General features: G+C 37.7%; 8 protein-coding genes and 1 pseudogene across 11 annotated transcripts; 4 read left to right on the top strand and 5 right to left on the bottom strand.

The window, feature by feature from the left end:
- Nucleotides 1–9,235: 9,235 nt before the first annotated feature.
- Nucleotides 9,236–37,617, bottom strand: LOC149028470 (protein argonaute 10-like). Of its 3 annotated transcripts, XM_089136941.1 has the most exons (23): nt 37,362–37,617; nt 36,614–36,675; nt 35,853–36,442; nt 35,503–35,711; nt 35,147–35,296; nt 34,930–35,063; nt 34,689–34,798; nt 34,483–34,589; nt 32,518–32,656; nt 32,287–32,403; nt 22,774–22,881; nt 22,598–22,669; nt 21,932–22,054; nt 21,654–21,813; nt 21,408–21,529; nt 21,178–21,315; nt 20,939–21,081; nt 20,782–20,844; nt 19,400–19,463; nt 19,185–19,320; nt 18,975–19,048; nt 9,990–10,116; nt 9,236–9,444 (listed from the first exon to the last, which is right to left on the bottom strand). In XM_089136941.1, the coding sequence occupies exons 3-23, from the start codon at nt 36,345–36,347 to the stop codon at nt 9,278–9,280; spliced, it is 2,958 nt and encodes a 985-aa protein (XP_088993067.1). In that variant the 5' UTR covers nt 36,348–36,442; nt 36,614–36,675; nt 37,362–37,617; the 3' UTR covers nt 9,236–9,277. The 3 variants fall into 3 exon arrangements, with proteins under 3 accessions (XP_088993067.1, XP_088993075.1, XP_088993083.1); XM_089136949.1 differs by lacking the exon at nt 36,614–36,675; XM_089136957.1 differs by lacking the exon at nt 37,362–37,617 and having other exon boundaries at nt 36,542–36,630.
- A 3,902-nt stretch (nt 37,618–41,519) lies between these two features.
- On the top strand, nt 41,520–44,151 carry LOC149028469 (Pentatricopeptide repeat (PPR) superfamily protein). Its single transcript, XM_089136921.1, has one exon. It carries the CDS (start codon nt 42,595–42,597, stop codon nt 44,149–44,151), a length of 1,557 nt encoding a protein of 518 aa, XP_088993047.1. The 5' UTR covers nt 41,520–42,594.
- A 369-nt stretch (nt 44,152–44,520) lies between these two features.
- On the top strand, nt 44,521–46,359 carry LOC149028468 (ATP sulfurylase 1, chloroplastic-like; annotated as a pseudogene). The gene is made up of 4 exons (XR_016170215.1): nt 44,521–45,025; nt 45,306–45,566; nt 45,681–45,774; nt 46,177–46,359. The product of XR_016170215.1 is annotated as an ATP sulfurylase 1, chloroplastic-like (transcript).
- A 17,256-nt stretch (nt 46,360–63,615) lies between these two features.
- LOC149028467 (ATP sulfurylase 1, chloroplastic-like) lies at nt 63,616–67,835 on the top strand. Its single transcript, XM_089136912.1, has 5 exons — nt 63,616–64,365; nt 65,887–66,292; nt 66,573–66,833; nt 66,949–67,035; nt 67,438–67,835. Exons 1-5 carry the CDS (start codon nt 63,851–63,853, stop codon nt 67,573–67,575), a joined length of 1,407 nt encoding a protein of 468 aa, XP_088993038.1. The 5' UTR covers nt 63,616–63,850; the 3' UTR covers nt 67,576–67,835.
- Nucleotides 67,836–68,385: 550 nt separating this feature from the next.
- On the bottom strand, nt 68,386–71,787 carry LOC149028466 (calcium-transporting ATPase 12, plasma membrane-type-like). Its single transcript, XM_089136901.1, has one exon. It carries the CDS (start codon nt 71,709–71,711, stop codon nt 68,604–68,606), a length of 3,108 nt encoding a protein of 1,035 aa, XP_088993027.1. The 5' UTR covers nt 71,712–71,787; the 3' UTR covers nt 68,386–68,603.
- A 10,848-nt stretch (nt 71,788–82,635) lies between these two features.
- On the bottom strand, nt 82,636–84,172 carry LOC149028465 (calmodulin-1-like). The gene is made up of 4 exons (XM_089148522.1): nt 83,965–84,172; nt 83,395–83,552; nt 83,240–83,320; nt 82,636–82,957 (listed from the first exon to the last, which is right to left on the bottom strand). Exons 1-4 carry the CDS (start codon nt 84,038–84,040, stop codon nt 82,823–82,825), a joined length of 450 nt encoding a protein of 149 aa, XP_089004648.1. The 5' UTR covers nt 84,041–84,172; the 3' UTR covers nt 82,636–82,822.
- Nucleotides 84,173–90,387: 6,215 nt separating this feature from the next.
- On the bottom strand, nt 90,388–94,852 carry LOC149028464 (uncharacterized). The gene is made up of 2 exons (XM_089136888.1): nt 91,279–94,852; nt 90,388–91,171 (listed from the first exon to the last, which is right to left on the bottom strand). Exons 1-2 carry the CDS (start codon nt 94,427–94,429, stop codon nt 90,780–90,782), a joined length of 3,543 nt encoding a protein of 1,180 aa, XP_088993014.1. The 5' UTR covers nt 94,430–94,852; the 3' UTR covers nt 90,388–90,779.
- Nucleotides 94,853–105,776: 10,924 nt separating this feature from the next.
- On the top strand, nt 105,777–133,050 carry LOC149028463 (peptidyl-prolyl cis-trans isomerase CYP63-like). Its single transcript, XM_089136877.1, is given in 16 exon segments — nt 105,777–105,928; nt 108,416–108,479; nt 122,102–122,198; nt 122,358–122,412; nt 126,806–126,894; nt 129,320–129,344; nt 129,460–129,498; nt 129,574–129,691; nt 129,935–130,071; nt 130,188–130,533; nt 130,626–130,702; nt 130,861–131,077; nt 131,219–131,551; nt 131,618–131,698; nt 132,421–132,742; nt 132,744–133,050. Coding segments are annotated over 14 exon segments (1,977 nt in total). The 5' UTR covers nt 105,777–105,928; nt 108,416–108,479; nt 122,102–122,120; the 3' UTR covers nt 132,804–133,050.
- Nucleotides 133,051–134,592: 1,542 nt separating this feature from the next.
- On the bottom strand, nt 134,593–138,010 carry LOC149028462 (2-methyl-6-phytyl-1,4-hydroquinone methyltransferase, chloroplastic-like). Its single transcript, XM_089136865.1, has 3 exons — nt 137,144–138,010; nt 136,521–136,827; nt 134,593–135,015 (listed from the first exon to the last, which is right to left on the bottom strand). Exons 1-3 carry the CDS (start codon nt 137,698–137,700, stop codon nt 134,860–134,862), a joined length of 1,020 nt encoding a protein of 339 aa, XP_088992991.1. The 5' UTR covers nt 137,701–138,010; the 3' UTR covers nt 134,593–134,859.
- Nucleotides 138,011–144,179: the final 6,169 nt, after the last annotated feature.

Raw genomic sequence — 144,179 nt, 5'->3', positions numbered from 1 at the left:
ACAGATCCTCTCCCATGCCGGCCTCATTATGACTATAACACATAGTGGCATAAAAGCTCACAATAGACTCCAAAATGGTCACACGATAGTGAATAAATTGAGAGTTCTTGAGGAGGCACTAAACTTCCACTCTTGAGTCATCCCAAAGCACCCAAATCTTGACAGAGTCATCATGCTCATAATTATTAATACACTTTCGAAGGAGGAAAGATCTAGCCACCCGCTCAAAGTTTGCAACTCTCACTTTTGTTCCATTAAACCAAACAATATAAAATTATGTTTGTTAGCCCAATCAATCACAACTCTTCTCTTCCCCAAGTTGATAATACCCCTTGGATTCCACGCCCCCAACTTAATCATAAATCACTATCGAAAGTGGGATTCAATACCAAATCCTAATATATATTTTGGTGGGCAATACAAGTATTTTCTAAGGTCTGGGATGGAAGCAAAGGGCTTGGTAGGAATCATCACCTATTTCTTTTTTGTTGGAGGTGTGGGGAAATACCGAGCGGGGTATTGTACAATCGAGCCGTATGGATTAACCCATTTATTCGATTGAAACTAGATAAATATATACTTTATATTCCCCTATAGAGTCATTGTGAGATGTGGGGAATCTTGCCTTAGGGTTCTAGATGAGAGTTCTCTGTATATGTAATGCCATTTTGACGATGGGTGAGAGATCTCCATTGTAATATTCTTCCATGCATATGAAAATTCTTCTTTTCCCCATGGAAGGAGTACATTATGTTAATGAGTGAAGCACGCCAAGTCTTTTATGTTGCTTTGGTTTACCATTCTTATTGTTCGTGATTTATTGATTTTCGTTTTAACGCTAAGAATAGACTTACGTGGCTCAAATACAAATAAATGAAACGCTTCAATTGTAATTACTTTATTGAAAACCCATATCGTTTTCTTAATTGCCTCTTTAAGAGAACATTGCTTTTACAGACTAATCTTCGCAAGTTCACCTACTCCATGGCGATGCCTTCAATAACTTCCCATTTTTAAATATCCAGCACCAGTCAGGTGAGGAACGGCATACATTCAACAAATGGCAACCCTCGTTTATTACAGCCAAAGAGAAACCATGGCTCACTAGACAAAGGGAAGGAAAGATGCTATAGGTTTTATTCATATCTAATAAATGCTCCCTCTGAGGCTCTGACTCTCTTTCTATCTCGGTGATGAAACACAGACACTGTCACATGATTCACTTAGGTTAAGACCTTGAGATGCCTCTTCTTTTGGCTTTAACCCATTTGTGTGAACCATATGCAACTTCTAAGAAGCCATGCAAAAATGGTCCCCCTTATACTTCTCGTTTCTTACAATCTCTTCTGGGTTTCAATTTGATGCTTAACCAGGGTGGGTGGGGAAGAGAGAGAAGAGAGAGAAGAGAGAGATGGTTGTGGTGGTGGTGGTGGTGGTGGGAGGGTTAACTATAAGATGCTTAGATGCATGGAAAGGTCCCCACCTAAAGTCATTAAAAGCTTATAGTAAATATAGAAACCCTCACTAATTAACCTGTCTGCATGGTAGTGGCGTGGGCGTGACATTATTCAATTAGCTCAATTTGGGACCACATCTTCCCTCTTCATCTTCACCTTCTCCCCTCATCATCTTTTATAAATATAAGTTTGTTTTAGAGTATCTAATAATAACAAAACAACTCAATGAACAATACTAGGAGATGACTTAAAGTTCTTACCCCACCCATTAGCCCTATATATACCCTTCTCATCACTCCATCTTCTCTATCGGGGTTGATCTGTGGCTTATGATCACCATCACTTCTGGTGCAGAAGGAAAAGAAGATTAGATAACTGTTGATAGCCAAAGCTAAGGATATCGATCTCTTCGGATGTCTTCTGTACCAGGAGAGCCACGGCGAGAGGCAGACCGTGCTTCATTATCAGATGAAGCTGCCAGCATGATCTAAACTCTCCTCTGATCAGAAGGGAAAGATCAGATCATGTGGCAGTTTCACCTGTTGATTGGGGCACGAAATCACTCATCAAACCTTAATTTCCCATCACCTCACCATACGATTTCAATTTCTACTTCTGTTCTGAGTCTTCTGACCCTTTGGGTTGTTTAGGTTTTCATATTCCACTCTGGGAAACCCTAGAAAAGGTTTGTGATCCTTCTTGTAATTTTGTTTATGGTTTATGCTTATCTGGGTATTCCATGGATCTTATCATTATGCATTGCTCTGGTGATTTTGGTGCATTTGGTGCTTCTTGTTGCTATTTTGCTATCCACAGTTTCAACCCAGCTCCGCCGAGGATGGAATCCTTAACACTGTATTGGAATCCGTATGGGAGATATTGTTAGGGTATTAAGTGACAGAATTTCTCCTTCTCAACGCGGGTTGGTGCTTTTGAGATCTATCTCCTTTAATCTAAGCCCTATATGCTTCAATAAGCCTCGAGAAGCGAGTCCTTTGTTTTTTTTCCTGGTACTACTGTCTCCCTTCCTCCTTGATTTGCACTATATTCTATTTCATCTGTATACAAGGTATGCCGTATGCCTCACTTTTTCTCACATAAATGCTTTGAAATTTGGACTACTAAAGCTCTTTGTTTAACATCTCATGGAGATGAACATTGATTTAAATTTGTGTTTCCTTTCATCGACTGAAGACCTGTCTTCTTTTTTTTTCTTCCTGGGTTGTCTTTCTATTTAGTGTTCTTCTTTTGGGTCTTTGTTGAGAATGTTCACACGGTGGGGGCTATCTTGATTCCAATTTTGGTTTTGGGAATTACATCACATTCGTTTCCATAAATCATTTGAAATTGTTGGATGGGATTTGTGATTCAAAGAGGGTTCGAAGAGTCTTTATCAGTTAATGGCATGTTTGTTTAATTGGACTTGTTTCTAAATTCAGACTGAAACTCTTCAGTGGCACTCCATGGGAATGCTAGGCAAACAACTAGAAGCAATTGATTACATTTTCTTTCTACAGGTTCTGAAAAAGAAAATCTTTTTCCCTTCAGTTATTATCCAATATTTGGGCCAAGAGATGAAGCTTTTGACACCTCTCTCTCTCTCTCTCTCTCTCTCTCCCCCCCCCCTCCCCCAGCCTGACAGCCTGTGTATCACAGGTACATACACAGCCCCACGTAGGAGTGCAGAGAGTGTAATTTGCTCATGAGTATGAGTTGCATCATCTGATTCGAAGTAAAGGAATCAAAAACTTATATTTTCAGTTTTAATGAGGTTGTTGGTTTATGTTTGGTGGGAAGCTCAGTCTGGCTAGACTGCATCTACCTTTTTAGATTCTGAGTGCTACGTAACAAAAGCATCATATATGATTCCCTCACCCTGGCCTTTAAAGGACGATCCTTGCCTGCCCATTACCCTGATTGCTTATGTATGAAGGACTTATGGTAAATGGTTCATTTCCAGGGTCTGCCATGTTCCACTTTGGGGACATTCCATGAAGTAGAGAAACCCTAAAACCTGTCCAGCTACTTGACCTTGGCATTTACTGTCTCTGGGTGGTGGAGTTAACGCCCTTACTAGGCCTTGTAATGGTTGATCTAAAAAACATAGGGGTTTGAAACCTGAAAGGGAGGTATCAAGGAAAAGAAGACTGGGGAAACTAGTTGTTCTTGGAAGAAGCTTTTGGACCCATTTCTAAGTTTTTTGTTTTCTTTCTCCTTCTGTATCTGGGTATGATGAAAGCTTACAGGACAGTGGGAAGATATCATAGCAACTGCCAGGGCTACCTGGTGTAAACAGATGAGCATGGCTGAAATAGCTATGCTTAATGCTGCTGAGTGCTGGCTGTCTTTGTGAACTGGAGGTTAGAGCCTTTCTATTAGCTTCTGGTTCTCCATCTCAACCTCTTATGTTCCATGTTACTTTCCCCCCTTCCCTTGATCACACCTGGTTGGGGATTCTCCTCCACCCACATCCTCACCTTCTATAGAATAATAAAATAAAAAGAAAAAAGAAGATTCACTTTTAGGGTTTGGAGATGACCTGATTAGGTTAAGCAGGTCCAACCAGTATGGATCTTTCTGGGTTTCTCTGCAAATTTTACGTTGACCAATAGTTTTGTTTCTGTGTCCTTGTTCCTTGACAAGTTTTCCACAACCAAGCACACCTTGGGATCTCATCACGTTCACCAACAGAGTTGCCCAGATCATGCATGAATAAAGTTGGTTAATTAGGAACTAAGAATATTAAAATTAGTGTAAAATATAATATAAATAAGGTTTAGAGAATACTTTACTTTTGAATTTTGTGAAAGCATCAACTTAGTAAGATTTGATCTTGTTACATTTCACATGGCACCATCATTTCATATAATCCACAGTTCTTAATAGATTAGCTATTCTTCTCGTGGTGTTCATAGGCTCCTGCTGCATATGTGTCTCAAAAGTTGTGACCTGAACAGTTTCAGATTCCAAATAAATGAATATCCATGTATAGCTTGCAACTAACTAAACTTGCTAGCTGAAAACCTAATAACCTTTTCCAAATTTCACTGAAAAATTCACAAGAATTGGTTCGTGAACAATTTTATCCTTAGAATGTTAAATTCTTCTTTCCCTTTATCATCAATATAATATTGTTTGCATTAATCAGACTAACATAATAATTACTGTTGTAGCTAGTGGTGCTTCTCATCATTGAGGAAATAATTAAACTAAGTCATCACATCAGCACCGTACTTGGATTTTGATGATATTAATCACATGAAATGTTTTATGCTGTGGTCACCAGGTTTCTATATTTCAGCATTCAAATGATATGGTAGCGAGACTAGGGCATTCCAGTGTTAAAGAATGATCAGGGGTTAGGTTATTTAATTAGTTACAGACTACTAAAGTTATTTAGCCTTGACCACAGAATTGAGTACTTGATTATGGAAGCTTTAATTCCTCACCTTTTGGGTTTATAAACAAATTTATGTTCTAAATTCTTGGCTCTATTATAGCTCATGTCTTGCAAAAAAAATTGAAGAGGTTGAAGCCTCCATTCCAAAGGTTTTTGAGCAACAGTGGAGATGGTTCTTGGGATCCATTACTTTTCTACCTCTCTCACCTTTTGGGGAGCTATTGTATGGCAAAGAAAGCAGTATATGGGATTTGAATAAGTATTCTTGAGGAAGTCCTTGAATTTGTTATGTATGTGAGACACTGTTTGGGAGATTGGAAGAAGACTCCCATTTAGTTTGTATATAAAATATCCAAATGTTTAGTACTAAAATGAGTGCTGGATTGTAAACTATATTTATGAACCTCTTCATAGTTGAATCTGTTAAAGAATCACCCAAATTTCATTGGACATGGCCATCTCACACTAATATTCATCTCTAGCATGCCATTATGCATTGTCACAGCACACAACTGACTGGCATGGCTTAAAGTATCCATAGTACAGTATGATAATAGTTGAAAGGTATCCATATTGGATACAACTAATACAATACTTATTGTTATGCCATATGTTCTCCGGCCAACGAACCGGGATGGACCGTTTAATTTGATACGAATGGATTAGGTTTTGGTCCAGCATGAGGAACAGTGTAGAACCACTGGCTACATTTTGGAAATTGACATTTCAAGGAAGTCAGCTTTATGATAAGAGCCACGTGGAAATGAGCACATGACGGAATGGACGCCAAAAAGATGCCTTCTGAGATGTTACTTCTCGAAAGGAAGATGGAAGACAGGTAGAATCTTGATCAAAATGCTCTGCTCCACTATCCTGAGTACTTAACGTCAATCACTAAGATATTTATCCATATTAATCTCCTTGAGGTTGCTTTCTAACGATTTGTATGGAGATTAGGAGGCTACACGTCCAATTAAGGGATTACGTGAGTTGATGTTCTTAATAATATCTGAAGCCAGCAAGCTAGGTGTCATGGTCAATCTTGGCTCTTTAGTTGGCATATGTTAATTTAAGGAAGCAGGAGAATCATCTCCATGAGAACATCATGGAACCTTGGTATAAAAGTAAAGAATGAAAGAAAAAAGACAGATCAAGTGAGAACAAACGCATTTACTCTCCTGCAACTACCCAAAGCATTGAATGCTCTTTGAGTTCTAACTTCTCACTACGAGGTATTGTGTGATCCGGAATTTGACTAGATTTTCTGATGTGGCTCCCATCCACAGAGGCCGCCCACTCTTAGGGTTCTTTTCATGTGTAAGCATCTGGTTTAGGATTAGCTCAGGTTGTCTTTGAATCCAATTCAGGACCAGTGTAGATTCAGGAGCTACACTTATCAATGTATATCTCTCTTCTTCTTCTCTTTCTTTTTTTTTTTTTTTTCCTACCTAAAGGACATATATTGGATTACACCATAATACATTGACCAATACATAACAACATCGTTTACCCAAAAAAAATTATAATATTAAATATGAGATAACCCGTCTCTTAATATCACTTGAGCAATAAAATATTTGATACCAATGCTTTAAACCTACTAATATGTCTCCATTCATGTTTTGATTTTCTCTATCATAGTTTCCAATCATACTATTGTGTATAGTCATGACATGGTATTCTAAGCACCATCCAGTACCTAAACCTCCAATAAAGGTTTGCAAGCATGCATAGAGCCTTCAATTGCTAGTCTTTTTCCAAAAAAAAAAAAAAAATTTCAAGCCTTTTTGCTTCTTTACTTTCTTTGCTCACATCCATTTCCATCTCAAAGTCTAACGTGAGTTGCACATCGATAGGATCTCCATTTCTCCCTATACTGGTGGGGTAGACATTGAGGAATCCCATTATCTTTCTCACTCTCTATGTTGAAGTGAACATTAATGATGAACTTTCATGTTCAGCCTTATTTTCTCCTTATTGTGTCTTTAGCTTATCATTCCTCACCTAACTTAGCAAATTCATCAACAAAATAAATAAACAAATAATAAATCATTTTACCAAGCACATAAAACAACCATAGAGGCTAGGAGTGCTAGTTAATAAACCTTGGTGGCCTTGACCCACCCTGACCTGGCTCAAGGTTGAATAGACCTTGAGCTTAACATTTAGGCCCTAAGAGCTGATCAATGCTAAAATATTTTATCTTTGAACTAGGGCCAAGGGTGGTCATGAAATTATTGTTTGTCCCACCGACTTGTCCGCTAAGTTTTTTGCACTAATTTTGGCTTTGACTCTAGACCAGCACGAAATCAACTTGCAAAGATATTAGAAAGGAATCATTGCCAAAATATTATTTTATTTTAGAATCAATACTATCTACATTTATATTTCTAATAGCAGATTCACTGGGGCTAGGGTTAGGAACATGACTAATTAGGGACAGGAGTGACAATGATAGGAAAAGACAGAGTCAACCCATCCTTACCTGGTCCATTCAGGGACGATTAGGACAGGATTGGGCTTAGCTTAGCCTATCAGGATTCAAGATTAATGGCAAGAATTTTTAAAGCCTAAGTTAGGAAGGCAAGAATGGGGGAATGGACTTAGCTAAGAGTATCTAGGGCTGCCATATTGGGTCTTAAGGTGTCCAAACCCAACCTGTTGCTGTTGCAACTCTAATAGAGAACGTTCATCAATAAAGTAATATTTGAAAAGAAGAAGAAAAAAAAAATCTCTACAAAAGGACATGATAAGCATATAAACCTTAGGAAAACCACAAGGACATGATAGAAATCTTCACCGTCATGTATTTGGTGGGTTCAATTTCAGTATTGCACATTTAAATGCGCAGCACTAAGCGGCGTATGGCCACGATCAAATGACTGGTCGAAATCTAGACCACTCATTTTGCCTTTTTTTCTCTTTTTTTATTTATTTATTTATTTATTATTTAAAAAAAATTTTTTCTGGTTACAGGTAGGTATGGTTGAAAAAGTAAGAATTTTTTTTTGAAACGAGTGGTCAAGATTTCGACCTCGACCACTTGTTCCATCCTCACAGGACATAGGTCATTGCGCAATCCGGTCACAAGGTGCGAGCACAGGTTTCATTGCGCAATCGGCAAGTGTTTAAGAGACTTGTCATAAAATAGACGTTGCTGTTAATTCTGCTGAGGAACTCTGCCAAAGCCTCCACCACAGCCAGAGCCTCCTCACAACAAACAACAATTTAATTAGCTGTTCAATTATGTTTATGAATCTCGATCAACAAGCTTATAATTCCACTGGCCCTGACATTACCCTGTAGAGAATTTTTGTGTTGTACAAGTGCTATTTCAGATACTAGTCTGAGTGAGAGATGTAAAATACATATATCCTGCTGGAATTTGCAGTTACTGCAACCATTATTAGAAGTACTTAAACGTGTGGATCATGCTCCCAAGCGAGATTAATGCCTTCTAATCCTCCATTAATGAGTACAAAGGGTCTTGAAGTTAACAAAAATGGCAGTAGTGATTGCATATAGCAATAAAGCCCTAGCTACTCTCATTAGGTTTAGTGAACATACTAGCTTAATAATTTGTTAACTGCATTCAGAATCCATGTTTACCCACCAACAGACCATCACTTACCCACTTGCCTAATGGGTCATACGGGAAGAACATAAGCAATAAAGCCTAATTAGCTGGGTAAACAAGCCGCTCTGTTGTCTCCTTTTCTTCTTTTTCTTTGAAGTGCCACATTGAAATGCTCTTACTAATCAAACTTTCTGCTGAAACATGTTGGGCTGCTTGTGTGTATGTAGGTCCGTTCTCTCCTACTCTATTCAATGAAAAATTATAATTAGCCCATCTGGACCAGATAATAAAGGGTAAAGGGGGACCAAAAGAGGAACTGGGAGAAAAAGGGTTTTCCTTGTTATTGAGTAGCGTTTCCTAGGATCAATGAATGATAATAAAGTCTACTGAACTTGAACCCACACATTAGCAGTGTTCAGTGAGCCAACAAGATTGTATAACCGCAGCATAAAATCAGATAATATGGATTACCATATGAAGTGAAGCTACCTTAAAGAGAAATTAACATAAAATGTTTAGACCGGCCAGGGAAAATTTTTGAAACCTACGTTAGTTTTCTTGGTTTGTCACAGCCCTGCAGTTATAGTTTTCTTTTCCTGGTATTTACAAGACTGGAAGAGTAATCTACACTTTTAAGATCCTTCTACAGTAATTTTGTGGAGATGAAAACTATGGTTACACAGGGCCGTTGAAGGAGACCTATTGGGCATGCATCCTATCATCATAATTACAAGGAGAGGATTACAGACAGATAATTTAGCAGGACATGGCAGCTGCAATCCATGATGCTGCAACATCAACACCAACACCAACACCACCAGAATCCTCCCAGTCACTCTCTGTTTAACAGTAAAACATAACTCTCTTCACATTCTCCTTGAGTGCAGGCAACGGGCGAACTCCTGGTTCCTTTGTTGCTCGAGTAGTTGTTGAGCCATTATCCTCTATTTCTGGCTCCATGTAGAATCGAGCTCGAAATGCAGCAAGATGTGCATAATATGCTGGGGGGACTACAAACATATATACAAAGAAAGCAAGTCATGCATTAAACAACAAGAACTCTAGAGGTAGTCATGGTCTTAGACAATGACGACAAAATACCAAGCCCACTTCAAGCAGAGTCGAGATCCCTTTTGGACCCATATTAATTCTTTTCTAGAGAGTAAGGTCATCCAGGTTATTTATGTGATCAAGAGTAGTTTGATGTTTTTTACAGAAGGGTACTAGACTAGAGTCAAACCTAGCAGTATGAGGTTTCTTTAACATTATCAACCCCACACACAAACTAACATGGTTACACGATATGAGTAGCAAATACAAAGAGCAAAACATGGTTTCAAGTTTCAGGATTCAATAGCTTGGTCAGTCCATCTGGATCATAATCCCAGTGGCTGATCTGTACATCCAAAACCGATGACAGTGTATCTCCTCAGGATTATGATCCTCAGTGGCAGCCTAAACCAGGATCACGCGTCTAAAAACTGGCAGAGACAGAAGAAAAGAATGTCTCAAAGAATGGCCATAAAGAGTATGAAAGGAAAATCATTTAACTTACCAACAGACACAGAGCGCGTACACCTTGCATATGTGTAGCAAAGATTATTAGTCAAAGACTGGATTCCATCTGCTGTAAAATTATTTTCATCCCATAGAACATGATAATGAGCCGGCCGGCTCGTTCCCTGTCAGAGTGGCATTAATATATTAGTTATCATGAGTGGGGAGGCAAGTATTTGTAAAAATCTATACATGTCATCACGCTCAGTTTTTTCCTGGTAAGGGAGGCTAGTAATTGTTAATAACCTATTACCTGTAGGAAGTAAACACCAAGTATCCAAAGGAATATGACACTTTGAGCAAATGACTAACCATAAGACAAACAGCTTATTGTGTTATGATCCTTTCAATCCTCACCAGGGTTCAAAATATCAACTTCATAACTCTCAAATTTAACCAAAAGTCCAATTGGGATTGATGAAGGAAAGAGAAATGAAAAGGAGAAATAAAAATGTATTACTTTCTTAGTTTCTTGCTCAATACTATGGCCAACTTACAACTTGTTAAGTAAATCCTTGTGACACTGAAGATGCCAAGTGGTGGGATTCCTATGCAGAAACTGGCTCAGAGCCTTTCCTCAGCACTTACGAAAAGATGATAATTGCAAATAAGACTATTTCTTAACACCTAAAAACTGAATATTAGAATTAAGGGATAATTACTATTGCCCCATTGTACTTTGGTTTTATTACTAATCAAAACTCTTTCTTTATGAAATTATTGTTGCCCCCCTCACTTCTAACGGTGTTAAGTGGTTGTTAACATCAAATATGTAATGTCTATTTTGCCCTTTATTAAAATTAAGAAGTTAAAAAATATAACATTGCCCTCATTTTTAGAAACTATATTGAATGTCAATTATATCTTTGAAATCTTATATTTTACAATAAATTTTGGCTTTGGTGGGACCACACACTTTGTACAATGGTTAGCATATATTAGGAGATTTTCAATTTTCAACTTTGAATTACATTTGATATTTCCTAATATTTTAGTTTCTATTTTAAGTTTTATTTAATCACATATTTCCTTTATTCGGCGATTTCTTTTTAAAGAAGAAAAATCAAGTCTTTTCTTTAATCGGTAGTTTCATTTTAGAAAAGAAAAATTAATTTAAAGTTAATTTTTCTCCAAAGTTAATTAAGGATAGTATTATAACTTGCAAAGAGTAAATAAGTAAAGAGATAATTGTAGGGTTATTTTTGGGTTTTTGAAAAAATATATAGATGCCACATCATCAGTAAACTAACTTAGCTTAACGGAAGGGGGCATTAGTAATTTTAGACAAAGTTAAAGGTTGGATTAGCAAATTTAAAAAGTAGAGGGGATAAAGTAGTAATAAAATCAGAGTACAAAGGGGCAACAGTAATTATCCCTAGAATTAATGACAACCTTGAGTAGAAATAACATTTAAGTACCAACCAAGTAGTTTTATAATGATTTAGTTCCTACATTACAACATTGCATCATAGACCTACAGATGTGGAATTTATATTGTCACCACTACAACCTTTGGAAACCTCTTATAATGAAAATATTGATCACTGACTGGATACAGAATCAATTTAATATCCAATTAAAATAATTACTAAACTATCTACAAAACATGCAACCAAGTGCAAATTCTTTTTCCAATCACAATCAAACATATCTCTTATCACCTTTTCTATAGACAACCAGATATCATGAATCCAATGCATTGATATTAATGAGGAAGAAGTCAATTGTTAAGTATGCAAAAGTCCATACAACACAACCATTACCTTATCCTAACTAAATGGGGTCGCCTACATGGATTCTGTAGAGGTTAAGACAATAAGAGATAAGCGGAGTAAAAGGAGTAGAGTTGAATTGAGGATAAAATAAGTCAAAGAAAAAGTCCAAATAGCATCCTAGGAACATCCTCTTACAAGGGGTCGGCTGCACAGCTACTAGTCCACACAACTCTATCCACAATCATACTTTAATCGGCCCTACGCATATCATTTCTTACCAATTCTCCATAGTCATCTTAGGCCAACCCCCACCTCTCTCAGCTCTGTCTAGCTGGATCTGATCATCTTGCTTACTAGTGCATCCATGAGTCTCCATTGTACATGACCATACAACCTCAATTGGCTCTCACAAAACTTGTCTTGGATTGATGTAATTCTCAATTCGGCTTCAATAAAATCATTCCTTACCCATATCCCTCCTGGTCTTGCCACACATCACCATCTCTGCTATATTAAATTTGCCTATAATACTCTTTTTGGCAGTCCAACCCTGTCTTATTATTGTCCCATGGTATTTGTCTTTGAGCTTAACCGGATGCATTTGTCACATGATAATCTTGATGCACTTCTCCACATCATTCATCCTACTTTAATCCCATTAGAAATATCATCATCTCTATCACCCTTCCTGTTAATGCTTGACCCAAGGTTTCTAAAACATTCAATTTGTGGTATCTATCAACCCTCAGTATCACCACGTAACCTCCTCACACAATTTGATGCAAGTTATATATCATATATTCTATCTTTGTCCTACTCAAGTCAAAACCTTTTGACTTGAAAGTTGATCTCCACAATTCCAACTTCATATTAATTTGCCCTTCCTCCGAGGGGGGCCTTGGTATCCGCCGGATCTCTAATGTAAACTTGGCCTACCTCCTCAAACTCGTTTGAAAAATTGCCTCAAAGCATGATTCTATTTGGGTTAGGTGGGTCTATTCTTACCTTCTTCGGTCGGATTCCTTCTGGATTGTTCCTATGCCCTCCAATCCCTTATGGGTTTGGAGGAAAATCCTCCTCCTCTGTCCCCAAGCTATCTTTGCCATCTCTATCTCCATCTCTAATGGATCTTCCACTTCCTTTTGGCTTGACCCGTGGCATCCGATGGCCATTCTCTATAATCACTTTGGTCCCCGCACTCTTTATGATACCCGTATCCCCAAAACCACCCCTTGCCAACTTTCATCTCTAATGGGTCCTGGATCCCCTCCCCTCTTCCCATTCTCACACAGGTTTGGGGCTCCCTTCCCTCCCCTCCTCTTCAACTCCTCCCGCGACCTCTCCATTTGGCTATCGTCCCCCACCAAATCCTTTTCCACCTCTTTGACCTGGAACCTCCTTAGACCTTATAACCCTAAACCTCCCTAGCCCCCTTTGGTTTGGTTCAAAAGCTTCATTCCCCGCCATTCCTTTACCCTCTGGAGAGCCCTCAACCAAGCCCTACCCACCCAAGCATTCCTCTCTAACCACCACATCCCTATTAACCCCAATTGCATCCTCTGCTAGTCTGCTTTGGAAAACCTCGAGCACCTCTTCTTTTTATGCCCTGTTCGAGACGCTCCTTCGGATTTGGTCGAGACTGATTCTGGATTTTGAGAAACTTTTTGGGTTCTTCCATTTGCGATCAAATTGGTAAGCTAGTGTTTTGTGCCTTAGTCCATCACCTTTGGTGGGAGTGCAATCTCAGGAGATGGACTTCCAAATCTCGCTCTATAGATCAGATTTGGAATGCCATCTATTTTGACGTTTCCTTTAGATTGATAGCTATCCCCCATCCCCCTGTTGATGATACCCCAAGGAATAGGCTTATTGTTGTCTCCTGGGGTCATAGTTCTTCTCTCCGGTCTTCTGCTTAAAGGCCTTGTTTTCCTTCTTTCTTTTATTATAATTATTTATTCATCCAAAAAAAATTTCATATTAATCCCTTTCATTGTCTCATTGATCAAAACAATATCAGCAAATAGCATACACCAAGGTATCACATCTTGGATGTGACTAATAAAATATCCATAATGAGTGCAAACTAATAAGGGCTGGCTTAGAGCTGAACCTTGGTGTAGCTCGGTTGTAATCAGGAATCTGCAACTTTGGCATTCTACAGTTGTAACAATTGTCAACATGCTTTCATGAGTGTCTTTAACTATGGTTGATTGAGTGCCTCCTCTTTTCTAGGATATGCCAAATGAGCTCTCTAGCAACTCTGTTGTATGCCTTTTCAAGATCAATAAGATCATACAGAGGTTACCTCCCTAAAGATTTCCACAAGCCTCCGTAAAAGGTAAATAGCTTCTATCATCAATCTCCTTAGAAACCAAGTGATTATTATTATTATTATTTGATATTTTTACATGTGGGTCCCCTTAGTGGACCATAAACTAATGTTGGGTCCCCTTAGTGCAATATACTACGTGTGGGTCCCCACTGGACTAACATTGTTAGTCGCCGTTAAGTGTATTCAAATTTCAAACTGGGAGGGACCAAAATACCCCTCAAGTTATTTGATACAATGTGTTATACCCTTTTAACTATTTACAATATATTTTTTTAACCATATATTAATTAATGCTTAATGACCAAAAACCCCAATTTGCATATCTTATTTTCTTTCTAAAGCCATACGTTTCAATCTAAATTCTAACCCTAGCCTACCCATAAATCACAACCCAACTGAGAGCTATTATCCGAGATCAAATACTACTTCAAAACCGAAAGAGAGAAGAGCAATGGAAGAATGGGGTTTTAATTTTTTCAAGGTAGGGTATTAGCGGGTTCTAATGACCTTTACCCATCGTGTAAATAGTGTAATGGGTTGGTCTGTGTACACGTTGCTGAGATTTGACGCAGAAAAGATCAATGACTAACCCTATTAGTGGAGCCCAAGTTGGATCCGGTTCAAAGTCGGAGACAGAGAAGAAGAGATTGTCTGCTTGACAAGTGTTTTATGGGTTTCAGTGAGAACTAAAACAAGGGCTTCTCGAGTTCGGAGATTGGATGATGAAGAAGGTGGATCAAGGTTTGGAAGTTGAACGAATTGGAGCCGAGGAAGGGAATCGGTGAGTAAATCGATGGTGAGTGAAATCGATGAAAGGAAGAGGGTTTTGACGAGGATAACGGTAATGAATAAGCGATAATCTCGGTCGAAGAGATGCTTGGCCAACTCCATCATTGGAACAAGGTGACCGATTCCCATGGGTGGGATGAACACCAACTCAGCAGCTCCTTTCACTATTTCCACCCTCATTTGATTTTCTTAGTTTCCAATCTTACAATGGATTTGTTTTTCTTTTCCAAGTTGGATACTAATTTATAAGTCACCAAAGATCGCACATCCAATCATATTGAGAGATCTTTCTGCCAATTTTACAGAGACAACCTATCAACTACTCAAGGAAATTAAGGTAACATTTTGTCTAGGAAAGCGAGTCCTTTGCAATTGTCTTACCATTATTTTATGGCAGTCGCACTGAAACTCATACCTCTGGCCTTTATTTTCTTTGTGGTTCTTTTCTCACTAATCTTGGTTCACAGTTTTAGCCTGAAGTCATTAGCGAAAAATCATATGAATTAAATAAAGTAAATATTGAAACATTGGCATTAGAAAGAAAATAAGTTTTGCAAATGGGGATATTTTGGTCATTAAAAAATATATATTGTTAAAGGGCATTCTAGTCATAAGATATTATATTAAATAATCTTAGGGGTATTTTGGTCCCTCCAGGTTTGAAATTTGAATACACTTAATGGAGGCTAACGGTGTTAGCCTAGTTGAGACCCACATGTAACATATTGCACTAAGGGGACCCAACATTGGTTTATGCTCCACTAAGGGGACCCACGCGTAAAAATCTCTTTTTTTTATTTTTTATGTAATAGTTAGTTCCTCTTATTAGCTGGACTTTGATGATATTTCCCTATAATTTAATGGTATGACTCGTATGTTTATGCCTCTATTGTTATTTAAGGTGGGCTTCAATGGTTTTTGCTATAGTTGCATAATATGACTCATATGTTTTATGCCTTTGTAGTTATTGCAATTCTAGGTAATCACCTTTATTATTTACAATCGGAACTATAATACTTCTTTTCCAATCATCTAGAATTTTCTTTGTACTCAAAATCTTGTTAAGCAACTTTGTTGGCAAAGATACTCCCGTGCTCATAGGCTCTTCCACATCTCAATTGGGATCTCATCTATTACCGAGGTTTTACCTTCTTTCATACTTTTGAGGCCCTCTTTAACTTCCATCTTACTAGTTGTTGTAGATGCCCATAACTGGTGTCCTCTCCATTTCTACATCTATCCTATCATTCAAGGTAGTTCCATTGAGTAGATTGTAAAAATAGTCTCCCTTCTCTCCAAAATATCCTCATCCCAAGTTAACACTCTGCCATCCTCACTCTCGATGCATCCAACATGATCTAATCCTTTGCACTTCCTTTCTCTTATCTTTGGTATCAAATTGCATTTTTCCATCCCTAATCCCATGTTTTTCATAAAGGTCACTAGATTTCTTTGCTCTGCTTTCCCTGCACCCTTTCCAGCTTTTCACTAAGCTTCACAATAATTGCATCTATACTCTTACATTATTTATTTGTGAGTCCTAAATTGAGCATTTTAGTCTTAATGGCCACTTGGACCTCGTCATTTTACCACCAAGTTTCTCTAAGGGCCAGACTCATGCTTTTTGAAATCCTTACAACTTCTTTAACAACCTTCTTAATGCAAGTTGTCATCTCAATCCACATCTTGTCGATATTTCCCTCAAAACCCCACTTTCCTTCTAGACCCATTTTATCATTAAAATATTCTAGGAAACTCCTTAAAATTGGCCCCATCTTATCTTAGGGCAAACCTGGTCCTTACTCTTATGTTTCCTCATACCAAGGTACATATCCAAGACGACCAACCTCTATCAAGCAGTTAAGCTCTTTCTGGCTAATAACCTTAAAATCCTCATAAAAAGTATGTCAAACCTTCTAGTTAGGAAGAAGTCTATTTGGTTTGCATGTTGCATTCTAGCCACTCTTTTAAGTAACTAAATGTGCAGTCCTCATTTCTAAGAAAAAATAAAAAAGTAATAGCAATGTACAAATTGAATGCTATTGCAAAGTCTAGAGGTCCACTGTTCATTCCTCTCCCAACTCCAAAACCTCTATGAACCTCCTCCTTTTTTCCCCCTAGTAAACTATGAACCTCCTTGAAGCCTCTAACTATCTCTATCCACGTGTGCCTGTACGTTACCTCCTAAAAAGATTTTCTTTCCTTGCTCAGAACCTTGTGCTAAACCATCCAATTGACCGAACCATATTTTCACTCTCATCCAGTCCTACTTGGGGTGTGTAAACACTAACTATGTGGATAACCACATTGTCCAGTGTAAGTTTGATAGAAATGATCCTATCCCCAAATGTTTTAATCCACTACTTCATGCCCAAGGGCTTTGTCCATGTCTATGCCTACTCCACCTCTCCCTTTTTCAGTGTCCCAAGTATCATAGTCATCTAGTGCCTCAGCCTTATGAGCCATCTTGCTTCTTGAATGCAAGCAACATTAAATTTTCTTTTTCGCATAACATCTACCAGCTTCATCCTCTTACCCATAAAAAATCTGATGTTCCAGGATTCAAATCTAATCTTACATTCAAGAACAGGTTTAACATTAAAAGGCCTGATGTAAGAAAAGATTAGAGAAAGTCAACAAATATTAGGATCTGTGGCATAACCCATAATATCCTAAAATAACAATAATGGCCTCTCAAGTCTAAGGACCAACCATAAGCTTTTATTGAGTTACTTTTCCTTAACAACCGGACAATAATTCATTAAATATTGAAATGATCCAATTTGATAAAAATAAATGTGTACTTACACTTGTGTCTAGAATCATCATTTCTGCAAACAAACATATGTGACACTCATATGAATAGGGTGCCCAGCTTTATCCCCACTAGCAAACAGTTTCAAGGTATAAACCATAGCAGAGCCATATGATGATTGATGAATTAGATCACGCAAACTACTCATAATTCGAATCAACCAATTTGGGTTTGATGGAGACACACACCCAAAATCCCTGCTTACCCTCGTCCTTCCCTTTTTATGTTTTGTATTTGGAATTCAACTGCATAGATTTACCTGACGTGCACTGTTCAATATCAGAAAGCAATTCCAATCACACTCCACAAGAAAGGATTAGTCTTGCCCTTTCAGTCTCATCTACCAAACTATCAACAGGTAGGACAGGGCAATGGCAGACACCCAGATGGATTACAATCCAGAGTCTTAACTGGTTCATGTCTACACAAGCACCTACTAAAAGCCTTCCTTAGTTTAAGATCTCACTGTGAACAGAGGTACATTGCAAGAAAGGATAAAACAGGGGGTTAGCACAGTTGACCTGATGTCCACCCATTGATGGTTCTATAAATTTAACCCAATATTGATCAGGTTTATAGGTTGAGAGTAACCTAAACAACTGTACTAAACTTTACTTTTATTAGAGTTTCATATAACACAATAGACACACTGTTCTTGGGAAGCAAATGTGGTGGCGGATTAACTAGCCTCCTCGGCAGCAAGAGGACAAACATCAAGCCTAATAAGTGTCCGACTGAGAATGGTAATCCAGGACTTAGGAAATGGATGCAGCAAGAAGACCTCTGTTTAGGCTTAGAGGGGCTTCAGGGTGGAAGAGCTAAACTTTGGTGCTGGGTGATTTGAGACCCGTCTCTGGATTGTAAATGCTGTAATCCCTTTGCCATTTTATATTTTTCATTCTTTCTTTAATACAAATGAGCTTTTCACAAAATAAAAAATAATAGACCATCTGAGGCTCAGGAACCATTTTCAGATGAAACCAAATAAATGGAAGAACTTATTCCCATCCACTGGATCGTAAACAGTACAAATCAGTGAGGACCATCAGTTGTGATCACTAAGTATTTTATCATCTTAGTTCATGCCTTAATAGTTTATCATCAAGTTTTTTCAAAAATATTACGATCATAGTTGTGACTAGTACATCCCATTTAAGGGATCCAATTACTTCAATCTGTTAGTGGCCATGACGTGTCTCTTCTAATCAGTTGACAAATTATAGAGATCCATTCTTCATTCCAGAGAGGGGGAAAAAAATAAGGGTACTAACTACTAACTCTAGACAAAGGGCTAAATGCTAAAACGGAAACAACCAAGAAACTGCATCTTACCTGAATACCAGCATGACTACAAAGATAAAAATCAAATTCTGTTGGATGACAAATTTTAGAATCCACAACTGTGCCTGCAAACATTTAGAAAAGAGAGGGGGTGAAAATTGGTTAGATTGGAAACAGGTCCTAATTAAGTTTGAGTCTCTCACTAGTAATTTATTTGCTTCTAATGCTTTTTGTCATTTTTCCTTGAAAGTGCAACCTTACCAGGTAAAATGTTCCCGCTTTTGTCTGTGCTGCTTCTGTCCCTGTGGTTGTTAGCAAATAGTCTTGTATGATGTCGTTTTTGAACCACAATGAAAGTCACTGGTGGTTGGTAGTTGGGTTCGAGAGAGGCACAAGCCTGGTTGTGAAACAACTGTTAGTGCCATAGAATAATTGTCATTGCTTTTACTTGAGGTGAAAAGAAAAGGTGAACCTACCTTTCGTATTGCATCTAACTCATACAGTAGGACTTGATAAAATTGCCCTTCACTTACGCCATCCCTGCACCAAATATCTCCACTTCAGAAACCACGATACATAAAAATGCTTTACATGCTAATGTATCTAAGCACATTCTTAGCCATCTAGGAGTTACAGACACCTCTCTATCCTTGTCTCATCCAAATTCATCTTCTTCTTTTTTCCTTTTTTTTTTTCTTTTTCTTTCTTCTTTTTCCTGGGGGATGAACAACTTACACATTACCCGAAGGACAGGAAAACAAAAGGAGGGGGATTTTGGGGTGGGGGGGACTACATCATCTCTCAGTAACCAGAGATAAAATCTAAGCCATGGGTAACAATAAAATGCAAATTCCCAGGTTCGTGCAGAAGCAAAAAATAGCTTGGAGCAAAAATCTTTGTAGATGGCCCTCCAAATTTGGTCCTGGGATCTGAATTTGGTAGTCTATCTATGGAGGTTCCACTCAGATCAGATATGGGAGACGCAAAAACTAAAAGCCAGTTTCCCAACTGTGTCTCCAATAGAGGTGCCTTGGAAGGTGGATGATAGTCAGCAGGTTTGAGCTCCAGGGACTCAGGGCGTCTGCAACGGTGCCAGATGGAGGCGGAGCTTGGCACTAAAGAGGTTCAGTAAAGGGGCAGACAAAGAAGCTCAGAGGCATAGAGGACACACCTAGGGGTGAAAAGGATGTGGCAATGCTAGAGAACAGATTTGGTTGGGAGGCAGTTAGAAAGGGCTCTCTAAGTGGTGAAGGCTTGCCTAGGAATGTGGCCTTTGAACCAGACTAGGTTGCCGCAAGGGACCAAATTCATGTTGTTGTTGTTATTGTCTTTGTTTTTTTCACTTTGATGATCCAACTCTCCTACAACCAAAATACTATTTTTTTTGGCTAGCTAGCCGCAGTTCAATACAATTCTATTCTGAGGCAGTATAGCTAATCAAGGTCAGGCTAAAGTGCCGGTGAACAAAGATAATGTAACAAGACTCTGAGCTACAAAACATGTGATAAACCAAGACATGCTAAGCTAATGTGCCATATGATTTGGACTGTCTGGATTTGCTAGATATATGATTTGTCCAGCCACATGATCCCCATGTATGCTGAGCTGAATCACACAACACATTCTAAAAAATCATATTATGAGTTGATTCATATGAGCAGAATCTCAGTTCAGATCAAGATAACTCAGTTTACTGTACCCAGAGTAGTTAAAAAAAGCAGTTTATTCATCATTAGCTCCCAATTTTTGAGACATGCTATTGTTATCAGCCTTGCACTTAAGTGTATTGTATTTCGCAAATAGACACCATATGGATAGAATAACATACTATACTCAGCATTTATGGAAGTCTATGTACCTGTAGAATATAATCCTTAGTGGTTTTTGTCCAGTAGCCTTCCTAAAAGAAACCAATAGGTCCCTGCATTCAAAAGGGGCACGCAGTATAATTTGAAAATGTGATTTTACATTAAAAATGATGAGATAAAAAAAAAATTAAGAGAGATTTCGAGTACCTGATCATTCCACCACTAACTGTACCACGAACAGGGTCATGCCAAGTCTTATACAAGTCTTGTATGAGTTCCTGTCTGTGAGCTTGAGCACAAACCAATCCCGCATATTTTGTGACTTCAGGCCAGTCCTGAGAAGCTACTACCTACAAACAAGCAAACATTTTTCAGAATTCAATATTATTTACTTTGCATTTGGCAAGCAAAGTATCTAACAGGTAAATTAGGTTGACTGATTGTACAGCAGCAATTGAAGGGCTGGAGTCTTCTCCATTCTCTGGGTGGGACACGTCTGCTCCAAATATTATAGTTGGTATATCACTGACCAACGGTATTCTCCAGCTGATGGCATCCAATAGAACAGTGTTTCTTCCTCCCGTCTGCAAACATACAAAGATGAGCTTTGCACATGCATGAAGTCTAAGATCCACAGAAAATGTTAGTGTGCATATAAAATTGGGACTTCTCTAACCTTGACATTAATTTTCAGGGCCACATTGGCCAGGTATTGTTTGCTAATCTTGAATACATGCTTTGTGAGACAGCACTGTGATATTAAACCAAGATCCGTTTCACATATCCTTTTGAGATCACCTTAAAAGAAGCAAAGAGAATTACATCAGATTTCTAATAATTCATTATTCATTTTAAATGGTTAAATTAGATCAGGACCTGTATTAATTAATTATCACCATTAAGCAACAATAATTTCACCTACCATATAGAGAACCATTATTGTCAGGCAAAATAGCCAGGAGTAGCTCTAACTGTTTTCCTTTAAGTTTGTCGATGGATGCATGGTAGACATGCTTCAAAGATTTCTCTACTTGTTCAGGCTTTGCAGTGTAGATAGGAATAACAGGCTCTGGGTTAAAATCCTACATAACAATATCAATGCAGATTGAAGTTAATACATGAAAAAGAAACTGAGTAATCAATAAGAATCCATGCCTCTAGAATAATTATTTATAAGGGTTCAATTCAAACAAGGACTACCATGCCGCATATCTGACACATTTGAGCCAGCTCATTACAAAACCCACGAGCTACACTCTCTTGAACACTCCTTGAAAAGTTGATACATGCCCACCGACTGACAGTACTCCCATTGATCATTTTCTATATCACACAAGACAAGAAAAAGAGAATCAATATGTCAATCTAGCAGTTATTTTGAGAAAAAATGCATTTATGATTGAAATAGGAAATTACTCGAGCCATAAAGTTATCTCAAAGTCGAGGCCCATATGGAAGATAAATATGAAAACTCACAATGAAGAAGAAAAATGAAATATCAAAAGGGGGAACAAATAAATAGTAACTACAGGAAAGTACATTCTAGATTGTTCATATTGTCCTAGAAGAGAGATCAAGGAACCAGGATGGTAGATAATTAATCTACACAGAAACTAGGAACATAATCTAACTAGTTCTAAACAATCCAATGGGTACAATGATGTGCACTCTAGAACTCTACATATCGATTGGTTTAAAATAAAAATAAAAATTGGGAGGACATCGAGGGATAGGAAAGTTAGCTGTACTGAGCATTCAGCTTGGCAACTAGAGAATACAGCTCGAGTGTTCTATGCTGGGACGAAAATATCTGTGCACACAGCAGATTGGTTTCATATTGTTATTAAGAAATCAAACAAATATTACCTTGTTCATCATATTCCACTGACCAACATGGGGCAAACAATCTTTCTCCTTCCCAGTATCATGATATTTAAGCTACAGAAAAAAGAAAAAACAAAACAAAATCATAGTGTTCAGGGATCAGAACCAAATATCTTAAGCCGAATCAAGCAACAATGTTTCGTTTGTTGAATCATTACCCATGGAGCAGGAAGAATCCGAGCCTCAACAGATGCTAACTTCTCACTTATATTAATTCCAAACTCCTTTGCATATGGATCTTGATCATAAGCATTATGCTGAACTGTCTGTATCATTTGGAAGAACACAGAAAGAAGCATTTTATTTCTTACCAACATTCAATAAGTGCCACATGGTTTCCCCAAAAAAAAGTAAATAAATAAGGTAAATTGTGTAAGGGACATGATTGTAATTTTTGAACTGTCCGTAGTTTGGACAAATACAGAAAAAAAGGAAAAAAAAAAAAAAAAAACAAATTAGTTTTGATCAACAGTAGCATGTAGAAAGAGAGTGATCCGAAAAATGCAATGCTATGATTGTAACTATCAAAGGGATTTTCTTATTTAAAACAGCTGAAGGTGTTGAATAGATTATAACCTTTCCTGGTGCTCTAGTCTTTCACAGTTTTTTTTTCTTCCCTTAAATGGGTGCCTTTACAATTTTTGTGGCTAAAAGGCTTTCCATGTCTGCTTGAAAAATGTGAAAGACTAGAGATTCTTATTATGACATAATGATACATTACTCCCAAATAATTTTTTTCAAAAACCCTTTTTAAGAACTCTCGGGAACAAGGCATGGAGCTAGTAAAAGATGGCGTCAAGTTCTAAACACACCTATAGAGGAGTCATTTAGACAGTCGCATGAGAGAATCAGACACATTTAAGCTACAGTTTTCCATTGAAAGTTGAATATTCTCTGTAGTAGACCCCTTATTTGCCACGTGAAAGGATGATGTGGAAGTTCAAACCATTGGATAGAAGAGGGATGGTGATGTGAACCAAAAATCTCCCCTTGGCCAAAACTCTAAGTTGTGCCAAAAACCCACAGATAGGGGGAAGCCTCCCTAGGCTGGCCAAACCATTGGGGTCAATTTTGTCCTTATTCCCCCCTTAGACTAATTAATCCTCTAATTTCAGCATGTGTTTTTAGTTGATTAGGTTTCAATTTCAGTATGTGACTTTAGTTTTTCAATTTCAGCATGTCTCAATTAGAGTCTTTAGTTGAATAGGATTCAGCATTTGTCAATGAGAGTCTTTAGTTAATCAGGATTTTAGCTTCAGCATGTGTCAATTAGAGTCCTTATTTAACGGCTGAGATTCATCTTGTAACTTGTAAAGAGATCCTAATCCGATAAGGACTCCCATCTAGATTAGAAGACTTTTTGTAAAGGCTATAAATAGCCCCTCTACCTCATTGCAAAGTTTCAGTCTAGATGAATAAAATTTATAGTTTTTTGCATGGTGCCCCTAAAGTGGGGCCCAAATTCGTGATTGCCCTCCTTAAGGGGGATATATTTCACAGCTCCCCCTTTAAGCAAAGTGAAAAATTCCAACCTAGGGAGCAAAATAAAGGGAAAATAACTAAGGGGTGTTTTAGTCTTTACACACTTAGGAGGGTATATTCAAGGTACAACCTTTCGGAGAAATTTTGGCCGTTTCGGTGGATGGTGAACTGAAAAGGCCACCGAAAGGCAATATTGCGAGATATCGCTGATATTCTCGGTGATATCTCGCTATTTATCACCGGAATTCGCGATATAAGGGTGAGTTAGCTGAATTTCGGCGAATTATCCACCTGATTTATTTGGATTTTCTCTCTCCTCTCCAACCCTCCCCTAGAGTTTCTTTATCCTGCTTCTTGGCATTTTTGCCATATTTTCGTTAGATCTTTGACATGAAACCTTAAGTCTCACTTCATTATTGACGAGTATAGCATTGTTTGCAACGATCAAGCGATATTTCACACAGATTTGGGTGTTTTGTTGAGTTTTTCATTTGAGAGGTAACTATTGTTCTTTAAACTGTTTTTTTTTTTTTTTCTTTCAAAATGCATGCCATAATGTTGTTGGATGAATATGAAATTAATATATGTTGAATAAAGTAGGCCGATCTACAAACTCACGGAGTCGGAATTTTTTTTCGCTAAGTAATATATTAATTTATTTTCAGGCATTGCAAATGCTTACTTTTTGCATAATGTGTGTTGTATCGTGATTGAAAAAATATATGTGGATCTTCATGGGCCAATCTACAAACTCACGGAGTCGGAATATTTTTCAACCCAATAAATAATTATTTGATTTTTTAAAATTTATTAAAATATTAATATAAAATATAAATAATTGTGAAAAAAAGAGAGAGAAAAATTAGGAACAAATAAGGGAAATGATTTTGAAAATTAGAGAAAATTATGGAATAGCTACATAATTATTTTCAAGTGTTGTTCGTGTGGTTTCATTGTCGGTTTTGATATGGCAGCCTTTTCTTTTATTGAAAAAAAATTAAATATTCATTTTGTATAAATATTATTTTGGTATTGTTTAATTGTTTATGCAATCATTTTCGATGCAATAATTATCATGTCTAGCAGTGGGAGAGGAGCAAGTTCACAAGGAGTACAGCAGGGCCGGGGACAGGGACAGCCACAGGGAGCTGCAATGAGGGGGGAGAGTTGATTCTACATGGTAGTATTGTGTTGCTATTGATGGCAACAAGAGTAAAACAAAATGCAACTTCTGTGGTAAGGAGTTGAACTCAGGTGGCATAACAGGTTTAAGGCACACATCATTGGCAGTTCAAAGGATGTGGCCGCATGCACTGAGGTGAATGCTGATATAGTGAATGCAGTTAGAGAGCTGAAGAAAGAAAAGGGGAAGAAGAAACAGGAGAAGAGGTAGGGGTGCAAGTTTGGCCCTGGCGGCCTTGACCCTCCTAAGCCCGCCCTGAGCCCGAATAGGGCTTAGGCTAAAGATTTTGGCCCTAAGGGCGGGTTAGGGCCAAAATATTCTGGCCCTGAACTAGGGTCAAGGGTAGGCCTGGGATTACTCTCTGGCCCGCCCGGCCCGTCCCTGATTTTATACCCTGACCCAGGCCCTGCTTCGAACCCTGATCTTGACCATAATTATGACCTTAATATTGGCCCTGATTCTGGACCTAATCCTGACCCTGATCTAGGCCCATGATTATGGCCCCGATCCTGGCCCTGATTTGAGTCTGGACCCTCCACCCATATGGAGAGGAATTAATTCTAATCCACATGGGTGAATACTTGACACGTGTCAAATTTTAAAAACATGATCATGTTTTGTAGATTTTTTATAAAAATAAATTATATCCTCATTACCAATGTAGTAAGCATCCATTTGATTTTGGCCTTAATCCTGACCCTAATTTTGGCTCCAGTCTTATTGTTAATTTGACCCTCTCGTTTACTAGATTTTTACCCTAATCTTCATATTAACATTAATATAACTATAAGTCTCGATTTTGACCTTCAGTCATTTTAATCATATTAGACTATGAGTTCACTTTTTATATTATTTTTAAGGTAATTTTTATTTTTCAAATTAAGTCATTTTTAGTTCCCAAAAAACATTGATTTTTTTTTTTTTTTGTCTAAGGCAAAGATAATATATTATAAATAATAAAAATTAGTATATAGAGAATTAATATCCAACAAATCTACACCCCAATTTCTCATCATGAATATTGACATCTTTCTTTTGTCTCCAATGTGATATTTCAAAAAAACTTATTAAGGACAGATAGCTGTGTTTGTAACTAAAATATCATTTTTTTTAACTACGAAAAAATATCAATACTAAATTATCGTTGATTTATTTGTCAACAAGGTTTTGAATATGGATTTTTTTTGTTGAATAAGGATATCAATGGGAGAGCTTTTCAATTTCCATCACCAAAGTAATGGGAGAGGTTTTCAATTTCCATCATCAAAGTAATGGGAGAGGTTTTCAATTTCCATCACCAAAGTAATGGGAGAGGTTTTCGATTTTTATCACCAAAGCAATGGGAGACTTTCAGAGCTCAATATAGAATTATGGAGTGTGAATTTATTTATGTTTAAAGCAACACTATCAACTTATTGACTATTTTATCATTTTGTAGGAGCTTGAATCATCTTATATTTTTATGAATTTTATTTTTAGTTTACTTGTGATACTCTTATGTATTTTTTTTTTTAATGAATTTATATTTGATATTTTAGGTCCAAGGATAGGACCAATTAAGGCTGGGGACAAGGCCAATCAGGGCCAACCCATCCCGACTCGACCCAATTAGGGCCAATCAAGGCGAGAATGGGATTGGCTTGGCCCTGTAGGGCTTAGGGCTAGGAACAATAATCCTTGCCCTGAACTAGGGTCAAAGTGGGAATGGGCTCAAATTAGAACATATGGGGCTGTGCTTGGGATTGCAAAAGCCCGGCCCTATTGCAACCCTAAGAAGAGGAGGGTGAATGTTGCATTGGACGAGGCGGTGTAGGCACCATCATCTTATAGAGTTGATTCAGATTTTGATCGAGATGTTGATCCCGTTGATATCAAAGAGAAGGAGGAGAGGAACATCAAACGGGCAATGGCTAAGAGCAGGGAGATGCAATACCAGGAGCAGGAGAGGGCCAGAGCTAGATTTACAAGAGTTGGTCCCTCTACGGCTGTAGGGCTGGATCATCTGGATCAGGGGCTGGAGCATCTGGATATAGAGATAGGGGTGGTATACGTGGTATGTTCAGCCAATCACAAAGTCAGAGGGTCACTTCTACAATAGATCTACAGGGACCACATGAATATCCATAGAGGAGGGATCCTATCCTAGAGCAGCATCCTGATATTTTCAGAAAGAAGGGGACCCAAGTTACAGCCCAAGATTACAGGTGCATGGAAAGGGATGGCTAAGAAAGTGAAGAAGGCAATGTCGAAGTGGATGTACTACAGTTCAGTTCCAACAAACACAGCACAGGGTCCTTATTACAAGAATATGATTACTAATTGAGGAGAAGGAGGAGCTGCAAAAGTACATCAGTGGTTTGAGACCGATGTGGGGGTCATATGGATGCAACATTATGTGTGATGGATGGACTGGTTCAACAAGAAAGTCTATCATCAACTTTATGGTGTATTGTGATAGGAGGACCCTTTTTTGAAATTTGTGGATGCTACTAGGCAAACAAAAGACTACAAGTATATACTTGGACTCCTGTAGGATGTTATTGATGAAGTTGGGAAGAATAATGTGGTGCAGATTGTCACTGACAATGGCTCCAACTTCAAAAAGGTAGGTGAGGTATTGATGAATACACATGAATATAATCTATATTGGACACCCTGCGCAACTCACTGTATTGACCTCATGTTAAAGGACATCGGTAAGATTAGTATCATCCAGAGCACAGTGGAGAGGGTTAGGCAGGTAACTAATTTCATCTATAATCATACCATTGCTCTAGATATAATGAGGTGAGCATGCAAGGGTGAGTTAGTGCGAACTGATCCTACGAGATTCGCCACGAATTTCGTTGCCCTCAGCAGTATCCAGGAGCGAAAGGCGAGCCTGAGATCCATGTTTGCATTAGAGGAGTGGTTCTCATGGGTTTGATCATAGTAAGTTTTTTTTTTCTCTTAAATATTTGATTTAATAAGTTCCTAACTTCTTATACATTTATACTATGAATATCTAGTATGCAGTATTTATTACTAACTTAATGTGTTTGTGATAATTCAATACAAATAGTGGGCGCACCGCACAGATGACGATTGCGCCTGATGAGTTTTGGAGGAATGTATGGTTAATTCCTCCCTGAGAGGGCCCACTATGCCCCACATTTATGCAGCCCTTGAGCAAATGAAAATAGCAATCCAAAGAGCTAACCTAGAGGTTGCATCGCTTACCTGAACATTGTGCACGCTAGATTGACCGTTCATCTAATGCATCTGATACATAAGGCGGATAAGTAATTAGTGTGGGTTATTAATTTGTAACTTGTAGTAGATATTAAGTCTCTAACTGTGAGTTTGTAAATTGTGCAACCTATTATCTCAATCCCAATTATTAGTATAGTGAAAATTTGGGGTTAAGGTCAAACCTGCTCAATGCTATTATGTAGGTTATCTCGAAGTTGGAGCCAAATCCAGTGGTCCAGTCAATTGCCACATGGAGTTTAGAACTTAGTACTTGCTTTTTATTTGTGAAAGAATTTAGCTAACCATCAATACAAATGACTATAGATCAAAATGTTTAGGGATGCACTAGGGGCCTTTGGTACAGATGTTGTTATATATAACCGACAAAATTATGATCCAGGTTGGATGCATGATTACTACCATTATTATTACATTTTACATATAAGTATATAACTATATAGGTAGGATTTTTTTTTTTTAAGCATTAAAGTATTAACTTAATTTATTTGTGTAATGCAATTGAGTGATGGGTTCTATATGGTGGCAATGCAGAGAACCTCTAGAGAGTGGAAGTGAAGATCCTCTCCCAGACTGCTCTGCCTCTAGGTGCGAGAGGAACTAGAGTACATTTGGCTTGATTCATTCCAAGAGGAGGAACAGGTTGGAAGTCAACGTTTAAATGACCTTATGTATTGCCTCAACAACATGAGGCTGAAGTTAGAGCATGTTAGGTTAAATGCTAACCGTGAGATGGACAGGGACATCCATCTCGATGATATCTTCAAGGTCATTGCAGATGAGTAGCATCCCTTCACTGATTGGTCGTTGGACATGGGTGAACCGGTGTTAGACCAGCATAGAGGTAGGCCAGACCCAATCATTGCTTAAGCTGTGGGAGTTGATGTAGATGAATACATGGCATCTAAAAAGGGGAGGTACATGTACAGGCAGCTACCACCACTGTGGATGAGGATTGGATGGTGGAGCCTGGCAAGCACGAGGATGATCCAGATGACACCCTTATTCCCGGTCCCAGTCAGACTCGAAGGGATGATAATGATGATGACGATGATAATGAGGATGGTCTTGGTGGTGGTGGTGGTGGTGGTGGAGGAACACATGAGCGATTACATGTTCCATTACTAGAGACACAACATCCCCTAGAGAGATATACTGGAGAGACTCAGTACACGCATGCCACCCAGGATGACAATCATGGTGGTGAGCTTTATCGTGGTTGTTCTACGAGCTACACTTGGCCAAGGAGGGGGGAGGGTCATGGGGGGAGCAGCAACACATGCATAGGTATGGGCCGTATGGCTATGGCTATGGTTATAGTGACAATATTTGATCGATTGGCTCAGACGACCGTTTCGACCCGACGGACAGCTTGTCGAGAGCGATGGGGTCCATGTGCTTGGAGGAGTCTATAGGGTCCACATCTACTTATGGCTATGGGGCTTATGGTTATGGTGTCCCTTCCGCTTATGGACACGATCATACATACCCGTCTTCTAGGAGTTCACACTACTATGGGTATAATGATGGATCTTCCGTGAGCTTGGGTTCCCAGGATAGCAGCACATCTACTTATGGGGGTTATAATGGTTGGGGTCATCATCATTAGAGAGTCTCAATTATGCCTCCATTTAGCTCGGAGACAACTGCTATGTTGGAGACAACATTACCGATATCCTTTCGATCGTATGATCCTAGCACCATATGATCCACCACCAGCATCAAGACACCCATCAGGGTTTCTCGACTCTATTCCATATCTTCGTTCACATTAACCTCTGATGGGAGTAATTTTCCATCCATAGATGATGCCAATTACAGAGCTCTGGTTTCTTTGTACGTCAACAACTATCAACATGAGATGACATGGAGTGACTTCAAAAAAATAATGGAGCGTAAGCTTGAAGTTGTAGCCTTTGGGCCTTGTACCACAGTATCACAAAACACAGAGCTGACGGATCCACTAAGGCATAGTACTTAGTATTGAGTATTGACATGTACTTATCTAGTATAGTAGTATTTTTTTTAATGATGATTATCACTTTATTGTCATTGTGCATATTTATGTTGGTTTAATTGTTTAAAATAATGTTATAGAATTCCAGCTTTACCCGTATACAATCGGATATGTGCTGATCGAGAACACCAATTTGGGTGAGGTTTTAGGCAAAACCAACCATTCCACTATGTTTATTGGCATCAAATTAGGACATACACCAAGTTTCAGCCCAAAATGACCAAAAATACCCCCAAAATAGGGGGTGAAATCTGCCGATATTTGGGCAAAATCTCACTGATATCGGCCTGTTCGCTAGGTAGCGAACCAGCGATACTAAGCGAAATGTCGCACCTTGGGTATATTGGACATTTTACACCCGAACCTTAATGGTCAAAATGCTTGACCGTTGTTAAGAGGGAACTTGGAATTTTTCACTTTTTTCAAAGGGGGTGCCATGGAATATATTCCCCCCCCCCCCTTAAGGAGGAAGAATTTGGGCCCCACTTAAGGGGGCACCATGCAACAAACTCTAAAATTTACTGATAATTGCAGCCAAGAGAGGTGCAGCAGGGTCCTCTTTCAGTAGGACCTTGTGGTTGTTTAATTCTCTCAAATTTCTCTCTCTTTCCTGCAACCCAGCAAGCAGTCCAGTAACACTAAAACACCCAATCAACCAGTCCAGCAGCAAAATTTGAATCCAAGTGCAACAGCCAAGAAACCCCTTCCCCTGTTCTTTGCAACCTTGCACCCCCCCCCCCGCGCAGGGGTTGCCACACCTTGGCAGCAACCATCCCAGGCCCTACAGTCTCCCATAAACCCTCCCCTACTGCACAACACAACCCCCCCCCCCTCCAACCCTCTCGGCCCACTCTCTCTGTTTCCTTTTCCTTAACGGCAGCAGCAGCACCCCTTCCCCCATTAGGTCCCTAATCCCCACTCTCTTACCTTCCCTTTCCCTCCTCCCATCCCTACCCTTAATTCCATCTAAAGCCTAAAACCCTAACCCTTCTAAATTTTCTGCACTTCATCTTCTTCAATAAAACTCTGCAATTCATCTTCCACCTCTAGACCTAAACCCTAGTTCAACATAAACCCTCAACCACACTCCAAACAAACTTTGGATTAGCATCTCCTATACCTACTCTATTTCCAATTCCAAATCCCAACCCTAGTTGACTTCCCTAAGAGTCCCATCCCAAGTAGGAAACCTCCAACTAAACCTAAACCCATTAGAATCAAATCTGAAATTACAAAAAATCAACAGCCCCATTCCTAACTTCACTGAAACTCAAAGCCCCTGGTTTCTAAACCCTAACTGTTAAATACAGATCTGAAATTGTCATTACAGGAAGGTTTTAAGTTCAAAACCCTCAAACCCTTAACCCTAAGCCTGGTCAGCATTCCATAATATTAGACTTATTTGCTGGAAGATTTTGGGCAGCTCTTAATTCTAGGGGAATCATCAAAAAACCCTAACACTACATTAGGTTTCACATCAGATGGTCTAGATAGGCCACCAGTCAATTTTTTTATTCAAACTCAATCACAAACAGATTTTGCATATAGGATTGTATCCCATATATGTACGATGTCCAGTAACAGACCTCTAACAACAGTCATCTGCCTCTTGGCAAGCTCTGGTAGGCCTGATGCTTAGACACATGAACAAGCAACACAGGAACTTACCTGTCCTCAAAATTTGGACCCTATCCAATCATGTGACATGCAGAAAAAGAAGAAGAAGAAGATCAGAATTACCTGCAAAATGTCATTTTCCCGGTCCCTGGGTCTTTGGCATGTAACTTTCAAAAGAGCTGTAATTTGTTTCTCATTCAACCTTTTAGTATACCGTTGGCCCTCTCTAATTTTGCAGGCCTGGGAGCCACAATAATGCACATACAGTTCTTGATAAGAAATGAAATATGCGTAACACCCTCTCTCAAAATCAACCCATAGAAAGACATCAGAATGAATGAATACCACTCTTACCTCCATAGGCAAATAGTTTGCCTTCTTCTGGTTTCCAACTTGAAGGCAAGGGAGATGTGTATGCTGAATGGTGAAGCCATACATCTCATGAAAATACTCAACTACTGACTTCATTGTTGATTTTTCATCAACAGGGAACCTGCGGGACACCATAAACAATAACAGAATTATGAAGCCTCCTGCTCCACCTAAAGAGATTTGCAATCAAAAATCCACAGGAGTTTCCTTATGACCTCAATATAATGTTGTTCCAACTGATTAATCTGAATGTTTTGATAGATAAAGTAACTTGTGGAAAACTACGTACATTTGTCAAAAGAACTTTATTCAACGAAAGAATATACTAAAAAAACTTATAAGCAAGACCAACTAAGCATTTTTCTAGTACTATTTTCATTTTTCAGACAAATCTGCACTTTTTCATGTGTTTGGCATCAATTGTTGGATTTACTTTCACATAAAGTAAATGAAAATCTCAAAAATCATAATAGACTACGGATTAAGGGCAAAAACACTTCTTATCACTCTGGCAGCTCTCGCTGCCTCTCTCTCTCTCTCTCTCTCTCTCTCTCTCTAATACCAAAAGAAACCCTAAGACCGAAACCCTAAACCCTAAACCTCCTCCTTCAACCCCGGAACTCCTGGCACTCAACACAAAAGGTGACTTTCAACGTAAATGCCCTGAGATTAAACCTGAAGGAAACCCTAAAAACCAGTGTTTTCATTTACTGGCGCAGTACACCCGGTACTAACTCAGAGGGTGCGTCAGGGATGAACCTGGAACCCAAGTAGAGCCTCACTTACAGGAGAGCTGTCAGGGCGCTACTCTTTTTAAGAGCTTTCTACTCAGATTGCATTTCGTTTAAACTAGTACACCGGTATTCAGAGATATCCAAATAAAAGATGACGGAAACAGGAAACAGGGAACCCACACCCAAGATTAGCAACCCATGAAAATCTTACTCACGCATATTGTGACTGGGAATCTGATACTTGATTCATAAACACAGAAAGCTTACAAACTGACTGGACTGGATTGGACTTACAAACCCTGAGAAAGAAAGACTTGTTCCGATATTCGGAGTGTGTCTTGCTATCTCAATTACATTCCCTTTTATAGATTCAAGATACTAAGCTCGGGTGCTCTGTGGGCCCGATATTCAAGTCGTGCAGTGTGACTCACCCTATAGATAAGATTCTGACGCTAACGATGGGGCCCACAGAGCAACCGAGCTCAGTATCTTGAATCTATAAAAGGGAATGTAATTGAGATAGCAAAACACTCTCCGAATGTCAGAACAAGTCTTTTTTTCTCAAGGTTTGTAAGTCCAGTCCAGTCCGGTCAGTCTGTAAACTTTCTGTGTTTATGAATCAAGTATCAGATTCCCAGTCACAATATGCGTGAGTAAGATTTTCATGGGTTGCTAATCTTGGGTGTGGGTTCCCTGTTTCCTGTTTCTGTCATCTTTTATTTGGATATCTCTGAATACCGGTGTACTAGTTTAAACGGAATGCAGTCTCAGTAGAAAGCTCTTAAAAAGAGTAGCGCCCTGACAGCTCGCCTGTAAGTGAGGCTTTACTTGGGTTCCAGGTTTGTCCCTGACGCACCCTATGAGTTAGTATCGAGTGTACTGCGCCAGTAAATGAAAACACTGGTTTTTAGGGTTTCCTTCAGGTTTAATCTCAGGGCATTTACGTTGAAAGTCACCTTTTGTGTTGAGTGTCAGGAGTTCCGGGGTTGAAGGAGGAGGTTTAAGGTTTAGGGTTTCTTTTGGTATCAGAGCTGTGAAGGAGATTAAGATTGTAGTAGATTTCGCATGTCCTCCTAGAAACAAAATTTGGGAATGATACGAAGCTTATTTTTCATTCTACAATCTATTGTGTTTCATAGTTACCAAAGGGTTCTCATTTTTTGTTGAAAATAGTACCGTGAACCACAATATGATCAAGAGAGAAGCATCTTACATAAGTTCTCTTGTAGGTTGTGATGTTAATCCTGAAACACGATACTTCCTGCGCACGTTTCCTCTATGAGTAACTTCCACCTTCACTCCTCGAAGGGCCTTTTTAATCTGGTATGCATTTGAGAGACGATGCTTCAAAAATTAATTCCTAAAGGGAACGAGTAAAAGTACTAATCAGCCTCCAAAATCAAAACAAGTAAACAATACCTTGACACGATCAGAATCAGACAATGTTCTGGACAATACATCCTTGCCAAGAAGCTGAGCGACAAACTCAATTACAGGGAGAGGTTCAATAAATGCAGCTGAAGACATATCTATAATGCAGGAGGTAGAAAGCAAACAAAATCAAGACAAATAAAAAGTCAAGTTTAAAGAAAGCATAAGTTTTTCTTTTTCTTTTTCTTTTTCATCAATCACTAATATTATTTAATTGGGATCCACTCACCAATATTCAGGGATAGGCCCATCTGGGTTGGCCTTATACTCTGATAAAATCCACACCATGACTCCACACCTTCTCCAAGCCGCTGTGGTGTTCTTATATCAGGAGAAAAGAAAGATCTTCCAACAGGACAATACCTTTAAATCGCAGAGATTGTTAGACAAATAAGAATGGCTACTAACAGAGATTGGACTATCCAGATGGTTAAATGAAATCATACCTTTTAGAGGAGAGTTCTCTCATTACAATGTCAAGAATCTGAAGAGCTTCCTGGGGAGCATCCGCTCGCCTGCCAGCAAGAAACTGGCCCAAGTGGTGCAAGTCTGCTCGAGCAACAAACTTGATCACCACCATATATTCTCTTGCCCTTCTGAAAATTCGTACAGGTATAGAAGAAGTAACTACATTATGATACCGACGAAGGAAAGCCAAAGAAATAAACCCCTGAAGTCATTGAAACAATTCTTTTGCGTCTAATAAAGTCCAATTTGGTTCCAACACACTAAGGGCAGAGTCTCCAACAGAGACAAGAATATAGTGATAGACATAGCAACAGCTGAACCAATAAACCCTTACCTGGGACCAGTGATTCCATCGTCTTCTTCCGTAAGTTTAACGCTGAACTCCTTTGAAGTAAATGGAAGCTCCCCAGCAGTGTATAAGCTCTTTCTTCCATCATAAGCGGGCAATCTCATTCCCAGGTCAGAACCTCTGTACAATTTCACAAGCTCTGCTATTATAGCTCTGTTTATAGTTCTTGATACAACTTCAGGAGTTATGGTAACCTAAGGGACAAAATGAGATTATTCTCAGATAAGTAAGGAATGAAGAAGACGAAAATAAAAGAAGCAGATCATTCCAATTCCATAGAATATGCATTTGCAACGGAAAATTATATGAAGGAAGCCTTGATGAATGCCGCTTACATCATATTGGTTCAAGTCCTTATCAGGTAACTCTGCAAAAAAATGGTTGGCTTTTACTATACACTTAGTCCCTAGTTGTCCAAAACCAGGTCTAGGAGCAAATCTCTGGGATTTGCTCGAAGATGGAAAACCCAACTTCATCTCACAGCCATGACCTCCATTCTGCAAAGACTCAACTTGGATTTCAGATGGCAGAGTTCCATTTGCGCACCCTGGAACAGACTTATGAATGACTGTGGAGGATCTTCTGGAAGTCTGTTGCATAACAACTTCACCTTGATAGGATTTTCGACCTCCTCTTCCTCTCCTCTTACCTCTGTTCCTCGAAGGAGGTGAAGTGTCTTGGATTAGATTGGGAGTCGGGGTCTCCTCACGAGGTGGGCCTTTTCCATTGTGTATGGTTTTGGGAGCTTTCTTCACTGGAATCATGGTGCTCTGTATTTGGGTTTTGATCACAATGTGCTGCTCTGAGCTCTGCACCTGTCTCATAGGCATGGTAGCCTATATGTAGAAAACCACTTCTCAATGAATTGACCTTATAACTAAACGCAACGCTTCACCTTTCTCACACGGGTTGAAGGAAATTGGTACTGCAAATCAAGATACAGATAATAAGGAGACACGTCAGCAACATTATTTCTATTTGCTGAACAAGCAACATGTATGGAAATAATGACAGCCAGTAGTACATCAGTCTTTATTCACAGCAGGAAAAAATGGTAATGCAGAGAATCCGGGCCATTACTGATTGTAAGCATTACCATTCCTTTGCAAAACCCAGAACCCAAACCTTCGCCTCTATTTCAGCAAACAGATGAACTTCCTGAAATCACCAGAGCCAACCACAAAAAAGAAAAAGAACTCTGTCGATCAAAAAAGTATAAGAAGGAAAAGCCAGAAGACACTCGATACCCCACAACTTTATGAATCAAATAGTTCTACTTGGGATGAAAATAAAACTCATTAAATAAACCAAAATAAAATCTCATAAAACGATCCACCCACCCAAACTTGTAGTGAAATCTCAGGGGCCTGTAATTCGTGGATGTTAGCTGGAAATTTGGGATAAGACTAACCACCCCAAGAAGAAACCAGACCAATGCCTCTCTCACGAAACAGGCGAATCAAAGGTGAGACAAAACTCCAGAAAACCGCGAATGGTTCAGAATCAGGGGCTTTCATAGCTCCAGTAAAAAAACAGAACAGTAAGAACAAGATAAATTTGTATTCCCTCCCTCTCCCGAACACTTCTCTTTGAAGTTCTAATATTCAACCAGATGGTGATTTACTGGTTTCAGAAACAATAACAGTGTCGCATAATTCTATAAATCTAGCATTCTCTTCATGCTTAAATGAAAAACTTCAAAAATCACAAGAGCAGCAGCGAGTAAAATTTTGAGAAATACCTCATTAGCTTAGAAACACGAAAATCCGATTACTACGAAGTCCAAAACAAAATGGAAACAAGGTCTGACTAGAAAAGAAAGAAAATAAACCAACAGAACATACCACCAAGTCATCAACCATGAAGAAGGTAGACAACACAATAGCTTTCATTCACCTAAACAAAAGGCGGCTTCAATCGACAACAGAAATACAAGAAGAAAAACGATATCAAAATGAGGAACTTAAAAAGAGATCTGTTAAAGAACATGAAGGGTTAGAAAGAGAATTGAAAGTGGAACTAAAAGATGCATTTGTGGAGGTTCAGATAGAGACTTGAGTAAGCTCATGAATCGCATACACGCATGCAATTGCTTTTGGTGTTTCCTTTATCACGTGTAAAAGGCTTGAGAGGGCCTGCCTTGCTTTTTAACGTCTCTCTCTCTCTCTCTCCCCGCTTCTCTGCTCTGGGTTGGTTTTGGACTGCCGCATAGCCTCGGGGACTTAACATGAGGAGATAAAAAGTAATACTTTTATAACAAAAAGAGTGAGAAAGACAACCCAGAGGAACTGCCAAGGATTTAAAGCAATCATACAGCGAAGAATAATTCGAACTTGCAGTCATCTTCTCTCAGCACCCTCTCACTTCTCCTGCAGAAGAGCTCTCTCTCTCTCTCTCTCTCTCTCTCTCTCTCTCTCTCTCAAATCAAAATGCATCAGAGACAAAGACCCATTAACCCATATGGATGTAACGGTCGATTATATGAAAATGAGATGTGGGTTTTGTTAATATAGAGGCCAAGTGTGTAAGTAGGGCTGAGTCTGGTGATAGATTATCATGTCTACACCGTTGGATGGTACAGAAATTTGGACCATTCATGAGACAAACCTATGGTCCACCTGTACCTACATACTCGAGTGTTCCACTTATGCCTTGAGGTACTGTACTTTCAGAAGATGGTCCCACAACAGAGATTTGTCTGGTATCATCATCAATGATTTTGGAAGCTAAGAAGAAGCAGGGGACAGATCAGATTGAATCCAATTTACCATAATCACCCTACCAGAGCCCAGATGAACACATAATTATTACTCCTACAGAGTGCAGTGTTGGGATCCATTTGCAGTCGGGAAATTTTTTCTGTTTTTTCCTTTTTGATAAACATTTGCAGCTGGGAGATGAAGATGGGTTTACTAGTACTATTAATATTATTTAACTATTTCTCTGTTGGATTATTATAGAAGACTAGGTAGACACTACCCAGAAAAAAGATTTATATGAGGTGGTTTTGTTTTGTCTGTGTTATGGTGTTTTGTTTTATGGTTATTGTGCACAAGACGAAGGGATATTTGAGAGAGTTTCAAAGAGACTCGTTTTCCCAGGTTAGAATTGAGAGTGCTGCTTGTGGTGAGTGGTGAACCCTCATACTTTGCTGCTATGATTCCACCACCCATATTAAAGTTGTGGCCGTCTTGGGTGGTGGTGACACAGAGTGTCTGTATTATATAATCAGGCACATCGTTTTGTTCCAAAGTTCCTCCTTTTGCAAGGCTTCAAAAGGCTTTTCTTCCCTTTTTCAACTATAAAGCTTTACACGAATAGAAAAACAAAAGGAAAAGAAGAGTTCTTTTGATCTACAACTTCTTTTTCTTTTTTAAGGCAAACTTCTGTCTGGAATTGAAGCGTTGGAAAATTAGGTACATGATTCAATCGAGTTGAAATGAAAAATGGGATAATTTCATATGTTCTTCAAATTTTATTGAAGTCAATCAGTTTTTTAAATCCTTTATTTGTAATAAATATCTGTAAATTAACAAAGATCATAGTAATATATACAAAATACTATAAAAGAATCACATCTCAATACATTTTGAGTCTGTACTATTGATCAACAAGGTTGATGGTTTCTTGTTGGTTTGAAAACCTTGCAATTGGTTTCAATTTTTCATGCAGAATTTTCTTTCTAGCTTATTTGCTTACATTCTTCCACCTTCACTTGGCCTTGCTGTGATCATCTCACAATAATTCCTTTTCAGATGCACATGATAACGCACTGTTTGACATCACTTTTTAGGATTTTTTTTCTTTTTCTTTTTGGTAGATGTGTTTTTACTCCAACTCATTAATTCTTAAATCTCCATTTTATCGTTTCTTATTTGAATCACCATTAAACACATCAAACTTATTATTTTTGGGCAACTTTACCACCATTTTGGATATTAACAATATATATATCCCTTCCCTAACATTAAATTTTATTTTTTTTTTTTTTATTATATTTTTTTTTTTTTTGGGAAGATTAATGCTGAAAACCTGTCAATCCACTGCATATGATGTTCTAGTTACTGGATTGTATACTTTCATTTGTCTTCTTTGCGAAGATGATTGCCTATTATTTACTGATTCGAGAAGTGATTCTGAATTGAAGTTGCTTCTACTATTGTGAAGACCGAATGACACACATAGTTTGTCTCTCATGCCAAGCCCCCCATGATCCAGGGGACTTCATAGTGAGCGATATCTCATCTCTTGGCAAGATTTTCAATTGAATATTCCTAGGCTTTTAGGCTTTATTCATAGCTCAGGAGATAGAGGCTATCCTAGTCATCCCTCTCCTCTCTCCTGATGGTAGAGACTCTTGGGTTGTGAAGCAAAACCCTTCAAGGGGAATTCACAATAAAATCAACAGATACCATCTGTTTCTCACAATTTTTAATCTCCAAGGCAACACAACATCTTCTTCTGCTTTTTCTGTGTGTTGGAAGAAATTTGGTGCATTCCCAGTCTACCCAAAGGTTAAACATTTCTCATGAAGGGCTTCTCAGCCGGCAAGGGACTCCCATTTTGAGCAAAAGCCCACCCCGGCCATTGTGTCTCAAGAAGAGCAGCCATCCAGGATTAGAAATCGCCCGCCCCAGTGGAAGCGTTAGGGCTCCCTAGGATAGATGGCAATTCATCATTCAAAGTCAAGATGGGTCGTACCATCCCTCTTTAACTACACATTATATTAGTTTTGTATTTAGTTTGTAGAAGGTTTACACACTCTTTTGCATTGTCTTTCATTCTGTTTAGATTTGTTGTTGCTTCTTCATAGTTCTAATTTAGAGACCTATCTGTTTGATGGAATGAAATGAGTGGGAAATTGTATTATTTCCAATGAAATTTTAAAAGTTTAGTTTATTTAGTAAACTGGGGTGAGAGAATGAAAAAACAATCCTTCCTTAAGAAGCATATCTGCTAGTTTTGCACCTACTTTTCCCAGCTCAAGCCTAAAAACAGGTCCCACCATTTGGATGGGACATTGTTAGAAATTTAAGAGGAAATTTTTAGTCCCATCCCTTGAGTTATACCCTAATACTAATGTTACCCCATGAGTTATCCAATTTATCAATCAAACCCGGCCCTATTAGTAACACTGTTAGTCTTAGTCCGATTTTGTTTTTCAATTTTCAATATTACTTGTACATCCTAAGTTTACAATCATAATCTATAAACCATATCTCCTAAACTTTGTGAGGATTTATGAATGTGGGAGGAAGATATCATAGACTGTAAAGGACAATGAAGAAACGAGTCGAGCATAAGGTTTCTCTTTCAAGGTTATTTTTGTCTTTTTGAAAAGTTTTAATTGCTTACATTAGCATTTATCTGTGATTTTCTAATGAAAGGAGATGTCATTGATATGTTTTTACCATATATTGGTCTGATTGGTAATTTGGACAACTTTAGGGGTCGCATTAATTTTATAGGTAACTTACGTGTGGTGCTGAAATTTTCTTTTTATTGGTAACTTTATATTAAAAGATGGGGACTATTACATATACCACAGAGAGTGTCGAACAATGACCTCTTTACTGAAAGGTGCCGGTCACTACCAAGCAATCCTTCGATAGTATGGTGCTTGAAATTTTCCAAACTTAAATTAATCCACATGATTGAATTTGGACCAACTTTGAACCCTAACCCTACCTTGAGTACTGAAATTGAAATTCAAACCCTACCAACGTTGTCAGGGTTTAAAATCTCCAACCCAAACCTTATCTTGACAAGACCCAACCCAACCCAGCGCGCCGTAATTAACTCTGATAGGGTCAGGTTAGCCCTGATTATATGCCTGAGAGAAGAAGAGAGACTATATGTGTTTTGTTTGATTATATATGTTTGGCAGAAAAGGCCAAATGGGTGAGTGGTCGGCTGCCCACATCCCAAAAAAACAATTTTGGAATAAGTATCGTGCTTCTATTCCATTATTATGCAAATCCCTATAAGCTACAAGACAGCTTTGTTTTTTCTCTATTCTCTGCTCTGCTTGTTGCTGCAACCAAAATCATAAATCTATTCTCTGCTCTGCTTGTATGCTTTCTGCAAGTAAAGACTGAAGCCCACTCTCGTGAAAACCAAAAGTTGTATTTGTGTTGTTTGTACAAATTCTGGTGTACCCAAACTGTAAGCCAAACCTTCTTTATGGGGACATGCCAAAGGTTCCTGAGTGCAAGAGTGGGTATTTATTATAACCTATTGGTGTGGTGCTTGGCTGTGCTACAGGGCAACGAGTACTACTGATCCCTGAGAACTGCTGAAGGGTAAATACTCATGAATACCTGCTGGCTTGGTGCTTTGCAGGCCTGGAGAAATGGACCGAAACGCTTTAAATTGATTGAGGTGTTTGATAAAGGGATGTCTTGGGCATTCAAAACTCAATCATGGATTGATGCTTATCAATATTACAGAGCACCAAAGCGGAAGAAGACATACTCTTTATCAAGAGGCTCTACTTCACTAATCCCTTTTTACTATTCAACTCCTTTTCACAGGTAACTTGAAATCTAGAATTGTTCCTTGGGAGGATCATTTCGTTGGCAGATTGTCATAAATTGGAGAGTAGTGAGGTCACTTCATCTGAAGATGAGAGTGATAGATATAATGGTTCTAGTGTATCCTACCTCACGAAATTGTTTGGGTCCGGCAAGACCCAAGCAAGACCCCCTACCACAATAGAACTAGAAACTTCTCCTTTTTCTGGTGAAACAAGAACCTTATCCCATCACATATTGATGTACAGTGTACACAAACCAAGACCTGCCCTTGCTCAGCTTAGGCTCAGCACAACCTTATTTCAGGCACAGAATCTCAACCCTAGCCCAACCTCCTGGCCCAGGCTTTAGATGGACTTAGGTGCAAATGGTTTCATCAAGCCAATCTTGAAAAGAATGAATTGCACAGCTATACTTTCTCTGTATCTCCTTAGTCTCCTCCCTTCCACATCTCTAGTATATAAGCTCCTTCATTACCAAAAAAAAGTATATAAGCTCCTTGGCGTCCATTAGTTACGGTGCACGCGAGGCTGGCTCAATCTGAATGAAAACTGAAAAAATGGTGTGCAACCACCCGCTCATTTTCATTTTAGAAAAATGCTCCACGTTAAGGTCTTTGAAACAAATCCATGCTCATATGGTAACAACGGGTCTCATTCTCCACACATTCCCTCTCAGCAGAATCCTTCTTGCTTCGTCTACTTTAGCGTTGACCTATGCTCTCTCCATCTTCAACCAAATATCAAGTCCATCGATCTTTCTCTTCAACACACTCATCTCTTCCTCCCTCACTCCCAACAACAACAGTACCCACCTAGCATTCTATCTCTACTCTCGGATCCTAAACGACAAGACCCTCAGACCCAATAATTTCACCTACCCCTCTCTCTTCAAGGCCTGTAATTCTCATCCATGGCTCCACCATGGTCGAGCACTTCATGCCCATGTCTTCAAATTCCTCGAACCTTCCTCAGACCACTTTGTCCATGCCTCCTTGCTCAACTTTTACTCCAAATGTGGCAAATTGACTCAATCTAGGTATCTGTTCGATCAAATTCCTAATCCGGATTTGGCCATTTGGAACTCTATCTTAGCTGCTTATGCTCGGAGCACCAGCACTAATGGTTCTCTAAGGGATATTAGTAATGGGAATGGGGATATGAGTTTGTCTGCTGAGGTCTTGTGGTTGTTCAGAGAATTGCAATTTTCCCTAGTTAGGCCTAATGAAATCAGTCTTGTTGCTGTGCTTGATGCTTGTGCTGATCTGGGCGCTCTTTCTCAAGGAATATGGGCTCATACTTATGTACTGAGGAATAATCTTTGTGTAAATATTTTTGTTGGTACTGCCTTGATAGATATGTACGTGAAATGTGGGTCTCTGGGTTTGGCCAATCAGGTGTTTGATCAATTGCCTTATAAGGATACACTATGCTACAATGCGATGATCAGAGGATTGGCGATTCATGGTCATGGGCAGCAGGCAGTTGGTCTTTTCAATAAGATGAGAAACGAGGGCGTGAGGCCTGATGACGTGACGTTTGTAGTTTTGATGTGTGCCTGCTCCCATGTTGGGTTGGTTCATGAGGGTCGAAAGTGTTTTGAATCTTTGGTGGAGGTTCATGGGATTGAACCAAAACTTGAGCATTATGGGTGCCTTGTAGACCTGCTGGGGCGAGCTGGTTGGCTTGAGGAAGCCAAGGAAATTGTTAGAGCCATGCCCATGAAGCCAAATGCTGTAGTGTGGAGGTCTTTGTTAGGGGCATCTAGGGTCCATGGTGATTTGCAGCTGGGGGAGCTTGCACTGACACACTTGATACAACTAGAGCCGGAGACCAGTGGGAATTACGTGCTATTATCAAACATGTATGCTAAGATCAACAGATGGGACAATGTGAAAATAGTGAGGAAAATGATGAAAGATCAGGGCATCATCAAAACACCTGGTTCTAGCTTGGTTGAGATCGATGGGGCCATACATGAGTTTATCACTGGGGACAAAAGACACCCACAATCAAAGGAGATTTATTTGAAGCTTGAAGAGATGAGTTGGAGACTAAATACGTATGGTCATAGGCCAACCACCAAGGAGGTGTTGTTCTAGCTTGGTTGAGATTGATGGGGCCATACATGAGTTTATCATTGGGGACAAAACAAAACCCAGAATTAAAGGAGATTTATTTGAAGCTTGAAGAGATGAGTTGGAGACTATATACGTATGGTCATAGGCCAACCACCAAGGAAGTGTTGTCAAACACACACGAGAAAAAGAAATAATCTGACAATGGGTAAGAGATGGTACTCATGGGGTGAGCTAATTTCTAGTGATAATTGGTATAGTTTTACAAATTATGCAAGCATCTGACTGTTGTCATTGGTTCGAGTAGAACTAATTTGGAGCGTAATAAACACTGTACCAAACGGCATTTGGTTGGGATAAGGCTTTGTTGGGTTTAGTTGTTTCACTTCTGTCATGAACTACAAATGTGTCTTTGATAGACGTATATCAAATCTCAAAGTCACCAACTTGTTGATTGTTGAACTTCTGGTCCACTTTGTTTACTGTTTCAGCATCGAGATCTACTAGCACCCTAAAGAAGAATGTATAGCCAGAACATGGGGAACCATTGCTCCTGGATTGCCATATGTTAAGGAAGCAATAACCAATGCTGGGAACTGGCTCATTGGAGGTGACTTGGAAGTTATAGAACCAATCAAGTATAATGATGGTCTTGATCGGTTTTGACTTTCCCCTGCAGAGCTCCACAAGGAATTTATAAGGCGCAATGCTGATGCAGTGTTTGCTTTCCAGCTGAGGAATCCTGTACACAATGGCCATGCATTACTCATGACTGACACTCGTCGCCAGCTTCTAGAGAAGGGATACAAAAACCCCATTCTGTTGCTTCACCCATTGGGGGGGTTTTACCAAGCTAGATGATGTGCCACTAAGTTGGACAATGAAGCAACATGAGAAGGTTTAATGTACTATCCTTTTTCCCCCTGCTTTATGATGGGATTTGTATAGCTCCACATCAATTGCTGGCCTTCAAAAACCTGTTGGTCCATCCACCTAGAGCTTTGGGTTGGAATCCATGACATCTCATGGTTCCTTCATTCCTTCCCTTGTGCATCTTCCTATGTTCATGGTTTCCAGTGGAGTTGCCTACACGTGAGGCTTGTTGTTGGGAATCAATTGAGTTATAGGGTTTCAGGGAATCACTATCACTTCTTGTTGACTGGGATGTTTTTTCTTAGGTGCTCGAAGATGGCATCTTGGATTCAGAGACAACAGTGGTTGCAATCTTCCCATCTCCCATGCATTACGCAGGTCCAACTGAGGTGCAGTGGCATGCAAAAGCCCGTATAAATGCAGGTGCTGACTACTACATTGTGGGCAGGGATCCAGCTGGTATGAGCCACCCTGTTGAGAAGAGGGACCTTTATGATGCTGATCATGGGAAGAAGGTTCTGAGTGTGGCTCCTGGACTTACGCGGCTAAACATCCTTCCATTTAGGGTGCGCAATGTCAAACATTAAAATTTCTGATGCCCTGTGTTTTCATTAGCTTTGGTTCTTGGACTAAGGGATCTTTTTTTGCATAACATTTTGTCTTCTCATTCTAAACTACAGGTTGCTGCCTATGACAATTGACAAGACTCAGGGAAAAATGGCATTCTTTGATCCATCAAGGCCAGAAGATTTCCTTTTCATTTCAGGCACTAAGGTAATTTACACTCTTCTAAAACCTGGCTTGAGTTCAGAGAATCTTTTACCAGGACGAATGGGATAACACAGTGTAACATTGATCAGTTATGACATTAAAGAGTAGCAATTTCTATTCGGCAATAGAATTTGATGGACCTTAAGCTGACCCAGAGGTTGCTTCATTGTTCTCAACAGCCTTGGTCACCTGGGCTGGTCAGGGGAAGAAAAAGAGCGGTGTTTTTCTTTTTTTCTTTCTCTTTTTTTTTTTGTTGTTGTTGATTGGGTGGGGGTGGGGGGATATTTTCCTCACCACCCATACTTTGGAATTGTCCAGTCTCAACTTTGATGCAGTTTCACCTAGTGTAGAATGGGGACCATGGTAAAACACCTTGCTAAACAATTCCTCATTGTCGTTTTGCAGATGCGAACACTAGCCAAGAATGGAGAGAACCCACCCGATGACTTCATGTGTCCTGGGGGTTGGAAGGTCTTGGTTGATTACTATGACAGCTTGGTTTCATCAGAGACTGGAAAACTCTGTGAAGCTGTTCCAGCACATGACCAGTTTGCTGTGTCAAATCACATCTTGAACAGTATGGGATAAACTTTGGAACTTATTTTCTCCTGTGTGATATTTGTTCAAAGTTACAACTGTTCCAACCTCTGTACAGCTCTCAAATAAAGCGTTCAAGGCCCTTTACAGTGCTTGCCTTGATTTGTAGAAATTGTGGTCGATTGCATGATGAACTCAAGTTAGAGTCACTGTGACATATAAATCTGTGTTGCTTTTAATGTACATTGGCTTTGGATTGCTTCAGAATTTTGTGGCTTGTAGGCGTGTTGCCAACTGAGTTTGAGGTGTTTGTAACTGGATGCGTGTGGGACACTAAAATACTTAACAAACTACACAAATGGTCACTGCATGCCATTTTCTTCCATTGCTCAGGCCCCAGTAGATTTGTTAGACCTTGCAGATGTTCTACTTTTGACATTAAAAGTCTGCATAGGACAATACCACCCCATTCTTCTTGCTTGTTGATGATTGATCCCTATAGGAACTGAATGGACGAAGTTTCTGACTAAGCTTATCCCCACTCTTTAAATGTCTTAACCTTTTTGGCACAAGGGATAAGGATGGGACAGTCCCAACATACACAGGATAGGACCACTTTTCTGGAGCATCTTTGGGTCTACATTTTGGGTGAGCCTCAGTGTGTTGGTGGGGGTTTTATTACAAACTTGACTTGCAGGTTTCAAGAATGTCAGCAACATGGAAGGATTTTTCTTGTAAATAGAACGTGTCAAGGACATGTTTGGGACTCCATACGCTCACGTGTTCAGCGCAAGTCCATTTATTCCGTTGACTGGGTACGTGAGAAACCTCAGGGTGTTCTTCCCATTTGATCTCATGTTTCCAAAATATTTATCCCTCAGTTTTTTTGTGTATAATTTATGAGATTCATCTTGTTGTCCTCTATTACTGGCTTTGATTCATTCAATTGAGTTGGATATTGTCTTTTGCCTGATTGTAGTTCAGAATGAAGTTTGAAAAAATGTATCTTGGTAAATTGTTTGATTCTCAAATATTCCTTGCATTTTATCATGGAACTTCTTGTTGAAAAGAAATACATGTTCAGAAATTTTCTAGTGTTCCCATAATCTTGTAGGCAGAGAAGCTGCCACACTTTGTCCTTGATTTTTTTTTTTGGGTGTAAGACTGTCCTTGATGTTGATCTGCATGTTACTGCTCGTAATGTCCTTATCCTTAACACTGGTTTAGAAATTTGATAAGAAAGGTGGAAGCTGTTATCAGGGACTCAATACACTATATACTATTTTTGTGGGGTAGAATACCAGATGTTTATATATAATATGTACTAAAGGTAATTCGATCCATGGTGGAACCTTAGTTAGCTATATCCCCTATGCTCAGTAGTCATTATTTATTATTGCAAGGACAAGATGGATGTGGATCTGCTGTGGATGCAAGGGGCGATTGTATTTGTCATTGATGGAATCAGGCACAAATCAACCTGACCAAGAAAACTTTTCATTAACTTGGTGTCCACTCTTTTTGTTTTCGGTTTGAAATATCTATGAGGAGGCCAGAAAAGCATTAGCCATGCATCTATTGGATGATCTTCAGCTAGCTTTGACAAATTTCCTTCGAAATTATAAACTGGAACCTTCCAGTTACTGGTAAGATGCTTGAAGAAAAACAATTCCATCCTTATTGAGAATCATAATATATTATAGTAGTTCAAGAATTCAATTATTCAATTGGAGTGGTACATTAACCATGAATTTAAGAATGAAAAACCACACACACATCATTGTTCATCCAAGTTGATGGTCATTACAATTTTTCAGTAACAGAAGTATTATTTTACATTATATTCAAAGAATGCAATGGAAGAATGCTGTTAGAATATGGTGATGAAGAATGAGAATACCTAAAAATAAAAGAAGAAGAAAATCATTAAATCTAGCTGTTCTTATAGCTATCCCTGTTGAGGAAGCTTAGAAATGGTTTTTCTGGGACTGGTATCCACTTCACAATACAACCAATGGGCCAAGATATGGCTGCAAGACCAATGCACACACACCATTCCCACCAATTTAACCTCTCTGTGACTGCAAACTTCTTCAGAAATTCAACCATCGCCACCTGAAGAAGAATGGTTATCCCCACTATGCCTAGAAATAACTTGTTCGTTTGTATTCCCTTGAAGACATTCTTCTTCTCTAGCTTCCTTGCATTGAACTCATTGAACACTTGGCATAGCACAAATGTGTTGAAGATGAGGGTGTCGTTAACCTTCATATCCACCGAGAAGATAGACTCACCTCTAAATTAACTGGAGGGTCAAGATGATACAAACCTGATACAGAGCTTGAGCCATGAGATTCCTCCACATGACATTGGTTATAAGTGGCTGCGTACGACCCACTGGTGGCTTCTCCATTAGCTCCTCTGTTGGTCGCTCAGTGGCGAGAGCCAAAGCTCCCAATGTGTCCATGGTCAAGTTCACCCACAACAATTGAATTGCTGTCAGAGAAATTTCGCCAGCGTAAATTGCTGCAACAAAGTATCGCAGTGAGCAGGAATTGAATAAATATTTGAATGTTGTTCCGGTAGGGGTATTGAAGCCGATTAACCCATGATGTCAATGGTGGGCCTGTGTGTCAAGCAGACCCACTATCATTATAGATTGGTAGGATTGTATATAATAGATAATGGTTTCTGGGCGCTCAAGACCGGTAACCAACCCGTGAGAGGACATGGAGAGCATCATATCCATTATATGTGGATGACCATTATGTTAAAGAATGGGATCCAATAGATGCCTCCCATTGAGAATTCCATTTATAGGTGGGAAGGTACTGAACCAAAAGGGCGCTAGGCATGAGGGGAGATATTCGGACCATATGTACTACGAGACCGTGTGACTTTGCATTGGGCCTAGAGTTATCCTTGACACGCGTCAAATCTCATACCAAACAGTGATGTGAGAGAGTGGTGACTTATACTCCAACCACCACTTGATGGACTTCACCCAACAACCGCGGATAACCCAATAGACGTCTCTTGTTGAGGGAAAGTGATTGAGACCACCCAAAGGAGATTGGTGTTTTACTTAATGCGTGTCTACTATAGAGACATCATGATAGAGTTAGTAGCATAACATTATAATCATGCATTTATTATATCAATGTTATTACTTATATTATCACCTTGTAAACATGATGTGGAAATTGTCATTGAATGCATGACATGAATATTTAGTTGATTTCACTGAGTTCTGTGGAACTCATTCCTTTCCGTGTGTATGTTTCTTTATATTTTTCTTTAGGATATGAGGACCCTACTCCCATGGAGGATCCATTGCCGGTAAATTACCATGAGGGCATGATTGGAGAAGATGTGGATGCACATGATGCTTCATGCTCGTGTCAAGATTGTTCTTATGGAATCGCCTTCCATTAGAGATTTTCCTTAGAGTTATTTCGCTGCATACAAACTATTTTTCTCTTCAAACTCTGATGTCTATTTGATCAACATTAGTTAACTTTTAACTTTAGTTGTTGGATGATTGTAAGTTTAATATTTCATATTTCATTAATTGATTTACTCTTTATCTTTTGATTGCACAACATACTGTAGTTGAACTCCAACTACTGAGGAAGCACATATTTCTTGGAATAGACTACTGACTAACTGCAATGGAGCATTCTAGTATTCCTGTTAGATAAACATATCCAACAATGAAACTATTGCATCAAATAAACAGAAAATGACAACAAAATCAAGCTGATGAACATTCAGCAAAAAAAGAAAGGAATTTGACTTCTGCAATGAACCAAATCTTGGTTCGCAGCACTGAAGCAAAATTATTAAAGAAAGGAGTTTGTGCAGGAAACAATCCGATGATGACGAACTAGTTGACAAAACAGATAAAAAACAAAATAATTAAATAACGTTTAATCGCTGGTTAAACTCCAGTTTTCTAAAGAAACACTTCCATTCCATAATGCTCCACGATAGGCATTTTGTTTTTTTTTGGAACTTTTTTATACCAAAGTTCGTGCAAACGACAAGTTCTTCCAGCTATAAGCCTATAACATTACGACAGCAGTTCAAATGGATTAATTTGTGATTTGCAAGATACAATCATACAACACAAAAGTAAAATTATTTTTCATATCTCTTCAAGATCTTCAATTTTTTTATTATTTTTTGAGTAATCTATTGTCCAAAGGTTGATCTTTCTTCATCTGAAAGTCTAAGGAATAGAAAGATCTTAAATATTTTTATTATTTATTACAAATTATAAATACAAAAGTCCAAGATGGAGTGCGTTTCAAGTCTATCAACATACAAAACTAAATTTGGGAAATTTTTAGGGATTTTGCTTGGCAGTAGTGCCTACGTGGCACTGCTCCAAGCAGTGAACGGTTCAGATAAAAAGTTGTATCTTTGATTGAATCGTTGTCGTTGATTTTTCCCATGTGCAATAAAGTAAAGTTTAAGTGGGAGCAGACTCGGTTGGCACTGTTCAAAACAAACAATTTAAAAACCAAAACCTAATTTGAAAATAAAAAATAAAAAAATCGTCTTCTTCCTTAGGATCGTTGTACTCTGCAGATTGATGTTCTCATCTTGAAAAACGCTGCCGCACATCAGTTGGCATCTGTGGAAGGCCTAACCAGTAAGGATTGGAACACCATTATACCACTGCCTTCAATCCCTCCTCACCCTCAAAAAGGTCAAAAAGCATAACAGATTTGTAATGTCGCATGATGAGCTATCAACAGTTTAGTTTGATTGATGAACCAAACTGGTTAGACTAGTTTAAAAATACTATAATCTAAGAGTTAGAAATTTATAGAGAACACGTAGTGGCTCATTCAGAACTGGCTGCTGAATGGCTATTCACTTTATTTATTTATTTATTATTATTATTATTGTGTCTAAGGTTCATTTGGGCTAGCTTTTTTGCGCACTTCGATTACATCCTTAGAGGGAACTTTATCATCTGCAAAGGTTGAACCCATGACCTCTCCACTGAAAAGTATGAATCTTACTACTCTACCATAGCTATTCACTTGTACACTGCAAAGTATTTGAACCGGCATTAACCCATCCAGATTAACAAGCACTATAGAAGTAGAGGTCTTTACGAAGAAAAAAAAAATAGAAGTAGAGGGAAAAGGATAAACATGATTACTTGACTTTTGGAACCTCCAAAGGGTAGGTCTTTTATTTATTTATTACAAAAAAAAAAAAGAAAGAAAAAAGAAAAGAAAAGAAAAGAAAAAGAACAAACAACAACACAAACAAAAACACAAACAAACAACAACAACACAAACAAAAACACACACAAACAAACAACAACAACACAAACAAACAACACACACAAACAAACAACAACAACACAAAGACAGCCTATCTGATGGGTTGAGCACATCAGCAAAGGTTAAGCAAAGTCTATCACCATTTAAACTATTACCAAACAAAGATGGAAAACTCCAAATTAACACGTGCGAAATTCCTAATTAACAATAAACAATAAAAACGGAACATGATCCATCGGCCAAATCTGTTTTCCGGGCTTAAGAATTAAATTGAGGATATTTACGCTATTAGTTCAAACTTCTCTAAACAAGACGATCATCATAAAGTGTTGGCCAATTGGCAAAGACCAATACCTCATGTAGGGGCAGAGCTTCATCCCAAGTGCCAAAGGGCTATGGCTTCTCGATTTTTTGAAACTTTTTTTTTTATATATATATAGATATTCCTATTGCCCTCTTTCTAGATGTGAAATACAAGCACTTGGCCCCTCTCTGCAGATGTTTTCAAGTTTCCCTAAGGCAACCCCTTAGCCCTCTTTCTATGTGTGAAATACTAGCACTTGACTCTCCTGATTGGAAAAAAAAAATTAACAGTAAAGACAATGAATAGGAAGATCATTATCAATAAGTAGCTTTTTAGATATTGGATTATTTGTAGAAACAGAGACACACAATTTATCAGTGTCCACCCACTTCCTCCTCCTCTTCCATGTTAAATCTTAACTTCACCCTTGTCTCCTCCTAATATGAGGTCAAGAGTTTGAATTTCTTTAGAAATATTTTATCTTCCCATCGCTTTTATATAAAATTACATGCTTAAGGATGTATGTAGTTCAGGTGATTTATAATTATAACTTAAAACTCCTAATTTTTGGGTTATGGCGTCAGCTCATACGCATTAGGTTTATAAAATGAACCTAGACACGAAGACGACCTTGTTCATTTCATAGACATGAAGATTGGCTTCTTCTAATAATATTTTCAACACTCTGTTTCACAATTAAAAAACAAATTTTAAGGGTTAGTTAGTGGTGTCTAGTTTTCTAAGAAAATCTTGGTGGATAGCAACCCCAAGCTTAAAATCTTCGATGAGCATTTAAATTGTCAGTTTTATTTATTTTGTCGGATTAATTTATTTTATTGAATTTATTAATAGGGTAAAACAAAACATGGGTGAAAATTAGTATTAATGAAATGCAAGTGAGTCAAAAAGCATAGTTTAATGGACCTTATTTTTATGTAAAAGACTAAAAAAATCTCATTTTTGGGTAAACATTCATTGAGAGGTGGAGCCACATTGGGCAAGGGGGGTCTTTTTAAATATTTAGTTATTTTTATATTTTTCTTAATTTTTCTCTTTTTACATGTGAAATATCACTATTTGTCTTCCCTTCAAATATTACACAAAAAAATTAATTGTAAAGATGATGGCTATAAATGTTATCTTCAATAATTATCCAACATGGGGTTTTAAAGAAAAAAAATTAAAGAAACCAACTCATAATCTCAAAAATCATTCTCTATTCTCTCATTTTTCCTCACACGAGGCTTAGAGAAAACTTGAAAAAACTAAAAGCAAGAAGTGTATTCCTAAATATTTGCCTCCTAAATCAGTGCAAATAGGCAATTTTGAGAGGTCTAGTATTCAAAGAGATCAATGAGCCCAAGCTCCCTTCTAAGTTCAACAAACAAATCCTCAATTAGGGTTTTGGCAAGTATGTCTGCCAATTGGTGTTTTGTATCAATGAATTCAATGACATATTTACCTTTTTTTATATAAACCCTAAGGAAGTGGTGCATTATATCAATGTGCTTGATTCTTGAGTGATGCATATGATTCTTACTGGGGTTTATAGCACTAGTGTTATCCCATTTGCAGGACATTTCTCAAGATGAACTTTATAATCTAATAAAATTTGTTTCATCCATAGCACTTGAGCACAACACTTTCAGATGCTATGTATTCGGCCTCGGTTGTGAAATGAATAATACAATTTTGTTTATTATTAAACCATGACACTAGGCATGGTTTAAGCAAATGATATGTACCAACTGTGCTCTTTCAGTCAACATGATAACTGGCAAGATTAGCTTCGAAAAAACTTAATAGGTCAAATCATTAACTCTTAGGATACCATAAACCTTAGTTTAATGCGTCTTTCAAATATTTGAATATTCTTTTTACGACATAAGCATAAGATGTTTATAATCGGTTTGATATTTTGCACTATCACAAATACTAAACATTATATCCGATCTACTAATCATTAAGTATAGGAGGCTTCCAATCGTACATCTATACATAGTGGCATCAAAAGGCTTTCCATCATTATCTTTTAATAATTTCAAAAATGTGTTTATAGGTGTTCCACTAGTTTTTTGAGAAGACACATCAAATTACATTATAAGTTCTTTAATATACTTGGTTTGACTAATAAATATATCATTATTACATTGTTTAATTTGCAAACCAAGAAAAAAAATTTAATTCATCCATCATGCTCATTTTAAACTCATTTACAAATGCTACAATCATGACATGAAGATTCATTTATAGAACCAAAGATAACCCCTTTCAAATTTAACTTCATTGTATTTCAAGTCTTTCTTTATATTGAAGACTCCTTTGTGGAGTTTCTAGTAAGTTGTTTAGGGTTTTTTATACATTGGTGAATGTGATAAAGACATTATTAAGATTAATGTTTTCTTTTCTATATTCTTAATGTATTCATATAAAACATTTATGGCATTATTAAGTGAAGATACTTCTTTCAATACCTTATTCTTATTTTCAAACTTCTTACTTACATTATATAAGGTTTGAAAACTATTAACAAGATCTTCTTCATCAATTTCATCTTCATCATCGATATAATCAAAAGTATATAGAGTTTACCTCAAAGTCTTAATCTTCATCTAATTTAGCTATTAAAGCTAAGTTGATATTCTCTTCACTGGATCCTCATTTTCTTCTTCATCATCACTTGTGATGTAGAAGACTCGGCCTTGTAAGCTTTTTTCTTTTCTTGGTTTGGGTACTTGAATTTGAAGTGACCCAGGTTCTTACAGTCAAAGCAAATAACATATTGATTGTTAGGAGATAAGATTCTTCCTTTGATTGAATTTTACCTTTTGATTTATTGAATCCTTATCCCTTATGAGAGTACTTTCATTTCTACTTTTGAGAATTTTTTGATTTTTTTTTGTGATAGGTGCTATATCATTATCGGAGTCTTTTTCTTCTTTTTGCTTTCATCATCCATCTTGGTAGAACTCTTTAGAGCAATTGGCTTCTTCTTGTGTTCTTATGGATGATTTTTCTTCATATTTAGTGTCCTCTTCAAGTTTCGTCTACTGTGCAAATAGAGAGATCCCATAAGCTCATCAAGAAGGTTGTTTTTCAAGTTTCTCACTTGTATAGGGGTCTTTTTGGGTCTCCATGAAGGTAGAAAGGCTCTTAGAATTCTTCTTATCACATCCTCATTTGTAAAATCCTTACCAAAACTAGACAACTTGTTAATAATATTAGTGAATCTAGTAAATAAAGAAGTGATATTTTCATCATCTAACATTTTAAAATTTTCATATTGAAGTATGTAGACATCAAAATTCATACTTTTGATTTGATTGATCCTTTCATATGTAATAACCAACTTATTATAAATTTTTTTTAGTATTGTTGCAAGTGTCACATCTATTGTAGATTTTTTTTTTTTCTTTCACTTTAGGCACATTGCAAAAATAGTTTTGCCTTGTAGTTTGCTTGGGCCTTAGCTTTATCGGTTGCATCACGTTCAACCTTGAGTTTGAGTATCTTATTACCATTTTTATCTATGTTTTTAATTTCATTTAATGTACAAGTAATAATATCCCAAACATCAATATCAAAAGCATATACAAAGTTTTCAAACATAGTTTTTCAATATGCAAACCCTTCTCCATCAAAGTATTGAGGCCTAGAGGTGTTAAGTCCTTGGGGTCTTGATGAAGGTTAGTTTGATGATGAAATCATGATCTTTTACTCTTTTAGATATTGATTTCAATTTTAAATTGAGCTTCGATTTGATACCAACAGGTTAGGGCAACCTAGAGAGAGGTAAATAAGTTGCAACTAGTGAATTTGTCTATTTTTTTTATTTAATTACAAATTAAAGATTAATTATGAAATTAAAATAAAACTGAAACGCAAGGATTTTATAGTGGTTCGGCTTTACAATTCTAGTCCATTTCTTTCTTGACCTCAAACGAGTATTACACTAGTGATTCTCCTTTAATATAGTAAGTAGATGATCAAATTCTTACAATCTATATTTATTAGAGTAATAGCATCATTTACAATATTTGTTCTAAATAGAGCAAGAGAACCCCTAATAAATTATAATCAATTTAGATTAGAATTGAATAGACAAGATATAAGAAATGAAGAGATATTACATAACAAGGGGTGTGGCACTTTACCCATTGTGTGAGGGATGCAATATGAGATGTATGCTCAAGGAAGATGATATGTACTGCCAATAAAACTTCAACAACCTTCAATCACCTCACATTTGGTTCCAATGAGCTTTGCTCAAACACCTTGATTTGTTTTTTAAGGGTAAGAGAGGATGAAAGGCAATAACGAATTAATTTTAACAAATTTGAGAGATTGAGAGCAGTTGAAGAGTAATGATTCATTAACAAGGTAAAAGCTCTCAAATGGAGTTGGTAGGATTTATAAATATAACATTTAATTATCTGGCCCAACCTCTCAACGGATAGAAATTTTTGTTAAATTTTAGTCCAGACGGATTATCGTCTGATTCAGACTGACATCCGTCTGAAAACAAGAACTGTTAAAAATATAGTCATTAAGTAAATTTTAACCAAACAGGCATTGATCTGGTCGATCAGACAAAAAATCTATTTGAGCTATTGTGATCTAGTGAGACGAAATTTTCGTCTAAGCTTTTGTGACCAAACAGACGTCCGACTGCAGCACAGAAGCACAAAAGAATTTAGGTCTCCTAACCACTGGCGCCCCTGACCCTGAAATCCACCAAACTATTCTTACGCCTCGATTAGCTGGTTTCTCTAGTGGGTTGGGCGAGCGAGAAGGAGTTTATCCTCATCCGTTTGATTCATTTCCAACTCGAAGAAAGCCTCGATATATCTACATACGCATTTCTAACATCTCTTAGGTCAATCTAATAACATGATTCACATGATTTTGATGTAAATGAGTGCAGTTACAAACAATTGTACACGAAGGTGTCTTAAGTCCTAATTTTCTAAAATCTTCTTACTTAAGCTTGAGTTGATGTTTTTTAATCTTCTTATACTTTAATCTTCATGCTTATTGTGACTTAGACTTCATGTTTAACTCAATTTAGTCTTGGTTTGGCTTGAGCAGCCAATGAATTGGATTAAATCTATATGTTTTTATATTAAACTGAAAATGCACAAATCATTATAGCCATAGTACTTCATCTTTTGGTTCTTCAATGAATGATCGTATGAATTTTCAATAATTTTTCGCATTATATTTGATCCAAGATGACCTAATCGATCATGCCAAATAATAAAACTATTAGAACTAATATTATTTTGATTTACCAAAATACGTGCTTCAATCATGTGAATATTTACGTAGTACAACCAAGAAGAAAAACAAGTAATTTTTTCAATATTTGTAATATCAATATAATAATCATTTTTACAAATATTTTTTAAACTTAATAAGTTTCTTTGATGTTTACTATAAAATAATGCATCATTATAGTCAATTTTGTCACTTGGTAATAATAGATTTGCTCTTTTAAAGCCTTTAATAAATTTTTTATTACCAATTATTGTATGAACATTGACTTTCTCATAAAATAATAAATATATTTTTTATCTCTTAGTATAATATGTATAATATAGCACACTAGAGAATATCTATATTTTTTGTTAAAATGAAATAAATATCTAAAAAGATATATAGAAAATCAATACAAAGAAATAAATAAAATTAAAATAAAAAAGAAATTACATTTAAGAGACAAACTAATAGGACATCTATTTTATTTTTATCTGAACTCTAATAATTTAATCAAATCTTCAATTGATGTATGCAACATCTAGATATGTAATATTTGTAAGGCTAACAAAGTCATCATCTTTATAGGCAAAACTTGCTTTAATATCATTATTTTAGAAACTCAAATTCGTCTTAACATTATTTTTACTCATTTAATTAAGCTTGATAAAGTTAAACAAAACTCCAATGACATTTCATACCACATCGATGACAAATATTATATTTACTCATTGAAAAGTTACATTAAGAATCTTTATTATTTTCCTCATAAACGGTAATTATTCTGTCTTTTGCCTCGTTCACGTCTACAGTGTTATCCACGATTATAATTTTGTCTTCTTTCATATTTATTATGAATTGTTGCATTTACTTCAAAGAATGGAATAGAACAAGTAGGACAAGCTTCATGATTTTCATTAATAATTCATTACTTTGCTTAGCAACAAAGAGGCATTCAATTAATTCAGATTATTTCTTAAAAAATATTTTCGCAGTATTGCTAATGTAACAACACATTTGAAGTATGAAAATTTTAAAAAGTTATATGTTTTTCTGTAAGTCCTCATCAATAATATTTTCTTCATATAATTTCAATTGAGAACTAATTTTAAAAACTGCAGAAAAATACAATTTTATAATTTTACAACTTCAGATGCATCCAACAATATTTGTGATGCAAAATCAACAATCATAGTATATAATAAATAAAACCATCATGTTGAAGTTAATTAATGTAAACCATAATTGTTAAGGCGAACTCGAAGAGTGGCATAGTCGTATAGACTACTATATGTAATATACTATTATAATTTTATATGATTATGTTTATAAACAATAGACATTTTGTACCAATAAAATACTAAATATTATGTTAATATAGATCTAATAAGAGGAAATCAACATATAATTAAACAAATGTGAGATATAAATTATATGTCAAAATACATACATACACAATTAATAGTTATCATGATACTTAATGCAATTACTAAAATAAATATTCAGAAACAGGAAAAAAAAATGTTAAAAAACAATAGCAAATCAATACTTGTTTAATTAAGAATTGAAACTTTGAAGCATAAAACATAGTTTAATTTATTGAAAAATCACATCTAACGAATTTCTAGTATCACATCGAAGACTTTTATATTTTAAGCTTACCACAAAAATAAAATTTTTAAATACATTACCAATCAAATATTAAATCACAAAAAAAAATATTGACATTAGATTTCATTTTTTTAACAGGATCAGATATTGATAAAATTTTTAGAGAAATCTTATTATACTAATAAAATTTAATGGCTTAATAGCTTATAAGATTTAATAGATTACATTTTATAATCAAGATACACTTACATTGCAAGATAGACAAAACAAACTTTACTATTTACAAAAAATAAGCGCAGAGAGGTCGATCGCCTTTTTTATATTTGAAGAGAAATCATAATGGTGTATCATTTGTCATCTTTTTTTTTTCAAAGTAATTACTTTAAACATAATCGTGCTGATAATATATTATAAAATGGAGAAGATATATTAAAGACAATTAAAAGAAAAATAGACCAAGATAAATCAAACTATTTTTATTGAGTTTTATGCATTACATTTTTATAATAGAAATAAAGGTAAATATCACTTACCTCCCCTCTTAGCTGGACAAATAGTACTTACACCTCTCTTAGTTGGATAATATCACTTACATCCCCTCTTACCTAGCAAATATATCGAACACCTCCCCTCTGTTAACTTTTTCAGTTAAATTTAACATTTATTGTTAAATATTTTTCTAAAATCCCAAACTACCCTTGTCTAAAATATATATTTTTTAAACCCTAAATTATTGTAATCACCCTAACAGTTAAAATACTAAATTAACCTCAATTAAAATAATTATTGAAAATCAAAACACCATAGTTAAAACCCAAATTATCTTTAATTATTAAAAGCCCAACATAACCTTTTTTTTTTAAATTTTATCAAACAATTAAAATAACAAATACTACTATCAAATAAAATAAAAAATGCAATAAAAAAAATATGTTGATAAAATTAAACATGTACTACTATTTGGGTTTTTTTAATTGTTTGATAAATTAAAAAAAAAAAGGTATGTTGGACTTTTAATAATTAAAGATAATTGGATTTTAACTATGATGTTTTGGTTTTTAATAATTATTTAATTGAGGGTAATTTAGTATTTTGATTGCTAGGGTGATTATCGTAATTTAGGATTTAAAATAAAAAATATTTTTAGTCAAGGGTAGTTTGGGATTTTAGAAAAATATTTAACGATAAAAGTTAAATTTAATCGAGAAAATTAATATAGGGGATGTGTTTGATATATTTGCCAGGTAAGAGGGGAGGTAAGTGATAACTACCCTAGAAATAATATATTCTCTGATATAAAAATAATATATGTATCATTTGTCATCTCTTTTTTTCAAAGTTACTTTGAACAGAATCATGCTGATAATATGTTATAAATGGAGAATATATATTAAAGACAATTAAAAAAAAATTAGAACAAGATAAATCAAACTATTTTTATTGAGTGTTATGCATTACATTTTGATAATAGAAATAATATATTCTTTGATATAGAAATATTAGAGTTTACAAAAAAATACAAAAAATGATTATTGTATATAATAAGATACTTTTGATATCAAAGAATAGATTGTTGTAATCTTTAGTTAATATGGGAATATGAATCACCAATATTGTACACTAAGATAACTGAGATTTTCATTTAAAAATTACAATTTTTTTTTTTTTTTGGTAACCAAAATTACATATTTTGATATTATCTCTTTAGAGGTGATGAACATTCACAACCAATATTTTTTATAATAATAATAATAATCAAATATTTATAGTATCATTTGTATGAAAATATTTGAAATGGGTGAGAAAATAAGGAAGGAAAGAACAAATTTAATGAAACAAATTTTTTTCATAAAATTCTAAAATATGAATTTATTTGGTTCAATAGGAGTGAGAAAGTCAACAAATAAAACTCCTTGATTTTTTTGGCAAAACACTGCATATAACACCCTACTTTTTCCTCCCCACTCTTAAAGTTTTACCAAATTAGAGATATTTTGTGGGAAGATGGGGAATATGATAAATGTAGAACTCACATTTATAATTTTTCTACAAAGTTCTTTCTTTAGGCCACCCCCATTATATATAAGTCCCATATGTGTATTTTTTTTTTTAAAATTTTTTTTATCTAACAAAATTTTTTGTAACCATAACTTTTTCATTCTTTTTAGGGTAAATATCACTTACCTCCCCTCTTAGCTGGACAAATAGCACTTAGACCCCCTCTTAGTTGGATAATATCACTTACCTCCCCTCTTACCTAGCAAACATATCAAACACCTCCCCTCTGGTAAGTTTCTCAATTAAATTTAATTTTTACTGTTAAATATTTTTCTAAAACCCCAAACTACCCTTGGCTAAAAATATTTTTGTATTTTAAACCCTAAATTACCGTAATCACCCTAACAATTAAACTACTAAATTATCCTCAATTAAAATAATTATTAAAAACCAAAACACCATAGTTAAAACCTAAATTATCTTTAATTATTAAAAGCCTAACATACCTTTTTTTTTTAAAGAAATTTATCAAACAATTTAAAAAAAAAACGTACTACAATCAATTAAAATAAAAAATGCAATAAAAAAAGACAGGGTATGTTAATAAAATTAAACCAGTACTATGGGTTTTTTTTTTAAAATTGTTTGATAATTAAAAAAAAAAGTATATTGAACTTTTAATAATTAAAGATAATTTGGATTGTAACTTGGTTTTTAAAAATTATTTTAATTGAATGTAATTTAGTATTTTAACGCTAGGGTGATTACGGTAATTTAAAGTTTAAAATAAAAAAATATATTTTTAGCCAAGGGTAGTTTGGGGTTTTAGAAAAATATTTAACGGTAAAAATTAAATTTAATTGAAAAAGTTAACAGAGGGGAGGTGTTTGATATATTTACTAGGTAAGAGGGGAGGTAAGTGATATTATCCAATTAAGAGGGGGTGTAAGTGCTATTTGTCCAGATAAGAGGGGAGGTAAGTGATATTTACCCTTCTTTTTATTAAAATAGCATACTTAAATACTAAATAGATTTTAATGATTATATTGCAAAAAATCATTTTTAAGTTATTTAGAATGTTTTATTTTTATTTACATGAAATACTTATTAAAATACAACAAAGAATAATTAATTTTTTTTTCTTCTAATTTTCTTATTCTGAGACAACCACATGAATCTTTTAATTAACCCTTTTGTTACTTTATTAGTTTCAGTTATATACTTTCTTCTTCTTTCATTATTATTATTTAAATAAAAGTTATAGGTTTGCTAGTAGAATACAATTTACTAGCATTCATGTGTCTGTCTTTATATTTCTTCTTTTAAAGGTAAGAAAATTATTTTAAATGGAAAATAAGAAAGAGAGACAAACGGGTGCTAGCAAGCCTCTCCGTTTACCTATTATTATTATTATATTTTTAATTTAAAACATTATGTTCACCTAAGCACCATTTGTTGCAGAGTAGGGAGAGAGAGAGAGGTGGAAAAAAATAAATATGTGAAACTCATATATAGTGGGTGCTGGGTGGGGAACCTGAAAGGAAATGAAATGATTTTATAAAAATATTTTAAATGTGGGTTTTACTTATTATTTTTTACACTTTTTTATGGAACTATTTTGAAAAATGATGTAGTGGGAAAGTTAGGATGTCATGTCAATGACGACTTGTCTACCCTCAATGAACCAAACAAAAGAATGTGACCTACAACTACAAATTATGTAGGGCTCACAAGTAAAAAAATAAGAAAACCCATCACCTTCACCATGTGAACCCCGTAAAATTGTTGGTCAATAGCCGTCAGGGAGACAATCCGGACTCCTTCAAATTTAGCAAACAAACGGCATGCCTTAGTGAATTGATAGAATTTTTTTTCTTTTTTGATCAGGCTAGTTTATGCACAGTTTGACTATATTTTCAAGGGAGCTTTATATAATTAATATAGGTGTGACCTTTAGAATATTAACTTACCCGATGGCAAATCAGCGAAATCTTGTCGAGATTTGCCTAAGTTGAAAAGGTTCCTTGCAAATCTGCTATTTTGCTACTCATGGAACGTTTTCCCTATATTTCTGCAATTGCTTTTGTTCTTCCGTGCTTCCAAGACTCTCCAAGCACCATCACTACTCGGAAGTTTCTTTCATTCTTTGTATCCCTTTTGGAATTTGAATTTATTCGTTTTCGTTCTCGTTTTCATTCTTATTTGTTATCGCCTCACACGACGAATTCCCATTAAAAATCTCCGATTATCGTCTCTTGTGTCTTACTTTCTTTGCTTCTTCATATTCTCACCCTTGAGATTTGTTTCAGAAGATAAATCCTTCCTCTTCGTTCACTTTTTGTGGCTAAATATTAATTGAAACTCGTTGGTTTATTGTGCCCTAGTTGGTTCTCCAACTGCAACAGTGTTAAATAGTACTGCTGCTACTACTTCTCTTTTGTTTCTTTCTCTATTTTCTTCTTCTTCTTCTTCTCTTTCAACGATCCGACGATTTTCGTTTGATTTGCCAGAAAAAATTTATCGGCATTAAATTTTTTTGTTTTCGCCCCTTGGTTTCAGTTCGCCAGGGGCGAAATCACCGAAATCTGGCGATATGTTCTTCAGTGATTGGAACATCGGTATTAAGTCGGCACAAGACCGATCCGATACGAAAACGATGATGGCAGCTTCTGACGTATCCCATCTTTGAAATGGAACAAAAATTGAATGGATGTCGATGAGACGTGAGAAAAATATAAGAGAAAACCAAAACCCGTCCAGGTTCATTCTCCCGACATCAACATGTTAAATCCATCGAAGCCATATAAATAGAATCTCAACGCCTCTTATCTGACACACGGATCTGAAGAAGACTCGACTCGTCTCCGTCTCTGTGAGTGAGACAGACAGAAACTGCCATTGTGAGGAGGATTCCCAAAATACCCTTTTCTTACCCAGCAGCAACGGTTCTCCTCTCGTGGAACGTCTAATATGTTATTTTGAAAGGCCGCTCGGAGTGGAAAACCAGGAGAGGCCAACGAACGAATAATAAAAAAAAAAACGGGGGGAAAAGCTTCAGTTTTTAGCGCTAATGGCGTCCATGGCGGTTCTCTTTGTCAAAATACCGGACCCATCTCATTCATTCTCCCAATTACGGAGAACACCACAGTTGAATTTCAATCTCAACTCTTCGCTCTCTCTTCATTTCCCCAAGGAGAAGAAGAATCATCGTGAACTTCGGGTTTCTTGTGGTTTGATCGAACCAGATGGAGGGAAACTCACCGAGCTCTTCGTTGAGGAGTCCCTTAAAAAAGATAAAAAGAAGGAAGCGACGTCGATCCCCAGAATCATGCTTTCCAGGATCGATCTTGAGTGGGTTCATGTCCTGAGTGAAGGATGGGCTAGTCCCCTCCATGGATTCATGAGAGAATCCGAGTTCCTCCAAACACTTCATTTCAATTGTCTTCGCCTTGAAGATGGTTCCCTGGTCAACATGTCGTTGCCCATCGTTCTCGCCATTGACGATTCACAGAAGCAGCGGATCGGTGACTCCACCAAGGTGGCTCTCTTTGACTCTGCCGATAACCCCGTTGCTATTCTAAGCAAGTAAGGTTTCCTTTTTTACCCTCTTATATTTAGCATTTGCTTTCTCAGTTTTATAATTATGTGCAGAACTTCTTCCTCAGGTTTTTCAGAGTGTAAGTACATTTCGAGAATTTGATATCTATTTTCTTTTGAACCATGATATAGAATTGAAGTCGCGGACTTATGCTTTCTGTTTTTGGTTGTCTTATTTGATTTAAAATTTGATTGACTCTTCATATGTTGAGTTGTTAGTTTTGGTAGATTAAATGCTCTTATCAACTGAGATTTGTATGGACCTCACAATTCCAGTAGCAGCTAAGTTAGTTCTGCAAAGGCTGAAGCACTATTAAATTTATGGTTCGTTGCTATCGGAGAATTGCTTGATGACGTGGACATCTGAAAAGGTGGAAGAGCACAGAAAAGGGTTGGGACGACTTGGAGGCTCACAATGCCTTAGGCAGTGTGGCAATAGTTATATTGTAGAGGGGAAACAGAGAGAGCTATAAGCTGGTTTTTTTTGGTAAACGAGAGCTGAACAAATCCATACCTTGGTCCCCCTGCCTATTTATCAAATGCAAATTGAATGAATCCGTATCTTGGTCCCCCTTCCAAATTATAGAATCCGTACATGAGATGGATGACATTTGTTGAGTCCTCAATCGTTGGAGTCTTTACTTCCTGTAAAGGTTTATTTCTACCTTGGGGTCAAGGCCGTCTTATATTTAAATTATATGTAAAAGTTACTCCCTTGAGGACGTAGTCAAGGTATGCGTAAGCTTGACGGACGAACCTCAATTCAAATAAAAAAGGGTTTATTTCTAATAAGTTTGTGATGGGGTGGAAGTGTTTGATCCCATCCTTATTGGATTAGGCTTTATCTTCTGAGCTTGGGACTATGATTTGGTCCAAATACACTTCTAGTAGTGGGGATTTTGCTGCTCCCTTTTGGGGATTGACCTGGTCTCCCTTCTAGAGGTGGTTACCAGTCACAGTGTAGCTCTAAACTCTGATGTTGTGATTTTTTGATAGTCGGTGCTCCTGCCTAAGATGTTATCCATCAGGTGACGGAAGGATGGCAAGTGCATACGTATTATTTGTTGAAATATTTCTTTGGTGTATTATTATATTTGATGTAAAAGTCATGATAGGAAATCTTTCAAGGACCTAAACGCCAAGTTTGTCTCCACACCCCCCCCCCCCCCCCCCCCACCCCAACAACATACACACACACACAAGAAAAATAAATAATCTGACAATGGGTAAGAGATGGTAGTCATGGGGTAAGCTAATTTTTAGTGATGATTGGTATAGTTTTGTAAATTATGCAAGCAATCTGACTGTTGTCATTGGTTTGAGTAGAACTAATTTGGAGCGTAAGGAACACTGTACCAGATGGCAGTTGGTTGGGATAAGGCATTGTTGGGTTTAGTTGTTTCACTTCTGTCATGAACTACAACTGCGTCTTTGATAGAAGTCATCAAATTTCCAAGTCACCAACTTGTTGCTTGCTGAACTTCTGGTCCACTTTGTTTACTGTTTCAGCATCGAGATCTACAAGCACCCTAAAGAAGAACGTATAGCCAGAACATGGGGAACCATTGCTCCTGGATTGCCATATGTTGAGGAAGCAATAACCAATGCTGGGAACTGGCTCATTGGAGGTGACTTGGAGGTTATAGAACCAATCAAGTATAATGATGGTCTTGATCGGTTTCGACTTTCCCCTGCAGAGCTCCGCAAGGAATTTATAAGGCGCAATGCTGATGCAGTGTTTGCTTTCCAGCTGAGGAATCCTGTACACAATGGCCATGCATTACTCATGACTGACACTCGTCGCCGGCTTTTAGAGAAGGGATACAAGAACCCTGTTCTGTTGCTTCACCCATTGGGGGGTTTTACCAAGCCAGATGATGTGCCACTAAGTTGGAGAATGAAGCAACATGAGAAGGTTTAATATACTATCCTTTTTTCCCCCTCCTTTATGATGGGATTTGTATACCTCCACATCAATTGCTGGCCTTCAAAAACATGTTGATCCATCCACCTAGAGCTTTGGGTTGGAATCCATGACATGTCATGGTTCCTTAATTCCTTCTCTTGTGCATCTTTCTATGTTCATGGTTTCCTGTGGAGTTGCCTACACACAAGGCTTGTTATTGGGAGTCAATTGAGTTAGAGGGTTTCAGGGAATCACTATCACTTCTGGTTGACTGGGATTTTCTTTTTAGGTGCTGGAAGATGGCATCTTGGATCCAGAGACAACAGTGGTTGCAATCTTCCCATCTCCCATGCATTATGCAGGTCCAACTGAGGTGCAGTGGCATGCAAAGGCCCGTATAAATGCAGGTGCTGACTACTACATTGTGGGCAGGGATCCAGCTGGTATGGGCCACCCTGTTGAGAAGAGGGACCTTTATGATGCTGATCATGGGAAGAAGGTTCTGAGTATGGCTCCTGGACTTAAGCGGCTAAACATCCTTCCATTTAGGGTACACAATGTCAAACATAAAAATTCCTGATGTCCTGTGTTTTCATTAGCTTCTGTACTTGGACTAAGGGTATCTTTTTTTGCATAACATTTTGTCTTCTCATTTGAAACTACAGGTTGCTGCCTATGACAAGACTCAGGGAAAAATGGCATTCTTTGATCCATCAAGGGCAGAAGATTTCCTTTTCATTTCAGGCACTAAGGTAATTTACTCTCTTCTAAAATCTGGCTTGAGTTCAGAGAATCTTTTACCAGGAAGCATGGGATAACACAATGTAACATTGATCAGTTATGACATAAAAGAGTAGCTATTTCTATTTGGCAATAGAATTTGATGGACCTTGAGCTGGCCCAGAGGTTGCTTCATTGTTCTCAACAGCCTTGGTGATGACCTGGGCTGGTCAGGGGAGGAGGATGGGGGGAAGAAAAAGATCGGTGTTTTTCTTTTTCTCTCTCTCTCTTTTTTTTATTGGGTTGGGGGGATATTTCCTCACCACCCATACTTTGGGATTGTCCAGTCTCAACTTCGATGCAGTTTCACCTAGTGTAGAATGGGGACCATGGTAAAACACCTTGCTAAACAATTCCTCATTGTCATTTTGCAGATGCGAACACTAGCCAAGAATGGAGAGAACCCACCTGATGGCTTCATGTGTCCTGGGGGGTGGAAGGTCTTGGTTGATTACTATGACAGCTTGGTTTCATCAGAGACTGGAAAACTCTGTTCAGCTGTTCCAGCATAGGACCAGTTTGCCGTGTCAAATTGCATCTGAACAGTATGGGATAAACTTTGGAACTTATTTTCTCCTGTGTGATATTTGTTCAAAGTTACAACCGTTCCAACCTCTGTACAGCTTTCAAATAAAGCGTCAAGGCCCTTTACAGTGCTTGCCTTGATTTGTAGAAATTGTGGTCTGATTGCTTGATGAACTTAAGTTAGTGTCACTGTAACATATAAGTCTGTGTTGCTTTTAATGTACATTGGCTTTGGATTGCTTAAGAATTTTGTGGCTTTTAGGCATGTTGCCAACTGTGTTTGAGGTGTTTGTAACTGGATGTGTCATGTGTGCGAGCCACTCAGATACTTAACAAACAACACAAATGGTCTCTCCATGCCATTTTCTTCCATTGCTCAGGCCCCAGTAGATATGTTAGACCTTGCAGATGTTCTACTTTTGACATTAAAAGTCTGCATAGGACAATACCAACCCATTCTTCTTGCTTGTTGATGATTGATCCCTATAGGAACTGACTGGGACGAAGTTTCTGAATAAGCTGATCCCCCCTCTTTAAATGTCTTAACCTTTTTGGCACAAGGGATAAGGATGGGACAGTCCCAACATACACAGGGTGGGACCACTTTCTGGAGCATGTTTGGGTGAGCCTCAGTGTGTCGGTGGGGGTTTACTACAAACTTGACTTGCAGGTTTCAGCTAGCTTTGACAAATTTCCTTTGAAATTATAAACTGGAACCCCTGAACTTGTAAGATGCTAGAAGAAAAACTATTCCATCCTTACTGAGAATCATCATATATTCTAGTAGTTAAAAGGAATTCAATTATTCAATTGCAGTGGTAAATTAACCATGAATTGAAGAATGAAAAACCACACACAGCATTGTTCAACCAAGTTAATGGTGTCATTAAAATTTTTCAGTAACAGACATGTTATTTTACATTATATTCAAAGAATGCAATGGAAGAATGCTGTTAGAATATAGTAATGAAGAATTAGAATACCTAAATATAGCAGAACAAAAAAATCATTAAATCTAGCTGTTCTTATAGCTATCCCTGTTGAGAAAGCTTAGAAATGGCTTTTCTGGGACTGGTATGCACTTCACAATCCAACCAATGGGCCAAGATATGGCTGCAAGACCAATGCACACACACCATTCCCACCAATTTAACCTCTCCGTGCCTGCAAACTTCTTCAGAAATTCAACCATCACCACCTGAAGAAGAATGGTTATCCCCACTATGCCTAGAAATAACTTGTTCGTTTGTATTCCCTTGAAGACATTCTTCTTCTCTAGCTTCCTTGCATTGAACTCATTGAAGACTTGGCATAGCACAAATGTGTTGAAGATCAGGGTGTCGTTAACCTTCATATCCACCGAGAAGATAGACTCACCTCTAAACTGTAGGGTCAAGAGGATACAAACCTGATACAGAGCTTGAGCCATGAGATTCCTCCACATGACATTGGTTATAAGTGGCTCTGTACGACCCACTGGTGGCTTCTCCATTAGCTCCTCTGTTGGTCGCTCAGTGGCAAGAGCCAAAGCTCCCAATGTGTCCATGATCAGGTTCACCCACAGCAATTGAACTGCTGTTAGAGGAATTTCGCCAGCAGAAATTGCTGCAACAAAGTTGATCACAAGAGCTGCAACATTCACAGTGAGCTGGAATTGAATAAATTTTTGGATGTTGTTATAAACACATCTCCCCCACCTTAAAACTGTGGCCACTGAAGCAAAGTTGTCATCCAAGATGACAATATCCGAACTCTCCTTGGCCACTTCGGTCCCCTGTATCCCCATAGAGAGTCCGATGTCAGCCTCTTTTAACGCTGGGGCGTCATTTGTTCCATCACCGGTAACTGCAACCACATGGCCTTTCTGCTTCAAGCATTGTACCATCAAGAGCTTGTCTAATGGCGACGACCTTGCCATCACACAGATTCTATCAACCTTTTCCAACCTTTCTTCCTGTGTGAAGTTTCGAAATTCCACGCCCTCCACAACCTCTCCACTATCAGAGGTCTGACATGAATCAAGTATCCCACATTCAATGGCTATTGCCCTTGCTGTGAAAATGTTGTCTCCAGTGATCATTTTAAGATGCACACCAGCATCTTTGCAAGCTTCCACAGCCTTTCTTACCCCTGTTCGACATGGGTCTTTTAGACCCACTAACCCCAAGAAAGTTAAACCCTCTTCAGTTGGTTTTTCATGGATCTTCCCATCTTCTCTGTACTCCAATTCTTCTTCAATTATCTCTTTGTGAGCAAAACCAATGCATCGGAGGCTGCTAGCTGCCATATCTTCAATTATCTGTTTGAAATTCTTCCTTTCATCTTCACCCATGGATTTCAAGCTTCCTTCTCTGTCATAGTAGCTGGAACACATTGCTAGTATCATCTCAGCTGCTCCCTTCCAATGTATATGGATCATTTTCTCACCATTCTTCTTCGTCAAAAGGCCGCTTCGTTTCTTTTCTGAATTGAAGGCTTCTACCTGGAGAATGGTACAAGTCTTCTTCAGTGCCTCGACATCCATCTTCAGTTCTAAAACAACCCAAGATAGGATGGCTTTCTCAGTTGGGCTACCAGAGAACTCAGGTTGGGCTTGTGAATGGGATTTATAAACAGCTCCAGTGGTGTTCAGACCAGCTCCTTGATGGAGTAAGTCAAGAATAAAGGTAGAAATTGGAGGGGAAGCGTTATCTGTTATGGCATCTTGGCCAAGCCAAAACTGGGTGACTTTCATTTCGTTCATGGTGAGGGTGCCTGTTTTGTCAGTACATATGGTGGTGGCGGAGCCCATTGTCTCGCATGCCATGAGCTTTCTTACCATTGCTTGATCTGCCATCATTCTTTTCATGGAATAAGCTAGTGTGAGCGTAACAGCCAAGGGCAATCCTTCTGGTATTGCCACCACGACGATGGTGACAGCATCAGCAACAATACGAACAACAGCATTCAATATGTCATCTACCTTTGTCTTGCTGCCATTGTACTCTTGATTCCCATAATCATCCACCGTGTTCCCTGTAAAGTAACGTACCAACAACACCACAAGCACAAGGAAAGCCACTGCTAAGCCAACCTTACCTATTGCCATGGTTAATCTGTCAAGCCTTTCTTGTAATGGTGTCTGTTCATTGGTGTCACGGTTTATAGAGCTCATCATCTCACCCCATGCCGTGTTCATGCCGACCGAGGTAATCAGCATGCGTCCGTAGCCATCAGCCACCTTGGCACCAGATATGAGGAATGGGTTTCTTCTGCCATTAACTTCCACATGATCACTCTCCCCTGTCATGCTAGACTCATCAATCTGTAATGAATGACCATCTATGAAAAGGCCATCTGCTGGAATCTGATCGCCAATTTTGAGACACACAATATCTCCTACAACAACGTCGAAGATGGAAATCTGGCACCGCCGTCCACTCCTGATCACATCGATTTGTATGTTGTCACTTATGCTTGAGAGTTTCTCAAATTGTCTCGATTGCCTGTAGTTACTGAAGGCAGAGAGAGTAATAACAATAAAGACAGCAATAAAGATGCTACCACCATCGTACCATCCTTCTTGCCATCCATTTTCTTTGATGCCAAACCCAAGGGAAAAAATAGCACAGCCCAAGAGAATGAGAATTGTAGCGTCCTTGAAAGCTTCCAACACAAAATGGAAGAGGCTCTTCAGGGGTGGCTTTGGGTATGTATTTGATCCAAATTGATTGCGACGAGATGCAACATCTTCAGCATCACCAAAAATGCCATTCTGAACATCAGTTCTCAGAGAAGCCGCAACTGCCTCAACTCCTCCAAGTTGATTCAGACGATCTGGGTTCTTGTCCTTTATGATTTCGATAAGTGACTCGTTATCAGCAGCACTGGAGCAGTGTGAGTTCAAAGCCTCACCACTGGGAATGGGTTCAATTTCAAGAATGGTGTAAGATGGGGAGCGAGGGAAGGCAGCAAAGAGCTTATTTTTCTTGGTTAAAGCATCTTTAGCAAGAGAGACCAAGATGCGGGAAGAACAGATAGCTAAGAAAGCACGTCGCCATCTCTTCTGGGGTATGCTGATTAGCTGAAGAGTTGTGCACAAGTCAAGTAAGCAGTGCTGCTGCTTCATGGTGTCAAAGACCATGGAAGATGAATCAACAAAATATGCCCAATCTATTTATCAGAATCAGAAGAAAAAAAATATAAGATCAGGGGACAGTCTGTCGATTCTGGAATGATATTGGGAATTAGGGGTGTGGCCGCCTTTATATAAATTAACCATATGAATCTGATCGAAGTCAGTCATTACGTGAAGTTTCTGGGTTGGTTCTTGAAGCCGTGTCCGTGTTTCATGCCTTGATTTCTCTGAAGATGTGCCGCCTGACCCATGAATCTGAAACTTAAACCGAAGGGTTCAATTAATATATTAACTGCCTTTTTAGTTCGAGACTTGCTGGAGAAGGAAAAAAGAGAAATGGTGAATAGTAGTGAAAAGTACTGCAACTAACCCAGTCACCAAGCAATGAGAAAACTACGGATAATTGTTGACGGTGAGGTGAGTAACCAACCAAACCAGAAGAGCGGAAGAGTTGTCGACGGGTTAGAGGGCCCCGTGGATCATGAACTGTTAAGAGGTTGTTGTTGCCGACTATGTTGGGCAGTTTGATTGATGATAGCGGCAAAGATGCTACGTCGGCTTCAGATAGATATAAGCATGGAGTTAGAAGAATTCGAATGGTTTTCTAAGTCTTTGGCATTCTGTTTTATTGATGATAGATGAGATTGAGAATTCATCAGGTGTGAAATTGAATAGATGCTTTTTTACCGAAAAAAAAGTTTGACTTTTGGGCAATTTATGATGTGTTTGCTACAAGCCCACAAGTAGGGCCGCAATAAGGTCTTGTAGGGCCGCAATAAGGTCTTGTAGGGCTGCAATAGGGCCGGGATTATTCTTTCAAACTCTTATAATCTAAGCTCATTTCCATTGAGACCCTAATTCAAAGCCAAGGATTATTCTTTCTAACTCTAAGTTCTATCGAGCAAAGCCAAGCCCATTCTTGCCTTGATTGGCTCTATCCTTGTCCATATTCCTAATTCATTGAGATCAAGCAGCAGAGACAAAATTAGGGTCAGGGTCAGGGCAAAAAATAAAGGGAAAAGTCAGGACATGCCTGGGTGGGCCAAAAAGTAATCTCAGGCCCGCTTTTGGCCCTAACTCGCCTTTAGGGCCAAAATCTTGAGTCCAAGCCCTATTTAGGCTTAAGGCAGGTTAGGACCATCAGGGTCAAACTTGCACCCCTACCTACAATCCAATCTCATACACGTGGATTTTATTTGCTGCAGCAGTTGCACTCTCCAGTGAATCGAATCAAATCGTGTTTGACACATCATCAAACACATTGAATAAAATGTCAAAAAAAATTTTCTGGGTCATCAAGGGCCATAAACTAATTTGCCCTTTAGTGCATATATTATGTGTTGGTTCCAACTAAACTAACACAATTAATCGTCGTTAAATGTTTCAAATTTCAAACTTGGAGAGACTAAGGGCTTGTTTGGTTACATGAGTATGGAGATTTCAAATATCTAGAGATTTCAAATCTATAGATATCAAATCTATGGAGTCATAATTTATAAAATTAAATGTTTGGTTGTGGAATGAAATCTGTGGATTCATCCTAAAAAACCTATTTAATTGACGTGATTTGGTGGGTGAGTCTGCAAATGTATAGCATTTTTTAATTGCATCCACAAGATTTCGATTCACGTCCTTGCTGTAGCGGACGAATCTCTTGATCGAATTACCACTTGGACCAACCCCTTTATGGTCAAGTACTCTTATGAGTTATTTAATACGATGTATTGTGACTAAATATGTTTTAACTATTCGCAATATATATACTATATAAAATACATATTAATTAGCATTTAGTGTGAAAAAATAATTAATTAATATATCAACGGAAAAAAAAATATTGTGAATAGTTCAAGGGCATTTTAATTATAATACATTATATTAAATAACTTGAAGAATATTTTGGTCCCTCCATGCTTGAAATTTGAATAAACTTAACGGCGGTTAATTTTGTTAGTCTAGTTGGACCACACGTAATATATTGCATTAAGAGGACTCAACATTAGTTTATGGTCCACGTAAAAATCTCAAATTATTATAATATGTAAATATGACTAACTTTATAAAGTGAGTCATGGCATATATCCAAATCTGAATCCCATTGTTTCAAAACTTCACCTCCATGTTATCTTTGTCTTCTATCAAGCCAAATCGTATCAAAATCTCCAAGAGAACACAAAATAAAATCCAAATTTCCCTCTTTTCTTTTTCTTTTTTGGCTTTTTGTTGTTTGTGAAAGAATCAAACCTGAAACCTCATTTCTTTGAGTCAGAATCATCTCTCCCGATGGGAGCATAGAATACTCCCTGACGGCTATTGACCACAAATTAGGGCCCCCACAGGATTAGGGTGATGGAAACTCAAGTTGTTTTTAAGATTTTGTTCTTTTTTCTAACTAGCGAGTGGGAACAGATTGTTAACCAAGGGTCATATGAAGTATCTGCATTTACATGATGAGGATCATTTTGATTTTTGCCTGATTGAAATTGAAGATAATATACACATATTTAGAGTCTGTAGTTTCGCCAAGGATATTTGGCTTCAGCTTGTGCCCATCTAAACATGGAATATTTCTTTGGTTGCTGTAAGAAAGAAGGGTATAAATTCAAGAATGGGTATATTCTTAACACTAGTGGAGATGCATCCAAATAGGCATTGGATTGGTCAGAGAAATTTGCTTGTGTTGTTCATTTCCTATGGTTTTGGAGGAATAGAGGTTGTCTTGATCCTAATTTTGTTAGGCCATGGAATGGATGGGTGGTTATTGAAGAATTCATTAACGCTGTGAAGGAGGCGTGGTTGTCATACCAAGCTCCGTTGAGAATTCAATCTTCAAATGCTAAAAAGGAAAGTTGGTGTAGACCATGGGAGGGATGGTTCAAATGTAATACGGATGCGTCCTTCCACAATAAGAACAAAATTTCCCAACTAGGAGGGATAATAAAAGATCATGATGGCAATTTCAGAGAAGGCTTCTCCAAAACGGATATTTGTAGTGATGTGTTAGAGGCGGAACTGTTGGCGATAAAGGAAGGGCTTCACATGACGCTTAATCTAGGGGCGTGGCCAATCCAAGTGGAGTCAGATTCATGTGGAATCAGATTCATTGCAAGCTATGTCTCTTTTAGAGCCTATGATGGGAATTTTCAAGGAAAATATGGTGACAAAATTTTGGTTATCTGAAAAAGTTACCACTTGCATAGACATATTTGCTTTACCCATGTGGGTAGGGAAAGAAATAAAGTTGTTGATTGGTGTTCGAGAATGATCCTACCTTTGGATAGTAACTCGTTGATCATTTAAGATCCTCCTTCAGACCTAAAGGAGCTCCTTAAGGCAGATCTACGAGCAAAGCTAGTATAGTCTCTTTTGTTTGTTTGTTTCTTTGGGTTCTTTTTTGACCCCATTCTCTCTACCAACAAAAGAAAAAAGAAAGAATTCATTAGGGGTGGGGAAGGAGTATACAAGCTAGCCCCTTCTTTTTCTGTTTTTCTTTCCCTTCTTTCTTTTATTCTATTTTCTTCTTCTTTTCTTTTCTTCTTCTTCTTCTTCTTCTTCTTTTTTTTTTGGCGTAAAAGAAAACATGAGTGGTCGACAAGTGGCTTGAAACCTTACACTAGAGCTAAAAAAAACACAATGCTAGTAGGCTAAGGCTCTTTTTTATATCAATTTTCATTCTCTATTATGCCTATTTAAAAGAAATAAGTATAAGAATTCATTATTTGTCAATAATGAAAAAAGTTTGGTGAATTTTGTTAAAAATAAATTATGGAATGAAAAATAAGTTTGGTATGTCAAAATAAAAAAATTTTAGAAAATGATAGTGAGCAAGTGAAAAAAGAAAAAGAAAAAAGAGAAAAATATATATATATTATAAAAGAATGTGTATTGACTATTTTACCATTATCTTAACTATAAAATTTTAAGTAAATCTTTGCATAAATGTAAAAAATGAAATTCTCACCATAATCCATAATAAACAAAAAGTCTATTATGGATTTTGGAGGCTTTTCTATTATTTTAAATAAAAATAAAACTAATAATAGATGCCAAACAATTTAAAATAATAAAAAATTATCATAATTGAGAATGATAATTGATATCAAAAAGAGCCTTAAGCTAGACTAGTAAAAAAAGGAATCAAGATGCTGGTTTCATAATTGCGGGGTTCTTCATGCATCAATAGCAAACCATGATCATTTTTCTTTTACATGTAAATGTGGTGTGAGTTTCACATGACGGTCCACGGCTCGATGACCCTGGTTTCGATCAAACGCTGATCGACCAAGTAACGTGCTGTCGACATTTTCTTGACGAAAAAGATCCATGGTGGGGACTACATTTTCCGAAGACACATTCTTGAAGGGATCCAAGGCCAAGCCCTAGCGTTTGTCCTCTATTGACACGTTTATCAAGGCATTAAATGCCACATTTATTGATTTAAGAGAGAAAAACATTTATTTCTTTACTAAGAGGTTCCAATCATTATTGATTGAAAAACCCTTCAATGGTTCATTTGTTCCATTTCCACACTTTTTCTTTAAATTTTAAGTTGTCTAAATAAACAAAAGAACTCTCTTGCTTGTGCATCCGTCAACATAAAATATTAGAAAACAACTATTGGATTCAAGTTTTGTTTTTAATTTTTTACTTTAAGGGAAGTTTCCTCGAGATGACTTATGACTGAAAATAAATTCTCATCATCTGCTCAGCAACTGTAATGCAACATAGATATTTTTTATTCGTCATGTGTATCATAATATATTTTTCTTCATTGACAAGCAAGCTTGGCGAAAATTCATTCTAATATAAAAACAGTATTGCATGGTGAAACACAAACATTAAAATGATATTAAAAGAAAATAATCGTACTTTCAAACTCTCTTTTGTGGTTGGAAGCAATAAGAAAAGAGAGGGAACTTTAAAAAGAAAGTGGAGAGTTTGGTAATTAAGACTTGTTGAATATTTATTTTTATCCTTCAAATCAACGAATTCATTTGTAAAATAATTATACCGAAAGTCTTCTACTTTTGTTTTGATTTAATTTTAATATTCCTTTCTTTTATACGAAGCCCTCAGAGGCAAGGACCTCATTTCTCAATAGAAAATCCATAACCGAAAGTCCTGATTCTTTGGAATTAAAAAAATCTGGAGTCTGATCTCCAGGAATACACAGTAGTTCACACGGAATTAGCAACGAAAGCCAGCAGAAATTAACCATGAACCATGGAGAAAAGAGAAAGAGATGCGAGTTGTGTTAAACAAACCTAGTGACCAATTGATTCAAGTTTGTCTTATTAAGTTCTTACTGCACCATATAAAACTTTCTCCCACCAGCCCCTCCTTCTCCAGGCCAGCATCAAGATCCCAAAAACAGCAGATTACTGGAAACTGAAGATGCTTCTGGGATTGATAAATCAAACAATGGTCAAAACATCAAATCAAAATTCTGTATGATTAGGTTGATGTTAGTAAAAATTTCAAATTTAGAAAAACAAACCCAATTGTAGAAAACTCTCTGGAGAATTTAGCATCTGATATAACTGTAGATGGTCCTGAGGGACAAAGAATCAAGATTATATTTTATCTAGTAGTCATACATGTGATATTGCTTTTAACTTTGACTTTAGGGTTTTAGAACCTTTGCGTTCAGGCAGGGCATGTGTCTATTTGTCTGGCCACTGAGTGCGTGTCCATGGTACCAAGCAACCAATCCAAGTACCACAAGCAGGACATCCAACAACCAGATGCACAGATACACGCTTTGTGGAGACATAAAAGATCTGCGTGCGATTTTGAGATAAAAGAAAACAATGACTATTCACCGATTCCGTCAATGAAAAGAACCCAGACATTGATGTTGGAGCTGAATCAAACAACAGATTTTACACCCCCAACCAAAGAAAGTGAAAGCTTAACAACCGACTTGGAAATTTTTTTGGCTACTTGTGTTCCCAATGGTCAACAAACTAAATCAAAGTATCTTATCTGGAGTCAGTTTTTAATTCTGAAAAGAAGAAATTTTGAAAATCAATGAAAGTTTACAAAAAAAAGGGGTCGATTTAGTACCAAGTTAATGTCTATTGTCTAAAAAGTTTGTCTTCCACCTTTGCTTTGCCACCGATTGCCGGAAGGTGGTGGTATACTTTATGGAAATTGATATCATATGTTCTTTTGGAGACTAATAATTCAAGGGAGACGACTTTCAGTCAAGAAGCCATCATGAAATGATCGAATATAAATCCTTTGTGTGTTCTTTGTAATTCTTCTCTTGAGTCAGTCAAGCATTTGTTTTTGTTTTTAGAGTGTGATTGTGATACAGAAAAGAATATTGTTGAACCGGATCCATCCTTGGTTCAACCCTCAACCCCGGTTGGAAATGAACCGACTGATTTAGATTTGAACAAATCAGGTATGAAGATGGTGTGTTCAAGAAGAAACCTAACACGGTCAACAGGCAAGCACGAGTCCGAGATTCTCGGGAAGAATAGCCCGTTAAAGAGACAGTTATCAACCCTCGCATAACTGCCACGTCCTAGCATCAAGATCGTGCAACCAAGGGAGGTTATCCACTACCCCACTAACGGGTCTAATCGTCAAGATTTGACGGTCACCAGAAGAAGGCACATACAAGTTCGACGAACGGGATTAAGAGGTAAACTCTATATAAGTCAAAACCTATGTACAAAGAAGGTGTCTGAATTGTATTTCCAGTTATCGTATTCTTATTTTAGCTCTGCAACTAGTCAGAGCCTTTGTGATCAGTTCATTAACTGACTTAGCCATCGGAGGTGGACTCCCGACCCCCATGGTCGGGCCACATCTGACGATTGTTTTGCAAGTCATTATCAAGTGATCTAAGGGTTGAGCAGATTTTGAATGCATCATTTGGCGCCGTCTGTGGGAAACGCTTCAAAAAGTCATGATTACCAAGTCTGCGGCGGCGGCTTAGCGAGAGGCTGACATTCAATTTCCTGGTGGGAATAATCCAAAAGATATCCCTAAAGGAAGTTGTGCTCGTGAAGTACAGAGAAAATGGAGGACAATGGGGTAAACTGATCTCACGAAAGGAGATAAACTGAACGAGAGAAATTATGACATCTGGCACCGAAAGGTGCAATATCTCCTGGAAAAGCATGACATGTTGGAAACCATAAACCAAACAATGTCCCCACCTGAGGAAGGTACCACTGCACAGCATCGTAGGGACCTTGAGTTATACAATGTCTAGAAAATGAAAGATTGGGATAGTTAGGATTACAATCTTAAGCTCCATGAGGGATGACCTAATGCTTCGGTTTGAGAAGCATAGGATTACACTGTGGTAGGTTTCTTCTTGAACACGCCATCTTCAAACCCGATTTGCTCAAACCTAAATCGGTCGATTTGTTCCCGATCGGGGTTGAGGGTTGAACCAAGAACGAACCCGGTTCAACGATATTTTTTTTCCTTCTATTAACGAAGGAAAACCTTAGAAATATGAAAGAAGAACGTAAGCAGAACGTCAAAACAGGGCAAATTTAGTACCAAATTAATGCCTAAAAGTTTGTCTCCCACCTTTGCTTAACAACTGATTGTGTGAGAAGGTAGTGATCTACTTTTTGGAAATTAAAGTGTGTTCCTACTTCCTAGATCTCGTACGTTCTTTTGGGAGATTAATAACTCAAGGGAGACTTCCAGTCAAGAAGTCCTCGAGAAATGGTCGAATGTAGACCACCCTTGGATTTGCACTTTGTTCACATTCTTGGTTTGCTTCTCGATTGTGATTGAGAGAGAGACCGAGAGCCGTTTTCACATAAAACTCATAAATGCTGTAATACAATTGTGTTAATCGTAATTCGACGGTTATCTAAATATAATCCTATATTTAGTAACCACTCATAAATGAGTTTTCAATTTTGCTGTTGGGCATACTATTTTTAATAAATTTCAATGTTAAAGAAGAAAAAAATGTCGTTAATCCCCCCCTCCTTGACATCTCACTGTCGTAGACAGGCAATTCTGTGTTATATGATATTCCTTTCTCTTGACTTCTTTTTTATAAAACTTTAATTGATGTTGCATCATAATTTTTTTGGCAACTCTCTTTTCGTTTCTTGTCCTGATTTTAATTTGGGGTCTTCCAGGTTTTATTGGCACAGTTTATTTTTTGAGAATTGTATTGCAAGTTATTAATAAATTGTTTAGTCAACCCAAAACTAACATATTAGGGGTGTCAATTTATAGCCCGAACAGTTAAAACCGAACCGCACTGGCCTGTTATAGCCCGAACTGGCCCGAACCGAACCTTAATGGGCCATAATTGGGCTGAGGATTATGGAGCCCTCACCAACCCGAAACCGAACCACAACCCGTTTTGTAATTTTACATTAAATAATATTTGAATCATTATATTACCATTAGGTAGTTGGTATAGACAATTAAAAAAATTAAGCATGAATTCAAAGATCAAATAGTCATTTTACGACTTAATATCTAGATTCTTGATTTCTATAGAATGGGTGGGTTTTTCTTAATGGAAATTGACCAATGGTAACTTTGATTTTCATATAATTTTCGCTTTTGTTGTAGGATGTTCAATTGTTTCTTCTTGTTTTTTTTTCTTACACACCATAAACTGTTAGTCAACCCGAATCTAAACCGTTAACCCAAACAGTTAATTAGCCCGAACCCAAACCACACCAAATCGAAACCGGCATAAAACCATTATTTTACTAATGGGCCATGTTTAGGCTATGTGTTTTTCAGCCCCAAACCGCACCGTTGACACCCCTATTACATATGATAAGTATATTTAATTATTCATTGAAATTATCCTTTTTTCACTGAGAAATTTTGCATTATCGCCCTACTTAAAAATGTGATAGGTGTTCGGTTGGTAACCTAGGTTTCCAAAGGGTCATTTCTACAAACAATGAATAGAGAACTTTCAATTCATTTTCTGGCCTTGGCTTAGGAATGCATTGCAATCTTGCACCTATAAGGTCATCTCAGTTCCAAGCTCTTACTGTTATGAAGTGGAATCCAATCTTTTGATACTGAGCCAGCATCATTCTGGTGATTTGTTAATGGGTTTTTTCTTTTTTCTTTTTCTTTTTTTCTATGCTACAAGCCTACAACTTCTTCATTCACACTTTACCCCAAAAAAAAAAACTACTTCATTCACAAACTATCAGGTCATACCTGACCCTTGGGAACTTGATATGGGTAAAATCCCAATTAAGCTGAAGTGAATAATAGATGTTGTTTAGGCTTGCAAAATGCCCATGAGAAGTTGCTATTAAAGTCTATGAATGGGAACTTCTGTGGGATAAGAGCACTCAATTGCTGTTGGGCAGGTCATTCTGAAAAAACAAAGTAAATAAAAAATTACTGAGAATCTTTAAAATTTAAGATTAAGCTTTTAATCTCAGCCAATCCTTTGGTACAAAAAAATGTACTGTTGTGCACAGCAGAAGATTTTTTTCGCCAAAGAGATCATATCAAAATATGTAATTTTCAAATGAAGATCTCAGTCATCTCAGCGTGTATCTTGGCGATTTGTATTCCCATATTAACCGAAGATCTTAACAATCCATAATTCTCATATTGTGTGTGAGAGTCATATATTGTATTTCTTTGTAGACTGTGATATTTTTATATCAGAGATGATGCTAGTGGAACTCATCTTGTTCTAATTTTCTTATTGGTATTCAACATATCTTCTCTATTTTATAACGGTATTGACAATGTTCATTTTTTTTAAGTTAACAAATGCTTTGACACAGTTTTGAGGGGCGTTATTGTTATTTTGATATCAAAACATAACCTCCTATTTTGAAATTATACGAAAACTCCAAATTTTTGCTTCTTTTTTTGGTTATAGAAATGTTTTTTTTTTTCTTGTATAACCATATATGATTTCAACACCCTAAACATACGAAAACTGAAGAAAAACATTGCCATACACCCCCTAAATAGCTAGAAACAAAGAAACAAAAGAATCTGATTAATATATTTCACAATGATGAAAATCTCAAGAAAGTCAGATGCAAGATTGTCAATTTGCTAAACTAAATAGTAACAATCAGCCTCAATCAGAAGGGAAGAAAGGGACCCTTTGGAGTTCAGCATCTTTGAATTCAAGGTATGTGACTTGATCTCTTGTTGGAGAAAAAAAATAGTATACTATTAAGTTTCATCAGAGATTTATAGTCAGTCTTTGCATCGAAAGTCACGATCAACCACCTTTATCTATCTTTTTATTTCCTGTTCTCTTTCATATTCTCGCTTTCTTTGATCATATCGAATGAGATTTATACAGGCTTTATTTTAATCTGTCACCAAAAAAGAGTATAATCATCAAAATACAAAAACACAGGAGATGATAGTCTTTTTCTTTCCCCCCTTTTGGCTTTGTTTAATAAGATAAGAACAAAGGTGTTTCTGGGTTTCAGATCAAATATTCAAAATAACAATCCACAACGCGGAGATGCATTCCTCAGAAGTTGACAATGAAGACTTCAAATTTCCAGTTTCCACCTTCCATCCACAACGCGGTTTCTACTTTCTACAGATCATAGTTCCTTTCCTACCCTTTCCTTGCTTGCTACACTATTAAAGGCTTAAGATTCATATTTATGTTAACTATAAAATGAGTCTGGGATCTCTGGGACTGTGGGGAAGGCAAGAACAAAGCTGTCTTGCAGAAATGGCTCACTGTTTGATGAAAGATCCACTGACACTGTCCATAAAATTTAGAATATACCTGAACTATACAAATCTGTATCAGATGCCAGATACATTAATCACAGAAAAATAAATTAAGGAAAGAAAGTAAACCCCTTGAATCTGAAGAAGGAAAGAATATTTTATATGAAATTACAGAGCAAGACAGCTAGTTGCTGTTACTTAAAACATTTCATGGAAGAAGAAAGGCTGAAGACAGAAGAAGTAAAGAAATGGGTACTTTAATTTTGATAAACTTGCAGGTTACAGCAACATTACACGAAGAGGTTTTGAGTTTTCTAATTTTTCTTCTTCCTAGGAAATAAGAACAAAGAGGAAAACAAACAGAAAGAATAAATTTGAATACACTGAATGATAATTTATTATTTATCTAAAACTTCAAGGTTATTGTGTTAGACGGCCATCATCATCCTCACGAATTCTTCATAATTCACTTGACCATCACCATCCAAATCAGCTTCTTTGATCATCTGTTCTACTTCTTCATCTGTCAGTTTCTCCCCAAGGTTGATCATGACATGCCTCAGCTGTAGAAGAAGATAGGAAGAACTATTAATTAGTCTATCAAAAAAATGGAATCTTTCAAGCCCACTAAGGTTAAAAAATAATAATAATAAACTGTAAGATCACAGCTTTTAGGCTTGTAGCTCTAATAGAATAATGATATACATGAGAAACTGGCTACTTGGTGTTCTGCTTCACATAGAAAATTACATAAACAGGTGTGTGGGTGCAGCATTCTGCAATTTTTGGTCCCCTCTCCCTCTCTTTTTTCAACCTTAATTCCTTTTGGGTAGTGAGTAGCTCACCTCATGAGCTGATATGTAGCCGTTCTGATCCTTGTCAAAGACTTTAAAGGCTTCTTTAAGTTCTTCCTCTGCATCAGTTTCCTGTAGAAATCACCAGAACACAAATCAGAAATTGAAGAACTTCCTCTGAATCTATTTCTTTAAGTTGTTCATACCTTCATTTTTCTGGCCATGAGACTCAAAAACTCCCCAAATTCTATGGTTCCGTTCCCATCAGCATCCACTTCACTTATCATATCCTGAAGCTCTTCATCTGTTGGGTTTTGATCCAATGACTTGATCACTGTCGCCAATTCTTCTATAGTGATGCAACCTGAGAACAGAACCCATAACTTTCAAGCCATTGCTAATTTAACACAAGAAAACCAAAAACGAAATTCTCAAAATAGAAGCAACGGCAAAACCCCCCATCAATCTTATATTATTTTACTACACTGACCATCAAGCTGCAAACCCCATTAGAACAGACAAAATCAAACACAACATAACTTACGGTCGAAGTTCTTAGGAATAAATTCAGAAAATGGCTTCAACCCAAGAAACCCACAAGATTAATAACCAAGAACTTCATATTTACACAAACAGGGGAGAAGGAAGAAAAATTATAAATTTCGATAAATCTCCAGAAATTTACTAAACAAGAAGAACAGTAGTAGTACTAAAGAAGAAGAAGACTACTAGTTAACGTTCAGACAACAATGATGAGGAGTAGAACACACACACACCGTCTCCATCTTTATCAAACAGACAAAAAGCTTCCTGAAACTCGGAGATTTGTTCCTCGGTCAGTATATCTGCCATGATGGATTTGGTTTATGAGTTAAAACACAGAAGATGAAACAAGTGATTGGGTGAGTGAGTGAGTGACCAACACAAACTCTTGAAGGTGAAGCTAACAAGGAAGCTCCTTGGAAAGCTGATCAGAGAGGAGTATAGGTTCCAATTCCCAACCTTGGTTTGCTCTTTTATGTGGGAAAATCTCGTTAGAGGAGGAGAGCTTTCCCAAAGAAAAAGTTTTCCGCGTATTTCATATTAAATTCTAATTAACAAATTACCGTAACAGTCAAACACAACACAGTACCAAATAAACGTTCAACTTTGGAATTGTACGGACATTTCGACCGACGTGAAGTCGTGCTTAGTGTTACGCAATTAATGCGCAGCATTGAACTATATATGGTCGAGATTCAAAGTGGCGTTTGAGATTTGATCTCAATCGTATATTTTACTTTTTTTAACTAATAAAACAAAACGAGTAGTCGAAATCAAGTCTCGACCACAACTTTTGATCCTCACCATTCGCAGCTCGGTAATTGCACAGCAGTGAAGCTAAATGCAAAAATAGACTAGTCGATACAAAGAAGACAAAGTTGGCGTAGAGTGGAGTCCAATCTATGAAAATAGAAGAACGTAGGGCCAACATAGGCCTCACTTTTGACCAAAGTGGGGCCCACAAGCAAGGTTTGACAAATGAAATGTATATCGGCTCAAGTGCTTCAACTAGTGGCCAGTCAGCTTAGGGCAAAGAAGTCCACAGACAACATTTTTTAATATAATGTAAATTAACATAAATAGGGAAAAGGAATACTGTGAAATATAACCATTCATGAAATCTATCTAGTTAAGAAAAACGATTTTAGGAATAGTATTTCTACAAACTTATGGGTTGTGTATGGCAATGTTTTTATTTGTTTAAAGAAATAATTTTTCTTGTTTGTATACATTTTCAATGTCTTTTATTATTTCGGTTGTTACAATCATGCATAGTTAAAATAAATAAATAAATAAACTTTTTTGTAACAAAAAAAATAATAGAGAAAAAGTTGAATTTTTAAGATTTCTAAATAAGAGGTTATGTTTTAAGGCTAAAGTGTAGTTGTGAATAGGTTAGTTGAACGGTTTTGAATATTCACCATCAGATTTGTTAAATTTAATCTGAATCATCCGATAACATTCCTATTTTTCCTCCCATTATTTACAGGTTTGTTAAGTTTAACCTAATATCACAAGTTGAATTTTTAAGATTTCTAAATAAAAGGTTATATTTTAAGGCTAAAGTGTAGCTGAAGGTACGTGTTAATAAGTTAGTTGAACGGTTTTGAATCTCTTGTTTGTATCATTCGAGATGGAATTAGAAACAAGAAAGAGTCCAAATTGATGAACACAAATGAAAGAATTTTCAGAACCGATGGAGATGGAGAGGGAACAGTCTCTTTTTTTTTTTTTTTTTTTTTTTTAATTTAACTAGTGATAAAATGTTATTTTAATTAACCCATAAATAATAGGAGAAGAAATAATTATTTTATAGGACGATTCAGATTTAGTCAATAGATCTAACCGTCGAAATTTGGAATCGTTCAATTAACATATTCACACATCCCTTCAGCTACCGTCTTCCCATGTTTTAATATAAAAAAGACAAGAATGTCAAGTCACCCTTTCAAGAAACCTTTTATTCAAAGTAGGCTCAAAAGTGTGAAACCTCCCTTGAATTACCTAAAACCATACTAAATACGCTCAAGGCGAATACGTACTATTAACTCACCAACCGATTTGAAACTCTAGTTGTAAACCTGAAGGCCCAAATAGGCAGAAAGGGATACATACATGTTACAATTGACTTCCTAAATCAGTACCATATCTCCCCTTATTATTATTATGGAGGAAAAGAAAAAAGAAGCAGAGGTTAGTCATTTCTTGGTTTATTTTTAAAAAGTGGATATGGGTAACAGCATCAAAGGGAAGTTATAAAACATGATTAGTGACTTACCTTTTCTTTTCCTAACGGAATACAAAAAATGTATATATAAGAAGCAAGAACCGATGCGATATGATGACCCCTTATGCCCTCCAACCCGGCCCCACACCCCAAATAAAAATTTCACATCTAGGAATTTCTTTATAGGAAAGCATTTTGGGCTATGGTTCTTAAAGATTCCCAAAACAATACCATACGATAAAGCTCGATACGTATCCATATTTGACCCAACATAGACGTTACATCTCGAGACGGTGATCCCATTGAATTACACTAAAATACATTGGGGAGTGAGCGTAGAGGAATAACGGCTACTTCTTTAAAATCACCTAACCGATATGCGACTCGACCTCCCGATACTTTAAACCTTGATTTTAGGCCTCTTAGATAGGTAAGAAAGGGATACACACATGTTCTACAAATACTTCCTTAACATACCACATACCATATCACCCCTTATTATTATTATGGAAGGAAAAGGATAAAATATTTGAAGCATGAGGTATTAGTCTAATTTCTTGATTTATTTTTAAACAAGTGGATATGTGTAAGTCTAGCATTCAAAGGGAAGACCTGGGAAAATGTGTCATGTCATTGTTGAGCTTACCTAGTTATTTTAACGGAATAGAAAATGAATGCTACATCATAAGATTGTCTTTAGAGGCATCACAACTGTAGTGGCATTTACCATGAAAATTCAAGATTCCCTGTAACCCTTGAATAATTGATGTTGATAGCTGATTACAAAGAGACAATTGTTAAATGAGGAAGAAGAGCAAAAGAAGAATTTGATCATAAACTTGGAATAAATCTATCTGGTCAAAGAGCCAAGTTGAATCATAAATAAAAATGAAATGAAATATTATCATAAAATAAGTAATATTTTGAAATTCGTACAAACTCATTACATTTTGACTTTCTTGTCAACAATTTAAAATTTCCAATGAAGAGGACTTCTTATATGATTGAACGTACCAGTATTTGAACTTGGCCTCTAGAAATTTTAGATTTCAACCATTGAAGCAATCAAAGCTACCGGTAAAGAGGACTTCTTATATATACTAATCATGCAACTTATCTTGAAAAAGAATATTATTAGAAGATAAAAAAAAAGAAAGATATATAATAAGGACAGATAATACTAAATCTAGTCTGTATGATTCTTCTATCCAATAGTTCTCTTAATCAGTAGCGGAGCCACGTAGGGACCCAGGCCCCCCATTTTTTAAAATTTAAAAATGACTACATATTTTCCTAATTTTTCTCAGTTGAAATGTGAAATACCATTTTTTGGCTCCCCTCCAAAAATTTAAGATAAAATTTTAAGATATAGATGATGGGTACAAATGTCATTCTTAATCATAATCAAATGGTTATCATTAAACCCCTAGTTTTAAGGAATAAAGGGTTAAATTCTACCAAGCGGGGGTTGATCAAAGTGGTAAGCAGCTTGATTCGCTTAAGCAAGGTCCCGATAACGAATTCTTGTGGATGCAAAAAATTCCCGCTGGGAGACTCACCCACCACAGCCAGGTGTGCGACGAGCGTCGAAACCATCGGTTTATAAAACCGGGATTGGCAAACCAAAAAAAAAAAAAAAAAGGGTTAAATTCTAATTAAAAGCTAATTCACAATCCATGAATTTCTCCCTATATTCTCTCTTATATTTTTATTCCTATTTATTCTCTTATGAATCTCTTCCTCTTTTATTCATACTTCTCTTTTTTTTTTCTCATAAGTCTCACAAAATATTGGAGTGGCTAGCAGACATTGGAATTTTTCGAAATCTTCTCCACAGTTATCATTATTCACTCTCTCTTTCTCAAATTATTCCTCTCTCTATCTTTTGCACTCACGAATTTTCTAGTATTCATTTCATAAAGTATAATTTTATTTTTTTATTTAGTTGTTCTTTCTTTCTCCTAAAATCAGCTTTTTTTTAATCCTTAAATTTTTTCCTAATATTTCATTCATATTAATGGAAATTCAAATCTCGCTTAGAATTTCAGCTTAATTTACCTAAAATTTTATGAGATGTGACCCACAGTGGGTCCCGCATTAGCTCAAGTATATTCCCCCCCAACCCAATGTTCAATCCTGGCTCCGCCCCTGCTCTTAATGAGACTTTACAAGATGACCACGTAGAAAATGGCTTGTGAGATGGTAGCTCCTGCAAGTCTGCAACACATGTTTCATGGTTGGCCGAAATACTGGATTAGCATTCAAGCATGTAAATGTCATTTTCACAATAGACACCATTGCTCGATACACTTGACCCACTGGAGGAGGGAGCCGTTGATCTACAACGTTCTCTGATATCATGATGGTCTTTACAACTGTTGATGATAATGGTTGAGATGAAATGAGCTCACCAGGGTGCCTTCCTATCAATGTTTCTATTATCAACACACCAAAGCTATACACATCAACCTTCTCTATCACTCTCATTATATAAGCACACACTGTATTAAAAAGGGAAAAAGGAAAGTTAGTTGACCTTTGCTTCAGATATTACATAGTTGGTTCCTTGACCATGTAACTAAAACATCAAAACCTAGAATTGTTTGAGCCGTAAACACAACTGTGGTTATTTGAATTCCAGCTTAGGAGGTTTGTGGAACTTATAGGTATTCATTCCTGTGGCAAGTACATTATGTGAGGTTGAGGCCTATCAGACCCGAAGATCAAGAGTCGAGAGAGGAGAGAGAATAGAATAAGTGGCTAACGGTAAAGTCGAGTTGTAAAAAACTACTTGAATAAAGAATGGTAAATTTTGTATTAAACATATTTATCTACTGATGACATCATCATGTAAGTTCAATCTTTAATAATGCTAAGGATGCGTTTGTAATTGATCTTTACAGTAATAGATAATTTGCTCTTGATTTTCTCTTGATATCTATTGTCTTTATATAATTTGCTCTTGATAAAATGTTCCCAATGGTGAAAGTCTTTTAAGACCATCAGTCTCAATTTTTACTCGATCTCCTTCATATTCCTTTACTCGAAAACTAGATTTTTCATATTACAAATCCAATTACCAAATTTATGTTATTTTCTTTTGTAGCTTCTCTTGAAATGAACCTTAAACAGTTAAACTTGGAGATTCAACGCATGGCATCTAAATTTTCTCTTCTATGTGAAAAGACACTATAGTCCTCTTATAGACTCTCAAGCAAGGTCCGAAATGTCCCCTACACAAGGTTATCAGTGGCTGGCAAAACCACGGAAACCCCGAAATATTGACGACATCTAAATGGAGTTCGCTGGCTTTTGCGAGTATGACCATGTGAGTGTGAGAAGCTAAAAGAGAAGACGGAGAGTGAGAGATTCCCGATAATTCTACAAGCCTAACCTTAAACGTAAATTCATAATCTGCAATTCTACAAAATCCAAAATGGTTCAATCTTTTCTTCCCTTCGATGATCCAACAATCTGAAGATCTAAACAGTCGGATCTCGATATTTCCGACGATTCATCCCTGTAAAAGTATCTCCATAGAAACCCTCTTTTGTGATCTTCTTTCTCTCTCCAACACACAAGAGAAGCGATTCGTCAAATTTGGACTTTTAAACATTCGATATTTTAGGATTTTTTGCGATATTTTGAGGTTATCGACAATATATCAACTTTTCTGCAATATATCGCCAATTTTGGATAAATCTCAAATCATTGCCTATTTTCGTGTTGGGACCATCGACATGGATATATCGCCTAGTTTCGACAATATCGCTGACTTTTCATACCTTGCTCTCAAGTTCTTCTAACAAGCTAGTTCCTAATATGAAGGGAAGAAAAAAAGATAAAATATTTGAAGCATGAAGCTTTACTTTAAACAATTCTCTATTAGTTGTGTGTAGGTTGGATATGTGAAAGAGAACGAATATTCAAGAGAAGACTAGTAAGACATGAAAAAAATGTGTAATGTTCTTGTCATGTTTAACCTAGCTATTTTGGCTGGACAAAAAATGAATGCTAAATCATCAATGTCTTAGGAACTATCACAAATGTAGAGGCATTTCACATTCAAGACAAGAAAGTGAGACATGGAAATTCAAGATTCCCAGTAATTTTTTTTTAACTTTTGAATGCCTGATGTTCATGGGTGATGTCACAAGATCACAATTGTCAAATGAGAAAGAAGAGAAAAAGAAGAATTTGATTCATAAACTTAAAGATGAATACATTTTGTTGAAAAAACACCTTATATAAAGAAGTTGCACGACTTATAAATGAAGAGATGAAATAATGATGAAAAATGAAATAGAAAAATACTATTTTGAAATCATATACACAGAATTTTTTTTTTTTTTGGTAAACTGAGATTTAATTAGAAGAAGGGTAAGAAAATGCCGAGACATCTTGATTAAAAGCTTCGAGGAGCCAAGGAGTGAAATTAGGCCATACAGTCGGACTTGCCACGAAGTGGCCTTCCTAACTAGGAAATCGGCTACAGAGTTAGCCCACCTAAATATAAACCGAACCGACCAAGATGGTTCAAGAAAAAGAAAGTACTGAATATCCTCCACCACACGTTTGGCATCTGATTCAATAGGAAGACACGGATCCACGCAATAATGGATAAGAGAGCTCGAGTCACAGAAATTTGTATGCTATGCCCCTAATGAATTTGAAGATTCTCTATATCATTAGCTATTATTTCTACAATGTATAGCTTTCATAATTTCATCTTAACAAAAAGTCATGGTCCTCGTAAGTTGTGCTAGAAATCAATCTTTGACCAAACCCAATAGACATTTTCTATTCCAACCGAAAAAGAATTTAGTCAAGTCCGATTCCTCCATCCAATAATTCTCCTAATGAGACTTTGTGTGATGACTCCGTAAAAAATGGCTTGTGAGACAACAACTTCTGAGATACATGTTTCATGGTTGGCCTAGATTGTGGATTAGCATTCAAGCATGTAAATGCCATTTTGACAATAGAAACCACCGCTTCATATACTTCAGTAATGGGAGGAGGGAGCCGTTGATCCAAAACATCTTCCAATAGCATGGTCTTCACAGCCGTCGATGATGCCAACAATGACAATGAGGATAGTGAATCAGTTGAAAAGAGCTCAGCAGGGTGCCTACCCATTAATGTTTCTATTGTTACCACACCAAAGCTGAACACATCACACTTTTCTGTCACCCTCATTGTATAAGCACACTCTGTATAAAAGACACAATAAAAAAAATTGATTTTTTGAAGAATAAGCAAAAATTCATTAGGGTAGTTCAAATTCAATTTCAACAATAGATACAAAGAAAGGCATTACCTGGTGCAAGATAACCAAAAGTGCCTGCAACAGAAGTCCAGTTACTTGAATCGGGCATTAGAATCCTTGCAATGCCAAAGTCTGACACATGAGCCTCGTATTCTGAATCTAACAAAATATTGCCACTTGATATATCTCTATGAATGATTGGTGGTGAGCAATCATGGTGCATGTAAGATAATGCATTGGCCACACCTTTGATTACATTGATTCTCTTAATCCAATCTAGCTCCATTGCCCTCTCTGCATCTCCTAGGATCTTTGCCAAACTTCCTCTTTCCAAATACTCATAAACCAAAAATGAGTGTCGCGCATGCGAACAAAAACCATACAATTTCACAATGTTGTTGTGCCGTATTTCCGTTAATGCACGAATTTCACTGGTAAACTGTTTGTTGTTGGAAATGTCAATGTCCTCTTGTGATTGATGAAGCTTTTTCACAGCTACCACTTGATCAGCTGATAAAGTTGTTTTATAAACACTTCCATATCCTCCCTTACCAATGCAGTGTTTCTCATCAAAGTTCTCTGTGGCTTCAATGATTTTTTCATACACGATTCTACCATCATAGTTACAGACTGTGAATAGATCTCCTTGGTCAATTCTTTCTGTTTGTCCCACTTCTGGGGGTTTCTTATTCTTCCTCTGGAAAACCCAGATAGTTCCTATAACTATGAATAGTAGAATTGCTATCAGAAGAGGGAGTAAGACATAAATCATGAGCCTATGTTTCTTTTCAGAATTTCTCTTTTCTGTAGTCAAAGAAATGCAAGAGGGCAAACCTTTGGTAGCATTGCCACACAACGCTTTATTGTTTGTAAAAGCTTCTGCTGGAGCATCTTTGAAGGCTTTAATGTTGGGAACTTGACCTTCCAACTTATTGTATGATATGTCAACGGATATCAAACTCAACATCTCTTCCACGGATGAGGGAATGGTACCAGAGAGTATATTGTGTGAGATATTCAAAGTTTCCAGCCTCTGCAATCGCCCAATCTCTGATGGTATTTCTCCCACAAGTTCATTATTGCTAAGATCCATTAGAAGTTGCAATGAAATCAGATTACCTATTCCCTTGGGAATGCTTTCATTGAATCTGTTCTTACCCAGGTGCAGGTAAATCATTTTGAAGCAATTCCCTAGCTGATCTGGAATAGGCCCGGTTAGGTTGTTGGCTGACAGGTCAATATCTTCTAAGTTAGGCAAATTTCCAATTTCCCATGACAACCTACCGGAAAGATGGTTATGGCTCAAATTCAGGCTTGACAAAGCCTTCAATTTCCATAGTTCTTTTGGAATCTCACCAATTAAATGATTGGAAGAAAGGTCAAATTGTTCTAATCGAGATGCTTCACCAAGCTCTGCAGGTATCCTACCAGTAATGTTATTTCTTGAAATCCGTAGGCTTGTAAGACTTGGGCACTTTCCCCAATCAGATGAAATCTCACCATAGAGATTGTTATTGCTCAGATCAATGTAATCCAAATGTGGGTATGAACCAAAAATTTGTGATATATTTCCCTTCAGATGGTTGTTTTCTAGCCGAACCCTGACTAAGCTTGTGCAATTTCTCAAGCCTTTTGAGATGGGACCTGTGAAACTGTTGTTATTTGCAATGAGAAGTACAAGTGATCCACCAACACATAATTGTTGTGGTAAATTGCCAGAGAAGTTGTTGTCTTGAAGTTGCAGTTGAGATAATTTTTTCAGGTTTCCTATTACCTGAGGAACAGAACCTGAAAACTGATTGTCAAAAAGTCCCAAAGACTTCAAATTGCTCAGATTACCTATGGATTCTGGGATGGCACCAGACAACCGATTTTCATACAACAGCATCTGTTGCAACTTCATCAAATTACCCACAGATGCAGGGATGATGCCAGACAACTGATTTACTTGCAACAACAATGCCTCCAAGTTGGACAAATTTCCCAAAGTGAGTGGAATAGAACCTACTAGAAGATTTCTTGAGAGATCTAAAGTTACAAGGGATGCTAGGTTTCCTATTTCTGAAGGAATAGGACCAGAAAGATGGTTTTGATACAGATATAAAGAGGTTAACTTGGTTAAGTTCCCAAAGGTGGTAGGGATTGATCCTCTTATGTCATCATTACCATACATCTCTAAGTCAACCAGATTATTTAAATTTCCCATACTTGCAGGTATGATGCCAGATAATTGATTTTCAAACAAGTACAGTAAGGCCAAGTTGGTCAAGTTTCTGAAAGTGTGTGGAATCAATCCTGTGAAAAGATTTTCAGATAGATCTAAGTTCACAAGGGATGCCAAGTTTCCAATTTCTGTAGGAATGTGACCAGAAAGATTATTCTGAAATAGAAATAAGTTGGTAAGTTTTTCTAAGTTCCCAAAAGTGGAGGGGATGGATCCTGTTAGAGAATTACTGTAGACATACAACTCAGTTAGATTTTTCAAGTTTCCTATCTCTGCAGGAACAGAACCAGAAAGTTCATTAACATTGAGTGCTAAGAAGTTAAGATTGTACAAATCACCCAAAGATACAGGAATAGAACCACTAAAATTGTTGTCACCCACATCTAGTTCTGTGAGTTGATTTATCATTCCTATACCTGATGGTATGGAGCCATTGAGATGATTGGTACCAAGGTACAAGAACTGAAGATTTGTCAGCAAGGTGATCTCTGATGGAATTTCACCATAGAGTTGATTGTAAGACAAACCCAGATGTCTAAGGTTGGAAAGCCTAGTTATTTGAAATGGAATGGTGCCAAAGAGAGTAAAGTTGGTGAATTGAAGATGAATAAGGTGAGGGAAAGAAGTGAAATTGAAGCTTTCGAGCGTACCTTGCAAACCCATATCCCATAATTTTATGTGGGAGACACTGCCGAGCTGATTGCAAACAATACCAACCCAGTTGCAGACGTTGGCATGGGAGTGGTTATTGAGTGTCCATGAAGGCAGCAGATCAGCGTGTGCGGCTTGGTTGTGGAGGCTGGCTTTCCACTTCAACAGAGCTTTTGCTTGCTCTGCAGCAGTAACTGTAGGGATGTAAGTACTGGTGGAAGCAAGGGCAAATGCAGAAGTAAAAGTGGAAACAACTGAAATATGGAACAGCAATTCGACTAAGAAGCAGATTAAGAGAGAGACGGAGGAAAAGAAAAGGGCTCTCATATTGAAGGTAGCTGGAGAACAGCAAGTAATGCTTTGGGATTCACCAAGTAGTTGCTGTCAGGTTTCTGTGAGCTGATGGAAGGCTGGTTACAGATATTTATAGCCGAAGTAAAAAGTTGACCCGCCATTGTCACTCATTGTTTTCGACTTATTTTTCTCTCTCTTCTTCTGGGATTAGCTTCATTGATTTTCTTCACAAGTTGGGCGCAAAAGGAACCTTCCTTGATATGTCCCCCATTACGATGAGGAGCCAATATTAATTACTCATATATTGGATTGTGGAGGATCCACTTCACTTGGATTTTTGCTTCTTTCTCTAATTTCTTCACAAGTTCTCAGTGTCCTTGACGTTGAACTTCACCACCACCACTAGCTACCAGGCTTGACTAAACCAACAAATGAATCAATTGCATTTGACTACAACCTCTCACTCGGTGTTCAAAGGAGACTTCCAAGTTCCAACCCCACAATTCACGTTGATCAAGCCACTACAAAAGCCTTGGGGTTCTCCACATACAATCAGACGAACAAATGAATTTGACGATTTGGAGCTTCTATTATTAGAGTTTGAAGATTGAAATATTTTTTTTGGAAAACATTTATCATCAAACCGCAAACCCTACCAGAGCAAATAAAATCAAACATCCAACCTAACAAACAGTCTATTTTAGTAATAAATTCAAAAAATGGTTTCAACCCAAGAACCCAACAAGACTAATAAGCAATACCACCATATGTACACAAACAGGGGAGGAAGCAAAATTATAATTTCGATAAATCTCAGAATGTTGCTAAACAAGAAGAACAGCAGTGTAATAAAGATGAAGACTACTAGTTAAGTTTCGGAGAACAGTAACGAGGAGTAGAACACACCTCTCCATCTTTGTCTAATTTTTTCTTGTTACGAAGCCCGTCTCCATCTTTATCAAATAGATAAAAAGACTTCCTGAAACACGGCGATGTGTTCCTCGGTCAGTATATCTGCCATGCTAAGTCTTAAACATAGAAGATAAAACAAACGGTTACAGAGAAAGAGACAAGCAAGTGGAGTGACTAAATTGAAACTCTTGAAGGTGAAGCTAAGCTGCTTGGAAGGCTGATAGGGATGCGTTTGATGGAAAATCAGCCTTAGCATGGCAGATATACTGACGTGCACGGGTGTGCAAATATATGCTAAATAATTGGCTAGAATTTAAAGATTTATTTTAAATTTAAAAGTTTAAAATAGTCTTGTAATTTCTTTGTTTTCTCAGCCAATTATTTGGCCTATATGTGTACCTCGTTGTGCACAATAGAAGATATTTTTTCGCATTTGATAACATTATTTGGATGTCGTTCTAAAACATAACTTGAAAAACGGTTTTTCCAAACAGGAATATAGATTATTTGATCAATTATATGGACCTCCTCGATTGTAATCAATTATATTTACTACTCTAGAAAAAAATATATTTTCAAATGCACCCTTCCTAATATGGAAGTTAAATGAAACAAATATTTGAAGTATCAAACTTACCCTTCTTTATTCAAGTGTTTTCTACCATCCTAATTTTACCCTCATCCCCTATTCTATTTACTCTCTTCTTGTGACTCTTATTCTTCGGCACCGGCAACACAGGCCTCACTATTACTACATACTTCTATGACTAATGAGAGTATTCGCCATAGGGATATCTGAAAGCTGTACAAAACTCTTAAGTTGTTGAAAACTTGTAGAAGAATCTCTACGAAGACTTGAAAGATTGTTGTAATCACGAAACTTCGTCAGAGTTGAAACGTACCAGAGTTACTTTTTTTAAAGTATTTAAACACCTCGATTTGTGCAATATGAGTATCAAATGTGTCTCCCCCCCCCCCCCCCAAGATCAGTCAGCCAAAATCTTTAAGGTTTCACCCGAAAAGGATTGCTTCAGGTGTAGTCAGGTTATTTTTACTGCTTACAAAAAGACAATAGAGAGAGGGGGGTGGGGGGGATTCATTGTGTATAAAAATGGGTTTATAGAGAGCCCCAAAGGCTATGGGCAAAAGGGTAAGGTCTCTTCCCTTTGTGAAGGTACCTATTCAGTTGACATCCTTACTGCGTTTGTTTGATGGAATAAAGGTGGGGTGGGAAAAATCTTGAAAAAAATGTAGATTTCTTACTTTTCCCTTAAATCTCAAAATTGGAGATTGTTTGGTTGCTTGGGGTGGGGAAGTGAGAAACAAGTTTCAAAGAAACTTGTCTGTTGAGGTGGCAGCCCAACTTTTCCACGCCAAGGCTTTTTAAAACCCCACATATATTGTGGAAAAGTTTAGAAAAGTAAAAAGTGGGACCCACCACTATCACTTTTCTACAAAACCCTCTCATTTTCTTCCCACTACACATGGGGTCCACATGTTTTTTTTCCCCCACCCCACCTTTACAAACAAACGCAGTATAAGGGAAAGTGCCTCTTTAATGGTATCTCCACATTTCCACCCAGCAATGGACTTTCCGGATTAGGGCCCATGACAAAATGCTCTTTTCAGATCCTAAATCAGATAGAATTATTAATATTAATTAATTAATATATAGCTATATAACTATGGTTGGGTCATAACAGGGTTCAGGCTTTGTTCAAGCCGCACATGGGTTCGATCTTAACCCCAAAGATATATTACATAGGTTCTTACTGTATATAAACAAGATAATCAAAGCATTTCTACCCCGATGTAGGACTAAAGTTTCCATTATAGGAAGGGTAAATATCATTTACCTCCCCTCATAATTGGCAAAGTTATCAAACACCTCTCTTTTATTAATTTTTTCATTAAATTCTATTTTTATCGTAAAATATTTTTTTAAAACCCCAAATTACCCTCAATTGGAAAATATATTTTAAATTACCTTCAATTACTAGAGTAGTTAAAATCTTAAATTATCTTCAATTAATATTATTGTTGAAACCTAAGATACCCTCAATTTTTTTAATAGTTAAAACCCTAAATTACTCTCAATTAATTTTATTATTAAAATTTCAAAATGCTCATATATTTTTTATCTATATGTTTTTTTTTCATTATAACTAAATAAAAAAATAAAAAAATAAAAAGGAAATCAATCGGAAAAAATTTAACCATTTTTCTAGCATTTGACATATCACAAAGCTGATTCCTTAACCATGTGAAGCCCAAGAGGTTCAACTTAGAGAGCACTCTATCAACTAATTTGAGGGTCTCCTTTTAGTTGTCTTTCAAGTTATGGTGAGGGTGAGGCCTATCCGAGCAGAATAACAAGAGTCGAGAGAGGAGAGAGAATAGAATAAGGGGTACGGGTAAAATCGGATTGTAAAAAAAATACTTGAATAAAGAACAGTAAATTTGGTATTTCATATATTTATCACATCATCATTTAAGTTCAATCTTCAATACCAAGGGTGCGTTTGTAATTGATTTTTAGGATAGTAAATAATTTGCTCTTGACAAAATGTTATCAATAGTGAAAGTCTTTTAAGACCATCAAACTCAATTCTTATTGGTTCTCCTTTCCATGCCTTTACTTGAACACTAAATTTTTCATGTTACAAATCCAATTACCAAAATTTCTATTATTTTCGTTTGTAGGTTCACTTGAAATGGACCTTTGGGGATTTAACACATGGCATCTCAATTTGTGAAAGAAAGGGATTCAGGCTCTCATTCTCCTTCCATCTTTTTTTTTTTTTTGGGTAAACTTTCTCCTTCCATCTCAACTCCTTCAACCTCAAATAGAAGGGGTACCTTAGATATGTGTTAGATAGATATGGTGCAGATTTATCAACCTAATACCGTGTGAGAGTTAGAACGGACACAGAAGGAAGTTGAAATATATCCAAGAAAAAGAAAGAACCTAGGCAAACATAGGCCTCACTTTTGAGCAAGGTGGCGGCCAAGGTTTTGACAAAGGAGTTTATCACACCAAGTGTTTCATCTACTGGGCAAAAGCTGTGTGCAGGAAGTCCAAAGACAAGATTTTTATGTAAACATAAATAAGGGAAAGGGTAAAGAAATTCTGTGAAAAACAAACTACTCATGAAGTTTTGGCAAAAAAAAAACTTATTTCATGATCATCATTCTTTCAAAAATTTCTCTTCTATAAAAAAAGACACTATAGTCTTCTTATTTTTTTTTTTGGTAAACAGCACTTCTTTTAAAAAATAAAAAATAAAAATAAAAAAATAAAAATAAAAATAAAAAATAAAAATAAAATCACCGAAATTCTAAAATGTTGGTGACATCTAAATGGGGTTTGCTGGCTTTTGCTAGTGTGACTGTGTGAACTTGAGAAGTAGAAAAAGCAAGAGAGACAGAGAGGCACAGAGAGCAAGAAAGAGAAGACTGAGAACGAGAGATTCCCGCTGTAAACCTAACATTTAATGTACAATTTTGCAAAATCTAAAATGATTCAGTCTTTCTTCTCTCTATTTTTTCTTCACTTTGATGATCCAACAATTTGAAGATCCAAACCGTCGGATCTTGAGATTCCCAGCAATTCATCCTTGCGAAAGTGTCTCCCTAGAAACCCTCCTTCGTGATCTTCTTTCTCTCTCTAACCACACAAGAGAAGCAATTCGTCAAATATGGACTTTTTGGAGGAATAAAAAGGTAAGATTTCTAAGAGAAGTGTAAGAGTAAATAGAGAGGGTAAAAAATCCTCAGCTATGCACAACAGTGCATATATATGCCAACAAATAGCACTACTATGCACCACTGTACAAAATGTCGGCGACATATCGCCGACACAGGGCGATATGTCGCCATGTCGCTGGGGGGCGATACGACACCCCCCAGCGACACCGACATCGCGAGAAGTCGGCGATAAAAGGGCAAATTTCGCCCGAATTTCGTTCGAATTTTTTTAATTTCTCTCTCTTCTCTCTCTTCTCCAGAGCTTCTCTCTCTCATTTTTCGCACTTTTCACTATATTTTCGTCCGATCTTCGACATCTACGGGTACATCTTGCTTCCTTGTTGCCGGATATCACGTTGTTTCTGTCGATCAGTAGCCGTTTCGCACAGATCTGAGAGTTTTTTCATCAAACAGGTAACCATTCTTATCCAAGTAATTTTTCACAAAATGCATGCTATATGATGTTGGATGATTTTGAAATTAATATATGTTGAATACCATGTGACGATCTACGATTTCACGGAGTCGGAATTTTTTTCCATAAAGTATTTAATTTTTTTTATTTTTGTGGGTAAAAAATGATATTTTGATTATCTTGTATGATTACTTTTTAAGTGATACGGTGGTTGTATGATGATAGAAAAAACATATGTGGAACTCCGTGAGCCGATCTATGGACTCACGGAGTCGAAATATTTTTTGACCCAAAAATAAGTTATTTTATTTTTCAAAAAATATCCCGATATTAATAAAAATATCAATAATTATGAAAAATGCAAAAAAATAGGGGAAAATGGGGGGGGGGGGGAAAATGTTTTGAAAATTATGGAATAATTATATAAGTATTTTTCAACTGTTGGTTGTGTTGCCCATGTGGCTTCATCGCCGGTTTTGATATGGGCGACTATTTTTATAATTATATCATACATGCAATATTCATAATTTCATATATGATTGTTTATATGTGTATAAACAATTATAATGATGTTGTTATTTGTTAATGTTATTTGAATGCAACGATCATCATGTCTGCTAGTGGGAGTCGGGAGGGGAACTGGGTCTTCCCGTGGTGGACGAGGACGAGGGACGAGAGGGACAGGGACAGATGGGGTCAAGGACAGGGTCGGGGACAACCCGAGAGATCGAGACAGGTAGGAGGGAGGACCGACCCAAACATGGCAATATTGTACGGCTATTGATGGAGACAAAAATAAAGCGAGTGTAATTTTTGTCACAAAAGAATATACTCGAGTGGCATCGGTAGGTTCAAGGGTCACATCACTGGGAGTTCAAAGGATGTGACTAAATGCACAGAGGCCCATCCGGATGTAATCAAGTTACTCAGGGATTTACAAAAACAAAAGGGGAAGAAGAAAGATGATCGCAAGAAAATCAACAGAGCACTAGATGATGAAGTGTGGGGGCCGTCATCATATGTGGATGATTCAGATGATGATAGGGATGTTGATCTTGTTGATGTGGACGAGAGATCGGGAGGAGAGGGATATGCGGCGGGCCATGGCGGAGAGGAGCGACGATTGCACCATCGGGAGCGGGATATGGCCGAGCTAGAGCTACAAGAGCTGGTCCATCTAGGCCTACGGGGGCTAGACCTTACGATTCCGTGGGGAGGGGTGGTGTATTTGACATGTTTGGCGGATCACGAGTCGGCGGGCCCCTCATACATCGGGTTCGAGACCGTTCGGTGCCACTACCACGGCAACCATCGATTATCCACGCCGTCCGGACCCGACCATGGAGCAAGATCCTGATACATTCGGGAGAAAAGGGGCCAAGCAGCCCAAGATATCCGGTGCATGGAAAGGTATGGCAAAGAAGGTAAAGAAGGCAATGTCAAAGTGGATTTATTACAATCACATCCCGACAAACACGACACGGGGTCCATACTATACGAATATGATTGATACTATTGCAGCGGTAGGCCACTGGATATAGTGGTCCCAACCCTACGAGTTGATGACCACCCTCCTTCAAGAGGAGAAGCAAGAGGCTGCGAGGAGTATATTGATAGTATGAAACCCTTTTGGGATACTTATGGATGCACCATCATGTCCGATGGATGGACCGGCCCGACGAGAAAGTCCATCATCAACTTCATGGTATCTTGTGATTGGAGAACTGTCTTCTTGAAATCGTGGATGCTCTTGGTCATACGAAAGACCACGGATATATCATGGGTCTCCTGCAGGATGTGATTGACCAGGTTGGTAGGAAAAATGTGGTGCAAATTGTCACCGACAATGGCTCCAACTATAAGAAGGCCGGTGAAGTGTTGATGGCTTCACACGATTATAACCTTATGTGGACACCTTGTGTTTGCACATTCAATTGACCTAATCTTTGAAGGACATTGGAAAAATCAGCATTGTCCACAACACCGTTGAGAGTGCAAGACAGGTAACCAACTTCATCTACAATCATAACGTTGCTTTGGCAATGATGCGGAGATCATGTGGAGGTGAGTTGGTGCGACCTGGTCCGACAAGATTTGCGACAAATTTCGTCGCCTTGGGAAGCGGCATGCAAGATAAGAAGTCGGGCCTCGGATCCATGTTTGCATCGCAGAATGGTTTGATTGGGGTGGATCCAAGTAAGATAACTATCTACTATTTCATCTTATAAATTATTATATTTATATTATGAGTTTATGATTATCTTGTATGATATTTATTGTCTATTGACTTAATGAGTTTGTGATAATTCAGCACGACCAATGGGCGCGCCCAACCGTGACAAGACACAATATCATCTAATGATTTACGGAGATGTGTTCTCGTAGTGTTGCGAGACCATAGATCCTATAGTAAAGGTCTTGCGTATGGTGGACTCTTCCTTGAGGGGACCCACTATGCCCCACTTGTATGCATCCCTTGAGCGTATGAAGGATGCTATAAAGGCAACAAACCCTAGAGGACATCGGGCTTTCTTAGATATTGTCGATGCACGATGGACGACTCATCGATGCATCCTCTTCATAGGGCCGGTAAGTAAATATTCGGGTTGTTGATTTGTAGTTGTAGTCTTGTAGACTTGTGGGCTTGTAGCATTGTAGGTATTGGTACTTTGGTAGTTGGTACTAATTTTAATCTTTTTTAATTATGCAAGCATATTTTCTAAACCCTAAGTATCAATATAGTCAACATTTAGGGTTGGACACAAACCTATTGGATGCCCCGATACGGGTGATAACGAAGTTGGAGCAGATGAGATGGTCCAATCATTTTGCCACAATGAGGTGAGACATTGGGAATTTCAAACGATTAGTGAGTTGTATTAATTGTTTAAATAATTTAGATAACCAATCAATACTAATGATTGTATTATTGCAGATCAAATTGTTTAGAGATGCATTTGGGTCTTTTAGTGGAGTGGTCTCATGTACGGGCGGAGAAACCATGGATCCAGGTTAGATACTTATATAGTTAGATCCTTAGGGCTTAGATGCATAAATGTTTTGAGTCTTTTGACTTTTGAGTTTCTAACTTAATGTTTTTGTGATAATGCGGCTGAATGGTGGTATCTCTATGGCAATAGTTCATCAAACTTGCAAAGATTGGCGGTCAAGATCCTGTCTCGGACTTGCTGCTGCCTCTCGGATGTGAGAGGAATTGGAGTACATTCAGCATGATCCACTCCCGGAGGAGGAACCGGTTGGGAAGCCGGCGTCTAAATGACCTCATATTTATTCACTATAATATGAGGTTGAAGCTGCAATATGCCGGGGAGCGGAGGTTCGGAATGAAAGGCAATACATCAATCTCGATGATATATTTGATGTTGCCGAAGATGACCAAGATCCCCTCACTCGGTGGATGTTGGACGGGGGGTGAGCCGGTATTGGACCAACTTGGAGGGAGGCCCCGACCCATAACTAGCTCAAGCTGCAGGGGTTAATGTGGGTGATTATATGGCCACCGAAGAGGGTCGAGCACATGCGAGGCAGCTACCACTCGCTGATGAGGATTGGATGATGGCACCGGGCACGGAGGAGCCGCAGGACAACAATCCCGATGACACACTCTCGCCTAGTCAGACTGGTGGAGATGATGATGGTGGTGGTGGTGGTAGTGGTGGTGGTGGTGGTGGTGGAGGAAAAGGAGAGCGTATACATGTTCCACTACCAGAGACACAGGAGCCCCCACCCGGATACACTCGGGGAGAGTCATTTTGATCATGCCACTCGGGATTATGATCATGGTGGTGATTATCGGCGTGGTCGTCAATATCCTGATATGAGGCCGAGCCACCATCAGAGGGGAGCTGGCCATGACTATGTTAATCCTTAGGATGCGGCGATTGCGTCAATGGGGTCCATGAGCTTGGATGAGTCTGTAGGCTCCACACCAGGTTATTGGCCTACGGGTAATTATGGTGTTCCTCTCCCTCCTTCAGATGGACAGTATGATATGGGAATTAGTAACCCCTCTAGTTCTTCGTATCATGGGAGCTATGGTGTCCCTCTCCCTCTTTCACAATCGAGTCATTCGTACCAACAAGGGCATCGATGGCATGCGAGACGTTCCTTGGCCCTATTCTCACTTCCCTCAAATTGGAGTTCTCACGGCGAGCTGAAGATGACCGCTATAGAAGCTCAGTGAATGATTACTTAGACAATTTTCAATATCGTATGAGATGGGATGAGTATGTGAATTTGTTGGGGGGCATCAATGGAGACGATCCGAGTCGGAGGAATTCGATCCACCTAGGCACGGTGCTATGGATTTGCACGGTGAGACCGAGAGTTTCAGATTTTATATGGTTGGATGACTTTATGTATTACAGTATTTGTACAATGAATTGTAGACTTTATATGATTTGGTTTTATGAGTTTTTAGGTTTTTAGTTTCGGGGCTTTCGTCCGCGTATAGTAGGACATGGGTCGATTAAGAACATTACTTTAGGTAATGTTTTAGATCAAAATAACACTACCAATGTGTTTATTAGCCTCAAATTAGGCTACACATCAAATTTCAGGTCAAAATGACCAAAAAAACCCATCGAAACAGGGGTTCGATTTTTCATCGAACCCCTACCAAAAGTCGCTCGACTTTTGGCGAAATTTCGGCCGTGTCGCTCGAAATTTCGAACTATGCTATGCACAATAAAGAGCTAAGCACAGAGGATATTTTTCCATATAGAAAGTACATGGTAGGGATAGAAATTTTCTCTAGAAAAGAATAACTAAATTTATGTATTTTATTTTATAGAAGTAGAAATTCAATATAATAAAACATATCCAATAAGGTAAAGTAATTGGATAATTACCATATTAATTATTCATTACTTTTTTGGACAGATTATTTACCAAAGAAAATATCTTTTTGGACAGAAAATATCTCATGATTGATTAAGAATGTGTATTCAAAGAGGAAAAAAATCCTCTGCTGTGCACATTTTCGTAGAACACAACAGTTTGACATGTGTCATATTCTTAATTAATGGCTCAGATTAGAATGTTGAGTTTTAAGCAAAAGATTTCCATGTTTATAACATATTTTAGTCAACTTCACCCGTTTCTAAGACCCGATTCTGAAAAAAAGGAAACCCACTGTAAAATTCTTTTCAACTCTCGGTCTCTTGCTCCTTTTCCTCCATCTTTCTTAGATTTGAATCTTTTTTGATTGTTAGATTAATGTTTTACTTGATTTATTATTTATCCTAGAATCTTGACTCACTAATGAATCATATTTGCAATTAGTGAATCATATTTGCAAAGCTGAAGCATAGAGGTACAAGGATTGAAGTGAACAGTTGCAGGTACTGGTTATCGTATTTGCGGGCTGTCTGTTTTCTTTGATATACTATTGGGAAGAATTCTTTCAAGAAGTCATCCATCGATGTTACTCCTCCTAAATCAAATCATTCATTGTTACAATCGTCGACCCAAAAAAAATAAACACTAAAAACCAAAACCCAGATTTTGAATGATGAAATACCTGCAATTCTAGTATCATAACCAAACATTAAGCCTCCAAAGGCAGCCATGATTCCGCTTATAACCACATAAATTGTCGTCTTGCGTTCGAAGTCAGCCTCTGAGGCATCAATTGGTATTACTGCAGCCCAGCATTTTGAATTCTTAAGAAGATTTTGCAGAACAACCTCAGAAAAGAAAAAGAAATAGAAGAAGAGAGTAAATTGCAGCGATGTATCGGAAGAGTTGCAGTTTGAATAATTTTTATAGGCAGAATTTCGAGTGAAGATGAGAGTACATGGATTAGTATTGAAATTGCCTAAGATGGAAGAGCAAACGCAACAGAAAGATGGAAGAAAGGGAACGGGAGAACGGGAGAACGTGAGAACAAGAGATGAAAAGAGTTTCACGATGGGTTTTTCCTTTTTTTCCAAATCCGGATCTTAGAAACGGGTGGAGTTGACTAAAACAGGTCATAAGTATCTTTTATTTAAAACCCAGCTTTTTAATCTGAGCCATTAACTAATAACACGTGTCAACCTGTGGTGCCGCACTGTAGACAACTTTTTTCATTCAAAGATAGACTTCCACAATTGGTTACCAGAAAAGAAAAAATAAATATCGGCTATCTGCTTAGAACTTACACATGTGAGTCGTGACCTACGACGTCCTTGAGATGCAAATATACAATATCAAAAGGAGGCAACCTGTTATTTGACATTTTGAAAAGGCCCTTTCATGAAATCTCAACTTGTTTAATTACTTTTAGTGCCTGGCCACCTACGCCTCCCAAGTAAGATTTAGCAGAGCTGTTGTTGGTTTATGCTTTATGGCAACTCTGGTTTCCTTAGCTCTTCTCCCGTGCTAATGGATTTACTGAATCGTGTTCTTCGCCAAACTTAACCTCTAGGCTGCCTGAAGAAGCTCCATTACTTTTGGTAATTGTAAAACCCTTCTCCTCTTGTTCCTTCGATATGCCGGTGATTAGACATTTTGTTTGAACTGCTGGGTGGTATTCCGTTGTATTCTTTCATTGCATTCGTTTTTGTTTAGACGCCAATTTGCTTTCGTTTACCTTAAAACATATTATACGTTCAGAGGAGATTATTGAGTTCAATGTTCCATGTCAACACTTAGGGTTTAGGGTTTCGCGTTTCCTGATGCGTGGTTGGTTAATCAGATTACTGAAAATATTTAATTCTGCAGAAATATCTCTCTTTTTCTTGGTAACCGTTCTTAAAATTTTGAAATTTGCGGTCATTACCATTGGAGTCCGGCTGGCTACTGGTCTGGCTGTGGTTCTAAGGAATCGAGAATAAAATGTGCACCTATTTGTCTTACTGTCTTATGCATATTCCAGTTTTGCTCTTTTGTAGTGCTGGAGTTAGCCTTCAAGTCCTACGATTACCTGAGGGCTTGGGAGATTGGGACGGGTAGTGACTACATATGTCATTTCAAAGTTGTTTCCAATCTGGGCAGGGATAGCATTAGTTGAAAGCAGGTGCATTTCTTAAAGTGAGTAAAATATCAAAGATAAATATGGTATTGGGTTGGTAATCTGGAAATGGTTTTGCACCTCTGTAGTTTATATGTGGCATTGTTATAATTGAAGTCTGAAAAAGTGACTTCATGCCATCTAATTCTTTCATCACCTGAAGAGAATAAATTTCAATTGTTTTATAGTGTGTGATACATTCTGGAGGACTTCTTCACATTGCAAGACCCTTACCAGCGTGAATTAACATTATTTTATTTTCACGATTTATAGTTCTTCTTAAAGTTTCATATTGGCAATTTGTTAGTAACATGTTCTTGTATCTTTGGGGATCTACTGTTCCTTTTGTCTTTCTGTAGGTTTGTTCCTATGCTTAGTATCACTAAAAAACTAAAATTTCTCGAACCAGTTTAGTTGCTTTATTATTTTGTCCTTTGAACTTTTCTTGAACTTCTAAAACTTAATTGTGGAAGTGGATGCATTTTATTTGTACTTGATAAATTGGTTCGTGTAATAAATATACTCCCAAATTTAAGTTTATGAGAGAGACAATGAGTTCAAATGTTGGCTGGTTCAGATTGGCATCCTAGCTAAAGCCAAGACAAGCTAACACAAACAATAAAATAAATAATTATTTTGTTCCTACTGATGGCAAAAATATGCAAATGAAAGTAAGTGATGGGACTAGGGTCACTAGACAGCCGAAACCAACAATCAGACTGATGGGTACTGTATTACTGCTCGTAAAACTATCCTTAACCGCAACAATAGGGTCTAAGCCTAACAATAACACCAACAATAAAGGAAACATACAGCTGAATCTCAGTTGAAAGTGGCGGGAATCTTTTAGTTGTCTCAGACTAGGGCCTAGCTGAAGCAAAACCCAGTGTTAAACCCCATGGTTGAAAATCAAGTTCTGACAATGGGTTTCACCCAAGGAGGCCAAGGTTGAAAACTCAAACCAATGTTGGCATGTCTTTGTTTATAGCCTGACATAAATTAGGTCCAAAACCAAGAGCTCAGTCCCTGATAGGAAATCAAGACAAGGTTAAATGACTGATGCAGGACATTTGTGGCCCAAAACTTGTAACCGTGGGTAAGCTTGTAAAGCCCCATTCTTCTTGTGTGGCCTCTGCGCTGGCTGGGTCCTCGCCAGCACAGTGAAATGAAGAGAGATCCTTCTGGCCCCTGATATTCTCAAGAAGTATTTAGTGGTGTTGAGTTATGCAGGAAAATCGTTTGCCAATATAATCAATGTAGTCCTAGATTGGTTGAAGACCAACCAAGGAGTGAGTGTCTGGGATCTACTATGGACAAACGAAGTTTGAGTAGGTCAAAACAGACTGTGGGGTCCACTTGAGGGGTTAGGTTTTTGTCAAAGAGATGATGAGGAAGCTACCAGTGAAGGTTTAAGTTCATGGAAGTGTTTTAAGTGCTGATTTTTAAGTTTCAGAAAAATAGGGTTAGGGTTTTGAATTTTGAAAAAGGAATGGTGAAACTAAGCTTTAGAGATTGAATTCGTGGATGGGTTTTTGTCAGGTGATGAGGGGCCTATGAGCTGTATTTGATCCCAATCTGAGAGAACTTGGATGGCTGGTTATTATGGTTTTCGCTTGAGGTTAGGGTTGATGGGATCTAGTGTTTCAATGGAGGGAATGGGCTGCAAGCTGTATTGGGTGTAGGGGTTGATGCGGGGAGCATAGAAGAAAATTCGACCGAAATTGTCGAAATGTCTGCGTTTTTCAAAACCGAAACAAAATACAAGGACAGGCACACAAAATGTTTCATATCGGCCTGAAATGATAATTCCCATATAAAAATGCATCTTTTCGACAGAATTTCGACATTCCGCCATTTCGACCCATATTGCCCACTGAGATTTCGACAGATTTTGACGTTTTTTTTCTTGCTTTCGTCCCTCTTTTCACAGAATTCCATTTCATTCAAACACTAGATTTGGTCCTCCATTTGTGGATTTTCTCAAATCTTGCAAGGTGAGTAACCAACTTCCTCATTTTTTTATTTTTGTTTTGTTTGTGCCTTAAATCTTCTTGGATTGTTTCCAAATTTAAGTGTGTTTAGTTTAGAGTGTTGATCTATGAATTAGTAGAGTCAAAATTAATTTTTGGTTCTTCCTACTATTTTTTTAATTTTTCTGTTATTAAAAATTATTTTGAAAAGTATGTATATTGCTAAGAATGTATATGTATAGTAGATGTATGAGCTTCAAATTAATGTATGTGCGAGTAGACTTGTATTGTCATTTGTATGGGGTGCAAACGGAAAAGGGAGACATGGAATAGAGTAGACTTGTAATTGGTAATATTCTCGCTTCTTCTCATATGAAGTATATACTTGGATGTTACATTTTCAATGGGTATTTTGGTAAATTAGTAGTTCTCTAGTGTTTATTATGCTTGAAATAGGTAGTATGTAAGAATCCAAATCATTTTGAGTCCATATGAGTCCAGTTTCGACCAAAATTTCTACCGAAACATAGAAATTTTGGCCTTTTGCAAGGTCGAAATTCCTGTTTCAGTCGAATTTTCTTCCTTGGCAGGGAGACCATAGGCTGAGTAAGAATGGTTTCTACTGGTGAAATAAAGCTATGGATGGTTTTGAGTGGCTAGGGTTTGTAGAAAATGAAAGTTCAGAAAAAGGGAGTTGGGTTTGCAAAATTAGAGGATTAGAAGAAGTATGGGACTAGGTGATGTGAAACCAATTCTAGGGTTAGGGTTTCGAGAATAATTTCCCTAGAATTAAGGATTCACCCAGCATTGTCCGACAAATAATGGTAAAATATTTTGGGAAGGTTTTGGGATGTTTGTGGATCTCTAAGAATTGATGGAAGATCCTAGGACAAGTTAGGAATTAACTAATTTTCTATGGGTTGGGATGGGATTGAAGATCTTGGACAAACTTTCTTTTCTCTTTCTTTTCATTCTTCCTTTTTTTTCTCTTTTCTTTCTTTTTTCTGTTTTTCTGGTTGCTGCAAGTCAGAGAGGAGAAGGGAAGAGAGTCTGAGAGAGGAGAGGGTGTGGGGGTTATCGCAAGGGCTGGGGAGGGTTGTAGGGGGTGGGGGCTGGGGCTAAGGGAGTCGCAAGGGGTGGGAGGTGCTGCTGCTGTGATGCATCCAGCCCCAGCCAGCCCCCAATTAGGGCCCAAGCCCACCCGTGATCCAGGGCCATGGGTGGGATCAAGTATTAATGGTGACCAAGTCCAGTTTAATTGGTTAATTCAGTTTTATTTCCTAATTTAGAGTCTTAGAGGTTGAGTTCTTATTGGTAATTGGAGTTGTTAGTTAGTGAGGATAAGATTTCTTATTTCAAGGAAACCTTATCTTAAGAGTATGAGTTGGTTTTTAGAGTCAAAATATGGTAAGTGTCAGTTTGCTTAAGAATCAAGATATTTCCTATTAAGGAGTCCTATTTTTAGGTGCCTTAAATTAGGAAAGAGTTATTTCCCGTTTGGAAGTGTTATTATGAGTTTGTTTTAAATTAGGAAAGATTTTTTGAATTTAGTTGGGTTTGATTGGCTATAAATAGCCGGTCTTTCTTGTAATAGTCAGTCTTTTTTTTTTTGGATGAATAAAGTAATAGTCAGTCTTGATCATTGAATGAAAAATAGAGTTTGATAATTGGCTTGTGAAAGTCGTGGGATTCTTAGGGACACCTTGCGGTTGGGTTTGTGCATTGTTTTTTCAACATCAAGGTCTCAATCACTGATTCAAGCATTCTACAGAGAGCTTTCTGCAATTCTTTGAATTCACAAGTAAGTTTAATCCCGTCCTCAACCCCAGCTTTCTCCTCTTTCTGTCGCAGCCATCCCAACCATTCCCCCTCAGTTTCAGACCTTAAAATCACCCCTCCCCCTCGCTTTCCCCTTCATCCTAGGCTTCTCCCCCAGAGTCTGCAAGCCATCCCTTTCTTCCCCTGTTTCTGTGCAAACGGCAGCAACATCCTTGTGTAACCCCACCTCCCCAGCCCCTCTAGACACCAAAACACCTCTCCTAGGATCGCACGTAACCTAGGAACACATCCCTAAGTTATTAGCCCCTTCCAACCTATTTTACCTTAACTTGGAATTTTCTGCACTTCATCTTCTTCAAGAGAAGTTGCAGAATTTTCTGGGTTTTCATAAAACCCTAAAACCTTCAAACGCTATCCCTCTCTCTCCTAAACAGCTTCTAAACTACTAGTTTAACAGCAACGGAAGTTCAGATCTGCAGAATCAGCAGCCTTATAACCATCCTACACCCTAGCCAAAACCCTAGTTTACCCCCAAAACCCTAATTTGGTGCTGGACCTATTTCAGAAGATCCCGAAAATCTGACCCCAGATTTCAGGGTTACATCATGCTGTGTTGCAGCAGCAAGTGGGAGGTGCCTGAATGCTGAAGTGGTGTGTAGAACAGGGGAGGGACAGGGGAGTGCTTGCGGGGGTCTTAGGAGAGATGGGGAAGGGTGGGGGCTGCTGTAATTGCAGGGAAAGGGGAGAGAGTGGGCTGCGATGGTGGGGGAGCGGATTCCTAGGGCTTGCAATGGGATGGGAAGGTTGGGGTGGGGGGTGATTCTGTCATTGTAAAGGCTGCTATTGTTGACAATGGCTGCTGGAATTTGTTTTGGGGGGGGGGTGGTTAGGGATTCTGCAATTGTGAAGGCTGCAATTGTTGACAATGGCTGCTGGAATTTGTTGAAGGCTATAGAGAGTTGGTTGAACTTGAAGAAGCTTGAATAAGGGTGCTGAATATTGAAGAAGAACTTAGTGAAATCCGCCGTTGTCCCCTCAACAGGATCCATGGTCCTCAACTCCAAATCTTTCCATTCAATAATCGGACTTCCTTAAAGAAAGGGTTGACTTTAATTTATAGCATACTAAAAAGAAGTCAATACTAAGTGGGATTCCTCTATAGATTAGGATCCCACCACAATAATCACAACTATTGAACTGAAAATTAAAAGATCTAAGGGTTGCTAGCGGACACATGTTGAAATAAAAATGTAGGTAACTTAAAACTCTAATAAGCACATGCTAAATTCTATTTAATTAAAACTCTAGTTGACGCATGTGCTAGAGTTTAAAAGAACTAACGACTCAACTACTAATTGAAATCAAGACTTCCTAACCACACTGGACTCTAGAATTAAATTCAAACAGATAAATAGGGCTGAAAATGCCAAAAATACCTCTCGTAGAGGGTTCTACCAGCCTAGAGGCCTTCTTAGGTGCCCACTTAGGGTTTCGGCCAAGGGAACAGGAGCTAGTATGGTTGAAGATATTATTTGGACGAAGAAAAGACAGAGTATACAAGTGAACAAGGTGGTCTCACAACCATGCTATGCTATTGTAACTCACCTGTGGCAATAAATAAAACCTAGAATTCTATCATCAATTTGTTTTCAGTATGTGCCCTCCCCCTTACAACATTGAATTAAAGACCTAAAAATAGACTCCCATGCTAAAAGGAAGGCCTAACACAACTATTAGGAAATTTAAACTAGCTAAATCTGAATATACCAAAACAGAGTCAATTACAATTTAAAGGGAATATTCCCTTAACCAAAAAAGAGGATCTTCTAAAATAAAATTGAACACCAGATTGAACCAGCCAAACCAGTTCAATTTAAAATTTTAAATAAAAACCAAGTATGGAAGTAAAATACTTATCTTTGTATGCAACCTAATTAGCTGCAGTCTAGGCCTACAAAAATGGCTTGTTACACGGAAACTACTAGTTCTCAATTTTAGAAACTGCTTATTAAGGGATGGATCTTCTCAACAATTACATATGAGGTAACCATTCTTTATAGATGCACCATGAAATTAGAAACTACTAGTTATAGTGAGTACTAAAGGAGCTACAATCAGGAAAATAGAAACTAATTTGAACTTCTAAATCTCCCCTGCAATCATCCCTTGGGTCCCACAAATCTTCTAGAAATGTTCCACTTTAGTCAAATATGGGGTTGTGACACTGCTATCATGAACAGTGTTTTGGCCTCTTTTTTGCCGCTTCTAAAGGACCAGCTGGCTGGTTGGACTGGTTGAATTGGCTTGGCCCATTGCTTGTCTATGTTGTCCTGGTTCCTTGGTCTTGTTTCTCATTCTTCTCTTGTTCAGCCTTTGATTTGGCATCAGTAACAACTTTGACCAGCTTCACTTTATGTGGCTGTTGGCAGCCTTTTAATGCAATGAAAATCACTCATAGGGGAGGATAGAGTTACAGCAACCACTTGTTAGAGGGTAGTTATAGCTTCCTACTGATTATTTCCTAAATAGAAATGGAAATAAATACATTCCAAATAAAAGAAAGACGGGAAATAAAAAAGAAAACTAAAAATAAAGTTTGCTTCCATCTCATGTAGGGTCTTCTGCTTTGTTAAGTCTTTTGTGTTTTCTTCTTTGGTTTTCCCGTATCATAGGTTTGTGCCTCCTTTCTTAGGTTAATGTCCAACAGATTGAAGGCTAGTATTGAATGTTTCATGGGAGCTGATTTATAGGTTGAGTAATTGTTCAAGAATAGTGTGCTAGTCATGCAAGAGTATTTTCTTTTTTAGATACCCATGTATCCAACCGTTCCAGCATGTTAAATCAAATTATTGAATGAAAGATAAGCTGGAGTCTTGGTGGCTAGGTTTGAGGTGAAGCCATTCCCGTCCCCTCACCTCAACACCTCCTCTTCTTTCTTTGACCTCAAGCTTGCACATAAGCCTCCATACAAGAATGTCTAATGCGACTGCATCTCCTGTCCTGAGTCCTGGCATGTAAATATATAGATACCTCATACAAGTTTATGGTGTAGCCTCAATTGAATGAGGGCTAGCCTTCCTAGATCTTTTAAGATAACCAAGTCAAATTTGACCAAGAAACATCTTAGAGATACAAAGTGAATATTTTAGAGGTGGGCAATTGGGGTTTGCAAGTGTGAGAATTGGCTGGAGCTTCTAGGAAAGGTAGATAATGATATAAGGGATCTGACCTCCCAAGTTTGGTTGGGTGGATTCTTGTTTTAGGGGTTTTGGGGAGTAAAAAAACTGAAGAAAGTGTTTATATCTTGAAATTAGATGGTTAAAATGGCATAAAGCTAGGATCTAAGGTCACTAGGGTTGGGGTGCATGATGTACCTAAAGTGGGATAGAGGTAGTGGCTAGATTGGTGTAGATATGACTTTGAACTTTGGGTCTCTTGAAAAGTCCAAAAATCCAAGGAAAAAAAAAGTGATATGGAAAGGGGAATAGAATGTAGGTTGTTAGATGCCTGGATGGGAAGCCTTGCAAAGCTTTGATTGAATGGAGATGGAATTTGTAGGCTGTCAATTCAGCCATAGCAAGGACTTTGCTTGACCATGGTAGAAGAGCGAGATCTTGCTACCTCAAAAAACCGAAATCTCGGTCGAGATATGCAATTTTTATGGCGTAAACTTGGTGGCCCATCTTGCTGGGTTTTAGGGTCTCGATTGGTCTGAAACTTGGTATTTAGCCTATTTAAGGCCTTTTGAACACATTGATGGCCTTGGATTTGTGAGAAAATAAACCTAAGTATATCTTCTAAGTCCACCCTATGTGTGAAACCAAAATCCTGTACGATTGGGGAATGCTAGGTTAGACAACTTTCAAATACATCAAACTTTGATCAAAGAACTTAAATGCCTTCAAAATTTTACAATTATTAGAAGTTTTAGTAACTAGTAAGTCATAAATCATAATCCATAAGTTCAGAAGAGTACAAGACAATCATGGAATGGGAATATAGCCATATGGGATCAAGTTAAAAAAATTCAATCAAGATCCTCAGCTCCAGCTGCTCCACCACCAACTCTAGGCTCTCTAGCACCAGCTCCACCACCAGGACTACCAACTCTAGTAGCACCATGACCATGAGGTCCACGACCACGATGTACACCAGCAGCCACACGTTGGCCCTCCATCCCCATGAGGTGGGTACCATATATTCCCTCATAGGAGTAGGGATAACATGACACATGCTTGTATCAGAATATGCACCAGCCAAGTGTTGCTTGAATAGGCGTTTTCCTTCATTGAGGCTCTTCTGTAGTAGTTGCATATGATCCTCTAGCCTCGTGGATTTGCGGGGACATTGGGTTGCCACACAACACCATTGTCCTCTATGTCTATAAATAAAAATATAAAGACACATCATCACAAATTCAATTGAAATCAACGGTTAAGACTTAGAGTACTAAATGTGACATGTCTACATTTGTTGTACACTTGTACACAAGTAACACAAACTGGACATGTAAAAGTCTAGAGGTTGAATATTGAAACCGGAATCTCCTAATGATTGGTTTACTAGTTGGTAACTTGGTGTCACTCAGCATTCTCCATCAACTAATTCTGAACGGTGGCCACATATGACTCCCAAGTCAACTCATCATTCTAGTATGTCATATATCGATTTATGTGCTTCTAATATGTTGCCATGTCTGAATACTGGAGGAATAACACTGTGGGGTAATCATCAATCATCGGTGGGTGAAAAGCCATTGTTGCTCTCGCTGCTGTTGAATATTTGGGTAGGGGATTCTAAACCTTTTAGTCAGCAACCCACTTTCACTCCCATATCTGAACTCTTTAGGCGGAGGGTCTTGAGGAATAGCATGATCTCCGTCAGAAGAGTATCCAGTGTAATCTGACCCGGTGGTTTGATCCCCGTATAGGTACTCTGATGACTGCGAACTGGCCAAACTCAGCGAACCATTGTGACTATGATTTATGCTCATGCTTTGCATATTCAATACAAGATCCTGCATGCTCGCATCATCATTCCTGTACTTGGTTTGATCTGGTCTTCTTACTCCTGCTATAAGTTGGGCGGCAGGGGAGCCATGACCCTTATCCTGTGTCCATATGTTAGATGACTCGAACATGGTGGAGGTGACTCCCTTTGCTGACTAGCCTGACTTCCACTAGCAATACAACCAGCCTGATTGCCTCCATGACTCGAAGGCTGACTTGAAGGGATGGTACCATCATCATCATTTGAATTCCCACTACTAGACCTCACCTCAGCTGTCTCAAGTAGACTGAGTGGCTCCACAAAGGGTACACTTGGTCCTATTGATGCAGCTATAGTAGCCTGACCCTCATCATAAAACATGTGCTCAGCCACAACATTTGGGCCCATGACAACGACAATAGTAGGATCCGGCTGTCCTCCTGGCCCATCCAACACTGGGCCATCTCAAAATTCCTAACCCATTGATAGATGGCATCCTCTTCCTCATCCTCTGCGGGGGGCTCGTGGAATATATAGTCAACTCGATCGGTTCCCCATTTTTTGTCATCCATTTCATCTTGTATGTGCTCTACTCTCAACCTTATGTTGTAATGCACATAGACTAAGTTCTCGAGCCTCTTACTCCCCAATCTATTCCATAATTTACTATGAATGAGTTAGAAGGTGCATCAGTTCCTCTCGCAACCAGAGGATGAGCAAGTGTGTGAGGGGACCTTAATTACTATATCGTTGAGATTTGGTGAACTAGTTCCATATAACACCCACCAATCAGCTGCATAACCAATATAAGAATGCATTAGGCAAGTTAATCTTAATACTTAATACTTTCATAATTTATAGGTTCTAGTCTTATCACTTATGGACTTATCAAATATCACTTCTAGTAATGGACTACTCATTAGGATCAGTTTTATGCCTAGTTGCAACCACAGAAGGCTTTGCAAGACTCCAAGAGGCTTCCCTGGACTCCCTAATCTGTACACCAACTGTTCAATTATTGAAGTGTATATACAACTATGCAAGAAGCTGAAAAAACAATTTAATAAGTTCTCACCTCTCCATTAATTGTCCTCTGCATGAGAAGATCTGGCAGGAGCTTTTCCACCACTTCTTGCACCGCATTCATCAACCTTACATTAAGCCCCAGATCATTCTTGTGCTAGTACTTTAGGTTCAGTTATTAAGCTTGTATTGTGAAAATAAAAAGTTTGGTTAGTGACTTAGTTGTTTAGTTGATTATAATTTATAAGTTTATTATAATGTAAAATGTAAATTAAAGTATACAACAAAGACTTAAAGTGACTCACTAGCCAAGTGCAAAGGATGCATCTATCTCTCATTGATGATCCTCTTTGTAGGATTTGAAGGAGCCAAGGGCAGCAGCTTTGACCAACTCCTTCATTTACAGGAGGGCAGCTTATATGTGGGCCATTATGGACTTCATCTTCGAATCTATCGTCCTTAAAACAAACACAATAGGCTCTAAAATGCCCATTGTCCTATTCAGCTGCCTCCAGAAGGAATCATTGGCAATTGTTTGTTGGGCTAATACTGCATTAGAATGGCTAGATCCATGCCAATTAAACCACTCCTCACTTGTAAACACGTGTCAAAGATCCACCACTTTCTTCTGGAAGCTTTTCAGAGCCATATAGTTAGTGGCGAATCTAGTCAATCCAAGTCTGACTAGATCACCCTTACAGTGGTTCCTCATCATCTTCAACACATAACGATGATTATAAATAAAATTATTGACCCTTCTCGCCCTCTCAACCACAACATTGATGGACTTCCTCTTCACTAAGTCCTTCAATATGAGATCAATCGAGTGTGTTGCACATGGTGTCCAAAAGAGGTGGATTCTGCTGCTCTTCTTTGTCATCAACATTTCACCAGCTTTTTTGAAGTTAGCACCGTTATTTGTGACAGTTTGGATGACGTTGCTTGGCCCTACCTTGAGGACCATCTGCCTAAGAAGCTTGTAAATGTAGTTAACATCTTTGATTTAATCTGAGGCATCCACTGACTTAAAGTTGTCTTTCTATTACAATTCACCATGAAATTAATGATGGACTGTCTAGTAGGACTAGTTCATCCATCAACCATGATAGTAACACCATATGTTACCCATTGTTCCTTCATTGAACCCCATGTATTCCTCCACCTCCTTCTTCACCTTTGGTAAATATTTATTCATCACTTCCCAAGCTGTTAGGCTTGTTGCCCTAGTAACTGCATTGTCCATCCCCTAGTAGTATGGTGTTTTGGCTACATTGGCTGCAATGTTGTTGTGTAGCATGAATTTGTTGTTCGCCATCCTAACTTCCTCCTTCCTACTGCCTTCTTTACCTCCAACAAACATATATGGGATGATTTTTTGATAAGTGTCTTGATGCTTAAAGAGGGAGGGGTCTTGGTCAAATGTGGCATCATAATATGCAGTCTTCCTCCTTTGAGTCTTCTCACTTCCCCCCCTTTTGTGAAAACTATGTTTAGGTGGCATGGATGCCCCTGACAACCCCCCTCCGAACCACCTACTCCTCTTGTCTGTTCATATTGCCTTACATTCTCAAAATGTAAGGACTGCTTGCTAGCTTCCATTGCAGCCTATATTTGTCTCCATTCGGACTGTGACTCAATACCCATATGCCTCCTCTCTTCATCGTCGTTTGACTCCTCATCAACGTCAACAAAAGGTCTTTGTAGCGCTGTATCCTCAAATTCCCTTTGCTTTTGTATCATCTCTTCCTTTCTTTGTCTCCTTCCCTTTAAAGTTGTTGCACTTCATAAAGAACCTTGGAACACTTGGCAACATCTTTGTAGCCATCAACCAAATGTTGCTTTAATCTAGTTGAACCACTAGAATTCAAGGTCTTGAGGCAATACTTGCATCGGGATTTTTTCTTGTCGGCAGTCAGTGGATCTCCATGTTGCCAAGCAATGTCCTGGGTCCCATTCCCAGTGCCAATCCCATTAGTTGCCATTTAATTTACAAGCCTACAACACTCAAATACATACAAGAATGTTCCCAAATAATCATTAGAATAATTTTTAGATAATTAAAAACAATTTATAAAACAACGAAACACACACTTTGTTCTAAAATAACGTATATATAATTTTCAAACAGACATGTTTGCATTTTAAAAATAAACTATATAACAAAACATCATTTAGGAAAATAAAAAAATAAATTTTTAATAAAATATTATTTTTCATAATTATTTTATTTAATTATTTAAATCTGAAATAAATAAAAAAATACAGGAAGCATGATAATCAAAATATAATTACATGGGGTTGTAGCCCTCTCAATGTAGTGCAACACAAGTTAAAATCAGATTCATATCATAAGTATTTTTTAATTTTTTATCTTTTAGAAATTATATTTTTTAAATACGAAAACTCAAATAATAAATTAATAGCAGAAAATTAAATTTGTTTCCATGAAAGTGTAAATCGAAGCTAGTAGATCAACATATATTTACACTACACTCATACGTTGATTGTAGAACATGCTATTTGAAAAAATTCAAATTTGGGGGAAAATCTTACCTTTGTTGAAGATCTAGTTGAAATAGGCTTGAATGATGGTAATTTGATGTTGTAGATGTGCTAAGAAGGTTGCAACTTCAAATCCAGCTGAATCCCCAACAAATTCCGGCAAAAACGAAGCTTTTTGGTGATCTTGACGAGATCTAGCTAGAGAGAGGTGAGAGATAGGTGAGAGGGAGTTGAGATAAGGCCACTTAAAAGGCCCTGAACCATGTGGTTCAACCAAAATGGACCATATCTTGCCATCTCGCAAGATCTTGCTCGAGATTTCTCACCTATTTCCTCTCGATCTCCATCTTGTCTTGCTACTTCAAAATAGCGAAATGTCTTGCGAGATCTCCCACCATGTGCTTGACTTCACCACTCAACTCTTGACCTTCTTTGACCAAAGTTGTCGTAAAGCAGTTTTTTTTAAATCTTGGACCTGCTAAAGTGAACAGAACCTTGTTCGTACAGAAAATACTGATAAAGGGACTTGACATTGAGGCTTTTTTAATAAACCAAATTCATTCCGTCCCATTGAGTGGGGGGGGGGCTTATTTATACATAAGAAGTTGGAGTTCTAATCCAATTTGAACTCTTAGCTGGATTCTTAACTCAAATTAGAAACTAAATCAAAATAGAAAGTAATTGACTTAGACTAGGACATTTAAAACTGAAATAAAGCAAGTTTTGACCTTGAAAATTAAGTTGGGCATTTACATACTTGGACCAATTAAACTAATTAACTCCCCAATCTCCGTACTGAGCCTAGACATTTAACTTTTGGGCCCATAGAATAGGCCCATCACCACACAAACGTATTAAATTAAGGCTTAACACCCATATCTATCATTCCTAGGTTGATTTCAGAGGAAAATAGACCAATTCAGTGCTAGATATGCATCATCTGAGGTATTTAAAACTTCCTGATCTGCTTCATTTATGTCTTAGATGTACTCCAAGTCTCCAACATCATGTTGTACTTCACCTCTGGTTATTTATTTGCACATTAAATTGATAACTTCGTGCTGCTTTTAGCAAGGATCAAAATCTCAGTTTCGAGGCCGATTTTGGTCAGCCTCGCAACTGAGATGGGGTCAAATTTTGACCGTCTCGGGTGAAACTTGGGAATTTTCTCAGGTAGTTTTGATGCTTTGTTTTGACCATCTTTACATGACTTTTTGATTTGATTTTGTGTACTACTACTACCTATCTAAAGTATAAAGTATACAATGACACATGTATTTTGCTAAAAAAACCAATGTAGAGTTATAATTCAAGTGTCAATATACTTGAGAGGTTCCGAGAATACAAAGACTTTGTTAAAATTGAACAAATTGTACTGCATACTTTAAATATTTGATACAAAATTACAAATACAATGTGTACCAATGTGAAGGAGCTGAAGCTTATGTGGACCAATGTGAGTGAAGGGAAAAGTGGGGCTTGCTTTTTCCCGTAGTTGGACGGTGCACCCAACAAACTCGAGTTTGTTGAATTTTTGAACTCTATACTATTGAGAGTAAATTGTTACTCATTGAATATATCCTAGCTGACCCAGCTGTACTTGGGACGATGAATATAACTTCTTCAGAAAATGCCATTGACGCCTTAGGGGATAGAAATCTCAGCGGCGGGAGGGCTCGAGTTCTGTGAATTTTTGCAGAACTCAAGCAAAATATGAAAGTTTTGAAGGTGGGCTGGCTGGCCTGATTGACCTGGAAAAATAATTTTGCAGGGCTGGTTTTGTCTCGGTCCAGCCCAGAACTGAAATTTGGCAAATTTCAACCGACATTTGGACTATGGCTCTTATTAGAACTTACTGTTTAGGTGATGTGAAGATTTTTGCAGCTCACCGGGGGAAGAAAATTGTAACTTGAGACAAATCTTGGGGTCATGGTGGGAGATCTCGCTCTCGAGCGAGATCTCGCTACCATGAAAAACCGAGATCTCGACCATCTCGGCGAGATCTCGGTCGAGATATGCCATTTTTTTGGCGTCAACTCGGTAGCCCATCTCGGTGGGTTTTAAGGTCCCAGTTAGGCTAAAACTTGGTTTTTAGCCTATTTGATGCCTTTTGAACACACTAGTGGGCTTGGATTTGTGAGAAAACAGCCCTAAGTATGATTTCTAAGTCTACCCATATTGTGAAATCGAAATGCTGTAGGATTAGAGAATGCAAGGTTATATAACATGTAATATAAAACCTTAAGGCATATAAATGAAAATCATGTGTATCAAATACATCAAATAACTTAAATGTCATCAAGATAACATTCATATGAGTATTACAATCTTAACTTTCAAGAATAGAATGATAAAAGTATACAACCGTTAGAAGTTTTATATAAGTCATTAACGCATAAGTTCATAAGACAAGTAGAGGATGATTGAGCTTTCTTTGATGTTGTAGATGTGCTAAGAGTAGTTGCAAGTGAAACTTTGGCTGAAATCTACAAAAAATTTGGTAAAAATTGAGAGTTCCAGCGAGATATGGCGAGATTTGGGGCGAGATATGGCGAGATATAGCGAGATATGGCGAGATCTCGAGCGAGATATCCCATCTCGCAGATCTCGCCCTTGATCTCGTCTCGGTTTATGAAAAAACCGAGATATCTCGCGAGATCTCCCACCATGCTTGGGGTTATATATGTAGACTATATACGCGGTACTGGGATTTTTTTGGGGGGGGGGGGGGGGGGTTAGGGGTGGTCTCAGCAGGAGTTTGGGCAGATTTTAACCCTTCTTTTGGTGATGAATTGCCCTAGCCCGATTTTACAAATGGAACCACTTTGGAGGCCTAAACCAAAGAACCCGTTTTCTGGTCTGGTAAGGGCTGGTAGGTAACATGGAGAATGCAGCTTTCTCTTTCTTATTTCTGGCTTGAAATCTTAGTTTCCTCTTTGTGCTTTTCCCACTGTAGAGAGCTTCTATTATCTATTTTGATGAATGAGTCTTTTCTGTTCATTCACTGTAACTGTAGGAGACTACATATTAATGAATTGAGTTTTTGAGTTTGTCTTTTGCATTGTGCGATTTCTCTCACTCTGCTTCTCGGGTTCTTCCCAGTTTCCCCCTTCTTCCCTACCCTCTACCAGGATTTTTTTTGGGTCTTCAGAGCTTTCCCATTCCAATCGAATTTAAACTGTGTAATTTGGTGGAACAAATGGTAACACACTCCAGGGTGTGCTGGTACATGATATAATTCTGTCACCACAGCAATAGTGTAATGGAGTTGGTTATATTTATGTAGATGATCCTCATTACTTGATCCTTTTTTCTGTTAAAAATAATTTATATAAGTTGAGGTAATTGTCCAGCATCTGTGGAATTGGCAAGATGGCGAAAAAAAAGAACCCTCTTGTGTTCTTGGACACATCCATTGGTGGGGATCCTGCAGAAAAGATTGTTATTGAGGTATGCGAGTAAATACATCTGTTTGTTATCTCTCTCTCTTTGACTTCATGATCTCTAGCTATTTTTCGGCTAATATTATTGCTATTGGAAAAAAAAGAAAGAAAGAACCTCTAATCTTGATGGCCTAGAAAGTAAGCATCTTTCTTTTGTAATCTACAGCTTTTTGCGGATGTGGTTCCTAAGACTGCAGAGAATTTCCGAGCACTTTGTACTGGTACCATGCCCTGAACCTTTAATTTTTACTGTAGACTTTGATATTTAGTTACTATTCTTTAAAAAAAAAAAAAAACTATCTTAAGACTCATTGTCAGGAATATGATTCTATTTTGTACTTTGAACTGTAGCTTTTGAAGACTACATGTTTGAGAGTGCTATATTTGTAGTTGAAATTGTTAATGTCAACCCTGTATTTGATGGCACAATGTAAGCTTCGCGGGTGGGGAAACTCTTCTAGGTTTAGTGGTTTCACAATTGCTCAAGTCGTTAGTTTCATTTGACATGGAGGAGGTACAAGTTTTTGTTGGTTGGCTTAAATGGTGTCTTCTACTAAGTAAATACTATCACCCGTACGTTGTCCCCTCTTTTCTACTGTGTAAGTTATGCGAATTTGACATTTGTCCTGTTCCTCGTCAGAGGAACTTTATCAGGCCATGTATTTGGGCATATTCTCTGTATACTTTGCTGAGTTCTCTTGAGGAGTTCTTGACACTTTACATTACTCTTTCTTTGGGGGCTCAGGACTTTATCATTGAAGGGGATTCAGTTGCTGTTAGCGGTTCTTTGTGGAATTGATCATTGATGTAAATCCAATTCTAGGGTAGAGTTTCTTAGAAAGATTCCCTAGAATTTAGGATTTGCCCATAATCTTCCAGCAATTATTCCAATAACCTTTAGGGGATCCTATTGGTAGATGAAAATTGGAGGGAAAGATAAGGAAACAAACTTGGGATCCTAAGGGTTGTTAGGGTTTTAACAAAAATATATATAGGTTGGGTAATTGGGTGGGAAGGTAAAATTAGACTATTTCAATCTTCTTGCGATGTAACAAAAATAATGGGGAAAGGAAAACCAAGATAAGATCAAAATATGGACTGGATCTTGAAAGAGTCTTTTCTATCTCCTTCATGTTCTCATCTTCTTTCTTTCTTTCTTCTCCTTCTTCTTCTTCTTCTTTCTTACTTTTTTTTCTTCTTCTTCTCTGTTTCTTTGCTTTCCACCAGAAACAGAACTGAATTTGGGGGGGGGGGTGATGGGGGACTTGCAGGGGCTGGAAAGGTTAGGGGAGGGGCAGGAGGGTGGGAGGGTTTCTAGGGGAAACAGCAAGGGAAAGGGGCTGTGATGTCTGCAGGGGTTACAGGAAGGGGATTGTGAAGTGCACAGAACAGGGGACTAGTGGAGGGGTAGGGGATGGCGATGGATCTAGGGGAGGTGGGGGAGGGCAGGGGAGTTGCTGTACCTTCAGAGGAGTGAAGGACAGGGGGTTGCGATGGGGTGGGGGTGCTTTCTTAAGGCTTTCGCAGGAGGGGAAGGGACAGAGAGGGGGTGCGAATGAAAGAGGAGGAGGGTAGGGGAGGGGAAGATTCTGTACTTACTTGGGGCTGCTGTGAGTGATTGATCACTGCTTGTAGACTGCTGGAATGAAGAAGATAGGCTGCAAATCGGTGGTAGGTTGCTTGATCTTGAACAAAATCCCTTACTCAACCATGCCCCCTTAACTAGGAAACCATGATCCTCAAACTCAATAACTTTATTTCATCAAACACTGAAAATTACATAGAATGCTAAGCTATTTGTAGCTTTCAAAAACCTCTAGGACCCAGTGGGATTCCTTAATAGACAAGGATCCCACCACATAACATAGACTCTTATTGGAATTTAATAATTAAAGGACTCATGCTGAAACAAGACTTTTAAGTTTATCTTAAATAAGCAGATGCTTGAATTCTTATCTAATTAAAACTCTAAAGCACATGTTCCAATTTAAGATTACCAATGAAAGAACAAAGCATACTTCAATCAAACATGGTTATTAAAGCGTCCTAGGCGGCAAAGCGGTTTGTTAACCACTTAAAATGTAACCGCCAAACAAACAGTCAAATTTCTTGCCGCTTTTTTGTTTAGGCACTACCGCTTTGCCGCCTTTTGCGCCATATTGCCGCCTAGATGCTAAAGCAGCCGCTTTTTTTACATTTTGTAATTTGTGCATATTATTATTATTCTTTTTTAATCATCATTTATTCTACAATGCCGTATATAAATTTAAATATCTGAGCCATTTTGGAATCGAGACCCAATTTGCAAATGAACTCCAAGGCCCAAAGTACTTGTCGGCAACAAAATGTGAAGCATGAGCCATATTCAAAATTGATAATCAATGAATCATTAAATAAACAATGACTTGGAAATTGGAATAATGAGATCTATTAATTTATCATGTCAGCACTGATTGGTTAAAAAAAGGGAAAAATTGATACATCAATTTTGATTCCAATTCGAATATTATTCATGTATATTTTATAAAAAAGTCATGAACTCATGTTAAAAATAATTTCACTAAACTATATATGAATAATATTGTTATTCATTTCGAATTTGCAACTTGCGAGTGATTAGATGGTGGATTGTTCAAAATAATAAAAAATGTAATCCATTAATTTATTGCGGCAAACAAATAGACAAATTAAATTTAAAGAATTCCTTATATAAAAAATGATGACATTATAAGTTTATAACGAAACTGTGCTCCATTTTATGAATCACTATATTGCTCAATATACACATTTTTTCATAATTGTGATTCTTGAATTTTTTTTATTTATATTTTTATGAATGTGATTGTTGAATGTTTGTTTAGTACTTTAGTTTATTATAAAAAGTAGTTTAAAAGTAGTTATATTAAAAATATTGACTAAACTGCTTTGGTCGCTTTATTGCCGCCTAAGCGCCGCATAGTTGCCTTATCGCCAAGACGGAGCCCCAATTGCTTTAACCGCTTTGCCGCTTTAATAACCATGCAATCAAAACATAACTCCTAAGATCAATTCAAACACAACTCAACTCAAGAAATTAAACTCAAATAAAACTCTAGAATTAAATCTGGAAAGAATTCCAGCATTGGAAAGAGGGCTAAATGCCCTAAATACCCCCTACTAGGGGGTTTGGCTAGATCAAGGGGGCGCCATCCAAGGGGCCCCACTTAGGGTTTCGGCTAAGGGGGTCTGTGTGTTCACACAAGGAATCTATCTGATAGGCTTTGAAAATTTTCATATCTTGTTAGGCATATTAACCCATCTTGCTTCTCAAATGAATATCTTGTTCTGGTGGAGGAAAAGATCTTTAGTGAGCTTGTTGATGACTTGGCCAAGCAGGGAATAGCTCACCCTCATCCGTGTATGGGGAAAATGTTTCTTCTTCAACCCCCCCCCAAAAAAAAAAAAAAAAAAAAAAAAACAAAAAAAAAACCACCCTGTTGTGTTCTATTATTTATGTAGCTTCCGTCTTCCCTTCCTATCCTGGTTATGGCTTCGTTTGAATTGAGGCTGCTTTGTGTGCCCCCTTTTTGCTCAATCAGTTGGTACAACTTTCATTAATATTGGAAAGAGTCTTCTTATCGCTACGGAAAAATTAAGTTGAATCCCCTACTCCCCGCCCGAAAAAAAAAAAAAAAAAAAAGAAAAAAGAAAAAAAAAAGAAAGAAAGAAAGAGCAGAAGAAGAAGCCTTATCCCAAGTAAATGGGATAGATTACATGGATTCTTCTTCCAATCAGCTCTATTTGAGGCCATACTAGATAACAAATCCTAAGCCATTGCATATCTTTTTTCACTACTTCTCCTAAGGTTATCTTAGCTTTGCCCCTACTTCTAGGTCTTTTGATCTGGATTAAATCACTTCTTTGTACTGCGTTTAAAACCTCCTTTGCCTTATTTTGGAGTATTAATGATCTTCACAATTGTGTCTACTTTCATCACCATCAAGGCATCAATGTAATTCCTATTAAAGTCCTCTTCCAACCATTTTGGAATGATGAGTTAGTTTTAGTTTTTTGTTTATTCCTATAGAAGCTTTTGATTCTGGTTCGTAATTGATATGCAATATTGCTTTTTTCCTTTTGTTATGTCAGGAAATTTTCATGTCTCATTGTGTGTAATCATTTTATCTTGATTCTCAAGTGAATATTTTATTCCTTATTGAGATCTTCTCTCAACTATTTTGGAGTGATGTGATATTGTTATTCATTTTTTTCTGAAAGTTTTTCCTCTTGGTTCAGTTGATAAGAATGATTAATTTAAATGACTAGGTTCTTTCTATATTTAATATATCATTAGCTATGTATATTCCAAGTCGAACATAGTATATATTTCAATGAAGTTATTGGCACTAAATTTCCCAGATATGTCAATGATATCATTAAGTGATTGGGAAGAAAAAAAAAGAAAAGGAAAAGATGACACCTCTAAATACTCTTTCAGCTTAGTTTTCGCTTTGGTGACGCCGTTGATTAAAATGTTTCTGATTGGATAGTTGTTTTTCAGATTTTTATGAGAGCATTTATTTATTTACTTGAAAAGATTAACAGTTGTGTCCTGTGTTATTGGTGCCATTGTAGGTGAGAAAGGTATAGGCACTTCTACTGGGAAACCTCTGCACTACAAAGGAACAATCTTTCACCGCATTATTAAAGGATTTATGGCTCAGGTATGAAAATCATATTTTTCTCTTTAATTGTTGATATGTTAACCAGTTAAGAGTTTGGTTCATGTAATGTGGTGATGTGGAACTGGGACACATTGGAACCAGCTAGGACCAATTTGAACCAGCATTGGGGACCAGATCAAACCAGCAAGCTGGTCCACCTAGAAGGTCCCGTTGCTCCATTTTTTTTAACCAGTCAACATGGACTGTTGCAAAAGAGAAAGGAAGCCAAAACACTGAACATAACCACAGCTCATTATTTGGCATATTGGAAATATTCATAGAGAATTGTGGGGGTCCACGATCAGATTACATGAAGACTTCATTCGTGGGAGATTTAAAAGTTTAATTTAGTTCCTATTTTAATTATTTACGCATGCAGTTGAATCATAGAGCCTAGTAGTTTCTAGTTTTAATTATTTTATGTTTTTCATAAGATTCTATTGTCACTAGTTACTAAGTTATTAGTTTCTAATTTCACTCTATTAAGTTTCTAATTGTTGTAAAGCTTTAGCTGAGCTATAAAATAGGCCCCTTGATTGCAATATAAGATCAGGCGTTAGAGAAATCAAATTTGCTGGCCATGTTGCAATTGCTTATAGAGGAATCCATGTTCAACAGCTGTGATAGCTGTGGGTGAGTGACCCAGGGCTGAGATAGCCCATCCCCCTAACACCCCCCCCCTTTCTTTTCTATCTTCTTATCCCCTTCTCCCTGTCTTTTCTTTGCTGCTATTATCATTGTGTCTGCAACAAATCGTTAAGATCTCAAACTGAAGATCAGAATCCAACCTCGGTTGATCTGAGAGGCTGCTATTGCTATTACCCCCATTGAAGGCTGTTGTTGTTCATATGATTTAGTCTTGTTTCTACAGCTTGTGAAGATTATAATTAAATCACTCAACAACCCTTGGTTGGAATTTGTTGAGATCTGCAGTTTGCACCTACAAAAGATCCCAATCCAGGTCTATTCGATTAGCTGGTTTACTGTAATCCATTACCTTTTATTTTTGGACTTTACTAGGCCTGAACCTGAGTTTCCCTAATGGAGTTATTTGGAGCTAGAACAACACATTGGGACTCTTACCGTGGGTTTATAATCTTACATTGCGTGGTGCTTTTGAGGGCCTTTGTAGCACCCTTAGTAGGTTTTTAGACATGAACCCAGGTAGAACATGTGTAACCACGATTTTGAGTTAACTAAGGTTAAAGTAATATTTTAATTTGGGGTGAATTTCATGTGAAACCCTTTTTACATAACCTAATAAATGTATCCCCGGTGATTTGCAAAAATATCATTTACCACTCCAATTTTTCTGATATAGTATCAAATTAATGCGTTCCATTAGTGGATTTGTTAAGTGATGACATCGGCGGGTTGAATTTTACTTAATTCCTAACTTATCCTACTGAAGGATTTATCCTTTTACACCCATGAAAGGTGCTATTCCAAGGAGGACTCTATGCATTTGTAATTTTATTTCTAATGACTTTTTTATTCATTTTAAAATTTAAAAAATAAATATGAATCTAATAAAACAATAAAAAATTAATTCATAAAACGAATAAAAGAAAAAATAAGAAGAAATTTTGCCTATTATCTGTATATTTAATCCTTCTACAAAGAAACTCACTTGTAATTTTAAAATTGCTTGTCTATTGAAAATATGAATAAATTCAGATAACCCCTTCATGTCACTAATGGGAGTTTTTAGATTTAAGACGGGTTGGGGAAAAACTGTAAGATGGGTTAAGAGCTCTTCCCTCACCTCCACCCCCCATTTTCATGTTTAAATTAACACTATTAGTTTTAGGTGTGTGCTGATATTTTTCCAAACAGGGGTAGAACATTTTACCCTTTATTTAGTATTGTATTTATTTGTAATTTGTTGACTATGTAGGAGTTAGTTGGAGTTTTGAAAGTTTAAGTTGGAAGGTATTTCAATTTTGTGGTTAGAATAGTTGTCTTGCTAGTTGTTTTTTTTTTTTTTTTTTAAATAATTCTGCAAGTAATAATGAAAGAGAAGAATAGGATGAAGAAGCAGAACAATGAGAATCTTTGCATTTGTATAACCATGGGAGTTTTCCACCATATTGACTTTAAGTGACATGATAGGGAAGTAATAAACAATCAAATGAAGGCTAATACCTAAACTACTCTTGAAATAAACTGAAACACAGCAGTCTTTGCTAATGTTCCCTCTCAAGCTGGAGCATAGATATTGATGATGCCCAACTTGTTGCACATATAATCCCCTCTAGCACTTCCCAGAGACTTTGTAAATAAATCCCCTAGTTTCCTATACAAACATTGATAAAAGAAACAAACCTGGGGTGCTACTTGCTCTTTCCATCCTGAGATGTGTAAACCTTTGTGGTTTTTGTTGTATTTTTTAGATGATTAATGAAATGATTTCTTTTCTGTGCAGGGAGGTGATTTCTCAAAGAGAGATGGTACGTGTTTGTTTCATTTCATGTCATATTTATTCCATTTGATGCTTGCTGCTTCTCTATTTTTCTTTTTGTCTATGTTTAATTTAATTTGTTACTGATTATTAATGATTTGCAGGCACTGGTGGAGAAAGTATATATGGAGGGAAGTTTGCAGGTTTGTGTAAAGTCAATTGTTTGAAATTGAACTAGTAGAGATTGATATTTGTTAAAGTTAGTTGTTCCTTTGCAGATGAAAACTTTAAGCTTCTTCATGATGCACCGGGTCTTCTCTCTATGGCAAATGCTGGTAAAAACACCAATGGTTCTCAATTTTTCATCACATTCAAGCCTGCACGGCACCTTGATGGGTACATTCTCAACTTTAAGTTCTTGGAAGTTCTTTCTTCTTCCATTTCTAATTTTCGTAAGTCATCATCTTTAGACTTAATATGTGTGCTTTCTACCTATCTTTGATCTATTTGGTTTCACTGCTCAGTCTTTTTGCCATCTGTTGTGTATAAATCACAATAAGAGGGAGAAATGGAGTTCCTAAGTGTTTGGATTAGGTTTTCTAATTTACAACATAATTGAATCATTTCTTGTTTTGGCAGTAAGCATGTTGTTTTCGGGAAAGTTGTGCAAGGGATGGAGGTTGTTAAAAAACTTGAACGGGTGGGCTCAGAGCAGGGGAAACCATCAGCTTCTGTGAAAATTGTGGACTCTGGTGAATATTATGGAAAAGACAAAGGTAATGTAGGAAATTTTGGTCTCTTTAGATTCTAAGAGTCTATTTCTATAACTGTTTTCTCAAGGAAGTTAATTTGGTTTATTTTTTAAAATTATGACCCTATTATTTTGGTCCAGAAAAAAAGAAGAAACCAGGAAAGATCATTTCTTCTGATGATGATTCTGAGGAGAAAGGAAGGGGGAAACATAAGAAGTCCCTTAAGGATAGAAGAAAGAGGAAAAGGAGACACTCCTCGTCTGATTCATACAGCTCTGATACAGACTCCGACTCCTATTCTTCGGACAGTGACTCACATTCTGATTCTTCCATGTCAGAGTCCAGTTCATCCAGTTATGAGAGGCATAGGAAAAAGAAGAAACTGTCTAAAAGAGACAGGCACCGTTCTGGTAAAAGAAGGGATCGGCGAAAGGAGAAGAAGCGAGGACGGGGTGATAAAAGATCAAAACGCAGATACAGGCGGCGGTCTGTTGCTCACCTGGAGTGTAGCACTGCAATATAGATTCATGCTTTAATTGTCCTGCCTAGTTTATCTTGTTCTGTATTTCTTTTTCCAGGAGTTCAGATAGTTCCAGTGAATCAGAGACAGATACCATTGGAAATAGCTCAGATGATGAAAAAGCTGATCGGCGAGGTATTACTTTCAATACTAATAAATTTTCAACTGTTGAATATGGATCTCCATCTTAAGCATGACTTCCATACTTGTTCTTGATTTCATCTGTCATTCATTCCATTTGGGTATTTCTTCTACGTTTTTGTTATTCATTTCGAATTCTGTTTGACCAATAGAAAAGCGTCCCACTTCACCTGTCGCTGTAAAAGACACAACTTTAGATAAGAAAAAGAAAGAAGAGCTAAAGGCCACTGAAGAGAATTCGTCACATGAAGAGGGTGAATTTTCCCGAGAGAACGGGAAATTTTTGGACAATGGGCTTGGGAAAAAAATCATATCTGACAAAGCTGTGATGGGACAACCTGATTTAGATGACAACTCAAAGAAGTCCAGGTATTTTCTTTTGCTTTGTACTTTTTCTTAGTAAAATGTTGGTGTATGGGTTCTTTTTGTGTCTCAGAAGAGAGCATGCATGCATCTTGGTGCATTTCTCGTTTGCACTATAATAACCTTTCTTGAAGTACTGATGAGCAGGAGTCCAACCATCAGTCCTAAGAGTAATGCAAGCTTGAGTCCTAGAAGAAGTCCAAGGAAGGGTCCGAGAGTACCAAGTATCAGCCGAAGTCCTTTGAGACGGTCCAATGGGCATAATCGTGCTAGTTCTTCTAGGAGTCCAATAAGGAGCCCTGTCCGTAAAACTCCTCAACCTTCTGCTTCTCCTGATGGTACAAAGCGTATTAGAAGAGGCCGTGGCTTCAGTGAGCGCTATTCTTATGCACGTCGATACCGGACCCCATCTCCAGAGCGCTCTCCTCCAAGATTTCACCGGTATGGTGGGAGAAATGCGCCAGATAGGTACCGAGATAGGTAAGCTAGCCTATTTACTAAATGATTGGTGATGTTAAGTTCTGAATTCATTCTGATTAATTGTAGGTATTCTAGCTACAGAAGTTATACTGAGCGCTCACCTCCAAGACGTGACAGAAGCCCACCAAGAGGCAGGAGTCCCCCCAGGTATTTAAACCCCATCTACTTCTCTCTTTGGTGTGTCAATTTTGTATTTCGTGCACATTCTCATTGACTGAAATTTCATTAATGCCTGCTTAGCTTTACAACCTACTGGAGCAGGCCAAGTTGGGTCTGCCCAACCTTTACAAACTTAATTGTAAGCTGGTAGGTTTTGCCCCATCTTGTGCTTAGCCTTAGCCCAACAGAAACCACTTGTTGTGCTTAGCCTTAGGCTAACATGGAATAGGAAGTTGGGACTTCCAGGCCCATTAATAATGCTGCTGAATTGGCTTTATGAAGGAATCGAATTGAACATCTGAACTATGAAATTGGGCACTTTTTATGGTCAAGCAATATATGAGGCTCCAGTTTCTATACCTAGTGAAGTGATACTTCGATTGCAGTGACTGCCAGATTAGTTCATAAGTGGGTCCATATGAGGGACCCTGCACCTTACAGGTTCAGCTGGAGAGGATGACTTTGAGATATTTCTGAGAATGTATTGAAGTTCTGTCCAAAGTAAAATGGGACATAATGAAAGAGAATTTTGAGCCACATTCTTTAGTTGTAAGGGGCTAAAACTGTATTTGATTCGATGGTTGGTGTTCATGGTGATTTTAGTATCTTACCGCAAAAAATATGGCAAACCAACTTACTTTTGCTAAATATATGGCCAGGAATGTTATTATTTAGTATTGTGCTTCATATATCTTTTTTGTTGTCTTTAGATTCCGAAGCAGCAGGAGAAGTCCTAGTAGGAGCATCTCCCGCAGCCCAGTTGGTTACCGTGGCCGTGGAAGAGATCGCAGCGTGAGCCCTAGGCGTAGTCGAAGTCCAGTGAATGAGAGACCTACCATGAGTGACAAGCTCCGCTCGCGGCTTGGGCCCAGAGATGATGACCGCCTTCCAGAAAAAGAAAAAGGGAGGTCAAGATCAGACTCCAGAAGCCGCCAGAAATCTCATTCTAGATCTCCAGCTGAATCAGGTCCAGGCAATCGTGAGGACAAGACAAGTTCACGGACTCCAAGCAGATCAAGATCCAGTTCCCCACATGGGACATAAGAGTCTGGTTAACTATGGTGATGCAAGTCCTGAGGCAGGAACACGGTAGTTCAGAAGAAAATCTGCGGTCGCCTGTGGTTGGGAATATTTACCCAGTGTTCCTTTTTAGGTCGAGAATTTTGATTTATTAAGACATAAAAGCTGATCATTTCTCCATATGTGTAATCTGAATGGTATCCATCCGTAGGGTTCCGTCTGAGGCTTTATCCATGTTTTCTTGCGTCTTTTGTGGTGTGCAACTAGAGAGCTCCAACAGAGAATAACATTTATGTGTTATAAATTTATGTGTTCTAGCATTTCGAGGGCGATTGTTATGCTGTTACAACTTACATCTTAGAGGAAGAGGGGGATGAAATCTCCGAGAAACTCACGCCATTGCCAATGTGTTTTAAGGGAAATTTTTTTAAGCAGAAAGATTCCTCGATGTCTGGAATTCTAGGCCGACCATGAGCTTATTTTATCTGATTCAGGTTGATTCTAATCCAATGTGAAGTAGAATTGGAAGTCTTTCTGCACTTGACTGGGTGGGTAAAATTACCATTCAAAGTCTTCCACAATCTGGCCAATCTTGCTCGACTGGTAACACCCAACTCCTCCTAATGAAGAGGTTGTGGGTTCAACTCTTGTTCGACATCTTAGTAGAGAGGCCGTGGAGTGTAACCTATGTGATGCTGACTTGCATCACACTTACGGCTATTGATGATCTTCTTTCCCTTTCCGTCTGAGAATTGAGAAATCATCACAGCATCAGTCTTGGAAACCATGTAGCTTGTAGCTCTGTAAGTAGTCTACTTTGGGCCTGACCAGTATGAGCTTTAACCAAGAGTGATGTATTTTTAATAATATTCAACTGAAGTTCGCCTATGTAAGGCCAGTCGCCTTGCAGTTCCAGGCATGCTAATCATTTCTATTTTAAATAAAAATTAAAAGAAGAGTTTCTAAACTTAATGCACCAAGTACGAATTGCAAGTGAAATTTCATTCCTGGGATCTGCCCTCCGGAGGTGATAGTCCCATAATAAACTGAAGGCACAATGCCATTAGAACAAAGTCAGATGCAACAGCAAGATGTTCCAGTGATGACTAATCAACCTCAATTTCAAAGCTCGGGTCATTCATTAAACATTAAATCAATATATTGCTGAGGTGACACAACCACAACACATCCACTCCGCCACCCTACGACTGCCACGCGGGCATCTCTCTTGCAGCTCTCATGTAGCAAGTTGGATCTAGAAAAAACCATGGTCCAGGAGCCACACAGGTAGCAAAGAAAAATTATCCCCAACCCCCAAAATTTTAAAAAAGAACTAAATAAAAAACCTCAATTTCACTAGTGTGCTCTGTGATATAACCTCTTTAGGGATGCCTTATCATGGTTTCTGCAGGTGCAGGTAGGACAGTTAAGCTCAGCCATAACAATTACCGCTCATATTTCACCCCCTCCCGAAAAAAAAAAGCTCATAAACAATTAGATTTTCTATGATCTGTGATAATTGTTGAAAAAATAAATAAATAAAAAAGAGGTAACAATTGGCAACCGGTACGACATTGATTATTCTCTAATTTAGGCTTCATTTTATATATAACCTGATCTGCATTTTGCAACTGAGATGATCATTTTACTTCCCTAATGGCATCTCCATGATGGAAACACTACACTATTCCTCACAACAGAAAAAGTCTAGAACATGATTGGCAATTGAATTTGTTCTTCAACTTCATCTCCAGTTAAGGTAGAAGATAGAAGCAGATGAAGCACCTCAAGAAGAGAAACTTCCTTTTGTCTATTGAGTTTGTAAAAGAAAATTCAAAATCAATATCGGACCTCAAACTATCTGACATTCTAATAAGGCTTCTTCATCATATATCCTTTTCCAATAAAAGTGTCATTTATAGCAGGATGAAACAATTCTTATCCAACGGAGTATGAAACTAAGAGTGGTAGTGTTTAAGAAACCCAACTACTAAACCATCAGAAGGGCATTGTGCAGCATAAAGAAAGAAATCCATGATATTCCAAAATCAACATAAGCAACAGATTCAATGGGAGTCCAAGAACATTAACCGTTTCAGATGGAATCACAAGTATTTCTCTACTCTCTTTCAGATTGGCCTACCTTCAGGAACAATCTGATCTTTGAGCCACATGTAAATGGGCACCAAAACATAGTATGTTGCTGCCATGGCACCAAGAATGAAACGCAGAAAGAACATCAAAGGATTCACAGGCTCCCTGACATCCTCCGCCTTTGGACCAAGCTGCATCAATAAATGCATACCATTAATCTCACTAAAGCAAAGGAAACCAACAAAAGAATTAAAACTCAAGCATTTTGTTTACTTCCATTTCACTAACATCAATCAAAACAACTACTAAGAAATTCAGGACATAAAAATACATTTCTCTGATTATATATCAAACATGAAGAAGACCTAATGTATTCTAACACCAAATTAGTGAAGATGCTAATAAAGTCTAACAAATTTCTATACCCTATTTTAGTTCCTTACTTCTGTCTGGTTATCTTTATTCAAGCATCACTTTATTAAGCCTGGGTACATCTGAAGAAATTAAATGTGAAAATGAAGGCCAAGGACAAACTTCTATTTCGATACATTACTAACAAATTAGTACCATTGATTGCCAAACCCCAATTTAAGATACACTATGTGACTGAAATGCACTGAAAGACACAGATGCAACCTAAATAATTTATTGTCTCAGCCAAATCACCACAATGTAAAATAGTTTCTCATACTTAAGTACCAAAATTACTATAAACTTCTGCTTCAATGTGCACATTGTTTATCTTTTGTAGGTAAGCTAGCAAGTGAACCTGCAACATTCTTGTTGGAGGGTAGCAGCATTGCATGGTTTAATAAGGAACTCTTGAGGATTTGATACCTTCTTGAAGCAGTGAAATAGAAAACACAACTAATAAGTATCCAAGAAGTTCTTTTATATTGGGCAGTTAAAAATCATATAACCAGCAATGATATAATAGTGCAGAATGTTAAGCAGTTAAGATGCATCATACATACACTCAGGATAATTGAGATGACGATGTCGAAATGAATTTGTGGAAAATTATGAAGGATAAAATAAGGAATGACCAACTAGCGGATTTGGGTTACATGCTAATCTAAAGAAAAGTTGTCTGACGTAGCACGGCCATGTTTGATGGAACCCATTAGATGGCCCATCACAGAGGAGTGGTATGGTTAACATTGAAGTAGCTAAAAGAGCCATGGACCTAAAATGACTACAGGAGAAGTAAAAGAAAGGCATCCACAGTGCAGGCCTTCTATCAAGTACGACCTTGAATAAATCTTTGGGGGCTAAGAAACCATGCAGTTGATACCATTGGGTTGGATCAAGACTGGGTTGTTGTATTTGTTCTAAATAATAGTCAAAATATTATTATCTACCTCAGATGCGTCCAATGGTTCCTCACCTATCAAAATTTCTTCCCCCACTTTCGTGGGAGCGGGTTTTTTTCCCCTTTTCTTTTGGGTTTTTTTTTTTGGGGGGGGGGGGGGGGGGGGGGGGTGTTTATATTTTATTTTACTCTCTTTTTTTTTTTAAAATAACCCCCCCCCCCCCCCCCCCCCCCCCCCCCCCCCCCCCACCGCTTTGTGGGATAACAGTGGGATCAACCAACCATGCAGAAATGGAAAACAAGGCAACAGCATAAGAGGTAAAGCATTGTTTCCAAATAGACAACTAGAGGTAATGAAGATTAACAATCAAAAAAATATATTACCTGGAGGGGAGAGTCTCCTGATGCTGGCTTCACTCCGGTCACAGAGCATCCCATAATCAAACCATGTCGACGGACTCCTCGATACCATTTTGGACCAATCCGTTTCAGTTGGACATCTTTAAACCCAGCTTTTGTAAACCATTCAATGTACTCTTCCTCCTTTGGGAAAAGCATCCAAACATCTGCAAAGAAACGGGATAACCAAAATGTTGGATGCACAGGACCAATAAGACAGGCTTTGCCACCGATTTTTAAGACCCTGTACGCTTCCTTGATGCCACGCTGTGGGTCTGGCCAGTATTCGATGCTGCAAAGAGAAAACATAGCTCATCACAAGATTCAAAATGTTTACATTTTAAGGGAGAAGTATGTCTAAATTTGGGGCGAAACTGTTGCACATCGAATTTTGGAAAGATAAAAACAGGAAAATCTGAAGTTCACCAAATTACTAGACGAAAAACAATAGTTCACCGCATTACTAATCCAAATCCCAAATGTCCTTGTGAAGAATCCCAAGATTTTTCTTACCTAAGAAAAGGATTCTAATGAGTAAACGGCCAAAACAAACAACCATTACGATTCCCAGTGTGATAGAGGAAAGGAGAGAAGAAAAGATACATTACCTTCCAGCGGAAACATATCGATCAGCATAATCAGTTGGGAAGGGAAGATCTTCAGCATCACCTTCAATGATCTTGCAGTCCTTCAAGGGCGCCTTCTGCTTTGCCTTGGCAAGCTGGTGAGGGGACTGATCAAGAATCGTAACATTTTTAGCATCTACATGCTTAACAATACCCAGAGTAGTGAACCCAGTTCCACCACCAACGTCCACCACTATCATATTCCGATCATAGAGATCCGCAGGCTCGAGGGCATCGTCCCTCATGTCTTCAGTCCAGTGTCCAGGGTTTATGACATGGTCATAGATTATGGAGAGGAACCTGTAAAACCAGAATGCCTCCTTTTTGTGTTGTATGAACCTAGGTTGAGAAGCCGGCCTTGCAGAAGAGACACTGCATCTGAGTGTTAGGGTTCGAGCTTTTGATTCCCTGGTACAAGACAGCAATTCAACCCTGGGGATGGACTTGCCATTGAAGTCTGAACCCAGAAAACCTAACCCATGTGGAACACGTCTTGCAAAGGTGAGATTCTCAGCCCCGCTAAGCATTGAAGAATACATGAAATGATTGAAGGAAGTAAACCCACAAAAGAGCTGAGAATACTTTTTCTTTCCCCTATATTCAGAACTTCCTGCTTTGATGCCTCATTGAAACAGATTTTTGCCTCGCCAATTCCCCCTCACTGTGGTTTCATTCATCCACAATTACATATTCATTTTTCAAGACTTGAAAGGACACTGAGGAAGAGAGGAAGGGAAAAATTGAACGAGCACCTGGCCACCACAAACTTGGTTTCTGGAGAGATGGGTTCAAATTGTTACCTATCGATAAAATCACTCACGGGATGGCTGCATTGCCAACAAGCAACAAATCTAGTGTCTTTGGTACGAGGGGGTTTTTATAATTAAAAAAAGAAATTGGGGATGGGATATTACATGTGCAGTAAGGCTTGTTGTTTAACGTTCTCGGTGAGACATTCACACATTAACTTTCTCTTCCTCAGTCCTCACCCTCATTATAGAATACAATTTTACATTGACTGCGTTTGTTTGCAAAGGTGGGGTTGGAAAAAAAATTAATTTTTCAAACCTTTTCCCATCCCACCCAGCAAACAAACAAACAGACAAATAAACGCAACTTTATAGTATGATATTGATGGCTATAAACTTGGAATTTGGATCTTATCCTAGAGGAGGTTCTCACTTCTTCCAACAAGTTATAAGAATCAGCTATGTGGAATATTCTAATTCAAAGGTTTAAATAAATTTAATGAATATTTTTTAATTATAATATTATACATAGTTGAATTCTATATTATTAGGTATTTACTAGAAAGATTTCATTTAAGAAAAAGAGTCAAACTACCATAATTATAGGGTTAATATGGTGAACGTACTTCTAGCATATTGGTGGCAGCTTCCTCTGCATGAGTTTGAACCTCCACCTCTACCACACCTTCCAAAGGCCTCTAATCTCTATGGCTATTACTAGTTGATGACAAAAAAAAAAAAAAAAAAGAAAACCTTTTAGGTCAATATTATACATGGGAATTAATCAAGTCAAAGACTTTAAAACTCATAACATAACATAAAAGAATAAAAAAAACTAATGAACACATTTAGTTTAATACTCATTAAAATTATGGGTAGCAGTTCCCTTACATGAGATTTTTATTTTTATTTTACCTCATTTCTCTTTTTATTGACACGCCAACACCCCCCACCCAAGCACCTAAAAAAAAAAATAATAAATAAAAAATCCCAACCCCGACCCAAAATATAAAATAAAAATGGTATCAGAGCAAGGTTCAGTAGACGTTGCCGGAGGTATGCGAAGATTTAAAAAGAAGAGGATATGTGCCAGGAGAACGGAGAAGGCTTCGACGGATTGATCGAAGGTACGATTCTGGATCTAGAATCGTGAAGTTTTTTTATTTTTTATTTTTTCTTGTAGATTGATCGGGTTAGATCCTTTAAAAAAAAAAAAGAAGGTAGCGGTCGGATTTTGGATCGCTAGGAACATGCAACAATGTTTGGTGAAGTTGTTTTTGAGCTTTTTTTTTTTTTTTTGCTTGGTTTTAATGTAATGATTACATTGGTTGAAAAAAAAAATTGTGAGTGGAGAACGTGGAGGAAGAACCATAGAGGGAGAGAGAAAAAAAAAATTCTTCGGACTTAGTGGAAGTGACGAAATGAGGAGATTTTGCTTCGTTGGTATTGATTTTGTGAGTTCGTATGGAAATCGATGGTGAGGTTCTTTCAGTTGATTGATAGGTACGAAAGCCACAGATTGATCAAGTAAATTGTACGGGCTTGCAAGTAGTGTTGAAACAGGTGGAGCTCAGTTGACACTTTGGCAAGGGGTACAGGTAGACAGAATTTGCAGGTTGTTTAGGCGCAAAACAAGGGCAAATCTGGAAAGAAGCGATTGACTTTCGCTTTGGATTTGGTGAATGGTAGTGATCTCTCGGAGCCGGAATGTGACAGGGGAGATGGAGCCACGTCACATCGTGGCGATGAGCTATACGGGACACCCTTGGTGGGGGTGTGCGCTATGCTGGTTTAGTGATGGCGGTAACAAAAGCATCCCTGGAGGGGATGTGGGTCATGCGTGTATAGTGGCGATGAGCTGTACGGGACATCCCAGGTGGGGGGTGTGCGTCATACTGGTTTAGTGATGGCGGTAACAAAAGCAGCCCTGAAGGGGATGTGGGCCATGCGGTAAGGTGTGGTGGATACACAGAGACGAGTGATTGCAGAAAGACATCATCAACGGTTTTCTTCAAGGTGGTTTGCAGAATTCAAGCCAAGGTGGAGATTGTTGGGTTTGGGTGTCTTGTATTCTGTGGGTTTATGTAATTATGGTTTTTGTTGTATTTGTAATTGAAATAGGGTTTGGGTCAATTATTAGTACTAGGGTAAAATTACAATTGGGATTAGGGTTTTATGTTTCCCTATAAATAATCTCTGTGGGATAACCTATAAGCATCAATCCCTGTAGGGGATTAGGAAACCCATCTCGGGGATAGGGATTGGGCATAGAAGCAAATGATAATACTTTGTGGATGTGAAAGTGGTGTGAAGTTTTCTTGGAAATAGTAAAACTCCTTTTCTCTTTGGTGGACGTAGGCATGGTTTTGTCAAATCACGTTAAATCCCTCTTGTGTGCTTTGCTTGTGTTATTCTTTGTTCGTAGTTATGCATTGATAACTCTAAGAAATAGAGTTAAGATTTATAACTTTTATACTTGAGATGGCTTGATTTAGGAGTATTTTGTCTTTGTTTTAGTGATAGTATTCATTAGGTGTTGTTTTATTTAGTCTCAACATGTTGCATTTTGTTTAGTTCATTTTTGTCACATTGCATGAATTTCCCTTCTTTTTATGGATGAATTTGACTGTTTCTCTTTCTCTTGAACATGTAGGTGAAGATTCATAATAGAAGAACATGTCCTCTAACTTTGTTGTAGAGTTGTTGTTGCATTGCTACAACAACGGAGCAGAATATTCTCAGATCCAATTCAAATGGAATTGACCAAAAAGGGCTAACTTAAGTGGACTAAATTCTTGTAAATACATGATGGTTTTCAGCCCTTGATCTCAGGAGAAAGGTTCTAATCCTATGGCCAGAATCTAACCTAATGATTGAAGACATTTATGGAAGAAAGAGAAGAGAGGCAAGGAGGAGAGGAGGAGACATTCACCAAGGGAGAATAGAGACGGGCGAGAGGAAGGAGGTAGAGAACGAATGCCGGAGCTCTTGTGGAAGCAAGGAGCTCCGGAGTTGCCGATTTGTGAAGAAGAAAGCGGAGCTCATGTGGAAGCATTGAAGCCTTAGTTTATTCTTGTTTTTATAACTCTATCTCTATTTTCTAGTCTCATGTCAACTATACTTGGTTTTATGCATTTGAATTCGTTATGGACTAAATCTTAGCCGTGTTAGGATGATAGTAGTACCTAAACCTGAATTTTGATATGTAAATAATCATGTGTTCTTTAGTTTTATTGCAATCCACTTTATTGTTAATGAATTCAGCATGTTATATTGACTAATTTCAGTTCTTGAACCATCTTTCTTGAATGAATGTTATGATTTCATTAATTGAAAAATTAATGAAGTCTAAGTGTTTGTTGAATTGTGTGAGTTAGCATCATCTTTAATTAGGTTGTGTTAATTAGTAGGTTGGGTAGAAATACCCAATTACCTCACATTACCATTGATTGGATTGGGTTTAAATTGCATTCTTAATTCAATTCTTCATTGGAATATGCGATGTTGATTTAGGATGCTAGCTATGTGTATTGGAAAATACCATATTGCCATTCATTCCAAGTCTTGATTATCCGGGGTTGTAGTATTGCTTTAGTATTTGTGTTTTAAAATTGGGGGAAGGGAAACTGATTTCTAACACACTTGTCACCATAAGCCCATTGCTCAAATCTACATTTAGTTCCTTAGTCCGTATTTGGTAATAGTAGACAAACACCAACAACCGTTAATCATTTAAATCAATTTATTTTTACATTGAAAGTTAAGGATATAATTCCCCGTGGGATCGATACTATACTTATCATTTATTACTTGATTGCGATACGTATACTTGCGTGATATCTTGAGATACAAGCAACATGCATCCATTATCCCTAATAGTATCTTCATTAACAAAAAAAAATGATGTACCTTAATCAAAACAGCTATACAATATAAGTTGGGACAAAGCCTAGTTACATGAATAATTCATCCCTAAACACATGGAGAGGGAAATATAATTGGGAGTTCAGTTCCTCTATTCTGACCCCTTATTATTGATTTTAATTTTTTTGGTTAAGATTATTGATTTTAATTACTTTGTTAAAATTCAGTGATGGTCATCCTCTGTTGTTGGAAACAACACCAATATAACAAACAAAGACAAGCACACCGCAGAGAACACAAGGCAAACGAACCAAGGAGGACAAAAGACCAAACCGACAGCAAAGACGGGCACCCGAAAGGGGGGCAAGCCCAAAGGGACACAGCCACAAAGCCCAGAACAAGAAACCAAAATAACACAACCCCCAAAGGGGACAACACACGCCCAAGGGCGGACACAACACCCACAGGGGGACAAAGACACGCCCAAAGGCGGACAAAACCCACAAACGGGATGGAGCAGCGAAAGGGGAGAAGGCAAACCCCGACCGCGAGCCGAAAGGCGACGGCAAGCCGACGCAAAGAACGGACCGGACGGAGGCCGGGGCACCAGGAAACGCGAACCAAAGGAGCGCAGAAAAAACAAAAAAAAAAAAAAAAAACAGAACCACGGACAAGGGGAAACCAGACGGAAAGGAGAAAGCGAACGGAGGCGGGAAGAGGGAGGCGAGACGGGAAAGAGAACGGAAAAGAGAGAGAAAACGAGAAAACGGGAGAGAGAAACGAGAGGGCGGAGAGGAACGAGACACGGGAGAGAGAAACGAGAGGGCGAGAGAGGAACGAGACAGGGAGAGAGAAACGGGGAGAGAACGAGAGGGCGGAGGAGGTAAGAGAAAATGGGAGAGAGAACAGAAGGGAAAGAGAGAAACAAAAGGGAAAGAGAGAGAACGGGAGGAGGTAAACAAAACTGAAAGAACAGACGGGAGAGAGCAGGAGGAGAGGAAGAAAAACGGAGTTGGAGGAGACGGGATGGAGACGGGGGCCGGGAAGAAGAACAGGGATGTTAGGAGAGAATTGTTAGAACTGTGAGATTTACTGTCATCGTCTATTAATTTTGGTGATTAAAATGAGGAAAAGATTACCATGTGCAGAAAAAGTGGTCATGATCTTTGTGTAGGGATTCCAAAGTGTGTATATTCCCTCACTAATCTAATATTTATAAAAGTTAATACATATAGTGATAAGATTCAATGATCCGATAATTATCCTATGGATGACCATCAAACTAGCCGTCAGATCGGAATTACGGTCAAAATTTCAATCTCGACTATTAAAATTCAACGGTCGAGATTCAATTTTGAATGAGATTTCAGATCTAACAGTCCGAAATCTCGATTTGACGGTCATGCACATTTACCCAAGCAAAATTAAGATCAGTTAAAAAAAAAGGGAGAGCCATCAAAAATATTCCACTGTGTATTTGATTTCAAAGAACCAAAAGTTGTTGAGAATCCAGCAATGACATAGTGAAGGATACCATCTGGCTGAAATGCATGGGAGTGGGGAGGGATTCTTCAGAACGGTCCCTCTTAAGAGATATTTGGTTTAGGGAAACGATTGCATCTAAGACCGGGCATGAGTGCAACTGTGCCTGGATTGAGAGCTCACTTTGGTTCTAAGTGGTAACCAGAAATATTCCTTCTTTGCATTATTAAGTATTATCAAAATTGACAAATTAAAAGTTCTCACTCCTAGCTAGACCTGTAAATGAATAGTCGAAATTCGCCTATGAATTCGCATTAGTATTCATTTAAGGGTATCTGAATCTAGAATTTTTCTTATAAAAAAATTTCCATATCCGTCTCCCCTAAAAATGGCTGATAATCAAATTCGAAAGCCAGAAATCGATAACCGGAAAATCACAAATCATATATTATCAAGTTAGAGTAAAGTATTAAATAATTATTTCGTTAAAAAGTGTTGATATCGGATTCGAAAACCAATGTTTGGTAACTGAAAAATTGGAAGGAAAAAAAATGACAATAAAAAATCAATAATCAGATAGTTTTTTGGACTAGATTATTATCGGATATCTAACGGACACCTTCTATTAGTTTTTGCCGGATGTCAGATTCAGATAGTGAATTTGCTTATCGGATCGGATACAAATAGTGGTGTATCCAAACGGAATCCGATTCTTTTACAAGTCTACTCCTAGCAAACGATGTTTTTTGGGACTAAATTCTACTATCAATGAACATTTGACGATTTGAATTTCCCTACAATTTATATTACCAGAATTTCAGCCACAGATTAAGCTGGTTCCATGGTTTTTCGTTTCATGCTCTAGTTTCCTATATTTAGGTTTCCAAAGTCTTCGTGGTCGATTTTTGTCCCTCTTATCACCC

Source organism: Hakea prostrata, chromosome 1 (assembly GCF_041222555.1).
Source record: "Hakea prostrata isolate BN-2017 chromosome 1, UWA_Hpros_2, whole genome shotgun sequence".
NCBI classification, from domain to species: Eukaryota; Viridiplantae; Streptophyta; class Magnoliopsida; order Proteales; family Proteaceae; genus Hakea; species Hakea prostrata.
Note: the sequence above shows the minus strand (reverse complement) of the source record. Positions and strands in the feature narration are given on the sequence as shown.

Excerpts from the sequence above, each read along its gene's own strand:
- LOC149028470 (XM_089136941.1), bottom strand. The coding sequence starts at position 36,347 with ATGCCTATGAGACAGGTGCAGAGCTCAGAGCAGCACATTGTGATCAAA. Across the intron at positions 35,712-35,852 it reads AGGACTTGAACCAATATGAT|GTTACCATAACTCCTGAAGT; the intron begins GTAAGCGGCATT and ends TTTGTCCCTTAG. Across the intron at positions 21,316-21,407 it reads CCCTGAAAATTAATGTCAAG|ACGGGAGGAAGAAACACTGT; the intron begins GTTAGAGAAGTC and ends GTATGTTTGCAG.
- LOC149028469 (XM_089136921.1), top strand. The coding sequence starts at position 42,595 with ATGAAAACTGAAAAAATGGTGTGCAACCACCCGCTCATTTTCATTTTA.
- LOC149028467 (XM_089136912.1), top strand. The coding sequence starts at position 63,851 with ATGGCGTCCATGGCGGTTCTCTTTGTCAAAATACCGGACCCATCTCAT. Across the intron at positions 66,293-66,572 it reads GAATGAAGCAACATGAGAAG|GTGCTGGAAGATGGCATCTT; the intron begins GTTTAATATACT and ends TTTTCTTTTTAG. Across the intron at positions 66,834-66,948 it reads TAAACATCCTTCCATTTAGG|GTTGCTGCCTATGACAAGAC; the intron begins GTACACAATGTC and ends TTGAAACTACAG.
- LOC149028466 (XM_089136901.1), bottom strand. The coding sequence starts at position 71,711 with ATGGTCTTTGACACCATGAAGCAGCAGCACTGCTTACTTGACTTGTGC.
- LOC149028465 (XM_089148522.1), bottom strand. The coding sequence starts at position 84,040 with ATGGCAGATATACTGACCGAGGAACAAATCTCCGAGTTTCAGGAAGCT. Across the intron at positions 83,321-83,394 it reads TCATGGCCAGAAAAATGAAG|GAAACTGATGCAGAGGAAGA; the intron begins GTATGAACAACT and ends TGATTTCTACAG. Across the intron at positions 82,958-83,239 it reads GCTACATATCAGCTCATGAG|CTGAGGCATGTCATGATCAA; the intron begins GTGAGCTACTCA and ends CTTCTTCTACAG.
- LOC149028464 (XM_089136888.1), bottom strand. The coding sequence starts at position 94,429 with ATGAGAGCCCTTTTCTTTTCCTCCGTCTCTCTCTTAATCTGCTTCTTA. Across the intron at positions 91,172-91,278 it reads TTTTGGTTATCTTGCACCAG|AGTGTGCTTATACAATGAGG; the intron begins GTAATGCCTTTC and ends TCTTTTATACAG.
- LOC149028462 (XM_089136865.1), bottom strand. The coding sequence starts at position 137,700 with ATGTATTCTTCAATGCTTAGCGGGGCTGAGAATCTCACCTTTGCAAGA. Across the intron at positions 136,828-137,143 it reads CGATATGTTTCCGCTGGAAG|CATCGAATACTGGCCAGACC; the intron begins GTAATGTATCTT and ends TTCTCTTTGCAG. Across the intron at positions 135,016-136,520 it reads CAGGAGACTCTCCCCTCCAG|CTTGGTCCAAAGGCGGAGGA; the intron begins GTAATATATTTT and ends TTATTGATGCAG.